This window comes from Thalassophryne amazonica, chromosome 18, assembly GCF_902500255.1.
Source record: "Thalassophryne amazonica chromosome 18, fThaAma1.1, whole genome shotgun sequence".
Lineage (NCBI taxonomy): Eukaryota > Metazoa > Chordata > Actinopteri > Batrachoidiformes > Batrachoididae > Thalassophryne > Thalassophryne amazonica.
Window position 1 is genome coordinate 45,879,612 of NC_047120.1, and position 121,896 is coordinate 46,001,507.

General features: G+C 43.0%; 2 protein-coding genes across 4 annotated transcripts; both read left to right on the forward strand.

Annotated features, from left to right (window-relative positions):
* The first annotated feature begins 18,832 nt into the window (after positions 1-18,832).
* Positions 18,833-41,208, forward strand: med1 (mediator complex subunit 1). 3 transcript variants are annotated; one of them, XM_034193294.1, is made up of 16 exons: positions 18,833-18,957; positions 24,457-24,563; positions 25,109-25,187; positions 26,038-26,092; positions 27,100-27,232; positions 27,376-27,404; positions 27,521-27,592; positions 31,205-31,279; positions 33,549-33,712; positions 33,851-33,962; positions 34,809-34,933; positions 35,748-35,875; positions 36,171-36,372; positions 36,476-36,571; positions 36,726-36,831; positions 36,921-41,208. In XM_034193294.1, exons 1-16 carry the CDS (start codon positions 18,840-18,842, stop codon positions 40,708-40,710), a joined length of 5,391 nt encoding a protein of 1,796 aa, XP_034049185.1. In that variant the 5' UTR covers positions 18,833-18,839; the 3' UTR covers positions 40,711-41,208. The 3 variants fall into 3 exon arrangements, with proteins under 3 accessions (XP_034049185.1, XP_034049186.1, XP_034049187.1); XM_034193295.1 differs by having other exon boundaries at positions 31,208-31,279; XM_034193296.1 differs by having other exon boundaries at positions 18,837-18,950.
* Positions 41,209-46,935: 5,727 nt separating this feature from the next.
* On the forward strand, positions 46,936-121,628 carry LOC117531335 (SH3 and cysteine-rich domain-containing protein 2-like). Its single transcript, XM_034194407.1, has 16 exons — positions 46,936-47,004; positions 47,362-47,484; positions 60,151-60,209; positions 60,405-61,824; positions 62,169-63,581; positions 63,644-63,737; positions 97,626-97,992; positions 100,111-100,205; positions 111,204-111,288; positions 111,418-111,530; positions 111,642-111,705; positions 112,714-112,757; positions 112,867-112,955; positions 113,873-113,924; positions 116,940-117,077; positions 121,194-121,628. The coding sequence occupies exons 6-16, from the start codon at positions 63,651-63,653 to the stop codon at positions 121,290-121,292; spliced, it is 1,233 nt and encodes a 410-aa protein (XP_034050298.1). The 5' UTR covers positions 46,936-47,004; positions 47,362-47,484; positions 60,151-60,209; positions 60,405-61,824; positions 62,169-63,581; positions 63,644-63,650; the 3' UTR covers positions 121,293-121,628.
* The last annotated feature ends 268 nt before the right edge of the window (positions 121,629-121,896 follow it).

Genomic DNA, 121,896 nt, shown 5'->3' on the forward strand with positions numbered 1-121,896 from the left:
GGGGCCCCACGAGGCCCTTGCAGTGCCGCTTGTTCCTCAGTCCAGCGAAAAATCGCGACAGAAATTTGTCAAGCTCTTCATCTGACAGCGTTTCTACTTCAGCTAGAGACATCCCAGCGAATACTGCAAATGCCTCCACATGGCCTATGGCGTAGTGGCTTTGTTTTTTGTGTTAGAAGAATCAACATCGTCAATAAGCTAGTTCAAATCGTCGTCTGTCACAAAACCAAACCCTGCTATGTTTGTTTTGTAGGTAAGTGCCATTGGCGCTAGTGTGGGTGCCAGTGGTGGCGCCAGGAAATTTTTGTTGGGGAGGCTGAGGGGAAGTTGGGGTAAAAGTTGGAGGGGCTCCACAAAATGTCGTCGAAATGAACAATATATAGTAAATTGCTTTATAAATACCAAGGTATATGTTTTAGTCACCCGTGCTCCTCTAAAATGTGGTATCAATGCACACACAGATCACTCAGAATGATTGCATTCATCACTTTGCTCAGTTACGCAATATTGAGACATTCTCAGCGCAAAACTGCAGTTGAGATCCACAAATATGTCAGTCGCTATTCATGTTATTGGCAGAATTATTGGGGGGGCTTAAGCTCCCCCAAGCCCCCCCTTGGCGCTGCCACTGGTGAGCGTGCGGTGGTCAGGCATGCAATGGTACAAAATGTATGGAACCAAATTTGCAAGGTCAGTGGAACACAATGGCAAATGGGATGAATGCTCAATATCAGGTGACATTCAAACCACCAATCAAATGACAAGCATCTATTTAGGCATTATATAATATAAACTAAATTAAACTGTTAAAAAATGGAATGCTGGAGTTGCCGTATGGATTTGAAAGCAAGCAAAGAATGTTGAGAGAATAAAAAAACAAGCCAACATGGGATTAAAACGTTTCACACAAATTTTTCTCCTGATGACTTCAAAGATCAGTTTTACGGCGCATTAGTTCATTGGGGTATTGTGTGTTGAATTTTGAGGGAAAAAAATTAATTTCATCCATTTTGGAATAAGACTGTATCATAACAAAATGTGGAAAGAGTGAAGCGCCGTGCACGTGCACTGTAGTGAAAGAGATGGAGCAAGAGATGGAGCAAGGTAAGCAGCGAGACAGCAGCTGTCGACCTAATTCCTTCCTAACTCAGTGCTTGTGCTCTGATTAAGAAAGCGATCTGGCCTTTAATTTCCTCCTGACACTGGCTAATGCTCTGTATCTCAATCGCCTTTCCTCACGCTCCTTCTGGCCACACAACAGCCAGCGCTCAGCTGCTAAGCACGGCCGGCACGGATCTACGAAGAAATGCAATCATGTCGAAAACACAACAATTAAGCAATTACAGTCAGGTCCATATGTATTTTGAGAGCGATACAATCATACTATAATTTGAGAAATAGTTGTTCGCGTGTGTTTGTCCCATTACTCACTTGAAGTGCTTGGGCCAGTTTAGACCAAACTCGCTGTGTGCACATGGGCGCAATTTGGTGGGGGATAGGGGGGACATGTCCCCCCCACCTTTTCAACCAGGGGGGACAGAATATGGTATGTCCCCCCCATCTTCTAACATATATGTGTGTACTTGAAACATGCTATGTCAGTCTTATGTGCAAAACCATGTCAGAATAGTATCTTTGTTTCTGCAAGTTTGTATTTTTAGCAGCATTGACTTGTTTACAAAACCTGTTTCTTGTTTGTCACATTCAGAATTTTCTGGGACTTCATTTTCCCAGATTTGAAACCAAAATAGTTGCCTCTAGGGACTATTGTCTACACATAAGTATCAATGGACCATATGCTAATTCACTAAATTCTGAAAGTTTTAATAAATTCTGAAAGTTAGAAAAGGAAATCAGAAAAGCTATCTGGGACCTCAGAAGGCCCATCTGCAATTATTGCTTGATCTCCAAAATCAGTCTATGCAAGCAAAATTATGTTCAGTATGAGTGTTGTCATTAGTGCCACTTTGAAAATTAAATTCATGATAAGTAATTTATCCTAAACTTATGATCTGTTGTTTTTTCAAACTTATGCAAAAACAAATCTTGACAAAAAAAAAATACAGTATGCGATAGTTAATAATTATTAAGCGCCTGTTCTTTCAGATTTATGAATACATTTTACCACATTGCAGTTGTTGTTTTTAATGGAAACTCAACCTATCATTCTTTTTGAGTTCTACACATGTGGTGATACCTTATTTACACCAGGATGTTAATAAAATCAATGCTGGCTATTCTTAGAATAAAGTACTTATATCCACAGTTGCAAATTGTATAAGTCAAATGGTGTCCACTTTATGTACTTCTCAAAACATTAAAATTACTGTTCTGGATGCACAGAATGCATCTGAGCTTATCTAGAAACCGTTGGCTTCTTGGGGCCTAAAGTGGCCCCCAGACCCCCGGCCTATGGGCTTCGGCCCTGCAGGCCTCGCACTTTGTCCCCCCCAATTTCTAGTTCTAAATTGCACCCTTGTGTGTGCATGTAGGTTAGCCCCAGAACTACCCTTTAAGGGGCTTGTTTTGGTAAAGGTAAAGGTCATTGGGGTCAAAGCTAAAAAATTCTGCTTTAACTATTTGTTTGTTCCCCTACTAGTCCCACGCCCTTTGACCAGTTTTCACCAATAGTGGCATGTGGAGGACTATCAGCCCCAGAACTGCCATTAAAGGGTTTGTTTTAGAAAAGGTTAAGGTTATTGGGTCAAAGATCAAATGTATGCTTTTTCACTCTGATGTGCACCAAACTTGATCTACTTATATAAGTGAGGCAAGAAATAAGTATTTGATCCACTGTCGATTTTGCAAGTTTTCCCACCTACAAAGAATGGAGAGGTCTGTAATTTTTATCTTAGGTACACTTCAACTGTGATAGACAGAATCTAAAAATAACATTTAAAAAAATCAGAAAATCACATTGTATGATTTTTAAATAATTAATTTGCAATTTATTGCATGAAATAAGTATTTGATCGCCTACCCACCATTAAGAATTCTGGCTCACACAGACCTGTTAGTTTTTCTTTAAGAAGCCCTCTTATTCTGCACTCTTTACATGTCTTAATTGCACCTGTTTGAACTCGCTACCTGTATAAAAGACACCTGTCCACACACTCAATCAATCACATTCCAACCTATCTACCATAGCCAAGACCAAAGAGCTGTCTAAGGACATCAGGGACAAAACTGTAGATCTGCACAAGGCTGGGATGGACTACAGGACAACAGGCAAGCAGCTTGGTGAGAAGACAACAACTGTTGGCATAATTATTAGAAAATGGAAGAAACAAAAGATGACTGTCCATCTTCCTTGGTCTGGGGCTCCATGTGAGATCTTGCCTCATTGGGTAAGGATGATTCTGAGAAAGCCCAGAACTACATGGGAGAACCTGGTCAATGACCTGAAGAGAGCTGGGACCACAGTCACAAAGATTGCATTAGTAACACACACTACGCTGTCATGGATTTTACAATAAAAGGCCACTCTAAAATGTTCAGTTTTGTCATACAGCGCAATGCCACAGATGTTGTAAGTTTTGAGGGAGTATGCCATTGGCATTCGACTTCAGGAAAGTCCACCAGAGCTGTTGCCCGTGAATTGAACGTTCATTTCTCTACCATAAGCCATCTCCAAAGACATTTCAGAGGGTTTGGCAGTACATCCAACTGGCCTCACAACCACAGACCACATGTAGCCCACGACTTTCACATCCAACATGTTCACCTCCAAGATCATCTGAGACCAGCCACTCGGACAGCTACTACAACAATTGTTTTGCAAAAACCAAAGAATTTCAGCACAAACTGTCAGAAACCGTGTCAGGGAAGCTCATCTGTATGCTCGTCATCCTCATCCGGGTCTCAACCTGACTACAGTTCATCATCGCAACCAACTTCAGTGGGCACATGCTCACATTTGTTGGCATCTGGCTGTTGATTAACTCTATGCGAAGAAGAGTGGCCTTTTATTGTGGCCAGCCTAAGGCACACCTGTGCAATAATCATGGTGTCTAATCAGCATCTTGATATGCCACACCTGTGAGGTGGGATGGATTATCTGGGCAATGGAGAAGTGTTCACAACCACAGATTTAGACAGATTTGTGAACCATATTCGAGAGAAATACGTCTTTTGTTTATATAGAAACTCTTTTAGATCTTTGAGTTCAGCTCATGAAAAATGGGAGCAAAAAAGTGACTGACCATTTATATTTTTGCTCAGTGTACCTAGTTTTTGGAAATTTGCCTCTGTGTATTACCACAGTACAGTGGAAATTAAGCAATTACAATGTGCTGACATAGTGTAAACTTAACATTTTAATTCAAGGGGTTTAGCAAAAATATCACAGTAACAATTAGGAGTTACAGCCATTTTTATACACAGTGTCTCCATATTAAGAGGCCATGAGGTATTGGACAAATTAAATGTAAGGATTACTTTGATATAAATCATCACTTTTCCAGGTTACTGTATGGTTGTGAAACATGGACGCTAACCAGATGCTAACTACAACATGATGGATATGATGACTGGATGTCTTTGATGCTCGGTCTACCTGAAGAAACCTTGGATACCACCAGAATGACCTTATATCAAATGAGGACCTGGATGAGGCATGTTACATGTGAGAAGGAGCATCAGAACATGGTGTAGCATGCAACCAGGTGCCTCATTGATGAGGATCCAGGTGACTGAACCAAGTCAAGGCAATACCCAGATGGCAGATAGATGGCTATATAGTACATTTTATAGTGTTAAATTACCAATGTAGTGGCTGTACATTGATCAGTTATAACATTGTGACAGGTCAAGTGAATAACATTTATCATCTTGTGACAGTGGCACCTGTCAGTGGGTGGGATCTATTAGGCAGAACGTTAACATCTTGTCCTTGAAGTTGACGCGTTGGAAGCAGGAAACACAGGCACACAGAAAGATTTGACTGACTTTGACAAGGGCTAAATTGTGATTGCTCAGTGACTGGGCCGTCACAATTTAGTCCCCCCACATTCAGTTAAATGGAAAAGTGTGTCCAAATTTCTGACTGGTACTGTAAAAGAAAAGAAAGCTATAAGAATTATTAGTAAGAAACCTTATCATGAGCCAACTAATCCATTGTTTGTCTGTTTGCAGATTTTGAAATTTTGGGACTTGATTGATTATATCATAATACAAATTATGTTCAAAGTAAAAAAATAGACTTCTGCCACAACATGTCTAGGGCCTGTTTAGAATGAGGGACTCCAGTTATAAATGACGAGGAACATTATTATTTCAGAAATCAAAGATTCAAACTACCATAAAAAGTCATTGTGTTTCTGCGAAAATTGTAATTATTTGGAATAATTGCCCGGATAACATGAAATCACTCGGTAGTTTAGTTGGCCTTAAAAGGTTGTCAAAAATGATTTGATTATTTTTTTATTTAACCTTTATTTAACCAGGAAAGTCCCATTGAGATTACCAATCTCTTTTTCAAGGGAGTCCTGGCCAAGACAGCGGCACAGATGACAACAATTCAGAACATTACAACCAATTTCATAGCAATTTCATAAGACTATTCAAAAACATTTACAAACTATCGCTTTCATTTCCAAACCATTGAGCAAAAGTTTAAACTGGCCTATTGGAACCAGTTCCTTTAATTTCCAGTATAGCGATTACTCACTATAGCATGTTAAATTAGGTTTATTGATTTTGTTTTGTTTTTTTGGTGCACTGCTGCTTGCATGTTTGTGTTGTTTGTAATTCTAGTTCATGGATCAATGGATCAATGTATACTTTGTATTAATTATTATGAGTATATGTATAATTTTACATACATATGTACAACCCCTGGCAAAAATTATGGAATCACCGGCCTCGGAGGATGTTCATTCAGTTGTTTAATTTTGTAGAAAAAAGCAGATCACAGACATGACACAAAACTAAAGTAATTTCAAATGGCAACTTTCTGGCTTTAAGAAACACTATAAGAAATCAGGAAAAAAAAATTGTGGCAGTCAGTAACGGTTACTTTTTTTAGACCAAGCAGAGGGAAAAAAATATGAAATCACTCAGTTCTGAGGAAAAAATTATGGAATCATGAAAAACAAAAGAACGCTCCAACACATCACTAGTATTTTGTTGCACCACCTCTGGCTTTTATAACAGCTTGCAGTCTCTGAGGCATGGACTTAATGAGTGACAAACAGTACTCTTCATCAATCTGGCTCCAACTTTCTCTGATTGCTGTTGCCAGATCAGCTTTGCAGGTTGGAGCCTTGTCATGGACCATTTTCAACTTCCACCAAAGATTTTCAATTAGATTAAGATCTGGACTATTTGCAGGCCATCACATTGACCCTATGTGTCTTTTTGCAAGGAATGTTTTCACAGTTTTCGCTCTATGGCAAGATGCATTATCATCTTGAAAAATGATTTCATCATCCCCAAACATCCTTTCAATTGATGGGATAAGAAAAGTGTCAAAATATCAACGTAAACTTGTGCATTTATTGATGATGTAATGACAGCCATCTCCCCAGTGCCTTTACCTGACATGCAGCCCCATATCATCAATGACTGTGGAAATTTACATGTTCTCTTCAGACAGTCATCTTTATAAATCTAATTGGAACGGCACCAAACAAAAGTTCCAGCATCATCACCTTGCCCAATGCAGATTCGAGATTCATCACTGAATATGACTTTCATCCAGTCATCCACAGTCCACGATTGCTTTTCCTTAGCCCATTGTAACCTTGTTTTTTTCTGTTTAGGTGTTAATGATGGCTTTCGTTTAGCTTTTCTGTATGTAAATCCCATTTCCTTTAGACGGTTTCTTATAGTTCGGTCACAGACGTTGACTCCAGTTTCCTTGGCAACTTTCTGGCTTTAAGAAACACTATAAGAAATCAAGAAAAAAAAATTGTGGCAGTCAGTAATGGTTACTTTTTTAGACCAAGCAGAGGAAAAAAAAAATATGGACTCACTCAATTCTGAGGAATAAATTATGGAATCACCCTGTAAATTTTCATCCCCAAAACTAACACCTGCATCAAATCAGATCTGCTTGTTAGTCTGCATCTAAAAAGGAGTGACCACACCTTGGAGAGCTGTTGCACCAAGTGGACTGACATGAATCATGGCTCCAACACGAGAGATGTCAATTGAAACAAAGGAGAGGATTATCAAACTCTTAAAAGAGGGTAAATCATCACGCAATGTTGCAAAAGATGTTGGTTGTTCACAGTCAGCTGTGTCTAAACTCTGGACCAAATACAAACAACATGGGAAGGCTGTTAAAGGCAAACATACTGGTAGACCAAGGAAGACATCAAAGCGTCAAGACAGAAAACTTAAAGCAATATGTCTCAAAAATCAAAAATGCACAACAAAACAAATGAGGAACGAATGGGAGGAAACTGGAGTCAACGTCTGTGACCGAACTGTAAGAAACCGCCTAAAGGAAATGGGATTTACATACAGAAAAGCTAAACGAAAGCCATCATTAACACCTAAACAGAAAAAAAAAACAAGGTTACAATGGGCTAAGGAAAAGCAATCGTGGACTGTGGATGACTGGATGAAAGTCATATTCAGTGATGAATGTCGAATCTGCATTGGGCAAGGTGATGATGCTGGAACTTTTGTTTGGTGCCATTCCAATGAGATTTATAAAGATGACTGCCTGAAGAGAACATGTAAATTTCCACAGTCATTGATGATATGGGGCTGCATGTCAGGTAAAGGCACTGGGGAGATGGCTGTCATTACATCATCAATAAATGCACAAGTTTACGTTGATATTTTGGACACTTTCCTTATCCCATCAATTGAAAGGATGTTTGGGAATGATGAAATCATTTTTCAAGATGATAATGCATCTTGCCATAGAGCAAAAACTGTGAAAACATTCCTTGCAAAAAGACACATAGGGTCAATGTCATGGCCTGCAAATTGTCCGGATCTTAATCCAATTGAAAATCTTTGGTGGAAGTTGAAGAAAATGGTCCATGACAAGGCTCCAACCTGCAAAGCTGATCTGGCAACAGCAATCAGAGAAAGTTGGAGCCAGACTGATGAAGAGTACTGTTTGTCACTCATTAAGTCCATGCCTCAGAGACTGCAAGCTGTTATAAAAGCCAGAGGTGGTGCGTTCTTTTGTTTTTCATGATTCCATAATTTTTTCCTCAGAATTGAGTGATTCCATATTTTTTTCCCTCTGCTTGGTCTAAAAAAGTAACCGTTACTGACTGCCACAATTTTTTTTCCTGATTTCTTATAGTGTTTCTTAAAGCCAGAAAGTTGCCATTTGAAATAACTTTAGTTTTGTGTCATGTCTGTGATCTGCTTTTTTTCTACAAAATTAAACAACTGAATGAACATCCTCCGAGGCCGGTGATTCCATAATTTTTGCCAGGGGTTGTATAATTTTTATCTTTGGTTAAAGGGGTAGACGTTTACAAGGTTTTGCTTCTGTCTACACCCTTTCCGGCGCATGGGTGTATTGGATTATTTTCTTTCTTTGTTTGTAAGTTTTTTGTTGTTCTGGATCTTTGTGTGCCAAATAAATTCATTCATTCATTCATTCATTTATTCATATGTTGTAGGCAGAGGTGGTGGCCAAGTGATTAGTGCACTTGTTTTCAGTGCGGAAGGTTCCCAGTTCAAACATCAGGACATCCGGCTTAAATTCTACATGCAGATCCACCTCGGATTTGCTGTGGCGACCCCAAGTGCAAAACAAGGGAGCAACCAAAGGGACTTACTTTACTGTATATGATCCCATTCAAAAGAGCATTGTTAACTATACCATAATATTAAATCAATTCTGTTAGTATAGCAGAGCAGGTAGATCAGTGGGATAGGAGTTGGGCAACCAACATCAAACATGGGTTTGATTCTAGACCTGTCTGTGTCCTTGGACATGACACTTTATCTGCATTGTCCCAGTGCACCCAGCTGTAACCTGCAATGGACGGTTGTCTCATCCAAGCGAAGTATCTCATCTGTTTCACACTATGGTACACTGTAAAACTTAATGAGTTAGTTGAACTCAAACCATTTGAGGAAACCGATTGCCTTAAATCATTTGAGTTTGCCAACTTAAATAAAATAATTTTCAAAAATTTAACTTAAAGTTTTAGTAACTTAACAATTTATAGTTAATTAAACTTGTTTTTCAATAAAAAAAAAAGTGACAAATACATTTCTGCCTAAAAAATTTGCATTACATTTTGGATTAGATTTTTTTGATACATTCTTTGGTTTACTTGTTGAATCTGCGTTGTGTTGTTATGACTTTGCCCATTCGCTCCCCTCGGGACGCGAACTCACGATGTCCGGCATGGGAGTCGGACTCTCTAACCAGAAGGCTAAAACCCAGGGCTCTGGCTTTGTGTCCAGAGAATTCTTTTGAGCTGTTGGGAGTGAGGTTTACTAACTACATATGCACAGCGACACCTGCTGGCCTCCGTTGCATAAACAGTTAAATGCTCCAAAACTTTAAATGCACTTAAAGGAACTGAGTTATGACAACATTTCATTTTTGAGTTAGTTTAATTAATGGAAATGAGTGACTATAACTTTTTTCAAAGTTTGATTTACATTAAGTATTGTATTAAAATGAAGTGTTCAGTTTAACAGTTTATCTAAGGATATACACCTGCACCAATGGCATTCGAGGCCTATGTATATAGGACTTCCTGCTTCTTCTATTGGACTGTCAAATCACATTGAGTGGAACAATCACTTTAACATTATTTTCAGGACCCTAATGCTGTGAAATTGACTGTGCACTTTAATAGTTAATGATGGACCACAGTGCTTCTTGGAGACCCAAAGCTGTTCTGTGAAGTGATGAGTAAGAGGACTGTGTACCACCAGCACGTTTTCTCAAATGTCCCCCAAGATAATCTTTGAATACAGCTGGAATAACTTTGTGTTAAATGAGTACATGAGTTGCGAGGCAGTGCCACGTTGTGTTATATGACCCAACATGCAGGTGCCTTCTTGGCTGAGGATGCCAGCAACTATCAACAGACCAAGGAAATGCCAACAGATGATAGATAGCTGCTTTGGGGAGTAATGGATAGATCACAGGACTGTCTGTCACCAGTCAGAACCCATAACAGACCAGTCAGGTGATGAGTCAGGCAATGTGTAGCTCCCATAACTCGGCTGACCTTCTACTATACAAGTGTTTAAACAAAATCAAAGAGGCAGAGATCAAGTATTCCCAACTGGATTCCAAGCTACTCCTTTACCTTTTAGCAATGAGATATATCAGTGGCATTAAAGCTAGACATATACAGCATGGTACCATGTGGCCGATACTGAATCTGAAAGAGGCGGCGTTGCTAGGAGTGGCAGTTTGTGTGCAGGCAGAGGTAACCAAGTAGAGACAGCAGCAGGCTGGCAGCGGAGAAGAAAAGAGTGGAGCAATGCCAAGAAGATTCCCCCTGAGAGCCCGAGAGACAGACCGACAGAGGGGTGCATGCTGATAAGATGGCATGATTTCCGAAGAACATTATAAAAACATTTCACCAACATAAGCATCTATTAGCTGATATCAACACATTGAGCACCGAAGAAGAAAGGGTAAGAGGGTCAATAAAAACAAAAAGTGAGGGAGGATGTCACGGCGCAAACACAAGGAAATGGTAATGGTGGAACAGCAGGAAGAGGCAGGAGATTGTCAGCAATCCGTAAGATAAACTCTTGTCAGGCCAACGTTACTTCCTCACCTCTGCTTCGTTAGCCCCGCTGCGTCCCTCTCATTCCCTATTTGTCGCCCCTTTTTCATTTTCCCCTTCTTCCTCTCCTTACTTTGTCTTTAAACGGGGAGTCGTGTGAACAGCCTATGCAAATGAGATGGTTATTACCCCACTGCTCATCAAGCCGCGCAGAGGAGACATTAATAGGCTGATGAATATTCATGCAAATTTGTTAATTAAGTTAATTATTCTGCTGAAAATGCATTCGTCTTCCAAGGACATCTTCCCCAGGATTTCAACCTGCTCCACTCATTAGTCATGCGATATTTCATACATAGAGCGAGACAGACAGAGACACAGATAGAGAGAGAGAGAGAGAGAGAGAGAGAGAGAGAGAGAGAGAGGGAGGGCTGACAGTAGGAGGGAAAATGGAGTGGAGTGGAATGAAGACAGTGCTGTTTTTGGAAAGTGGGTATCAGTTGGGGTTGGGGTAAAAATTATGTATTTTACTGTCATCAGTGTTCACAATGGGATGCACAGTAATAATCCATAATAACAAAACCACATTTGGCTTTCAGATACGGCACATTATTCCCATTCTTGGATTTTTCTAGGGATGCGTCTACCTCGCTGCTTATACTTCTCCCTAATTGCTTATTAAAACCCTCTTAAATGAACTTTTTGTGCCAACTTTCCTACACATTAATTAATTGTTGTAGCCAATTAAGTGCCGTTGTGCAAATGAGCCTCATCACAAATGGTCCTATAGGGCCGACCCCTCCTTTTCTCGCTCCCTCCGTCGCTTCCTCTTCCCTCCGTTTTGCCACACTCTCAGCTCATCTTCCCAGCTGCCCGTACACTTCAAGGCACTCGGTGCCAAAGAAGCAGAAAGTGTGTCTTGATAACGCTGCAACGTTTTCTGGACCGTTTCCCGCTGTCGGGCGTGCTGATCTTCAACTTGTATAATAGGTGAAAAGCGAAAAGCTTCATCGACCCCTCTATTCTGGCCCATTTGATTGAATATACTCTTAAAAAAGGCAGAGCAACCCAAGCATCGCCCATCACGACACATTTAAGTTGCAGGTTTGCGTTGGGTAACAACCATGAAATGCAAAGAAAGCTTGTATGCATCAAATAAGCTATCTTTATTCACAGCATGTGAAATGAGTTTACCCAGAGAGACGGTGATAAAAGGAAGTGTAGTCTACTTCAAAGCGCTCAGTAAGGTCGCCAAGCTGTTCACACATCTCCATCCCCTGCATTAACACTGGGAATATGGAGGAAATTTAATACATGTGCGTACAGAGCTGGTGCACAGGCATCTGCTTCACTATCATATTATTTTTCAAATACACAAAAATCTACTTTCAAGAGCTCATCGTAATGCCCATGCTCTGTCATTTTCTGGTACATGTCAAATATATGTTAGAAATTGGTCTTTTCTTGTGTTTTAAATAATTAATACTTGCAGTTATCAATTCTGACAGGAGGTTATGCAATACTGTCAAAAAGGTAACTGCACAAATGTCTCCAAATGTCATATACAGTACAAAATAACGTAGGTGGCTCTAGGGTGGCTCTTGATTGGGCTATACCCCCTATCCCCCTTCCTCTAGGAATTTTAGGAACCCAACCACAACACTGACATTTATCAATTAAAATCCATTTTTAGTGGAGCAGATATGTGGATGAATTGTGACTTTGACAGTAAAAGCATGAAATTTGTCACAGTGTCCAATACCCTAAAGATTATTTTTGGCTATAGGGGCATCGCAGATGCAGTCATTTTTCAAGATGGCCACCATGCATTGTTGTTTTATTAGCAGCTCAGGCTCTAGACCACCAAGGGTCTTGATCCCGGTGCCTAATCCTACATTTTTAAGGACGAGGAATACAGTGGTGCCATTTATATCCTGAAACGATGAGTCAGGGAGAGATATTATGGTCCTTAATGGTCTAGAGCCTGAGCATCTGATAAAATAACCCGTGGCAGCCATCTTGGAAAATGGCCACCTCTGTGATGCCCCTATAGCCAAAAATTATCTCGTTGGTATGCTCTAACTGTGTGCCAAATTTCATGCTTTTATCGTCAAAGTCATAATTCACCTCAATTATTGCGCATATCTGCTCCACTATTTTGTTTTTTTGTCACATTTTCTGACAGATCCAGTCCAATAGTGTGTTGGGTTTCTATAGCACCCATGAAACACTGCTTACGCACTGCACTCGGATCAACCTGGCAAGGTCCTGCCAGTCACCTGACACACCATGCATTTTTTTTCTTGATCTTGTTTGCAATGGTATGTTAGTGCAAATACAATTTCCATATGAAAAATAACAGCACACGGCTTGGACAGCAAAAATATACAATTTCCATATGAAAAATAACAGCACACGGCTTGGACAGCAAAAATATAGATTTGTGATTTTGTCTATCCTAGCCAGACTTTCATTCTTGCAGATATTCTTCTGTCATAAATCACTCCAATCCTCCACCAACTTATCTCGACCACACTCTCCATTGCTTTGAATAGTTGACCCCAAGTATTCAAACTCATCTACTTTCACCACCTCGACTTGAAAATTCACTATTCCATCATACTCCCCCCTCACTCACACACTCTGTCTTTCTTCTACTGACTTTCATTCCTTTTCTCTCCAGAGTATATCATTACTTCTCCAGGTTTATCTCAACCTGTTTCCTACTCTCACTACAGATCACAATGTCATCTGCAAACATCATAGTCCACAGAGACTCCTGTCTGATCTTGTACCTCAACCTGTCCATCACCTATGTAAATAAGAAAGGAACAAAATGGAATCCTGTGTCCTCCCTGAGCACATCTGTCATTTTTACTGTGTTCCACCCCACTGTCACCCTGACCTTCTATATCCTATACAACCCTTCACATACTTTCTTGCATAATACCAAATTTCTTCTCTAATCACCCTCCAGCAGAATCCTTCTGTCTGAACATTCAGTAATAGCCCTTTTCTCCATAAACTTTCCTGTACTTCTTCATTTTTACCACAGAATCTCCTTGTATTTTCTTTTGTCCAGATATCATACTCAGTACCTTCCTGGTTGTCTCCTTCACCACTTCTGCTGTACTTGTCCAGTCATCCAGTATTTCTTCACCTCCACCCAGTACCTATCTCACCTCCTCCCTGCATTTCACAGGACAGTCTTCTTCCTTTAGCTAAGTATTAGTTCAGCCCTCATTCTCTTTGTCTGCTTCACCTCTAAAGTCGACCTACAAAGGACATTCCAATGCAGTGTAGCTAATATAAGTGGTAAATGGACTGCATTTATATGGCACTTTTCCATCTGCATCAGACGCTCAAGGTGCTTTACAGTGATGCCTCACATTCACCCCAATGTCAGGGTGCTGCCATACAAGGTGCTCACTACACAGTGAGTCACAGTCCAAGGGCCCTTAGTGATTTTCCGGTCAGGCTGGGTTTTGAACCAAGGATCCTCTGGTCTCAAGCCCAATACTTAACCACTAGATCTGCATCTCCTGCATAGGACATGGTTCACTTGTGTACACCTTACTCCACTCTTATGCATCACCCTCTACCCCTCCTTCTTCTTAAAATATGTATTCAGTGCAGCCATTTCAATCCTTTCTGCAAGGTTTCCACCATCTTCACTTTGCTGTCACCAACACGAGTAACAGTGTAAAGGTTAAAGTGATGCGCTCAAGACTACAGACTCTTTGGTTTGATTCCCTGTCAGATAGGAAAATCATGAAGGTCTTCTTCTTCTTCTTTTGGCTGTTCCTGTTAGGGATTGGCACAGCAGGTCAATTGTTTCCATCTCACCATGCCCTTTGTATCTCCCTCTGTCACACCAACCACCTGCATGTCCTACATCCATAAACCTCCTCTTCTCCTACTGCCTGGTGGCTCCATCCTCAGCATTCTTCTCCCTATATACCCCGGGTCCCTCCTCTGCATATGTGCAAACCATCTCAATCTCACCTCTAACTTTGTCTCCAGACTGTCCCACCTGAGCTGTCCCGCTGATATGTTCATTGCTAATCTTGTCCATTCTCATCACTCCCAAAGAGAATCCCAACATCTTCAGCTCTGCCACCTCCAGCTCTGCCTCCTGTCTTTTTGTTAGTGCCACCGTCTCTAAGCTGTACAACATAGCTGGTCTCACTGCTGTCTTGTAGACTTTGCAGATATTCCTTCTGTCACAAATTACTCTTGCCACCTTTTTCCACCCACTCCACCCTGCCTGCACTCTCTTCTTCAACTCTCTACCACACTCTCCATTACTTTGGGCAGTTGACCCCAAGTATTTAAACTCATCTACTTTCACCACCTCTACTCCTTGTAACTGCACTATTCCACTGGGCTCCCTCTCATTCACACACATGTACTCAGTCTTGCTCCTACTGACTTTCATTCCCCTGCTCTCCAGAGCGTATTTTTACATTTCCAGGCTAGATTCAACCTGCCCTTTACTCTCACTACAGATCACAATGCCATCTGCAAACATCATAGTCCATGGAGACTCCTGTCTGATGTCATCTGTCAACCTGTCCATCACCACTGCAAACAAGAAAGGACTCAGAGCTGATCCTGGGTGTAATCTCACCTTCCCCTGGAATGAGTCTGTCATTCCTACTCCGCATCTCACCTCTGTCACACTATGCTTGTACATGTCTTGTACTACCCTCACATACTTCTCTGCTACTCCAGACTTCCTCATACAATAACACAACTCTTCTCTTGGCACCCTGTCATATGTTTTCTCTAAATCCATAAACACACAATGTAAGTCCCTCTCACCTTCTCTATACTTCTCCATCAGTATTCTCAGAGCAAACACTGCATCTGTAGTGCGCTTTCTCAGCATGAAACCATATTGCTTCTCACAGATCTTCACCTCTTTTCTAAGCCTAGCTTCTACTTGTCTTTCCCATAATTTCATGCTGTGGCTGATCAACTTCCTGCCTCTGTAATTACTGCAGCTCTGCACATCACCCTTGTTCTTAAAAATAGAAACCAGCACACTTCCTCTCCACTCCTCAAGCATCATCTCACTTTCCAAGATGTTTAACAACATCTTGGAAAGTTAGAAACTCCACTGCCATCTCTCCTCGACATTTCCATGCCTCCACTGGAATGTCATCTGGATCAACTGCCTTTCCACTCTTCATCCTCTTCATAGCAGCTCTCACTTCATCCTTACTAATCTCTTGCACTTCCTGATTTACTCTCTCCACATCATCCAGCCTTTTCTTTCTCTCATTTTCTGCATTCATCAGCTCCTCAAAATATTTGCTGCACCTTCTCAACACACTCTCTTCACTTGTTAGCACATTCCCATCTGCATCTTTTACCACCCTAACCTGCTGCACATCCTTTCCAGCTCTGTCCCTTTGTCTAGCCAATAGATGCCAGTCCCTTCTCCTTTACTATTCAACTTCTTGTACAGCTCCCTATATGCCTTTTCCTTAGCTTCTGCCACTTCTCTTTTTGCCTTATGCCGCATCTCCTTGTACTCCTGTCTATTTTCTTCATATCTTTGACTATCCCAATTCCCAAGGTCAAGGTCCTTAATCCCCCAGGTTGCTCCTGGTGTGCAAATGAGTGCCTTGCATCGCACCACACTGACAATGATATGTGTATGGATGAATGTGAGGCATCAAAGTGTTTTGAGCATCTGGATCAGATAGAAGAAATCTAGTCCATTTGCCATATAGTGGGCTAATTGTTAAGATGTTGGAAATGTTTTTGATGCATTGCCAAAGGACAAACATTGATACACTTACACTCAGTAGTCAGTATATAAATTTGCTCAAACTTTTTGAAATTGCATTTGGTTCCTGTAAGAAGGGCAGTTTTGATTTGTAAATTCCTAATGTGTATTCTATGTTTGAAGTCTCAATACATTTGTAATGGGTACTTGAAATTTACCGTACTTTAAAATAATACTTGCACATTTGCTGCAAAGTCAGTGGCCCTGCCGCTAATCATGCCCACTCCTAACCCAACAAAGAACAAACCTCTGGTGCCGCCTGTGCGTACAGTTAACTTATTTTCTATCCCGTCAATACTGACATTTGACATCATGATCGACGCGCCCTTTTATTTGTACTGAAGGCCTAAACTGTCTTTTCTTCGCTCACTCCTGTGCTGCCATTTGGACGTGGAATCGATACACCCACCAGCAGGATTAAGGAGGTTTAGTGACTTTGCCAGCCTTACTCCCTGTGCCACCTCTTCCCTCGACACAGAGGGGGGTCCCGCTTGGCATGGCAAGGTGAACTAGCCTCTGATTGATGGGCACTGTTTCAACCCACTACTGTGCTCCCCGAGGCCCGAGCTTCCTCTTTCCTTTCTCCGACTGCTGTCTTGGCAGCGGTGCCCATCTCCTCTTCCATGCCAAGCAGCCAGCTAAAGCTCCTGGTGGGCACATCAATTACATAGCAGCACCTCCCCTCTTTTTTCATGTCTGTCTGTAGGTCTGTCTACTGTCTCAGATGATGCCAATCTGGTCCCTCTCCATCTCCACTGCTGTGCACAGCTCGTGTGTGCGTGTGTTTATATACTTGTGTTCATAAATATATCTTCACATATGCACTGATGCACATGTGTTCATGAGCACGTCCCTGCTCCCTCTTTCGCGCAGGTCATAATGGTTGGTGGGAAAATCCTCCCCAGAGAGCACTCATTGCCACAGGCTCAGCTGTATGATTGGCTCAGGTGTGCCAGTGCAGGGGCATGGATGATTTGTCTGCTTAAAATTTCAACATTTTTTTTTTTTTTTTTTTGCTCACTGCATCACATGTTGTGTGAGTAACACTATAAAAGCATGCAGACAAAATAGCCAGAATCACGTTGTCATCCTGCATTGTTCAGTTTGTGAAATCTGTTCGGAGGTGATCATGATGATTTCAATCTTCCTTTGGATTTGGCGCTTGGTTGCTCTTGGCAAAACATGAATCATTTACTTGTGGCGAGCGTACGCCATCTGGAGTATTCATTAGTCCACTGACTTTATTCAGCTTAGACAAGAGGTTTGGCTTTGTTTTCAAGGGGTATGCATGAAGGCGTGTCTCCCATTTAATTTTTTATAATTAATTAGAAATAATAACATGCAATTTGGTTCATGGCAAAGTTGTACCCATGTGTCTTGTGCTTTTGTGTATTTTCAGTTTTACCAGAAATGCCATGAATTGATCCGCATTAAAAATAGGATTTTTTTTTAAAGAGGCATATCTATCTATCTATCTATATCCCAGGAGAGGAAGGAGTAGACCAATAATTTCATGGTTTACAATGGGCTGATCTGAAATACCCATAGGCAGTTAAAATGGTACATCATTGTGACGATGTGAGAACCATTGCACCCAGCCCTTGACTGGGTGCAAACCATTGTAATGAAAAGTGAAACAAAGGTCACCAAGTGGAAAGTCACAAGGTCTCCATTGCTCTTACCAATCAACCTGATATGCAGACTTTCACCCTACAGTTGCTACTGACTATTTTGTCAAAGGTCAAGGTTGCTCAGCCTTGAGCTCTTGAAACAATATTACCCCAATGCTCAGTACAATGTCCTTCTAACATCAATGCATTTCCACTCTGATATACCTCGTTCTGCATGGTACTTTCACTTTCTCAGGATTCGGCATTCTGCATTCAGTGTATTTTGCAATCCCCATATATTACAGTGTGGAATAGCCTGCCTGTCGTGATTCAAAAGGCAACTTCCACTGACATGCTTAATACTAAAAACCTATTTTCTATTGCCTACCATTAGTTTTATGGCTTTTAACTTATTTTGATTATTGTGCTTGTACAGAATTGTTTTTATGGTTTTAATAGCTTTTACTCTGTGATATGGGGATCTTTATCTAATGTTATTCTGGAGTTATGTTCAAAATTTTGTTGATTTTTCTTAATTTAAAGTGCTTTATAATATAATAAGAATAATATAATTACTATTATTATTATTTTATTATCTTATTATCATCATAATAATAATAATAATAATAATTATTATTATTATTATTATTATCAGGACGAAGGTTTGATGTCAAAGTAGCTTTCTAGTTGAGAAACATTGAACCATGTTCTACGGAAGCCCGTTTTGTGGTGGGGGGCGGGGAATATGTGGGAATGGCGACAATGGCGGCGGGGTCGAGTGTTTCTCTGCAGAGTGGCAGCCCTGCAACAGAACTAAGTCTGTCTGCACAACAAGCAGGTGGAGATCGGGCCAAAACTGAAGAGGTAACAGGTACGGGTACGCTTTGATTTTCGGAATTGTTGCGACTAAATGGGTTGTGGGTATCGTGAGCTATCTTAGCTAAGAAGCTAACGCGTATGGTAGCAGCTGGTGAATGCTCATTTTCACTGTCAGTTAACGAAAGATGTTGTTGTTGTCTTTTAATATTTCTGAGTTTCAGTCGGAGTTAGTCACATTACAATGTAATTGCGGAAAAACTAAAGTAAATAATACGTGACTTAGATTGACTACTCAGAATCCGGATGTTAAGCTCTGACGTAACGCATCACGTGATAAATCTGTTTCCGGGTCCAAAGACCTGCAAGTTTACAATTAAAGTTACGTCCGTATGATCCTTTTAAGATCAATCAGATCAAGTTTAGTTTATGTTTACAGTGTGCGCAAACCTCCGTCCCGCCCTTCTCCGGCTCCGTTAACCACATTCGTCTTAACGTAATAACATACACACAATTTCAACATCTTTGTGTTTCTTTTTATTCTTTTACACATCTTAAACACATTTTAAAAGTATTTATGCATTTTTAAGGAACTCTCTATGCATTTACACATTTTACAGCCTTTATGAACATTTGAAACATGTTTTTTTAAAGAACTTTCTATTCTTTTATTTTTACCTTTTGTCACATTTTAAACATCGCTTTTAAAAAACATTTAAACATTTCTGTGTGTTTTTAAATGTATTTGACATAACTAACACATTTTAACATAAATAATATTAATTCAGACAGGGCTGGGTATTGATGAGATTTTGTCTGTCTATGCCGTTATTGATTCCGCTTATCGATCCAATTCCTTATCGATTCTTTTATCAATACCTCCTGTGAATTTTCTGTGTACTAAAAGTAGGCTTTACATGTTTTTTTATGTCAGTAACATTTTATTGAGTCTTAAAGTAAATAAATACAAAATTGGTCACTTGATCCTTGATCTCTGGACATAAATAAAAATGAACAAAATCTGTAGTTTTTCTCAAAAGCATTTCCTTTCAGACATTAATAGCATGAATGTCACTCCATACCTCTGAGCTGAGCTCTTCCAAACGACTGCACTAGAGCATCAGTGTCATTCATAAAGAACACAGGACGTCTCATTTTGGGAGGAAAAAAAAAAAAGTTTTGGCCTGTTGTAGTTTGTTGTCTGTATTAAAATGTTTGGAAAGAGGTGTCATTTGATTTATAATGGTGATTCACTTGGAAGTTATTAATTCTGGCCGGACTCTAACGGCTCTGCAGAGAGAGGTGTAGCGTTTGGAACTGTGTGAACGGAACGGAGGACTATTCTCATTTCTTGCTTACAACAAGACAAGAGTCCCAGTTAGTGAATTTAATCTGCACAAAAGTGACCCACGATTGACATTTTTCAATGGCTTTGAAAGGGGTTAAGAAACAGACTTGCCACTTCTGAAAAGCAGCGAAGCAATGAACCAACGAAGCAGTGGGTCGGAGCACTGCTTCGTTGCTTCAAGTTTCAAGAACAGCCGCTGCAGAAGTGGTTCATTACACACCCGCTGCAGGGTCTGTAATCAACGTAAAGAAATGATCATTTTCCCGATAAAACACCCTCAAAAACAATGGCCGCTCTGAAGGACCGATAAGGGAATCGTTAAGCAAAAAGGCTATGTGGAACGTAGCCTGCGACACCCAGGGCTCCAAGCACCCCCAGATGGTGTAGATAAGGGGGCCCTGGGACTGTCATTACACCACAACAGCATCATGGGCTTGTCGTTCATTTGTACATCACAGATTACTTGGCTTTAATGTCAAGAAACCACTTTTCTTTCTAAAATAAAAGTTGAATTTGATGCATAGAAGCTGTTAATATCAACAGATTAAAGTAAGTTTTGTCATTTGCCACAGCAGATCACGCCACTGTTTTCTAAAATAGCTAAAACAAAAACCACCAATAAATAGAAATTCAAGAGTAGTAAACAAGTTATTCAGAGTAAGCCAGGGATTCATAGTTGTAATTTATTAATAGTTAAATTGTGGAAATCCCTGTTTGGTGAGGAAGATTGTCTCTTGGTTGATTCCGGGTGTCACAACACAGAAAAATCTACATCCAGAGTCGATCTGAGTTGAATGGTATGTTCCAGCTTTCACCAAATTAAATATTTGTTCCATTGAAAGAATGTAAAAAAAAAACATTATTTGATTTATATAACAGCTAAAATAGATCCTTGTCATTTGATATTTTATTAATTTATAAACAACACAAAAGGGACTTTTGGTGTTCCACTGCTGCTGAAGTCCAAATTGTAATGTGTAGTCCAGTGATGCTGTGCACTGACTTCAGACTTCCATTAAAAAAAAGACTTTGTGTAGTTCCTCAATCCAGCCAAAAATCACGTCAGCGATTCATGTGAACAGGTCTTCATGCATCCAGATGTCTTACGGCGGAGTGGTGTGTGTGTGTGTGTGTGTGTGTGTGTGCGCGCGCGTGTGTGTGTGTGTTACACAAGAATGAGCAGCGTCAGTTAGCTCAATCAAATCATCATGTTGTTGTCCCGCGCACACCCAACCAGGTCAGTCGACTGTGTACGTCCTCAGTGCAGCGGAAAAAAAATCACGTCAGAAATGAGTCCAGATTTTCACTCTTTCTTCCTGCTAACAGCCTCCAGACAGCACAGTGGATTTGTTGTGTGTGTGTGTGTGTGTGTGTGTGTGTGTGTGTGTGTGTGTGTGTCTTATAAGAATTAGCAGTGTCAGTTAGCTCACGCGCGTGTGCACACACGCAACCTGGTCAGCGCTTGTGCATGCATATACTACCAAAAAAAAAGACTGTGTACATCAGGGGTGCCCAAGTTCGGTCCTCGAGATCTACCTTCCTGACACTCTTAGCTGTCTCCCTGTTCCACCACACCTGAATCCAATGAAAGACTCATTAGCAGGCTTTTAATGAGCCTTTCATTGGATTCAGGTGTGTTGGAACAGGGAGACAGCTAAGAGTGTCAGGAAGGTAGATCTCGAGGACCGAACTTGGGCACCCCTTGTGTACATCCTCAGTGCAGCGAAAAAAAAAATCACATCAGAAATTAGTCCAGCTTTTCATTCCAACCTCCTGCCAACAGCCTCCAGACAGCACAGTGGATTTGTTGTGTGTGTGTGTGCGTGCGTGTGCGTGTGTTCATGCATGCACGTGTGCGGGCAGAGTGCAATGGTACCAAACGTATGGAACCAAATTTGCACTCTAAATGGAACCAAGCTGCACTGTAAATGCAATGCAACACAAATGGGATGAATTAATCCATGTCATGTGACATACAAAGCACCAATCAAATGACAAGGATCCACACAGCCATTGTATAATTCTTGATGAAAAGTAGTGACAAGCTGTAGTTAAAATTTCATAACTTCTTAAAAAAATCAGAAGAGAGACCCAGGGTATGTAGGGCGAAAGATGCTGAGGATGGAGCCACCAGGCAAGGGAGGCCAAAGAGGAGGTTTATGGATGTGTTGAGGGAGGACATGCAGGAGGTTCATGTGGCAAAGGATGATACAGAGGACCGGGTGAGATGTAAACAGATGAAAAAAACCCTCTCACACTCTGTTCCCCTCCTCCCCTCCACATTGAAGTTCCACCATGAAGACAACAGTTGCACTATGTGCAGTTTTTCATGTGTTATGTACCTGCTGTGAAGAGTAATCCCATACTGTTACCTTCATACTTCACAGGTTGCGGGTTGTTAGCAGGGTTATTGAAAAGTAATGAACCCCGTTTAACAAAACGTGGGATCACAGCTTACTCAATTTTTGGGTCAAATACCGTCAAATTATCATATCCTGGAAAATTTAAAAGCAACTTTTATGACCTTTTGAGATTAAAGAGTATGTTTATCAATATTTTGTTCAGAATAAAGGGGTGTTTTAGTGCCAATCTGCATTATGGCTTCAACGTAGTGTTTTGATAAAAGTCAGGGTAAAAGAAAAGTAGAGTTCATTGACCATGAATTCCAAGTAGCACTGCTGTTTCTGATAATGTGAATGGAATGCAAAATTATGTATGAAAATAATCACTGATTTTCATCTGAAGAGACAATGTTACACATACTTACAAAGTGTCTGAACAAGACGTTGCACTCTGAAGATGTTCAGCTCAGAATTCAAAATGCAGGCACGATCCATCTCATGTTGCATTTAGAAAAGTGAAAGTTTGAATCAATCAATCAATCAACTTTTTTTTTATATAGCGCCAAATCACAACAAACAGTTGCCCCAAGGCGCTTTATATTGTAAGGCAAGGCCATACAACAATCATGAAAAACCCCAACGGTCAAAACGACCCCCTGTGAGCAAGCACTTGGCAACAGTGGGAAGGAAAAACTCCCTCTTAACAGGAAGAAACCTCCAGCAGAACCAGGCTCAGGGAGGGGCAGTCTTCTGCTGAGACTGGTTGGGGCTGAGGGAAAGAACCAGGAAAAAGACATGCTGTGGAGGGGGGCAGAGATCGATCACTAATGATTAAATGCGGAGTGATGCATACAGAGCAAAAAGAGAAAGAAACAGTGCATCATGGGAACCCCCCCACAGTCTACGTCTAAAGCAGCATAACCAAGGGATAGTCCAGGGTCACCCGATCCAGCCCTAACTATAAGCCTTAGCGAAAAGGAAAGTTTTAAGCCTAATCTTAAAAGTAGAGAGGGTATCTGTCTCCCTGATCTGAATTGGGAGCTGGTTCCACAGGAGAGGAGCCTGAAAGCTGAAGGCTCTGCCTCCCATTCTACTCTTACAAACCCTAGGAACTACAAGTAAGCCTGCAGTCTGAGAGCGAAGCGCTCTATTAGGGTGATATGGTACTACGAGGTCCCTGAGATAAGATGGGACCTGATTATTCAAACCTTATAAGTAAGAAGAAGAATTTTAAATTCTATTCTAGAATTAACAGGAAGCCAATGAAGAGAGGCCAACACGGGTGAGATATGCTCTCTCCTGCTAGTCCCCGTCAGTACTCTAGCTGCAGCATTTTGAATTAACTGAAGGCTTTTTAGGGAACTTTTAGGACAACCTGATAATAAAGAATTACAATAGTCCAGCCTAGAGGAAATAAATGCATGAATTAGTTTTTCAGCATCACTCTGAGACAAGACCTTTCTGATTTTAGAGATATTGCGTAAATGCAAAAAGGCAGTCCTACATATTTGTTTAATATGCGCTTTGAATGACATATCCTGATCAAAAATGACTCCAAGATTTCTCACAGTATTACTAGAGGTCAGGGAAATGCCATCCAGAGTAAATGACTCTAAGCGCTCCTATTGGGTGTAGGTAAACCTCTACATTATGAGGAGACACAGAAAAGCGATGACAAACTTGTTGCTGAAGGCGTCCACCGGGGTGCGCCATGCAGATTCCAGTTATGTGAATCAGATTGACATGACAGGGCAAAAGATTTTGGTTGCATTCAAGTTATTCTGTGCATATGCGGTATAAGTGAAAAGTTGGGGCAGAACATCAACACTACTGAAAAAACATATTTATAATGTGTGTACTTCAGAAACGGAGAAACAGAGTCGCATGGCTGCTTTGCTGGAGAGGCTTCATGCCAAGCACAACGCTTCGCGGCCATGGCAGGAGACATCCAAGGTTGTGCGTCAGGCTATGGTAAGACATTTTTCTGACAGAAAAGGTTGACTTTACTTCACAGCATGAAGTCAAAAAGACAGGATGTATTAGTAATGGCGTGCAAATGAACATCTTCTGAAATGAAACTGATATTGGTTTAGGGACGCAACGAGGTTTTGAGTACAGAATACTGTGTATGGTTTGAGAAATCAAACCCTTACTTGATAAGTAAAAAACTTTGTATGGTTAAAAAAACATTGGTAATTGTAGATGATTTGGTACTGCGCACATCTTTTTTTTTTTTTTTTTTTAGGAAACTTGGAAAGACACCAAGAATGAGCATATAATTCAAAGCAAACCTTTATGAGTTTGCAGAATGCTCTGTTTATGTTCCAGCTGACTCGTACATTCATAGCACATAATAATTTAATCGCACACACGTCGTGATTTTTACATAGCATGTACAATGCTCCATTAATGGGTGGGGGAAAAAAATTTAGTCGTAAACCTTGTTGTTATTGCACTTTTTTGTATTCTCAGCTTTTTTTTTTTTTTTTTGTACTTTTTCCCCCACTGTGTCCCAGGAGAAACGTGGTATGATAAATGCTGCAGGTCAGCAGCTCTTGCTTACCTCCCTGGAAACCCTGCAGAGAGCTCTGAAAGGTGAGACAGTCAACTTGTAGGATGTAAACACAAGGGACCGGGACCACATTTAACATTTAGAGTGTGCTTATTTGTATCACAAGATAAATGAGACAAAACAATAAAACTGTATGAGGACTAAAATTAATTGTTGTTCTTGAGATCTTAAGGGGGAATTGATTTGTTTATACAATTAAGAAAGTGCTAAATTCTCCTATTTGAAGATCTTGAATGAGAAAATTGCTAAGTGGTTTTTATTCATAGATGTCTTAAATCATTAATCGTTTACTCGTCAGTTCATAGGACCTGCTGATTCTGATGCTAGTATCTAGTATTTGGTTTGGCTACTACCAGGAGTAGTTAAACATCACTCAGTTAAAATTAAACCTACAATATATAGTGTCATACTAGGTACAGCATCTGTAGACCAAAACAAGGCCTCCATCTTTGACCATACCTTCCCTTTCAGCATTGAGCAAAAGGGAGGCTATTTGGAGCCCTTTTACAGGCCTTCGTGGAAGTTGCTACTGTTCGCCATCTTGAATGCAAATAATACTGTGAGTATTGCGGTTTATTTAAAAACATGGAGAAGGGCAAAGATTTTATAGGGCGGCACTCGTGCCCTAAACATGCACATGCAGCTACCGTGGCTGTGTAAAGTAGCAACAGAAAAGGTCAAATGACAATATACACAGGGGGAGTGTTGCATAACTCTCTGTACAAAACAACATTAAACTACAAAATCAACACATAGAAGATAATTATTGAATGCTGTATTAATGTGTTAAAGTTGTATATTAACATTTTTAATGTGTGTGTGTGTGTGTGTGTGTGCGTGCGTGCGTGCGTGCGTGCGTGCGTGTTTTTTAAGTGTCTTCTCTGCCCTCAATGACAGATCGTCTAGAATCTATCGCTCATCAAAACATGTGAGTTCTCTGCGTTTTTAAAATTATTATTATTTTATGAGTTATCTTTTCACTGGCTCTCTCCAAAGTAATTCTGATGGTGGGAAAGATCCCACCCCACCCCCGAAAGTATTCTGGAGAGTAGAAGTTCTCCATGTTGATGATAGTTGTGAATTTATCTGAAGAAGGAGTAAAAAATGCACCCAAATTTAGATGTTGCGAGCATGCTGTGAAAATAAATTAGGCTTGATTTAAACAGTCATAAATCATGCTTTTTTTTGGGGGGGGGGGGGGGGGGGGGTCTTGTTTGGCAAGTCCTGCCACACTTTTGGTCTGGGAGTATGTGCTGGTGCCGCACTTTGCCACCATGGGTCCAACATGGCAATCACCCAGGTAGAGAAGCAGACCATCATCCCAGCTTCTCTAAAACAACCATTTATCTGCTGTGGCCAGTTGAAGGATGGATGTCCCCTTGGTCTTCTCCAGCCACTGGGTCCTCAACACACAGCCACAAATGTTCAGCTATCTATTTGGTTTAATGAAGTCAGAAGTCCAGTCTTGTCAAATAAGTTCATCCTTATACTGGTCGCTCCCAGCCACTTTTCCTCCACACTGAAATCCTTATCCCTGCTAAATCTTTATCAGTGTAATAAAAATGCATATCTAAATTTGAATAGTTTTTGAATTCATGTTTTCAATTTAGCATGTGTTCCAAAATATAATGACATTCAAATCAACGAATTACGTGTCACTACACTGATGTGTATAGTGTTCCATTATTGAGTGTTATAATCTGTTTATATTTTAAATGTCTGTGATACAAAATATAATGGGTAGTTAGTTTGTTGCTGATGTGCTTTAAATATTTATCCAATGGGGACTCTGTCATATTTGAAAGTAGTTTAACATTTTTGGAGTAGTAATGCTGTGAGTAGTTTGCTGACGAGACTATTTTAATCAAGTGTTGATCTGCAAGGTAAATGTAACAAAACACAAAGCTTTTATTTGTTAACTTGTTTGTCTTTTAGGTTGCGGTCCCATCTCAGCCCATCAGGAACAGAGTGTTACCTCACGTCAGACATGTTCTATGTGGAGGTGCAGTTGGACACTAGTGGCCAGCTCGTGGAAGTCAAGGTGGCACATCAGGGTGAAAACCCTACGGTCAGTATGGATTACTTGGGGCAGTAGTATGTGTGACATCTGGTATTGATGCAGAACATTTGAAATTATACTTTCCCATTTGCAGCAACATTGTTTAAAATTGTCCCTTTTTTTTTTTTTGGTTTCTTTTTTTTTTGTCACAGAGCTGTCCTGAGCTGATTCAGCATCTGAGGTGAGTAGAAATTGCACACAATATTATACTATAGATTACAGAATAAAATCACCCTGGTATCTGTAAGAAATATTCCTATTTGTTTGAAAGCTGTTCCATCTTCCGCTTCTCTTTAGAGAGAAGAATTTTGAAGAGTTTTCCAAACATTTGAAGGGACTAGTTGACCATTACAAGCTCCCTGGAGACAAGTAAGTTGGTTTCTAGTGTACTTGGAAGAACGCCTGTTTAAGCTTCACATTTTTATATTTCTGTTTCAAATTTCTTTTAATCAAACAGTCCTATTTGTCATGCTTTGTTGAATTTGGGGCTCATGAAGCAAAACTAACAAACTAAAAATTACAGTTTAGACTAAAGTTTAGGTATTACCCTGTCTTTGTCCATATTCTTTGTAACCGTGTCTCCTCAACTATTTGGAGGGTTTCAGTGAAATTTCACACAATGGTACCACATGAAAATAAGATTCTAGTCCACCATATTCAAGGGGAGATAACTAGACTTTTGTATTTAATTAATGCATTATATGTTGTTAGCTTTGTTAGTGCAACTCCTCCTAAACTGCTTTGTGGATTTAATAAAACTACACACAGTATAGTGGTGCAGTTTAGCTAAAATTTCCATGACAATTGTTCATTTTGTGACTAAATCACCAAATTTGGTACACATTCTAAATCAAGTAATGTGTATTTTCAGATGTGGAGCCATCCTGGAGCTAACCTCTGTCTACAGGGGTCAAATTTAAAAAATGTTCCAATCATATTGAGAGGTATACAATATTATTTAGCTGATCATAATGATTCCAAAATGGTATAGTTTAGACCGTCCTTGACTAAATGTTCTGGAGTTACAGGGTAATAATAGCAAACTGAAACTGATAAAGGTCAGTTTCAGTGTGTACAAACGTCAAAAGTTAAAGTTGCTCCAATTTTGGTAAAAAGTGGTACAAATTATTGGTTGAGTTAATGGGGTTTTAAAAAGGAATCCTTTGCACCATCTGTCATTTTTAGTTACCATATTACAGGGTAACATATGTCATAGAATCCAATGGCCATCAACCTTGTTTGACATGCTTTGGAGACGAAGCATTCAGCGCAGATAAAACCAGTCCATTTGTTATTCCTATTAGCTGAACCAATAATTTTCATCACTTTATTACCAAAATTGGCGCCACTTTAACTTTTGACCCCTGTACAAACTGAAATCAGCCTTTATCGGTGTTTTTGCTGTTATTATCGTCCAGAACAATTAGTCAAGATAGTCTAAACTATACCTTTTTGGAATCATTATGATCAGACAAATAATATGGTATACCTTTCAATATGATTGGAACACTTTTAAATTTTGACCCCTGTGTAATTCTTCTTTGATCTCTGTAGGTCATTAGAAGTCAGCTCCAGGATGCCTCCACATCTGAAAATAAGCATTAGTTAATTTAGAATATGTGTGCCAAATTTCATCCTTTAGTCACAAAAATGCACAATCATGTATCTGTTGCGCTAGTAGTAGCACACCATATAAAGTTGTGCAGCAAGCAAAATAATTCTGGTCTGATGTCTTCAAGTGGAGATTATAGACCGTTGTTACATTGTTTGCTGCATGCACACTGAGTACTCTGCAAGTCACTCATGTAGGATAACATGGGGTGCAGAGCCTTTTAAAGCGGGCGTGTATCCTCCATATAACTACATGGACATGACTGAATCTATGGATAACACTGCAACAAATGGCTGTAATTTGCCCAAAGAAAGGTGGGCAAAGTCTTTTAAAGGTGTCCCAGATATGACAGTCAGAGCAAAAAGACAATATTTAGTAGAAAACATTGGTGCTGTCAGCAGTAATCCTATACACACTGTGCACACTTTTTTGTCACGGCTTTATTCGTGAAACTCATTCAATATTACACCAATAAAAATCACGTGTGAAACTACATTTAATGTCTTGATCCAAACATGCTTCGCACAAATGATAAATGTATTTGGGGAGGAAAGTCGGAAAAACAGCAGAGTTTTCCAGAACATTTTATAGCAGAACGCTATAAAAATGCAATGTTCCATTCATTCCTCAAAAACATTAAAACATGCTGCTCCAGTAATCATGAAAACAAAAACACCAACTCAATATTTCTCAAGCATTTAGAAACAGTAAAATGCGTACTGCAAGCTGCGGAATTTCTGGCCAATGGCGCAGTACTTTACTTTCGTTTTCAGGCGAGTTGCCAGGCTTGCACTTTATAAACCAGCCTGTTAGGAGGCAAGCTGGATTTAGCCATTTCATCCCATTTTAGCACTTATGTGGCTTGTGGGCCATCATAGAAAAACAGCGCCCTGTGGAATAAGCTGCGAGAGCTGCTCTTTGTACGTATATTGGACAAATAGGCAATTAATACTCCCCATGCCGACAGCGGAGGTGGGAGCTCATGCTTAAGGTGCCCTGGCACTTGCATGACTTTGATCGGCGCACTTGCATGCACGTCGTCCTGACGATCCCACCCGCTGTGTTCCCAGCTGGACGCCGCGCTTTGTTCAACCAGCTGCCACGCGCTGTGCGCTGCGTATATAAAATAATTATTTTGTAGTGGATTAATCATTTTCTCCGCAATTTGGCTGCTGAAAACGGCTCTAATCGCTTCCTGAATCACAGAGGACCTCTCCAGCTGGAGACTTTGGGCGCACACGTGCCGAACGAGTTGGAGAAAGCATTTGGAGCTGTCTAAAAAGGTAATTATTTGTCATGTTTACATTGTCATGGCTTGGTAAAACAGTTGCATGTTCTTTACTTTTTGTGTGCAGCTGTAAAAGTATGTTTATGACAGATTTAACATCTTGTTATAATCGTTCAGACATGCTCCGATGCGGTGTGCTGATGCAACCACTCACTCCGTTCACTTCTTTACTCGACTTGACGAGCTGCACGTAGTTTTGGTGAGCAGATCACGCCACGTTACACGACATTTATACGTGAAAGTTTTTTGAACGTTTCAACACTCTCTTTGCACAATTGCACACGCCGGCGTTCCTCTCTCACGTTCACTTTACTCTCCTGCACAACACAGTGCGTGCATCAAAGTCTTGCAAGTGTCAGGGCACCTTTAATCATGTTAGATTTACACGCTACTGAGCATGTGCATTGAGAATGTAACAACGGCCTGTTGGTCTTTGTGTTTAATTGATGCGTCATATGATAATGACTGGAAGCACAAGAGTGTTTTTTTTAATACATCATATTTGTCAGTTTTATGTGTTAACAAAACTGTTGGTGTCTTCAATGCAAAGGTTAACCAGTTTGTAAATTCAGGTATTTCATCACTAAAGATTCACAGTATCGCTGTTATCGATCCCTTGCAGTCACATGACCCAGCCACTCCCTATCACCATGTTGCTGGTCATGGTTCAGGGTCCCGTCGCAGCTTTCATCCGGTTGTTAAATGTGACGTAATGCATCGTGATTTTCAACCTCCGGCTCCAAACAAAAAAGACGCGCTGTCATTAACATTGAGAACTGCACTGAGACACTCTGACCAGGCTGCACTTAAACCATTGCATACGGACAACAGCATTAACATCACAGCATAAAACTCTTTGTATATTGTGCCTAAAACTCTCCTGGATATATTAACTGGGTTTCTAGATGTTGTTACACCCCCTGCATGTGACCTGTGACGTCACGGGCAATGCCTCGATATAACACATGCAAGCAGTTAGTATGGCAAAGTAGGGGGTATCATTTTTCTAACCTTGCTCACAGATTTTTAGTTGTTTGTTTGTTTGTAAGTAATCTCATTCTGTCACTTTCGTTTCTTCCAGTAGGTTGAAAACCAAGATGTATATAGCGCTGCAGTCTTTGGAGCTTGATCTCACCAAGATGATGCACATGTTTCGGTGAGTTCACAAATCTTTTATTCCTGCTTTGTCTGTCGTATTTGTGGTTTATTGAGCAGCCAACTAGTGTTTGATAAGAACATGTCTATCAATATTTTTCAAGGTTTTTTTGGTCAGATAAAATGTTTATTTTTAAAATAAATAAGGGCAATCAGAGATTTCTGACATCTGCCAAAGGTTGATGAGCAATCAGAATCGAATTTATTGCCAAGTAATTTTGTACATACAAGGAATCTTGTCTGGTGTTATTGGTGCATAAACAATAAGAAAAGAGAAAAAGACACTTCTGTAAGAAGTAAAAAATTCCAATACGCAAAACTATATTCATTGTTAAATAAATATAACATAGTGGAATGTGATTGGAGTACAGATATACAGTACCTTACAGTGCAAGAATGACCAATCTGTACTTTATGGTAGTGAAGGAGGGAGGCAGAGTAAGTGGGGGGTCTCTGGTGTTATTTATGAGTCTGGCTGCGGATGGAACGAAGTTGTTTTTGTGTCTTGAGGTTTTGGTCCTGATGGACCTCAGCCTCCTCCAAGAGACCAGGGTGAAAAAAAGTTTGTGACCTGGGTGGGAGCGATCATCCACAATCTTCCTTGTTTGCCTCAGGGCCCTGGATGCATACAGGTCCTGTAGGGATGGCAGACTGCAGTCGATCACTTTCTCTGCTGTACGGATGATACGCTGCAGTCTGCTTCTGTCCTTAGCAGTGGCAGCAGTGTAGCAGACGGTGATGGAAGAGGAGAGGATGGACTCAGTGAGGGCAGTGTCGAAGTTCACCATCACTGTTTTTGACAGGTTGAACTTCCTCAGCTGTCGGAGAAAGCTGTCGTGCTCTCTTGATGAGTGAGCTGACATTCAGCTCCCACTTAAGGTCCTGGGTGATGGTGATCCCCAGGTAATGGAAGGAATCCACATTGGCAACTGGGGAGTCACACAGGGTGATGGGGGTGGCCAGGACTGGGTTCTTTCTAAAGTCAACAACTATTCTCCACTGGCTTGAAAGCGTTGAACTCCAGATTGTTCTGTGTGCACCAGGACACCAGGTGGTAGATCTCCCGTCTGTAGGCAGACTCGTCCCCATCAGAGATGAGTCCAATGAGGGTTGTATTGTCCACAAACTTCAGGAGCTTCACAGGCTGGTGACTGGAGGTGCAGCTGTTGGTGTACAGCAGGGGTAGGCATCTGATTAATATCACTTTGAGCAGATGGAATCAGTTAATCAGTGAAATCACCTGCTGGAGTCAGTGGCTGAAAAGAAAACCTGCACCCCCTTGACCCTTTCTGAAACAAGTTGCCTACCCCTGGTGTACAGGGAGAAGAGTAGAGGGGAAAGAATGCATCCTTGGGGGATCCGGCGCTGATGGACTGTGTGTCAGAGACGTGACCTCCCAGCTTCACATGCTGCCTCTTCTTGGACAGGAAGTCAGTGATCTTCCCTGCAGGTGGAGTTGGGCACGCCAAGGTGAGAGACCTTGTCCTGCAGCAGGGCCCAGGATGATCATATTGAAAGCAGATCTGAAGTCCACAAACAGAATCCTGGCGTAGGTTCCTGGGGAGTCTAGAGGCTGGAAGATGAAGTGGAGGGCCGTGTTGACAGCTTCGTCTACAGACCTGTAGATGAACTGCAGGGGATCCAGGAGTGGGTCAGCGATAGCCTTTTGTTTGAGGACAAGACACTCTAAGCTCTTAATCACCACAGAGGTCAGGGTGACAGATCTGTAGTCATTAAGTCCTGAAGTTCTTTGGTTTTTGTGGATGGGGTGATGGTGGAGGCCTTGAAGCATGCTGGCACCTGGCATGTCTCCAGTGAGGTGTTGAAGATAGAAGACTCAAGGAAGACTCAAAATAAACGATATGTGATTCACATCATGACCCGGACTTACCTGGATCCGGATCCAACAGAACACAGTAATTGCATACGGATCCAGAATTGTCCAGCTGATCAAGACTTTGCAATATGATATTTAATTCACAAGCTGAAGCAACATAGTGTCGTCTGATCTTGGTTTAACATTGTGATGTCATATCCGTGAAGTAGTTTTGACATAATCCTGCTAAAAGTCAGACAGACAAATAAATAAATGCTGATGATTTTATTACATTACATTACATTAATAAAAACTTCCATGTAACACAAAAGAGAATTGTGGCTTTTCATGGTCTTGTTTGTAGAATCGTTCTGTGAAACCTGTTAAATACTAAGAATCATTAGCCAGGATGTTGAAGCAGTCATGCTTTTTGTTTGTGTTGTGTGTTTTCTAGATTAGCCACAAGTGCTAATACAGTGGAGACCATTCTTCATGGTAGTGTGGGCCTGCTGACAGCCAGGAGTGGTGGCCACCTTGTTACTCTTCAGTGTTACGTGTCACCTTATGACATATTTGAGGAGGGAACGGGTACACAGCTCAACCTAATGGACAGTAATGGTGAGATCATGACGAAAGTGAATGAAGTGATGTCTGAATAACTGGAAATTACATCAACCATTGGCCAAATGATTTTTCAAGATACTTGGATTTATTGCTCTCTGGGTTCTTCTCTCTGTGTCTGTCAATGCTTTTCAGTGCCACGATCACTTGGTGTTAGTGTGTGTGTGACGATTGAGGGAACCTCATCAGTATACAAGCTTCCTATTGCTCCGTTAATCACTGGATCTCACCCGGTGGATAATAAGGGGTAAGAAAGTCTACATGACTCACACCTTGGAACTTATATTTTAAAAAGAATTTAGAAAGCCATAAAATTTAAAGCTACAGTATGTAGGATTTAGGGGTGTTTGTTCGCAGAAATGGAGCAACGTAGTGATGTGTTTTCAAAAGGTTAGGATGAGCTCTTCATATCTGTATGGGAGCAGGCTCCCTCATGGAGGCCACCATGTTGCATGTTTCTGAAAATGAAACTTTTGCATATTGCTTATCACAAGAGAAGGCAAGGGAGCATGAATCCCCACCACCAACGGAGTGAAAATGTGAATGGAAACATAGTCATGACCAGTGATGGCATAATGCAGTCTGCAACCTCACTATTCCATGACAGTAAATCCTACACACTGTGGCTTTAACTGCAGTTGGGTATTAATAATAATAATAATAATATCCTTAAAAGCAGCTCTTAAATCCTACACAGTGTAGCTTTAACTGAATTTGGTTATTAATAATAATATCCTTAAAAAGCAGCTCTTAAATCCTATACACTGCAGCTTTAACTGAAGTTGGTTATTAATAACAATATCCTTAGAAAGCAGCTCTTAAATCCTACACACTATAGCTTTAACTGCAGTTGGTTATTAATAATAATATCCTTGAAAACAGCTCTTAAATCTGAAGTTGGTAATATCAACCACTGAGAAATATTTGTCCTGCCTTGGTCCCTGTTCTTCATTTAAAGAGATTTACAAGTTAGACACAATAAGATTACTTAGATGAACTCTGTAGTTTATTACTAAAGAACAGAGGTTGTTAGGATCTTCAGTGCATATTCCATAAACAAAGCACTGATAATTTTATATGATTTATGTTTCAGCACGCCGTCGTTTTCCAATGTGACAAACTCCAACTGTGTGGACCTGCCAGCATGCTTTTTCCTCAAGCTTAATCGTCCCATGCCTTTCTCACTGTCTTTTATTCAGAGGATGGGCAATGCTACATGTGAGTTTCAATGACTTCAAAAGTATTTGTTTTTAAGTCTTAGAATGGCAGTAATTTGCATGTGTAATTAAATGGACTGCATTTATATAGCACCTTTGCATCTGCATCAGACGCTCAAAGCGCTTTACAATAATGCCTCACATTCACCCCGATGTCAGGGTGCTGCCACACAAGGCGCTCACTACACACCAGGAGCAACTACGCGATTAAGGACCTTGCCCAAGGGCCCTTAGTGATTTTTCTGGTCAGGCTGGGATTTGAACCGAGGATCCTCTGCTCTCAAGCCCAACAGCTTAACCACTAGACCATCACGCTGGCTAATATCAGGGCTGAATGATTTGAGAAAACTAATCAGTTTCTGTTGTGGACTCAGTGGATTTGTAAAATCAGAAATGTGATTATCAACCATTCAACCCAAGCTAAAATTGTACTGTTACTGCATTTGTGTTACATTGTAGCTGTGAAATGAACAGTTAGAAGGGGGGAGAAAGTATCTTAAATGTGTTATAGCAAAACCTTTATATTTGAGGTAGCACTTTCATAATGTAACTTGGACAAAAAGTAAAAACTGAACTGCTTCGAAGCTTGAAATAAATGTTTCTGCACATGAATGATCCTATCAAACTGGAATATGTAGAAACTAGTCCAGATCTATGGAGCTGTGTGCGGACTGTTAGCCCAGTGATATGTAATTATCTTAAGAACTGCAACTTTTGAGGATACACAAATGAGAGGACTCCACAAAAATGCTTCTTTTATGGTTTGTTCATGCTGAGTTAATTGGAATCTAATGTCTCCCCATTTCCTCCCTCAGCGATTCCAGTGTTTGAGAGCCCCCCCGGCCTTTCTCCTCTCTACCAGTTAATCGTCCAGAGTCAGCTCCAGGTCCTAGAGGAGGGCAGCTCCACACCACTGCCCTCACACAACATGCACTTCTTCTCTGTGAGCACGCACTACGTCCACAGATGTTTTTATTTTATGAATGAATTTTTAATCCCACATGTGGCTTCAAATTATTTGGGAGCATGCAGCCAGTTGTTCAATCATGTGTGTGGTCTTCCACACATTACACCATCTATAAAGTTACATTGAAACAATAGTTAGTGCTTGTGTAGATTAAGTTTGGACACACTTTCCCATTCAAGATAAAAACAAAACAAAACAAAAACAGTTAACCCAAATAAAATCTAACTTGCCAAGCTTGACACAAAATGAAATGTTTTTAATGCTTTTATAGATATTACCAGACCAGCAACACTGTTATTTCCTGAATGGCGACGCCCCAGTGCAAGATGGGCATGCTCTTCAAGGGGCACTAGTATCCAAAATCCCTTTCCGCCACCCAGCCCAGGTGCCGGCTCTGCTTGATATCATCCGACACCAGGCAGCCTATAACACCTTGATTGGCAGCTGTGTGAAATGGACCGCAATCAAAGAAGGTGAGTAACAAGTTTGTTTTGTCAAGTTAGCAAACAGACTTTGAGATTCTTGTGTCATAAGTTCTGTTTGGCAGTTGTAGCATCTTTTCCCTTGTTCTCACAGACAGTGCAGGTCTCTTGCAGTTTGAAGTATGTCCTCTCACTGACTCCAGCTTCAGTGTCTCCTTTCAGCATCCTGTCAATGAGTCATTAGTCTGTGGTAAGCACTCTCTGCAGCTAAATCCTAGTCAGACAGTTATTGTTATCGTTTGGACAAAAGTTTCACATGCGAGTGACCTCATTTTTAAATTGTTTAATCGGTTGTTAGTATGTGGTCATTTCTTTCTTGTCTCCCACATTTTGTTCTGTTTTAGTGGTAATGGAGGTGATTGACTCAAGACAGGTGTCCTGCAAGTTGTATAAAGGACTTTCAGATGCTTTGATCTGCACTGATGATTTCATTACGAAAGTAGTCCAGAGGTGAGACTGTTAGTTCTTCCTGAATGCATAAATGTGGACATTATATTTCCCATGTGTAATTTTAGTAAATTGTTTCCTGCTCCCATTAGATGCATGTCCATCCCTGTGACCATGAGGGCCATTCGCAGGAAAGCTGAGACCATTCAGGCGGACACACCGGCACTCTCGCTGATTGCAGAGACCGTTGAGATTATGGTGAAGAACAATCTGCCACCTTCTGGTAGTCCCAGTTACAACATGGTGACAGGTGACGGGACTAATCCTATGGGCCTGCCAGGACTAACAGGAGGCAACACACCAACTGGGGGAGGACCTCCTGGGGGACTAAATTTTACAGGGCCTATCACCTCTTTGTTTGGAATGACCCGTGGGCAAGCCCAGGGAGGAGAGTGCCTAGGTCAAAGCGGGGTGCCCGGACAGCAACAGTTGCAACAACAGCCTGGTCAGCCTCACTCAGATGATTACAGCAAAGTCACCCAGAATCCTATCCTGACAAGTCTGTTACAAATAACTGGGAATGTTGGTTCTAGTCCAAGCTCCCAGAATGCACCACCACCCCACCAAACCCCACCTCCAACATCCTCCCCTGCCAGCAACACCAAGAATCATCCCATGCTGATGAACTTGTTGAAAGATAACCCCACCCAAGATTTTGCAGCACTGTATGGTTCCAGTCCATTAGAAAGGCAGAATTCCGCATCTGGTTCACCACGCACAGAGGGTATGGGTGGTAATTGTTCTGGTGCTGGGACAAAAGGGAAGAAAAAACGCCCACGTGGGACAGAAAAAGGTGGCGTGCTACCTGGAGCTTGTAGTGGCAGCATAGGCGTGAAAACACAGCAAATGTCTTCCATGCAGCAGCACCACCACCAACATCAAGAGGACGATTTCCATCGTGAGCTCCTCTCTATGGATGTGGATCCATCTCAAAATACTATCTTTGATGTCAACTTGCCCGGTGATGGCTTAGACACACCGCATAGCATCACTCCAGCACCTAGCCAGTGTGGAACCCCACCCTCTGGGCCTAGCATGCCTTATTCACAATCTCACGTCCAGCCTCAGCAACAACAAGGTACGCTGCACTCTCGAATGGTTCGCCTTTCCAGCTCTGATAGCATTGGACCTGATATCACAGAAATCTTATTGGATTTGCCTGAGCAGACGGGTAAAGGCAGCAGCGGCAGCCATGGACAGCACCACATGGGCAGTGGTGGAGAGGATGTAGGTCCGTTGGGCACCCCTGTTCGTGATTCCTCCAGCTCAGGTCAAGGCAGCGCAGTGTTTGAATCGGCAGACCTTTTCAGCACCAACAGTAATGAAAATCCCTTCACAGACCCTGCTGATCTCATCGCTGAGGCAACTGCAGCTGCAGGCACTCCCACCAGTGACTCCTCTTCCACTAACTTTGTCCCTGATCCATCTGACTTCAACCCTGATCTCCTCACCTCAGGCCACGGATTCTCTCAGGCTTACTTTGATGATAGCTCTCCCAGTGCAGATGGAGATATAGACCTGGTAAAGGGTTTTGTCAGCGGTAGCCAGCAAAACACACCATCTGGAACACCACAAAATCAAACTCCACATGGACAGCACACACCAGAGACTTCACTGAAGGATACTTTTGATATGGGAATTGTTTTTGGAGGCAACAGTGGCGGGGGGAAGCCACTTTTGGGGCAACCTCCTGATTTAGGAGACTCACACTCATCCCATGGAGGAGGGGGACAGAGCCCCCTCATGATCGGCATAGGATCAACATGCAGTGATTATAAAAGTGCAGAAGCCAAATTGAAACAACAGCAGCAGGGTCTCATGCGGCCAAAGGATGAGAATGGGTGTGCCGGAGGGAACAGCTCTGGAATGGGGATGGGGAGCAGTTCAGCAGAAGGCAAACAGGTCAAACGTAGCAGGACTCCTTCCAGTGAGGGAAAGTCTAAAGAGAAACCCCCCAAACGCAAGAAGCAGGACACCGATGGAAAGTCTCCTTCTCACAGTTCAGGAGGTCGACCATATACCCCTCCCGCTGGTGGCTCAAGCTCTGGAGGAAGTATGAGTGGAGGAGGTTCTAAGTCTCCTGGAAGTTCAGGACGTTCACAAACTCCTCCTGGTGGTGCCACCCCTCCTATTCCTAAAATCACAATTCAGATCCCAAAAGGTACTATAACTGGTGGGAAAACCTCATCCCACAGTGGTTACACATCTAGCAGCTCAGCTACAAGCGGCACAGGAGGAGCAGGTGGGACTGGCAGCAGTAAAAGCCACCATTCTCACTCCTCCTCATCTTCTGGGAAAATTAAAACAAAAGAAGGTTCCATGTCACAAGGTAACAACTCCAAACCAGGTAGTGTGGGAGTAGGAGTTGTAGGTGGACAATCTCAGTCTAAAGGCTCTTCTCAGGGAATGGGTGTTGGAAAACCAGGATCATCTCCCATCACCAAACATGGCCTCTCTGGGCCAGGAGGCAGTGGAGGTGGAATCGGAAGTAGTAACAAAATTAAATCACAAGGGGGCAAGCCACCGGGGTCCCTTATGAATCCCAGCATAAAGCCTAATATCTCCCCATCTCACTCCCGTTCCAGTAGCTCTAGTGACAAATTGTCCTCCCCGATGAAAATGCAGCAGTCCCAGGTTCCAGGAACCCCTCCATCTTCCAAAGCTAAATCCCCTATGGGCTCAGGAAGTGGCAGTTCAGGGGGGCCCAAGTCATCTTCTGGTGGCGGGATCAACTCACAGAAGGCAATGGGTGGGGGATCATCTTCTGGTTCTTCATCGTCTTCTTCATCATCCTCCAGCTCTTCCTCAGGTTCCATGACCTTCTCTGGTGCCTCACAATCTCAATATGGGAGTGGAGGGGCCGGAGGAGGTGGTGGAGGTGGAGGGAGTGGTGGGGCAGCTGGTCAAAACAATACAAACAATCCCAATGCCAAAGGCAAGTCTCCCAGTCGAAACAAAAAACCTTCTCTAACAGCGGTCATAGATAAACTGAAGAGTGTTGGTGGAGGAGGAGCGGGAGAGGATGGTTGTGAGGTAGGACCACCAGGAGGGGGCAGTGGTTCTGCATCTGGTGGTGGATCTGGGAATGTTCCTAACAGTGGATCATCAAATATGGGTCCTTCCAAGCATCCTATGTCCTCCCAGCGGGAAAAGTCAGAAAAGGAATCAAAATCCAAAGTGTCAGTGTCAGGGGGTAACAGTGGAGATAAAAAGCTAATTGATACCAAAACAGGTGGGATGGGTGGGTCTGGTCTCACGAAGATTATCATCAGCAAACCCGATGGTGGCTCACCTAGCATCAAGGCTAAAGTTACCCTCCAGAAAACGGGGGAAGGATCTGGAGAGTCCATGCGTCCGCAGCTCTCGAGCCTCAAAGCTTCCCCCCTCTTCAGTGGATCGACCCCCAAGCATGACCGCTCCTCTCCGAGCCACAGCCGCTCACCGGGATATACCCCCCACAACCACGACAGCGGGAGCGAGTCAGGCAGCAGCTCCGTGGCTGAAAAGTCGCACCACAACAGTCCCAGTTCGGACGATGATCAGACCATGCGGCCCCTGCCCCCCCAGGACTACATGAGCTCCATCCCCATCAGCTCCGGGGAGAAACACAAGAAGCATAAGAAAGAGAAGAAAAAGCTGAAAGAACGGGAGCGGGACAGAGACCGAGAGCGGGATAGGGAAAAGGATAAAAAGAAGTCATCCATGTCCATGGGGCCGTCCTCACATCCCATAAAAGCGGACAGTTGGTCACGATCACCCATCTCAGCTTCTGACTCCTCTTTGGCCATGATGAGTTCAGAGCGTTCATCTCGGCCCAGTCCAGTATACGTGCGAAAGGAAGATGATGACCTAATGGACTCCGCCCTCACTGGCAAGCTTTGATTTCAATCAGAGGTGGTGAAGATTTTATTTTCCTTATATCATTTTAATACATGCTTTTTAACATAACAGATCAGGTAAATGTGTATCCGGGAATACACTACACTAGTATTGGACTTCCTTCTCCTTTTAACATACGCATTTTGTACTTATTTATTCATCTTCAGCCACAAAGTTAACTGTTGCATATTGTGGCTGTGAGAAATAATGAACCAGATTTGTTGGTTTTAATTTCGTTTTCTTTACGTTGTGTGAGTGTTGATGTGGATTGGAATGCTTGTTCGTTTTAAATCAAACATTTTGCTCGCTTCACTGTCATCCAGTGCCCGCTTGATCATAACCTTCCTCCTCCGGTTTTAATCTGTATTTTTGGACAGACATTTTGTCTTTTCCATGAAGGAATCAGTTAGTCATGTTTTTTTTTGTTTTTTTTCTTTAATGTATTTCCCACTGTTAATAAGTTGCTCTTAAAACCTAACAGAATGCCACTATATGTTGTCATAAGTGTGAAAAATGTTTTTAAAAGCAGTAAATGTGTGTTCATGTCTTTTTTTAAGACAACTGAGAATTTTCTATATTTTGATCAATTTTAAAATAATGTGTACATTAGACTGGAAGGCGCTTGTAAGATGATAATTATGAAAAGAGATGTAGATGTACGAGAAGATCAAAATGAATACGGTTGAAACAAATTCCTTGCAGTTTGGTTTGACTGGATTTTGGTTTTGTCAGATAAAAAAATGAGTGCTGCATTTTAACTACAATTTAGGAATCTGCTTGCGCCCCTGTACACCGCCTGCTGGTCAGTAGCACAGGCTAACAAGTTTGAGAACTCTTCAGAACCATGTCCATATTGCATTTTCTTTTTTTGTTTTTGCTGGCAGAAAAGTGCGGAGATGATGTCCAGCAACTCTTCAAATGAGGGTTTCATATCAGTCCTTTTTTTTTTTTTTTTTTTTTTTTTTAAAGGGACTTATTTCAGTGACGGCAATAACCAGCTCATGATGAGCTTATAATGCACTCGCCGTCAGCAGGAACATGGCCTCTGTCCAACCTGCTGTCACAGATGGGAATTTTTTTTGTTTGTTTGTTTGTTTTTTGTTTTATTGTAGATTTTGTGTGACAGCTGACTTGACACAGACCACAAACGCATCACCCTCATAGAGTGACAAGTTTTGCACCGTCTGATTGGTCACCTGAAAAGGCGCTACGGTGATGTCAGTGCTTTTCTGACAAGTTAATTTCCAACTTGTAAGTCCTCCCAGTTGGTTGCACAACCAAAGAAAAGCTGTTGAGCGCAACACTTTTCGAGCCGCATACGCTCCATTCTCATTTAGAGCAAATGGGGGGGGTGGCAATGCTCAGTAAAAAGCGCTGTATGGGCATGGGGCCTTATTTTTGTGAAATGGAGGATTTTGCATATTTTCACAAGAGAAGGCAAGAAAGCGTCCTGTCATAAAGAAAGAAAAACATGAAAGGGAAACAAAATCCTGACAGGTGACTGCATAATGCAATCTGCAACTTCACCACTAGATGACACTAAATCCTACACACTATAGCTTTATAATCAAAACTTTTTTTAAAGTCTAATATGGAATTGCAGTGTTTGCATTTTAGCCTTTAAATATTGTATTAACTAATGGTCATACCCTGAATATTAATAGTGAATTGATTCCCAATCCTGGTCCTCGGGACCGAAAGTACTGCAAGATTTCCTTTTGTCCTTTGTCTGCTCAGACCAGCTCAGCTCAGTCAGATGTGTTCAGGCAATCAACATCTGGCCAAAAAATGGAAGACAATTAGTTTGGCTCATTGTGTGCAGTTAGGGCACAGAGAAATGGAAAATGTGCAGCAAGGACCAGGACTGGGAAACACTGCATTAAGTGGGTAATTGCATTCTTGATCAATGTTCACAGATACACTAGGTGGCAGCAGTGCATCAGGGTGGCAGTCTGTACATTACTCCCAGTAATATTTCGAGGTTAAATAAGTTTTGATCCTTTTGTCACAGGGATTATGCAAAATTTGTGAATTTGTGGCTCACCAAGGATGTAGAAATGCAAACAGCTGAAAAAAAAAAACTATTAGATTTGAGGTTGATTGTCACCAGAAAATAAAAGAAATTGAAATCTTTTAAGCTGTTTTAAATTGAACAATACCAGGAATTCTGTCTTTAGTGAGCCCAAGATTTCTTTAAGGGGGGGGGGGCAAAATAATGGAAAATGGTGCAAACTTTAAGGTACGAGCTGAGGGAGTGGGGGACAAAACTGCCTTTCAAGCCGTCATATCCTTTCCATTAAGAATTCCCCCCCCCCCCCCCCCCATGCATCTTATAAATTAATCATAGACAAAGCATTTGTTTGTTGACAGGGTAGTTGTTCTGTTTCCTGTAAAAAAAAAAAAAAAAAGTCAAATGTGAGGTCACAGTGGATCGTAGGAAATCGACGCTTCAAAGCCATTCTGACCTCTTCCTCCCACTGCAGCGGGCGGTTGACCGCATTCGAAGACAAACGTGTCTCGCGGGCTCCGGTCAGCTGATCTGAGACATCATCACCACACTCACTGCTGCTCTGCTGACTTGACCGTTTTTCCCCACAGAAGCACAGCTAAGCAGCTCAGCTTAGATATGAATTGATTCCATTTTTGTGCAAAAAAAAAAAGTAATGGAGTCAGTTAATGCATAGAAATCAGACACTGCTCAAAAGGTTATGTTCCAGTTAAACTTCATAGTCAACTATCAGAGTCATTGGGGTGGAGGGAAGAGGAAGAAAGGAAAGAGTATATTTGAGCCTGAAAGTGCTAAATGTTTTTTTTTGTTTGTTTGTTTTTCACATTACGAGATTATAACAGGTATGAAGTTAAACCTAATCAGAACAGTTCATTTGGATCAAATTAATAATAGTGTAAATGTCTCCATTTGATAGGGTATAACTCAGGTTCCTCTGGTGAAATCAGTTGCAATAAAGCAAAGATGGTATGAAATTACAAAGTATTATAATTCCTTTCTTTGTGTAAATGGCTGATAAAGCTGATGCAAGAAGTCATTGAAATGTAAAATGAAACCAAGACATGGAAGGACGTCTCACACATCCACCACTCTACAAAACTGCCTTGGTATATATATAATTGCTTGGGCCTCTACAACCATAACAAAACCAATAAACAGTTTACCCAACTCTTTAATTTGTGGACTTGCGGGTCAGGGGGCTTACATCATCCACTGGCTTCTACTGTCAGTAGCTGTATTTCTGCACACTAATATGACTGTGAGACTTTGTCCAGCACTCATTAAATAGAAATGGGCGTCGATTTTCTCTGTTATCCTCTCAGGGCTAGAGTGTGAGTCAGCGAATGGCAGTGCCAACCACTTTTGGCATGTCAAGCACAAATCTCCCCCAAGTTATTCTGGCTACCTGCCTGTTGTCCTTGCTCCTCTCTTTCCATCTCATACTCACAAAATCACTGCAGCTGATAGTAAGTTCTTTTGTCTTCTCCTCTTCTCCTCTGGATCACCACAGCATATTGATTTGGAAGACGTTTTATGCAGGATGATCTTCCTGATGCAACTCCAAACAGGCAGTGATAGCCTTAAACTGGGAACCTTCCGGTCTGGAAATAAGTGCACTAACTGCTTGTTTTGAATGTACCAAAGATCACTTGCTAGCAACTAGTAATGTCAACAATACAGTAAGACAGGAAGCACCAGTATCGTAAAGATTTGGACCTTCATTCTCCTGCAAAGGTATGGACATTCGGAAACACCTCTTTCCAGGGACGACTCTATCAGCTCTTCCAATGTATTTAAAAATACATAAATAAACAAACATGTAAATAAAGAAATATTTATTGTTTTTCACACTATCAATCTGGAAGGTTTTTGACAACTGTATCTGGTACCAGATCACAATAAGCCGTGTCTTCCACCAGTGACACCAGGGGGCAGAAATGTATCCCATCTGCTTTAATATAAAAAAAAAAAAAAACATTTTGTTGTTGATATCTACTTGATTGATCAGAAGCTAAACAACATGTCTACTCATTATATTCTACCTATAGGAAACGTTTCAGGTAACTGATATTTGTCTTTCTTAAGTTATTGGGGAAAGACAAATGCGACTCTGATGTGCACTGAGCAGGTTTGAGGCCAAGTATAAAGTGAATGGTGTGAGAATCAGCACCTCCAAATTTAAGAGCGTGGTCCTCTGTTGGAAAAGGATGGATTGTCCCATCTGACTCAGGGGAGAGTTATTGCTACAAGGAGAGAAGTTTAAGTACTCGTATCTTGGGGTCTTGTTCACAAGTGGGAGTAAGTTGGAGTGTGAGGTTCATAGATGGACTGGGGCAGCATTGGAAGTTTTACAGACGCTATACTGGACCATCATGAATAAGAAGGAGCTGAGCCAGAAGACAAGGCTCCTATCCTCGCCTATGGACATGAAATCTGTATAATGACTGATAGAATGAAAGTGGCAGAAATGAGATTCCTCTGTCAGGTATCTGGGCTTACACTCCTGGACAGGAAGAGAAGCTCAACTATCCAGGAGGGACTCAGAGTAGATTTGCTACTTCTTTGCATTGAAAGGAGCCAGCTGAGGTGGTTCAGGTATCTCGTGAGGATACCCTTTGGTCATCTCCCTAGAGAGGTCTTCCAGCCACATCCAACTGGGAGGAGGCCCTATGGAAGACCCAGGACACGCTGGAGGGATTATACTTCCCAGGTGGCTTGGGAACACCTCAGGAAGAGTTATAGATTTGGCTGAGGATAGGGAATTGTGGGATGAGCTGCTTGGTCTGCTGCCACCGCGACGGAGACCCGGATAAGAGGCAGGATAGGAGAGAGCATATCTCACCCATATTGGCCTCTCTTCATTGGCTTCCTGTTAATTCTAGAATAGAATTTAAAATTCTTCTTCTTACTTATAAGGTTTTGAATAATCAGGTCCCATCTTATCTTAGGGACCTCATAGTACCATATCACCCCTATAGAGCACTTCGCTCTCAGACTGCAGGCTTACTTGTAGTTCCTAGGGTTTGTAAGAGTAGAATGGGAGGCAGAGCCTTCAGCTTTCAGGCTCCTCTCCTGTGGAACCAGCTCCCAATTCAGATCAGGGAGACAGACACCCTCTCTACTTTTAAGATTAGGCTTAAAACTTTCCTTTTTGCTAAAGCTTATAGTTAGGGCTGGATCAGGTGACCCTGAACCATCCCTTAGTTATGCTGCTATAGACTTAGACTGCTGGGGGGTTCCCATGATGCACTGTTTCTTTCTCTTTTTGCTCTGTATGCACCACTCTGCATTTAATCATTAGTGATCGATCTCTGCTCCCCTCCACAGCATGTCTTTTTCCTGGTTCTCTCCCTCAGCCCCAACCAGTCCCAGCAGAAGACTGCCCCTCCCTGAGCCTGGTTCTGCTGGAGGTTTCTTCCTGTTAAAAGGGAGTTTTTCCTTCCCACTGTCGCCAAGTGCTTGCTCACAGGGGGTCGTTTTGACCGTTGGGGGTTTTACGTAGTTATTGTATGGCCTTGCCTTACAATATAAAGCGCCTTGGGGCAACTGTTTGTTGTGATTTGGCGCTATATAAAAAAAAATTGATTGATTGATTGAGGATATGAATGAATGAAAAGTTATTGAAGATGAAAAATTCTTGACTCACATGCTCATTCACTTACATTAACACCGGAAACATAAATCAACTGAAGGCATATCAAATCTGTGTTGTACTGGTTCGGAACCTACTTCCCAACTGTTAATGTAGTATGTACAAGACATAAGCAAACAAATAGTACGGCACCTGTTTTCTGAACCATACGTAGCAAAAAAAATTACCTAAATGCGCATACCTTAGTATGTCTCACAGGTTTCTTTTTTGCTACGGGAGAATTTCTTAAGCAGTGGTGTATATATGTACAATACAACTCAATCTCATGCCAGTTCGTGGCGGCAAAGTGATTTAATATATTGGTTAATCTACACTCAACAAAAATATAAACGCAACACTTTTGGTTTTGCTCCCATTTTGTATGGGATGAACTCAAAGATCTAAAACCTTTTCCACATACACAATATTACCATTTCCCTCAAATATTGTTCACGAACCAGTCTAAATCCGTGATAGTGAGCACTTCTCCTTTGCTGAGATTGTATAAAACCCCCTGTGATTGGACTAGTTGGGCTGTTCCACCTACCCTCTAGGTTATGGTAAATGGTGTATTCCACTTTGCCTGCCTTGTTGAACCTGTAAATTGATTGATAGTTTTGTTGCTCTGAACGTGTGCCGCCTGTGCGTGAATATTAACGTGAGTATCCTGTATATTGTTGTCATTACATGTGCTATGTTTAATACAGCACTGCATAATGTAGTTGTTAAGTTTGCGCGGTGTTAGTTTGGTTATGGTGTTTATTTGGCCGTGGGGCGTTTGACCATAATGGCGGCGCCCATACAGTCTTCAACCAGAATAAGGAGCCCTCAGTAAAGATGTCTACATCCTTTGTTAGTAGGGTAGTACATTTCTTTGTCCAGAAGAGGGCGGCATTCTACCACTTATGAGTGGTTTGAATTTGAGTGTGTTTTCATGCCGGTTTGACATGTGGATTTGGATTGTGTTGTGACCGTCCATTCAATTGTAATTATTTTTCCCTTTGTTGTTTTGCAGAAACCACACACACAAACACTTGTTACTTGCATGTCCTAATAAAGTCCTGGAATCCAAAGGCTGTGGATAAGACTTCATTTCAAGTCTCCAGTACCTTCTGACAGAGGATAGGAATATCCAGCTGTAACTAGCCAGTCAATACACACGCACAACGTTCACAACAGAGATAATCCATCCCACCTCACAGGTGTGCCATATCAAGATGCTGATTAGACACCATGATTAGTGCACAGGTGTGCCTTAGACTGTCCACAATAAAAGGCCACTCTGAAAGGTGCAGTTTTGTTTTATTGGGGGGGGATACCAGTCAGTATCTGGTGTGACCACCTTTTGCCTCATGCAGTGCAACACATCTCCTTCGCATAGAGTTGATCAGGTTGTCAATTGTGGCCTGTGGAATGTTGGGCCACTCCTCTTCAATGGCTGTGCGAAGTTGCTGGATATTGGCAGGAACTGGTACACGCTGTCGTATACGCCGGTCCAGAGCATCCCAAACATGCTCAATGGGTGACATGTCCGGTGAGTATGCCGGCCATGCAAGAACTGGGACCTTTTCAGCTTCCAAGAATTGTGTACAGATCCTTGCAACATGGGGCGGTGCATTATCCTGCTGCAACATGAGGTGATGTTCTTGGATGTATGGCACAACAATGGGCCTCAGGATCTCGTCACGGTATCTCTGTGCATTCAAAATGCCATCAATAAAATGCACCTGTGTTCTTCGTCCATAACAGATGCCTGCCCATACCATAACCCCACCGCCACCATGGGCCACTCGATCCACAACATTGACATCAGAAAACCGCTCACCCACACGACACCACACACGCTGTCTGCCATCTGCCCTGGACAGTGCGAACCGGGATTCATCCGTGAAGAGAACACCTCTCCAACGTGCCAAACGCCAGCAAATGTGAGCATTTGCCCACTCAAGTCGGTTACAACGATGAACTGGAGTCAGGTCGAGACCCCGATGAGGACGACGAGCATGCAGATGAGCTTCCCTGAGACGGTTTCTGACAGTTTGTGCAGAAATTCTTTGGTTATGCAAACCGATTGTTTCAGCAGCTGTCCGAGTGGCTGGTCTCAGACGATCTTGGAGGTGAACATGCTGGATGTGGAGGTCCTGGGCTGGTGTGGTTACACGTGGTCTGCGGTTGTGAGGCTGGTTGGATGTACTGCCAAATTCTCTGAAACGCCTTTGGGGATGGCTTATGGTAGAGAAATGAACATTCAATACACGAGCAACAGCTCTGGTTGACATTCCTGCTATCAGCATGCCAATTGCACGCTCCCTCAAATCTTGCGACATCTGTGGCATTGTGCTGTGTGATAAAACTGCACCTTTCAGAGTGGCCTTTTATTGTGGACAGTCTAAGGCACACCTGTGCACTAATCATGGTGTCTAATCAGCATCTTGATATGGCACACCTGTGAGGTGGGATGGATTATCTCAGCAAAGGAGAAGTGCTCACTATCACAGATTTAGACTGGTTTATGAACAACATTTGAGGGAAATGGTGATATTGTGTATGTGGAAAACGTTTTAGATCTTTGAGTTCATCTCATACAAAATGGGAGCAAAACCAAAAGTGTTGCATTTATATTTTTGTTGAGTGTATTAGTGATTTGTGGTTATGATTAGGGTTAGGGTTACAAATAGTAAACCCAATTTGACCACGTCTAAAAAAAGTGACATATTTTGTCGCAAAAAAAAAAAATTAGCATGAGACTAGGATACTACGGTCCCTTGGGCATCCACTGAATTTTCCTTGTTTTTTTCCGTTAACATGCTCCAGTCACCGTGTGGAGTAGCATAGTGTAGTACGTTTGTACACTATAGAGGTAGTAAATCTTTTGGTAGCATTTGACTAGCTACTGAATATATAATGAGTTTCTGGACACCCTATAGTTTGTGACTTATTGCTTTTTGCCAGCTATATAGCACACTAGGAATATTCAGAGGTAGAATGATTGAATATGATGCTACTTACATATTAAGATAGCTGACTACAATGCTAATAAAGTGTGAGGCTACCTGAAAAACTGATTTTAAAAAATAACTGAATTTAAAAAAGAAAAAAAAGTAGCAGCATTCCTGTAAAAAAAAACAAAACTAAATTTTCAAGTAGAGAATATAAAACAGTATTTTTGTTTTTCTTTAAATGAACTCAGTTTTAGCCCATAGCCTTAGCAAAGCTGTAACAAATGAAGTCAAATGTTTGTGTGCACAGCACACACACACACACGCACACACACACTTATCAGACACAGCTGAAACAGGATCAGCCTCTGGAGCTAATTATAGCTGCCACATTTGTTAAGCAAATTATTGAGACTTTGATGCTGTTTCTTTGCTCATTTGTGTCAAACACGGAATTTTAATAATGCTGAATGTTCACAGTTTCGTTACCGCACAGACATGCAGCAGCCTTTCCACATACACATTGTTTCTACACTAAATTATTCTTCAGTACACTGTATAATATTTCACTCACCCCAGTGAGGTTGTATTGTTAACATTATTTACTGCGTGAGCGAGCACATAATGTATTTTCTGACTATTATCACTGTATAATTTTATTTTATTGGAATCAAGAAGGTCTGGCAATTTATTTTCTCAATGTAATAAAATTATAATCATTTTATTTAGTTTATAATCAGATTAGTGTAGGTCTGGGCTCCTCTTCTCATCATTGTATCTTGATGTTCGTATCTTCCTAATAACAGAAGGATAAGGTCACATTCTTTGTGCTGTGTCACTGAACAAATATTGCATATTGTTATTTCACAGTATAACAATGATTCACTTAGATTAAAAAAAAAAAAAAAACTCCCTCTCCCTTTCAAATGAGGTGTACAGACTGATAATGAGCAGTCAACTTCAAGAGGTTCAACCATAAATCTACTTTTAATATAATTATAAGTAACTGTATTTTAAAAATACTATGTGGTAGTAGCCATGGTTATGGGTACAACTATGGGAACAACTTAAATTTTGCTGTTTGACTCCCTAATTACCTTGACCTCAGTAATTTACCATTTAGTAAATTTGTACTCACCTAGGAAATTCCTGAACCCATTTCTCTATGTGTGCCAAGTCTAGGGCAAATTGGAGTGAAAAAAAGTTTAATTTTGACACAAAAAACCTTGGCCCCAGTGAATGACCTTTTGGCAAAGTTGATCTGATTTGGGTAATTCTAGAAATGCAGCACAGAGTAAGTTCTGCCAGAAGACTCACAATTAAGAGCTGCTCACAAGCAGCTATTTGACTCCAGCCATATGCAAAATCCTCAACAGGTATTACCGTTAATCATCAACACAAACCAATAGGATGCAGGCACATCCTTAAAAGTTTCTGTCTCACTCAGCACTTGCTGTTTTTCAGTTCACCATCTGACGCTTCCTCCACCGCCCCATTACTACCGGTTGGTACCGGTCTGCTGTGAGGGATGGGCTCAAAATCATATCAGTTCATTTTGCTGCTGTGATGGGGACTGAGGCCAAACCAAATGTATAACTCTGTACTCACTTATGTAATAAATATATTTTTTCTTGAACCTGCTTAGTCTTCTGGTAGAACTGGCATATGTGTGCAAGTTTGGTGAAAAATCAGAGTGAAGGATTTTGGCCTCAATGACCTTAACCTTTGTCAAAATAAAAACTTTAAGGGAAATTGTGGAGCTAGGCTTCATCTACATACCAAGTTTGGTGGATATCAGACAAAGGAGGTGGGAGAAATAGAAGAGCGAACAGACAGACAGAAATATTGCTCAAATTATCATAGCCCACAGCTAATGTAGCTGTTTGAACAGATTCATTTGACATTACGGACTAGGATTCCACATTATCATTTCATTATTTCATTCTGTAGAGACTTTCAAGTCCGGACTTAAGACACAGTTATTTTCCCTTTCATATGGTTAGCATACTGGCATACTATGCTTTCTACTCTTTTAATTCATTTTATTAGAAAACAGAGGGCTACGGCCTCAACTTTATCTAAATTCTGGGTCTGTTAGTGAAACGTAGGGCTAGGGGCCGGCGATCACCTTAGTATTTCTTTTGTTTTTCTTGTTACTTAATGCTGACAAATTATACTGTACACTCTAAAACATTACAGCTGCCTGTTTTAGAGTGTATTTGTTGTCTTTCTGATGCCTGATTCTGTTTTTTTTTCTCTCTCTCTCTGAGATGCGACTCCATCCAGATATAGGTGTGGTGTCTGCTTTGGAAACCCTCCTGTCCTGTGCACTGGCAATATTTTGCTCTATATTGGTTTGTGAATTGTTTTGTAATTTCTGTCGGTAGCATGGCCCAAGCAGAGGGTCACCCCTTTGAGTCTGGTCTGTTTGAGGTTTCTTCCTCAGAGGGAGTTTTTCCACTGTCACCTGTGTGCTTACTCTGGGGGTTGGTAAGGTTAGACCTTACTTGTGTGAAGCGTTTTGAGGCAACTTTGTTGTGATTTGGTGTTATATAAATGAAAATAAATAAATAAATAAAAATAAATTATTTGATGCTGTGTTGTCATGAAATTCCTGAAACACATATGTGAACTTCTAAAAGCACAACAGGCATTAACTGAATACAGACACATGGTCTATTGTGAAGTCATGCAGAAGAAATGGGCCACGTATTCCACATGGACCCGGCTTTTGTAAAAAAAAAAAAAAAAAAACCCAAAAAAACAAATTCAAAGTGCTAAATTAAAAACAACACTGATTTGCACATGAGCAACCTTTACATGTTACATCATAGAAGAGGTTTATCTCCTGTCACAGATTTGACCCAGATACAACAGGGATCTCTGGATGTTCAGCACACGTTTCGATTAAGCATTCCAGTTTAAATAGAATATTAGGTTTAAAGTAGCACACTTCACGAAGATTTATCTCATCATGAGAAAACAGTAATGTTAGTGTTCTTCTGCTTTCCCTGACCTTTATTTTAAGATTTCTTGGGAAGTCTTTTGAACCATTGGTGTTTCAAGCATTTCAAATGAGTGAATCTTTTTCTAAAGGAGTTGGGTCATTCATTGTTTCAAAACAGTGAATAACTGTTTTGAAACAATGAACCTGCATTGTCCATTACAAGTCACACTTGCAGTGTTTCCATTTGTGGTGCAGCTTAGCTAAAATTTCCATAAAATCATTTTGTGATAAAAGCATGGAATTTGGCATGCATATTCTAAATTAACTAATGTTTATTTTCAGATGTGGAGACATCCTGGAGGTGACCTCTAATGAGCTACAGGAGTCAATAAAGAATTAGACAGGAGTCAAAACTTAAAAATGGTCCAGTCATGTTGAAAACTATACCACATTATTTGTCTGATCATAATGATTCCAAAAAGGTATAGTTTGTACTATCTATGACTAAATTCTATGGCATTATGGGGTTAAAAACAGCAAAAATGGTGACAAAGGTCAGTTTCAAAAGTTAAAGTTGCTCCAATTTTGGTGAAAAAATTATGCAAATTATTGGTTGAGTTAATAGCATTTTAAAAAGGAATAGTTTGCTCCATCTGTCATGCTTAGATATCATTTTGTCATATGTCATAGAATCAGAGATGTTGACCTTGTTTGACCTTTACTTTGGAGACCAAGCATTCAACACAGTCAAAACTATTCCATTTATTAATCCTTTTATTTCAACCAAGGACTATTTATAAATTAAAACAAAAACCTCAAAACACAAAAACAGCTTCTTGTTGTCTGCAGCTAGACTTATAAGTAATGCCAGAGACCCCCATTTACCCTGCCCCCCGACTCCCACCAAGTACGACTGATTGCCCTTGCACAGCCCCATTCCATTTTGTTATATTTATTTGACAGTTAACATATTTGTCTATTTGACTCCCTTACTTCTTACAGAATAATTTTTTTCCATTTCTTTTTATTGTTTATGCACCAATTACTTCTTACAGAATTTTTTTTCATTTCCTTTTAATTGTTGTTTATGCACAATCAAATGCCTTGTATGTGAGAACTTTTTTGGCAATAAATTCGATTCTGATTCAAAAACTGAACTACACTTGAAAATGTCAGGGCCCCTTCACAAATAGTGCGAATAAAGTACAACTCAGGGTGACTCACGGCGAAACACCTCGAATCATCGAACCACGAAACATCACTCCAATGGGCAGGCATGCACGATGCCAGTGCGACAGTTCGTGCACGCAGGAGCACACTGCCAGCAGCTGCACGATGTGGTTACACACGTGCTGTGAAGAAAAAATAAATAAATTAAAAAACATGCGACAGTTTTGTGCACACAGGAACACATCAGCTTTTCACAGCAGTTTTTCACAGCAGCTGTGCAATGTGGTAATTAAATTACATGCCACCCACGAGACTCAAACCAGCACCTTCCAAAAACTCTAATTGCCAGGCAGAAACTTTACCACTGAGCTACAATCACTGTCCTGTGAAAGCTGCAGGAACCTACCTGATATGAGAAAGGAGATGGATGTATTTAAAATGAAATAAATTCACACACCATATAAAAACACTGCATTTATCAAGCAGGCAATATAAATATGATCTGTCTATTCCTCTGTAGATGACCCATGGTCACAGCCATACAGTCATGAAGGGGCAGTTAAATAACCCTGGTCAAATAAAAAGAAAAAGCACCATGGGCTTTGAACCCACACACTCTGATTACCAGACAGAAACTTTACCACTGCACTACAATCACTGTCTTGTAACAGGAGAGTGAAATGGGTAAAATCAACAAGCAGATAAACATATTTTCTAAAAAAAAAAAAGGACCCCCCCAATCCACCCCCCCCCCCAGCCTGGACTCCACCCCAAACACCAAAGGCCAAAATCAAGAGACCATCCAAGCGAGAGCAGGGCAACACCCCACCCCACGAAGACCATGGCCCCCATCCCCACAGCAGCCGGCCACCCCCTCCCCCAGTGTCAACACCCGCGCCCCACCACAACGACCCCCCCCCCAATGGGCCACAGGACCTTGGGCCCCACATGCACCAGAGTAGGGCCCTGAGACCACAGCAGAAATAGGCGAGGCACACCACCCCCACCCCAGAGTCCCAGACATCCCCAGCCACCCGGGGCCAACCCCACATGCCACACTCACTCTACCTACCAACCCCACCATAGTTGTTATAACTGATCTTCCAGATGTGTACGACCCCCTAAGTGAGCAAAGATAAAGTGTTGCATTAAAAGCAGGGCAGGTGTCAGCTGGAATTTGGCCGACACCTGCCACGAGAGGGATTGATGGGCTCGCACAGCACACACTCTGTCTTTCAGCTGCTGGTGTGCACAAATAGTTGTAGCAACAGGTGTACAAGGCGTTGGAGGCAGCTACGAAATTACAAGTTTTGCACACAATTCCTACTTCATGCGCACTTTCTGCGCAAATCGACCAAATTTGCACTATGTGTGAAGGGGCCCGTAGCCTTTCTCTCTGAGGACTATGATGATTCTCACCATTAAATTAGAAATTCCACAATGTGCCCACTTCAGCAGATTACACACAACACACCAGCTCAAACTACAGAACTGTAGATTAGTCCAGATTCCAACATAATGCCCAAATCGTTATGACTACAAATGCTCTGCTGCTCAAGGCAGAAGATTTGCATCCTAAACTGTGCTGTCGCTGCAAGATATCATGTGCTGACTGTCCTCATGTGATCTGCTTAACATCACACAGAGCTGTGATCAGGTGTCATGGCCAAATCGGGATTTAAATCAACACTTAAATCATGCTGCATCTTTTCAAGACATACATGGGGTGTGCTGAGGTTGCCTAACAGTATAATCTGTGCAACTGCTCAGTGTAATCTGACTGGTAGAAATAAAGAGATACACAGCAATATTATTTATAGGAGTCATTAAAGGGTTCATATTTTGCAACATTGTTTTGATTGCATTCTACAGATATTGTTGGGGCTTCATGTTAAACTTCCTCAAAGTGAAGATCTTGATATTTTCTGAAACAGATGTGAATCATTTTTTAACCACAGTCCACTCGATCCCAATATCACTGTTCTGAAACAGCTCTGTTGTCCTTTATAGGTGTCACTGTTATGGTGTTTTGAGCACTTTGAATCACAGTCTTTTTCTGAAGCATAGCTTCATTCAGTGTTTTGAGAGTTTCAAAATGATGAATCAATTTCTTAAGCAGCTACTTCATTTAGTTTGTCAGCTTTTTGAAACTGTAAACCATTTTCTCAACCAAAGAATCCCCACAAGCATTTTGAAACACTATGTGGGGAAACAGCGAGTTATTTTCTAAAGCACTTGTTTCATTTCCCTTTTTCTGAGTGTTTGAAACAATGACTAATTTTCTGAAATTAATGCTCATTTAATTCAATTTATTTCATTTATATAACACCAAATCGCAACAAAGTTGCCTCAAAGTGCTTCACACAAGTAAGGTTTAACCTTACCAACCCTTAGAGCAAGCACACAGGCGACAGTGGTAAGGAAAAACTCCCTCTGATGATTTGGGGAAGAAACCTCAAGCAGACCAGACTGCCCGGGCCATGCTACCGACACAATTGGCAATACAAATATACAGGAAATTTTGGGAGTCCATGCTGGTGCACAGGACAGGAGGCCTGCAGAAGCAAACACCCACTCCCACTTCTGGATGGAGCCGCACCTCAGAGAGAAAACAGAATCAGGTGGCAAAAAGACAACAAATACAGTATAATTTGTCAGCATTAAGCAACAAGAAAAACAAGAAATATTAAGTTGATTTAGTATTTTGAGTTACTGAAACAGCAGATCGTTTTCTCAAGCAGTTATAGAATTATTCTTATTACTGATGATGACAAAGAAGTAGAAGAAGAAGAACTTGTAGAACTGTAGAACTATGTAATAAGGGTACATTAATGAATGCCTTAATAATCATGAACTAACAGTGAATTAACATTTAACTGTGTAATAATTTTTAATAATTTATTAATGGTGTTAATGTTAACTAAGGCATTAGCGTGTATGATATTTAATAATTTATAAAGATACTGCACTCATTATATGATTATTAAATACATTAGTTAATTTTTAGTTAATTTTAATGAACCATTAGGTAATGCTTATTACAACAATAATGTTAATTAATGTACCCTTATTGTAAAGTGTTACCAATGATGATGATGATGATGATTTTGTTATTACATCCGCCAAGGACGTAATAAAATCAACAGCATTTATTTATTTGTCTGACTGTTAGCAGGATTACGTCAAAACTACTGCATGGATTTTGACAAAATTTTCACCACAGATAGATATTAGGACACGGAAGACTTAATTAAATTTTGGAGGTGATCTGGATCTGCATCCGGATTCTGGATAAAGATTTCACTTTATATAGGCTTTGAAGGATTAAGTCAAAACTACTTCACGGACTGTCACCAAATTTGCACCACAGTTAGATATTGGGGCATGCGAGACTCCACTGGATCTGGATCCGGTGTCGCAGACTGACCGGTCCGCCCATAAAAATTGGTCCGCCCTGCCTCCACTGTTGAGGTGGGTGATACCGGGAATTTTGGTATTGATCCAATACCAAGTAAATACAGGCCCAGTATCACCAATATCGATAGAGATACTTTTTCATATTTAAGCTTCATAGATCCAAAGGATCCAAAAGACCTAGGATAGAATTTTGCCAAATATTGTACGTGACAACAAAATACTTTATTATCACAATCAAGGTTTTTGTTTAAAAAATATCACTCAACACAACTTAAAATCTCCTGATGTAGAGGGCTGACAAACCACAATACAAGGGTGCACTGCTCCGTGTTGTGTGACACAGCGCAGCGCTGCTCTTACAGACAGAGAGAAGACTTTGATGAATCTGCGTGCGCAGCAGTCAGTGCGTGCGGGAGAGAAAAAACTTGAGTATTGATCTTTTTACACGAGGATCGTTCAATATCAATACCAGCGTTGGTATCGATATTATCGATATTAGGATCAATCCGCCCACCTCTACTCCACTGTGCATGCATCATTTCGGAGCTCAGCAGCTTGTCTGAGACAGTCTCTTCACGCAAAGTGATCTAATGGATTAATGAGATTATTAACCATCAGATGACAATGTAAAATCTCTTGAATCATTCTAAAGTCAGTTTTAAGCAGAAACAAGGCTGCTTTAAGCAGGAACAAGACGATGCTCTGTGACGTTTTGATATGAACAACGCACAGTGAATACATCAGCTAGCAGCTTGTGTAGCTGTGGCGCTCTGATCGCTTCCTCCGTCTTTTATTATGAAATAATGCTAAATTTATGTGGAAATGATTGTTGTACAAAAGCTTCAGCTATCTGTCACTGAAATAGATGATGGCTGGAGTGCAGTTTGAAGCAGAAACAAGGTGATAATCTATGAATTGCAGCTAATGACACATGCGCAGTGAAGGCAGGGCGGACCGATTTTTAGTGGGGGACCGTTCTGTCGGCGACACCGGATTGGCGGACGTCAGAAATCTCAGATTGCTCTTGTTGTTGTTGTTGTTGTTGTTGTTATTATTATTATTATTACTATTATCATCATCATAATCATAAAACACATGCATGTCAGACAATTCAAAGTGCTGTACATATTAAACAAAAGCACATATCATACAAAACTAAATAATTTAAATAAATTAAAAACATTTACATATTATAAAAAACAGATACATTTTTGTGGAATAGCTTAAAAGATTCCTCAGAAGTATTTTTTTTAAAGTTGCGCTTTAATTTTGTTTTTTAGTTGTTTCAAATCAGTGAATCGTCTTCTGCAATTGCTTCATTTGGCTGAAAGGCACTGACCTTGTAACTAGAGGGTCACTGAGTCGAACGTAATCCCCTTTCCAAATCATAACACACCTATTCAACCATATTAAAACAATCCACATTCGAAACTGCAAATCATAAAATAAAAGCACCAACAAAATTATGCTGGTGGAGTTCTCCAGACATTTATCTAATATTACTTTTCAGAAGAAATTGGAGCAAATTATGAACAAACAGCATCACGTTGTAATTCCAAATAAGATATGAGTAAATCAATGTAAAAGCAGGAACATAAACCTCTGGCCAGTCTGTGCTGCAGAACAACAGCTACAAATAGACCACCTGCTGTGAGATGACTTGTTTTCCGCTGCTGAGAAACAATGCTGGCATAGATGAGGAAAGATTATGAGACATAACAAGAGTGGGGTGGCATATTTATAATTAAAAAAGAGAAGAGGAGGAGAGATAATAAAAATATCTGACAAAAAGTGCAGTCTAATGTAACTGGAGCCGCATCAGGACACGTGTGTTCTATATCTGGCACCTTATGTTTCACTCGCTCTTTTGCAACCTGACACCCGCATAAATAAACATATTTTGGATATTATGGTGAATGGTGTGTCGAGAACATTATTAGCTATGGTTTTTGGTGATAGTTCTGGGAAAAGGGAGGAAAAATAAAAGAAATACAAAAAACAGGAACAAAAAAGGAACAAGAAAGATCAATTTTGTCAAAGGTTAATCACTGGGACCAAGGTCATGTCTGTGTGTCTATTTGTCAGTCTGCTCCTCCCAGGTCCTTTTGCTGATTCCTAAAAAAATGTGGTATGTCAATGAAGGTTGACCCTGACGTTGCCATTAAAGAATTAATTTTAGGAAAAGGATAATGAATTTTTCCAAATGTGACACAAACACGGGTATATACCAGAAGTGTCCAGGCCAGGTTATTCACAGGTCAATCAGTGAGTGAAAGATAAAGTCACTGGGGTCAAATCTCAGATTGGTGCAGACTATACTACCTTCATGCCCATGGGTACTATTATGAAATCTATTAAATGTACAGTGTGTCTGTGAAAGGCGGAGCACTGGGGGGTGACAGGAAAGTAATGTCACCTAAGTAGAGCGAGAAAGAAAAAAATGCTTCTCTAAGCAGTTAATAAAACATGACGCTGCAGAATAGGTACCAGCAAAAGCTCAGACATGACACAGAAAAAAGAGATTGTCTTTCTGTATTTATATTCTCTCTGTGTGCTGATCGATGAAGGTTTTTATGTTTAATCTTGGCCTAATGCTATGAAAAACATTAAATGCACAAACAGGCATATGGGGTTTGGTTCCAGTAGAAAACAGAATAACCACATTTATCAACTCTCTTCTGTCAAAAGCAGCTAAAATCAGCAGCAAAGGCTGAAGGTGTTAGATGTAGAGATTTTTTTTAAAGTCATGAACTATTTTAATTAACAGCAGAGATCACAAAACTGCCACCCTGCACTTTAAATACACCCCCTGTAACTACTGTTTGGAACATATGTCGTGGCCAAGCATGCAAGGTTGTTCCATGTTGATAAAGCACTGTTTAGATGTTTTATATGAGGGCATGAAAATGAAGCATAGGTATTTGTAAGATGTTCTCTACACTATTGTCATGATTTTAGCATGAAAGGACTTGTTATAGACTGCCGAAATGGAGCAATCTCTCCACTTGTTGGACCTTTACCCTTAATGCAGGTAAAGCAAAATAAAATTTTTGCAAAGTGTGCTACACTGCATTTCTATCGCATGACAATGGTTCCTCACATTCATCTATTCACATGCACACTCAGGGTCAGGGTGCTCCCATGCAAGGTGCTCAACTGCACATCAGGAGTAACTTGCCCAAGGTACCTTGGTGATTTTTGTTATAAACTGCCACCATGGTCTCTGTAACCCCTTTAAATATGACACTTGTTAATTTTTTAAACAGTAACCATGACATACGTATACTGTGTCTACTAGTATAAGCAACAGGCTTGTTTTTGTGTCCCACAGCGCCCACTCAAGGTTCTTGAAATGAAGCAAGATCTCCACCTGTTGGACATTTACTACAGGTACAACCAAAATTCACTAAGGGCTCTACACTGCATTTCTATAGCATATGACAATGATTCCTCACATTCACCCATTCACATGCACACTCATGTCAGGGTGCTGCCATGAAAGGTGTTCAACTGCACACCAGGCACAATTTGAGATTAAGGATCTTCCTTGCCCATCGTACCTTACTGAATTTATTTGTCTGACAGGGAATCAAACCTATGTGACCAAGGATCTTCTGGTCACAAGCCTGCCTCTCAACCTAATGACCACTGTTAGTTTGGAAATCCACTTTGGCTGACCTGGTAGAACCTCGGTCTCAAGTACGAGCGATCTGGTGTTCAAACCCCACTGTGACCATGGCCACAAAGATAAGTCATGCGCTTATGGTCATAATACCCAATGCCAGCCACTGCTATTGCCCGGACCTTGGAGAAAATATAGTTTTATTCCTCTAATTGTTCATTTGTCTTGCTTATGATTTGCTAATTATCAGCCAGTTGTACTGTTATCGCTTGGGCAGGAAGCGGAAATCATTAGTCGACAGTGTCATTTCTTTTCTTCGAGGTCTATACTTAGCTCAGTGTGATACTTGGATGCCGTACTGTAGCTCAGCTTTCAGTAACTGACTGTTACTGAAAGAAAAAAATAAACAGGCTACATTTGGAAATCAAACAGGGAGGGAAAAATACCTGGAGCATGCATGAAATCTTATTGTTTTATGTGGAGATATGGCTCATCTGGTACAAACACAATCAGCAAGAGGAGCTGTCCATGGTGCTGATTCAGCTTCTTCTGCATGAGTGTAGTGTGTGTAGAGTCTGTTCAGTCACGTGACTCTCAGAGGAGGCGCTATTTTGCAGGTAGTCTTAATTTAGATAATTTTGCAGTAATGTGTGTTATAATTTTACCCACTTCTAAATAAATTTCAGCAGAAGTATTAAAGTTATAATGGATGTTGATCCCATAGATTGAATCGTCAGTGTTTACTTATGATGCTTCAAAGAGTGGGTTCTTAATGTTTTAAATCAGGCAGCAGATCAAAAATGTGTTAAAATTGAGAAGCTAAACACCATAACATGCCAAAGCTCTAATTTAAGACAAAATAAGGGCATTACTCTGAACTAGATGGAAAAACTCAGAGATCTTAAACTTGATTACATCTTCCAGTCCCACAGAGGTGGGTTTTGAAACTTGACCTGAAATTATGTCTTCGTGACATCATAATCTAGGCCAAGTTAAATAAAAATTTTGAGTGTCACTACATGCATAGAAATGTTTGATGTCATAAAGCCGGTTGATGAAGTGTAGCGCAAATTCTCCCAGAAGACTTACAATCAGCTAATCATCTTCAGCCACATGCACAATCCTAAATACATGCCACCATTAACAATCGCCGCAAACCATTCGGACGTAGGCATGTCCTTTAAAAGCATCCACGTCTCATGAAGACTCTCGCTGTTTTTTATTTTCAGTTTCCCGCCTGGTGCTCCCTCCGCCACCCCACCGCCACCAGTTGGTGCTTGTCTGCCAATGGGTATGGACTTCACCCCCTGTCTCCTCCATCAGCAGGACTCAATATCATCTCGGCTCATTCCACCACAGCGACGGGGCCTGAGCCCAAACCAGGTTTATAACGCTGTACTCACTTATATAATCAATCGTTTTCTTAAACCGATTGAGTCAAGAGATGTGGATATGCCTCAAAGTTTGAACAATTCTTCCAAGTGTTGAGATACACCTCTTCCCTACATATGGTCAAATCCGTAATCTACTTTTTGAGTTATCTTGCATATAAAACATGCAGACGACGGGCTACCACATTACACCCACCCTCAGCTAATCATCTTCAGCCACATACACAAGCCTAAATACATGCCACCGTTAAAAATCACCACAAACCATTTGGACGTAGGCATGTCCTTTAAAAGCATCCACGTCTCACAAAGACTTTCACTGTTTTTTATTTTCAGTTCCCCGCCTGACGCTCCCTCCGCCGCCCCACCGCCACCAGTTGGTGCTTGTCTGTCGTTGGGGAGGGACTTCACCCCCTGTCTCCTCCATCAGCAGGACTCAATATCATCTCGGCTCATTCCACGACAGCGACGGGGCCTGAGGCCAAACCAAGTTTATAATGCTGTACTCGCTTATATAATCAATCATTTTTGAGTCAAGAGATGTGGATCTGCCTCAGAGTTTGAACAGTTCTTCCAAGTGTTGAGATACACCTCTTCCTTACATATGGTGAAATCTGTAATCTACTTTTTGAGTTATCTTGCATATATAACACACAGATGACAGGGGCTACCACATTACACCCACCCTCTTCAGTGGGGTGGCAGAATTAACTGAAGTTGGTCAACCTATATATGACAGAGGACTTACTCTGATGCTATACCACCCACTCCTCAGATAATGATGTTCAAGGGCAGATTAACGGGGCCATGGGCCCCTTGCTTATGCATGCCTGTGAGCCCCTAAAAATCACATTGCAATCTCAGAATAGTACTGGCTGCAAACAGTCATATCATTTTAAGTAGTTTTTAGAAATACAATTGCGTAAAAATAATCATTTTTTTACAGAAGGACCCCAAAACCTTTTTTTTTTTTTTTTTGCCCCTTGGTATGGTCCTCTGAGGTTCCTCTGGTCCCATCATGTTTGGTTAGCAAACATTTTTTCTGAACTTTTGCTGAGGACCCCGTGAAGTGGGTCTTGAAAATGAATGGATATATTCTGAACATTTTTAACCTACCATCCCTGGTTCTCAAGACCAGGCACCAAGTGGCTCTACTCTACTCTTTTCTACTCTCCTATTTTACTCTTCCTTTTCAGATATTTAGATATACCCTTGTATACTGGCATAGTTCCACCTTAGAATTGGAATATAATATATAAGATATACCTTACTGAATTTTCTTGAAGTTATTACGAGTGGTGCCTATTATGTAACACAAGTTGTATGTCAAAAAGGACCATCACTGGAGCAAAACACCGGAGGAGCTCCATCAGCCAATCACGACGGACTTCATCGGCGCACGTTTAGTCCTCTGGACCAATCAGGACGAGCCGAGCGCTTTGTCACGGCGAAATCAAAGTTGTGGAGGAGCGCGTGAGTGCGCGCGAGGGGATGAGTGGCCGCCGGTGGATCAAAGGAGCGTGACGGCGACGGCGGCAGTGCAGAAAAGCGGATAAAAGAAGCGCCTGTATTCTGCCGCGGGACATTTTCATGTCCACGCAGGTTTAATTAATTACCCCCAGGAGGCTTATTTTGACGCAAAGGTTCGTACCCGAAAATTTAAAGCGCTTGTATCAAACAGACCCCTGCGGACGAAACATGACTCGAGAGTGAAGAAAAGCTTCAGTGGATAAGAGCGGCTGTCGCAATGTGCGCACTCTTTACGTAAGCCAGCGTTTGCGTTATTTATCGTTTTATTTCAGCATTATCAGAACCGACATGACGGAAATTAAGGAGGAGAACGAACCACAGACCCGGGACCTTCGTCGCCAGCACACCACCATCCCCACCCCGCACGAATCCAAGGTAAAACAGCTTCCTGAGCATGTTTTAATGTTTATCAAAAAGAAAGTTTCAATTTGCCTGGTGTCTAAATGTCCCTGTAAGAGTTTTAAATGAGTTGTTTTGTCGCTGGCTGTTGCATAACAAACTGTAAGCCGCTTAAATTCTTTGTAACTCCCCTGATGAAGTTGGAGGAAAGCGATTGCACAGTGTGGTTTTAGGGAAATACGAGGTCACTTATTAACTCAGAATAATATTTATGAAAGATCCTTTGAGGAGAAAGCTAACCAAAACTTAATCTGTTGTCAATATACACAATCTGTTGTCAATATACACAACAAAAACGTATAAATGTAACCGTATTTCATGTGTTGAAGTGGGGAAAAATATAAAATTTCATTCAGAAATTTGTTAAAATATGTCACTTTTTTTGCAGAGACAACCTGGCTTGTATTGTGTGCCATGTAAAGATGCTGATTAAATGGCATGATGAATGAATGAATGCACGTGTGCCTTGAACATGGAATTTTTTTTCCACACAACAAAATGCCACAGATGTCATGAGGTTTGAGGGAGAGGGAGCGTGTAGTCGGCGTGCTGACTGCAGGAATGTTCACCAGAGCTGTTGCCCGTCCCAGGTAACACAACGTAAATGCAACGTTGCTGACAACGTTGTACAACCCTTGGTAAAAATTATGGAATCACCGGCCTCGGAGAATGTTCATTCAGTTGTTTAATTTTGTAGAAAAAAAAAGCAGATTACAGACATGACACAAAACTAAAGTCATTTTAAATGGGAACTTTCTGGCTTTAAGAAACACTATAAGAAATCAGGAAAAAAATTGTGGCAGTCAGTAACGGTTACTTTTTTAGACCAAGCAGAGGGAAAAAAAATATGGAATCACTCAATTCTGAGGAAAAAATTATGGAATCACCCTGTAAATTTTCATCCCCAAAACTAACACCTGCATCAAATCAGATGTGCTCATTAGTCTGCATCTAAAAAGGAGTGATCACACCTTGGAGAGCTGTTGCACCAAGTGGACTGACATGAATCATGGCCCCAACACGAGAGATGTCAATTTAAACAAAGGACAGGATTATCAAACTCTTAAAAGAGGGTAAATGATCACGCAATGTTGCACAAGATGTTGGTTGTTCACAGTCAGCTCTGTCTAAACTCTGGACCAAATACAAACAACATGGGAATGTTGTTAAAGGCAAACATACTGGTAGACCAAGGAAGACATCAAAGCGTCAAGACAGAAAACTTAAAGCAATATGTCTCAAAAATCGAAAATGCACAACAAAACAAATGAGAAACGAATGGGAGGAAACTGGAGTCAACGTCTGTGACCGAACTTTAAGAAACCGCCTAAAGGAAATGGGATTTACATACAGAAAAGCTAAACGAAAGCCATCATTAACACCTAAACAGAAAAAAACAAGGTTACAATGGGCTAAGGAAAAGCAATCGTGGACTGTGGATGACTGGATGAAAGTCATATTCAGTGATGAATCTCGAATCTGCACTGGGCAAGGTGATGATGCTGGAACTTTTGTTTGGTGCCGTTCCAATGAGATTTATAAAGATGACTGTCTGAAGAGAACATGTAAATTTCCACAGTCATTGATGATATGGGGCTGCATGTCATGTAAGGGCACTGGGGAGATGGCTGTCATTACATCATCAATAAATGTACAAGTTTACGTTGATATTTTGGACACTTTTCTTATCCCATCAATTGAAAGGATGTTTGGGGATGAAATCATTTTTCAAGATGATAATGCATCTTGCCATAGAGTAAAAACTGTGTAAACATTCCTTGCAAAAAGACACATAGGGTCAATGTCATGGCCTGCAAATTGTCCGGATCTTAATCCAATTGAAAATCTTTGGTGGAAGTTGAAGAAAATGGTCCATGACAAGGCTCCAACCTGCAAAGCTGATCTGGCAACAGCAATCAGAGAAAGTTGGAGCCAGATTGATGAACAGTACTGTTTGTCACTCATTAAGTCCATGCCTCAGAGACTGCAAGCTGTTATAAAAGCCAGAGGTGGTGCAACAAAATACTAGTGATGTGTTGGAGCGTTCTTTTGTTTTTCATGATTCCATAATTTTTTCCTCAGAATTGAGTGAGTCCATATTTTTTTCCCTCTGCTTGGTCTAAAAAAGTAACCGTTACTGACTGCCACAATGTTTTTTCCTGATTTCTTATAGTGTTTCTTAAAGCCAGAAAGTTGCCATTTGAAATGACTTTAGTTTTGTGTCATGTCTGTGATCTGCTTTTTTTCTACAAAATTAAACAACTGAATGAACATCCTCCGAGGCCGGTGATTCCATAATTTTTGCCAGGGGTTGTAGCAATGTGAATTTGTAGACTCCCCACAACGTTGTAGGAATGTTGTGGAGAGTCTACAAATTCATGTTGCTACAACATTGCAACACAACTTTGCTGACAACGTTGCAGCAATGTTGTGGGGGGTCTACAAATTCAACTTCTGTGCAACATTCCGGCAATGTCAAATTGTTAGCTGGGGTAGTAGATGGGCAAAATAATTGTGCATTTTTGTGATAAAAGTATGAAATTTGGCACACACATTCTAGATTAAAGTTTATTTTCCAGATGTGGAGGCATTCTGGAGCTGACCTCTAATGACCAGGGGTCAATGACCTCTGGAACCACTATTATTTTTGCTGTATGCTTGCTGCTTTCAGTTTGGTAGTTGTCCCTGACAACTGCATATTGCTAATGAATAATAAAGTTGTTTTAACTCACAGAAAGGAAGAAAAAGATTTTTACATCCTAATGTAGTCTGCATTGGCCCAAATAATTCATATTTGTCCTCAGGTGCTTGGAATGTGTATCACCTATATTTGCTGGGAGTCTAAATTTAACAGTGTGCTGTTTTCTGTACTGCTGTTAAAGTCTACACAGACCCTAGCTTTTGGTGTATTCCAGTTAACCTGCTACTCAAAGCTTAACCGATGGGTCAAAGCAGGGCTTTGAACCAGAATTTTTTCCCAACTGGTTTCAGCCCAAAACTGACATTCCTGAACCAGCTAGAAAAAAAAATAATAATATCGTTCCTGAACTGGTTAATAATGTTCCATGTAAGCTGTGGGACACTGGAAACACTGTATATGCCAGATCTGTATGTGGCGCTGTAACACTCCCACGAAAAATGGAGAAGACGACAATACAGTATTCTGTAGCAGGCAGCAGAAGTGGGACACAGTAAAATAAAGTCTTTTTAAGAGAAAGAGGGCTCACGCTGAGGGTTCTGAAATAGATTTATTGCGTATTTAAAGTGAAGCCGTGTGTTTGTGTATTTTTAAAAGACTCAGTGCTGTGTTGCTCTTAGCCTCGCAGACCAAAATAATTGCCTGAATGCTAACCAGCAGCTAAAGCTTCAGTCTTCGCATGATCATTCATACAGTTCCGATTGTTTCAAATATTACACTCATTCACACACTGAGTAAATATAAACTCTTAATCTGACCCGTTGCGTCATTTCAGTCGGTTTCATCATCGCAGCTGGACGATAAGACGTTCTTGTTTTGGAAGACAATGTCTGGGAATTACTTTAATTCCTTATTGTGGAAGTTACTGAAGAAACAACCTTTTTAAAGAAGTCCCTTATCACAGCGTTCCATTCAGGCATTAGTTGCTCGAAAATACCCCCCCCAAAGGACAATAATAGCAATAAAGTCAGTGTGTTTAAAGAAGTCCCTCGATGTTTGTCTGCTCCAGATGCATTCCTCAACGTTAAACACAGGACGCGCTACGTCCTGTCAACAACAACCAAAATAAATGGTAAAGACAGGAAGTGAACCTCACTGGGCCATTGTAAATGGAAACCTTTTCAAGAATGAAAAAATAACGGTATTAAGCAGTTACTTTTATTTTAAAATAACGATTCTGTTCTAGGACATAAAAAAACGGGTTTTGTTTTTGTTCCGAGCAAAATACCAAAAATTTCTGTTTTTTGTTTTTGTTCCACAAACTGGTTCCACTGGTTCCACAAACTGCAAAGTGTACAGTCCTATCATGATAAAGCAACATGTTTTGATTGATCCAGTGAATAAGTATGTACAGTGGGGTAAAAAAAGTATTTAGTCAGTCCCTGATTGTGCAAGTTCTGCTCCTTAGAAAGATGAGAGAGGTCTGTAATTTTCATCATAGGTAAACTCTATGAAACTACTATGAAAGACAAAATGAGAAAAAAAAATTCCAGGAAATCACATTGTAGGATTTTTATTAAATAATGTATTTATAAATTACGGTGGAAAATAAGTATTTGGTCAATAACAAAAGTTCTACTCAATACTTTGTAACATAATCTTTGTTGGTAATGACAGAGGTCAAACGTCTTCACCAGGTTTGCACACACTGTAGCTGGTATTTTGACCCATTCCTTCATGCCGAGTTTCTGCTTAAAACTGTCTAATTTCTGCTTAAAACTGACAAATAAAATAATTAAAATAATTTAAGAGGTTTTACCTTTATCATCTGTTGGTTAATAATCCAATTAATCCATTTCATTGCTTTGGGTGAAGAGACTCCGTCTCAGACGTGGTGCTGTGGTCCGAAATGACGCATACGCAGATGCAAAAGGCGGATCGATTTTTAGGGGCGGACTATTCGGTCTGCGACACGGGCAATCATAACTTAGGTAGAGATGATAGTCCAACATTCAGGAAGAGTGAAGAAGAATTGACCCCCCCCCCCCCCCCCCCACACACACACACACACACACACTACCTCTATCCTTGGTGTGATGCTCGAGCTTAGGTTTGCAGTTTTTAAATTATAATGTCTGTAGGCTTGAAAAATGTTCACATTTCATTTACAAATTTGCACCATGCACAGTTTCTCCAGTCACAGCCACAGAAGCCTATCAATACTTCAGATTTGACAGGGGTGGCTTTCCTCACTAGTTTCCTTCTTACACAGCCACTCAGTTTTTGAGACCTGCTTACTCAGACAGATTTACTGTACAGTACCATGCTGTTTGTATGTTTTCACAATTTTTGTAAATAAAGTCAGTCATATTTTGTGATATGGAAATATTCATGTATTCATCCCCTAAATTCTGTTTAAAAAGCTGGCTGTCAAAGTAACAGTTTGTATTGACAGTACCACTTATATTTAATTAGCACAATTAGTTTTGGCCACTGAAAATGGAAACGTATAATTCGAAAATGGTTAATGTGATATTCTTTGTTACACAGTCACCACAGTGGATCAGCTGTGGATCCACATGATGATTTAGTATGATTTATGGTTGCACTTAATGATGTAACTCCAGATGTACATGGGAAACGGCACAGGTGGCCTTGGACTGCTACAAATTACACGCATATGTAGCTGTCCAGATATGTATGGACCCAACTAGAAACTTAACTACTTTAGATTGAGTTTTACTCAGTCTAATAACACTGAATGTCAGTCTGAAATGCATGTGAACAAACACGGTATTCATGAATATTAGTTAATTTGGCCCAATGCATCATATTATAAACCCATCAAACCTTAGTCAAAAATCATGACAGGTACCTGTAGTTTGTCATAATCGATGTAAAATTGAAATTATCTTCTCAGCCTTCTTGCATTAATAAATTTTAAAATACACTCAAAAATCAGTGCATAACATGAGTAAATGAACTCCATTTATGTAGCACTTTCATGTTAAAAGTGCTTTACAGTGATGCCTCACACACTAGTGTTGGGGTGCTGCCATGCAAGGTGCTCAGCTGCACTGTGAGAGCAACTTGGGGATTAAGGACCATGCCCAGGAGTTCTTAGTGAAGGGTTTTTCTTTTTTGTTTTTTTTTTGTTTGTTTGTTTGTGGTCTGACAGAGATTTCAACCAATGTAGGATCTAAATGAGGTAAAACGTCCTCACTGAATGTTGGACAGGTTCATTTGGAATTGGACAGCGAAATCTCCAGTGTTACCTGTCCCATGGACAGATGGATTTCAAAGTTGGTGTCAAGGCATTGTTTTGAAGTGACATGATCCAGTGATTATTTATGATTTACTGATTAAATAGGTGGTTTATAAAATATGATAAAATAATATACATTTCTACAGCCAGCAGTCCAAAAGGTGAAACCAAAATACATTTACAGCAAGGCATTCAGGCGATTGCAGCGCTGCCATCAGCTAGTTTTTTTTTTTTTTTAGTTGATGTTATCGACATCAGAATTCTGATATCTCTGTTAGTGCCAGGAGAGCAGATTATGCTCCTTTTCTGCTGATCAATCCTGATTTTTTTTTTTAAATTAATATGTTGTTATGAAATGGTGTATTTGTACTTCTTACATTTATGCTCTGTCATCAAAAGCGAAGTCTCATTGAACCTCACACAGCAGCATGCCTGATGACGTTGTAACTCTGTGACTTTTATTTCACAAGATATTTGTTAAATGAGCAGCAGTAGCTGCAGATGATGATGATGACAAATCAAAGTGAGGCTGCTTTTGTTGGTCATCTCCATGGGGATGTGGTACAAGCCTGGCAGGACGTTCTTGTTGTGTCTGTTTGACTAAAGACGACACAGTAGATGGTGGGCATTGAAGATGCTCTGTGAATTTATGAGCCAATCAGCTAGCAGCTGTTTGCTGGGGGCTGGGCCATATTTTACACAAATGGCCATCTAGACAAAACAGAACCTGGGAGGAAACAATCCTCTAAGCTGCATCAGTCGTGTAGCTCGGTGTTTGCCAAGCTCCTGGCAGACGTGACCATCCCGCAGACAAAGGCGTAGAAAAGAGGGTGGGTGCGATTAAATATGTATTGCAACTGTGGTTTGATGAAATGAAATGTCACCCTTTGCCACCACTACTATTTTAAAGAGACTTTTCGTCTCTAACCCAGAGCTTCACTTGTTCCTTAACATTGTACTTCTACACTCAACAAACATATAACAACCGCAGACCACGTGTAACCACACCAGCCCAGGACCTCCACATCCAGCATGTTCACCTCCAAGATCATCTGAGACCAGCCACTCGGACAGCTGCTGAAACAATCGGTTTGCATAACCAAAGAATTTCTGCACAAACTGTCAGAAACCGTCTCAGGGAAGCTCATCTGCATGCTCGTCGTCCTTATCGGGGTCTCAACCTGACTCCAGTTCGTTGTCGTAACCGACTTGAGTGGGCAAATGCTCACATTCACTGGCGTTTGGCACGTTGGAGAGGTGTTCTCTTCACGGATGAATCCCGGTTCACACTGTCCAGGGCAGATGGCAGACAGCATGTGTGGCGTCGTGTGGGTGAGCGGTTTTCTGATGTCAATGTTGTGGATCGAGTGGCCCATGGTGGCGGTGGGGTTATGGTATGGGCAGGCGTCTGTTATGGACGAAGAACACAGGTGCATTTTATTGATGGCATTTTGAATGCACAGAGATACCGTGACGAGATCCTGAGGCCCATTGTTGTACCATACATCCAAGAACATCACCTCATGTTGCAGCAGGATAATGCACGGCCCCATGTTGCAAGGATCTGTACACAATTCTTGGAAGCTGAAAATGTCCCAGTTCTTGCATGGCCGGCATACTCACCAGACATGTCACCCATTGAGCATGTTTGGGATGCTCTGGACCGGCGTATACGACGGCGTGTACCAGTTCCTGCCAATATCCAGCAACTTCGCACTGCCATTGAAGAGGAGTGGACCAACATTCCACAGGCCACAATTGACAACCTGATCAACTCTATGCGAAGGAGATGTGTTGCACTGCATGAGGCAAATGGTGGTCACACCAGATACTGACTGGTATCCCCCCCAATAAAACAAAACTGCACCTTTCAGAGTGGCCTTTTATTGTGGACAGTCTAAGGCACACCTGTGCACTAATCAGCATCTTGGTATGGCACACCTGTGAGGTGGGATGGATTATCTCAGCAAAGGAGAAGTGCTCACTATCACAGATTTAGACTGGTTTGTGAACAATATTTGAGGGAAATGGTGATATTGTGTATGTGGAAAAAGTTTTAGATCTTTAAGTTCATCTCATACAAAATGGGAGCAAAACCAAAAGTGTTGCGTTTATATTTTTGTTGAGTGTATATAATGTTCGATTTACCACTTTGCAGCTTTCTCCCATGTCTGTTTGTTTCTTCTTCTCTCCTTCTTGTCCCTACTGTTGTTTGTGTCTGAGCATTTATAGCACTGCTGAGTAGGTCTATAATCTTTCTGGAGTAGCTTTCACTGAATCAGAGGCAGCAGAAATGGTTCTGCCTCATCCACCTATGAGAAATTACACCAAAATGTTGCATTGCAGTTGATAATGGAGTTGGCAATTATTCTATGTGTTATCTGCCTAATTCTCTCCTGTATTAGATTGGCTTTGGTGCTTTTACTTGGGGGTCTCTTCAGTGTTTGCTTTGCTTCCTGTTTCTGGCCTTTCTGGTTCACATGGTCTCGCACTTTCACACATTTGATTATTTGGTTGCCTTTATAACTGCTGTTAGCATGTTCCCTTATTGCCAGATTATCTGGGTTTGTTCCTGCTTTCTTGCATTCTGTTTTCCAGTTCTTCCGTTGTTTTGGATCTCTTTTATCGACCTTTGCTGTGCTGTGGATTCCATGAGCTTTTGCCTGCTATCTTTGGATTTGTTTTCTTGGTATGATAAATCTCTGTGCACTGGTCCACTGCTTGTGTTTTGGATACCCTGCTTGCTGCTCCCTCCGAAAGACTGTTGTCTGTTTGACTGATCACCTGTGTGTCTGACCTTCTGCCTGTATCACAGCCAGGTCGTTTGCCGGCAATACAATAATGTCCTTTGTCTAGCTGTTAGTTAAGCAGTGGGAATGCATGACCTACAAAGATTTTTTGGACAGAAGCTAAAAGTAGAGCAAGCAAAATTACGCAATCTCTCTCTCTCTCACACACACAGGGGCAATGTCCATTGTCTTATAATTTTAGTTACTTACACATGAGACGATGTGTGTCTTAGTATATCGGTAATGTATTCAACTGCAGTAGATGGCTAAAGATCACATCATGATAACATTTTTTTTTTTTTTTTTTTTTTACATTCCCAAGACGTTCAGAAGCACCTGCAGAAACTAGTGCACTCATGTAGAATCTGGAGAAGTCTGAGCAGAAGTGGTTTTTATGGAAGACTTGCAGCCAAAAAGCCCATAACATCAACATGGAAGCAAGTCATCTGTGCTCTGAAATACAAGAACTGGGTGGAGAGAAATAGCAGAAAGTGCAATGGAGTTACAAATCAAAAGTTAAACATTTGGAACAGAAAGCCATTCATTCACTGAAGGGCTGGAAAGCGACACAAGAACAAGCATCTGTAAAGGTTCATTTGGAACATTCAGAGCTGCATTTCTGCAAATGGAATTGGGGAGTAAGTCAGAATTAAATGTCTCCTTGATGCTGAAACCTAAATCACCATCACGGAGGCATATGATTGGTCCCAAATTCATCCCCAAGCATAATAGAAAAGTCAAAAAATTATATCTTCAGGGAAAGCAACAACAAGGAACTCCTGATTGAAATCTCAATCTTCTTATAGCTTTCTTCCATATAACGTCTAGCAGGTCTCATGACTTGCCTTTTAGACATGTCTTGTTATCTCGGGGTCCACTGTGTTTCTACTGCCAGAATGACAGATTTGTACTCTTAACTGCTGTAACAAATGAAGGGCCACACAGAGATATGAGGAAAACAGGAACCGATTGATCTTTAAAGCAGCTTGAGAGCAAATTTTAAAAAAAGCCTTATGTCCTGTCACAAAGACAGTCAAGCTCCTGAAACAACTTTTCAGTTGCAGCGTTTCTGTTATGTGTTCATGTGACTTGTGTTGAGCCACTGTTGTTTTGGCTCAAGATGAATTTGTCATCCTCAATTAAGCTAAAAAAAAAAAAAATCCTGCAAAGTAACAAGTGCAGTGGCAGGGGACGAGTGTGAGCTGCTGAGAAAAGTTAGATGATGTTCAGTCCTTTTGTTTAGCAGTGACCTTATAGATTTAATGACTTGCTATTTTTCCTCTGCAATGTGAAGCTGTTAAAGTGACAAATGTATATAGACTGAAAATGGATTAACTTGTAAAAAAAAAAAAAAGCACACATTTGTTCTCGACCGAATAACTATCGAACACAAATCTCCACTTGTGCCGAGCTTGTGGCATTTATTGTGCTGCTCGTTACTGTTAAATTGAACTATCAATGTGAGAATTGCAGAGACTGAAGTAAGATTTAGTCACTATAAGCTCAGCTCACTAAGCAAGAAATGTTTTGGGGATTTACACTCTCCACACTTCACATTTTATGACAGGTGAAAAAGTTGTGTATATTGTGGTTGTAGATCTACTCAAATTTAATGGGTTATTTCTTGGCTCATTGCTCCCGCCTGTCCCACCTTCTCACCCCATTCCAACTGCTCCATCAAGTTTCATGAAAGTCAACCAATATATGTTGAATAATTCATGGTAACAATTGCATAAAAATTAGATTGCATTGCATGTTGGACTTGATGTTCATAAGTGATTTGCTTTGACCATTTGCAAAAGTGGACTGGGCTGGACCTGCATAGCATGGTGTTTCTGAGCCGAGTAGCAACTTATTTTCAACTCATAACCACCAAAACCTCCCTCACCTCTGTTATTGGACCACCATTGTGGAAATGAATGCATTCTGCTACTTGCTTTAAATGCATCAACAGCACATTTGACAAATGAAAATAAAAATATCACCTGGGATCCAGACTCAAGCCCCAGATCACCATCATAGCTACACCAGCATACTATGAAGGACAAGATAATTGTTAAATGACATATGATAGCTGTTATATATATATATACGAGGTCTGTCCATAAAGTGTCGTACCTTTTTATTTTTTTCAAAAACTATATGGATTTCATTCATATGTTTTTACGTCAGACATGCTTGAACCCTCGTGCGCATGCGTGAGTTTTTCCACGCCTGTTGGTGACGTCATTCGCCTGTGAGCACACCTTGTGGAAGGAGTGGTCCCGCCCCCTTGTCGGATTTTCATTGTCTGGAAATGGCGGAATGAAAAGGACTTTTTTTCCATCAGAATTTTTTCAGAAGCTGTTAGAGACTGGCACCTGGAAACCATTCGAAAAATTTATCTGGCTTTCAGTGAAAATTTTACGGGCTTCACAGAGAATAAGGACTTTAACTACAGGTTTAAGGACCCCTTTAAAGGATGGTCGGTGCGCCGCGCTGCGAGCTGCGACGATGCGGCACAAACCACTGGATCATTTCTAAGCTGATGGCTCTGTGGATACGAGACCGTCGTGTGCTCTTTCTCTGGTTATCACAAGACCTGGACATCAGCCATTTTCCGGCAGATTTCACTTTTAACAAGAGATTTTGTCATGGAAAGCCGCGCGGAGGCTTCGCGCGTCACGACCGATTCGCTGATGAAGCGAGACAAAGGAACACCTCCGTTTCGGAGTGTTAGAGGACAAGTTGGGACATGTCTATCTCGGCTTTCAGTGCTTACCAGTCGAGTGAGAATAAAAGAACTTGTGGAGAGCTGGACATGTCCCAACTTGTCCTCTAACACTCCGAAACGGAGGTGTTCCTTTGTCTCGCTTCATCAGCGAATCGGTCGTGACGCGCGAAGCCTCCGCGCGGCTTTCCATGACAAAATCTCTTGTTAAAAGTGAAATCTGCCGGAAAATGGCTGATGTCCAGGTCTTGTGATAACCAGAGAAAGAGCACACGAAGGTCTCGTATCCACAGAGCCATCAGCTTAGAAATGATCCAGTGGTTTGTGCCGCATCGTCGCAGCTCGCAGTGCGGCGCACCGACCGTCCTTTAAAGGGGTCCTTAAACCTGTAGTTAAAGTCCTTATTCTCTGTGAAGCCCGTAAAAATTTTCACTGAAAGCCAGATATTTTTTTCGAATGGTTTCCAGGTGCCAGTCTCTAACAGCTTCTGAAAAAATTCTGATGGAAAAAAAGTCCTTTTCATTCCGCCATTTCCAGACAATGAAAATCCGACGAGGGGGCGGGACCACTCCTTCCACAAGGCGTGCTCACAGGCGAATGACGTCACCGACAGGCGTGGAAAAACTCACGCATGCGCACGAGGGTTCAAGCATGTCTGACGTAAAAACATATGAATGAAATCCATATAGTTTTTGAAAAAAATAAAAAGGTACGATACTTTATGGACAGACCTCGTATATAATACAAATAATGGATGGCAAGTCGTCCAATATTTCTCTGTGTTGTACGACTTGCCATCCATCAATTGTTATGTTCTCCATCCCCCTCCCAAATTAAGCAAACAACAAAGAGTCAAGTAAATTAGATCAATTTATTTTGTTATGAACAGCATATGATTGATTCAGAGTACCTTCTTAGTGTTTTTGCCATCCTTGGAGTTAAGTATTTCCACCAGTTCCTCCTCTGTGAACTCAGCAAACCTCGCTGGCAGACGATTTTCTGTTGTTGTTGACATGTTTGTTGCCATTTTTTCAACCAGCATCTGTCAGCTAGTTCCTGACCTTTGTATGCCACGCTCTAATTGGCTAGCTGTTGGCAGTAAGCTCTAACGCTATTGGTCAGTGGGAACTAATCCAATATAACTTTTGGTTCTAGCCTTTTTGGATTCTTTTGGATCCAACATAACTTTCTGGCGCCAAGCATGCCAAAATTCAGGTAAATGATGGACAGAAAGGCTAATCTGTGATTGGCTATTGCAATCTGAGTGGAGAATATATATATATATATATATATATATATATATATATATATAATGGCAGTGGTAGGTCCATGACCTATACGGAATCTAGGCGCTCCCGCCATCACGAGCCTCCCAGCTGACTGGGTTATAGCAGTGGGTAGATGGGACTCATTAGCCCTGTTTAGGCGGTCCACCTAGGGGAAGGAAAACCCTGATGTTAAACCCCCAACCTGGGTTACTGCCCCTGTGCCTCCGAGGAAGGTTCTTTAGCCAGAGGCTAGGAGAAGGTCACTCTGATGTAAAACCTACAGCCTGGTGGTCGCCACAGCCGTCTCAGCTTGTCTGTGCCACTGTGGAGTGCCACCTTGCTTAAAGAGTGGAATTGGTGTGCGCGAGCTGATCCCCACTTTAAGCAACGAGCGCAGGCGGGAAGGAAAGCCCTGCAGCGATGGGAAGAGGCGAAAACAGCAGGTGCATGATGGCACTGGGAGCTGCAGTCTCGATCCTGCATGCAGGCGGCTCAGGAGCTATAGTCGTTTGACTGCTGACCCGAGACAACAGCATCATCCGGCAGGGCCCTGGGTGACCAAGCAGCCCTGTTTAGGGATAGCCCTGCTTGCTCCACATGGAGACAGACCTAGAAAAGGTGGTCTAAACATGGCTTGTCTCACTAGACCCGGTTAGCTCACCGCTGCCAACGGGCATCACTACACGCGGTGCGAAAAGAAAAACAAAGAACCTGAAAATTGCATGCTGGAATGTACGCACAATGATGGACTCAGACAATAGCGATCGTCCTCGAAGATGCTCAGCCTTAGTCGCCAAAGAGCTAGCAAGGCTTGACATAGACATTGCTGCACTCAGCGAGGTGCGCTTTGCAGACCAAGGGTCACTCACCGAGGAAGGCACAGGCTACACACTGTTCTGGTCAGGGAAGGCTAAAGAAGATCGTCGACTCTCAGGGGTCGGGTTCATGATTAAGAGCGCCATAGCACATAGGTTACACAGTTTGCCAGTTGGACATTCTGACCGACTCATGTCACTCCGGCTCCCCATCAACAACAAGGATTTTGCCACTATTGTTAGTGTGTATGGCCCAACCATGCAGGCCGATATCGGAGTTAAGGAGGCTTTCTATAGCGATCTGCACAACCTTCTACAGTGCGTCGACACCCAGGACAAGCTCCTCATCATGGGAGATTTCAACGCCAGAGTGGGCCGCGACTCTGATGTATGGAAGGACGTGCTAGGGAAACATGGCATAGGCAACTGTAACGACAATGGCCGCCTGCTGCTGGAGTTCTGCTCTGCACATGACTTGACGATCACCAACGATTTCCAACAGAAAGAGAGATTCAAAGCAACCTGGAGACACCCACGCTCCAAACACTGGCACCTTCTGGACTACGTTCTGACGCGACAGCGTGATAGAAGAGACGTACTACATACCGGGGTGATGCCTAGCACGGATTGCTATACGGATCATCGCTTGGTCCGTTCCAAGATTGCTTTCACTTTCAAGCCCCCTCCTAAGAAGAAAGGCCCACAGTTTAAGAAGCTGCAAGACATAGATACAAAAATGGAGTTCCAGGCCAAACTAGAGGAGAGACTGGGTGGAGAAGAAGGCCTGCCTGACGACCCTGAACAACAGTGGATAAGATTAAAGACCATCCTTCAGGAGACGGCAGCAGAAGTAGTGGGCTTCTCAGCCAGGAAAAATAAAGACTGGTTTGAGTCTGATGCACAGATCCAGGAACTACTAGAAAAGACACGTGCATGCTACAAGACTCTTTTAGCTAAACCTGATGACCACTCTGCCAAGACAGCTTACAGAAATGCCTGCTCCACACTGCAAAGCAAGCTCCGCATACTGCAGAACGACTGGTGGCTAGCTTTTGCGGAGAAGACACAACAACATGCCGATGCCGGAGACATGCGCTCCTTTTATGAAGCCCTTAAGACCATCCATGGGCCAGCACATCAAGTGCAAGCACCCCTGCGCTCCTCAGACAGCTCCACACTTTGGACGGACAAGGAAACCATTATGCAGCATTGGTCAGAACACTTTGAAAACCTCTTCAGTGACAAGCGCACTGTGCAAGAGTCATCAATCGAGAAGATTTCCTAGGTGGAGGTGAAATGGGAACTTGATGACCCCCCAAAACTTGAAGAAATCCGAAAGGCCACCACGCAGCTGAATCCAGGGAAGTCTCCTGGCATAGATGGCATCCCAGCAGAGGTGTACCAAAATGGAGGTGAGGCAGTCCTCGACAAGCTTCAGATTCTCTTCTCCAGTTGCTGGGAAAAGGAAATGGTTCCACATGACCTTCAGGATGCAGTCATTGTCTCCCTGTACAAGAACAAGGGCGACTAGTCTGACTGTTCTAATTACCGGGGCATCACTCTCCTCTCAATAGCAGGTAAGATTTTGGCTCGAGTGCTGCTCAACAGGTTTACCCCTACCATAGTGCATGAAAATACTCCCGAGAGTCAGTGTGGATTTCGGGCCAACAGGGGAACCACCGACATGATCTTCGTCCTGAGACAGATCCAGGAGAAGTGCAGAGAACAGAACATGGCCCTTTATGCAGCCTTCATAGACCTAACCAAGGCTTTTGACACGGTCAGTCGTGAGGGTTTGTGGAAGATTCTTGCACGCCTTGGCTGCCCTCCAAAGCTCCTCACCATCATCCTCCAGCTGCATGAAAGCCAGATGGGACAAGTGAAGTACAACGGGACTCTGTCCGGCAGCTTCCCCATTTCAAATGGCGTCAAACAAGGTTGCATCCTCGCGCCCACTCTGTTCTCCATCTTCTTCAGCATGATGCTTCGTGAGGCCAAAGAAGACTTGACAGACGGCATCTATATCCTCTTCAGAACCGACGGAAGTCTGTTTAACTTGCGGTGCCTTCTGTCCCACACTAAGATCACAGAACAGCTAATCATGGAGCTGCTCTTCACAGATGACTGCGCCCTCGTCGCCCATACGGAGCAAGCCTTGCAGCACATTGTCAACTGTTTTGCTGAAGCAGCAAGAGCCTTCGGCCTCACCATCAGCCTGAGAAAGACAGAAGTGCTATATCAACGGGTCCCCCATACAGCATATACCCCACCCCAAATCAACATCGAGGGTACCAGCCTGAATGCAGTAGAGCACTTCACGTATCTCGGTAGTGTTATCTCAAACGACGCATCTGTTGCCAAGGACCTAGACAGTTGCCTTGCCAAGGCCAGCAGTTCTTTTGGTCGACTCTCAAAGAAAGTCTGGCAGAATCATGCACTGCACCTTTCCACAAAAGTGCAGGTCTACAGAGCCATTGTGGTCCCTACCCTCCTGTATGGAGCTGAAACCTGGGTTCTGTATCGCCAGCAGATCAGATTACTGGAACGCTTTCATCAGCGTTGTCTCCGAAACATCTTCGGGATCAAGTGGCAGGACTACGTCTCAAATGAGGACATCCTTACCAGAGCCAAATTGCCCAGCATGAAGTCTATTATACTCAAACAACAGCTTCGTTGGGCAGGTCACGTAGCCAGGATGGATGATACACGCATGCCGAAATTAATTCTCTTTGATGAGCTCAAGGAAGGGAGACGAAACCAAGGGGCCCCCAAAAAGCGCTATAAGGACCCGCTGAAGAAACAGCTCTCCCTTGCAGGCATTCAGCATCAGTCATGGCAGCATCTAGCTACAGATAGATTCAGCTGGCGTTCCAGCATCAAATCCGCCAGCCTGAAGTTTGAGGCAGAAAGAAGTGAGGCCTCACGCCAGAAGCGTCAAAGACAGAAAGAGCGGGCAGCAGCACAAGCCCAGCTTACTCAAGTGTTCATTTGCCCCAAGTGTAACAGGTCTTGTGCATCCCGCATCGGACTTTTCAGCCACCAGAGGGCTTGTAGAAAATAAACTTAAAAAAAAAAAAAAAAAAGGCCTTCCCACTGTCCTCGCAAGCGAGGAAACTGACGACAACAACAACAACTCTCTCTCTCTCTCTCTCTATAATATATACAGTGAGGAAAAGTATTTGAACACCCCGTGATTTTTCAAGTTCTCTCACTTAGAAATCATGGAGGGGTCTGAAATTTTCATTTTAGGTGCATGTCCACTGTGAGAGACATAATCTAAAAAAAAAATTCCAGAAATCACAATGTATGATTTTTTTTTTATAATTTATTTGTATGTTACTGCTACAAATAAGTATTTGAACACCTGTGAAAATCAATGTTAATGTTTGGTACAATAGCCTTTGTTTGCAATTACAGAGGTCAAAAGTTTCCTGTAGTTCTTGACCAAGTTTTCACACACTGCAGCAGGGATTTTGGACCACTCCTCCATACAGATCTTCTCCAGATCGTTCAGGTTTGGAGTTTCAGCTCCCTCCAAAGCTTTTTTTTTAGTGAGTTCAGGTCTGGAGACTGGCCAGGCCACTCCAGGACCTTGAAATGCTTCTTATTGAGCCCCTCCTTAGTTGCCTTGGCTGTATGTTTGGGGTTATTGTCATGCTGCAAGACCCAGCCATGACCCATCTTCAGTGATCTTACTGAGGGAAGGAGGTTGTTTGCCAAAATCTCGCAATACATGACCCCATCCATCCTCCCTTCATTACGATGCAGTCGTCCTGTCCCCTTTGCAGAAGAGCACCCCCAGAGTATGATGTTTCCACCCCCATGCTTCACAGTTGGGGTGGTTTTCTTGGGGTTGTTCTCCTCCTCTAAACATGGTAAGTGGAGTTGATTCCAAAAAGCTCTATTCTGGTCTCATCTGACCACACGGCCTTCTCCCATGCCTCCTCTGGATCATCCAGATGGTCACTGGTGAACTTAAAACAGGCCTGGACATGTGCTGGTTTGAGCAGGGGGACCTTGCTGCCCTGCAGGATTTTACACCATGACAGCATCATGTGTTACTTGTTATATGGCTGGGGGGGCCTGGCTGCCGGTTTGTTTGTCTTTTTGTTTTCCTCCCAGGTGGCGTGCATTTGGGACTGAGTGGCTGTGTTGCTGAGGCTGTCAGGACCTCACCCTGATCACCTGCGACTCGTCAGGACTCACAGCTGAGGTGCATCTGGATGGATTGGAGCATGTTGGCATTTAAGACTGGAGTGCACAGTGTGTATTTGCCAGAGACTCGACCTTGTGACCAGACGGGTGAGATCGTCGTCTCGGGAGCCATCTCATCAGCAGCGGATGCTGAGAAACGTCCAGGTTTGATGCACAGTCTGTGAAAGAGGAGGGGGTGAGGTCTCACGCTCGTCAGCACACTTCCTGAGACTCGGTTGTTGCGGCCACCTGGGGGGTGTCGGCGGGGTCCTTGGGTCCGAAACAGCTTCTGGCTCCGGACCGTTAGCGCTGCTGGGAGCGCACCACGCCAGACCGCACCTTTTTGTATTATCACTGTTATGTATTAAATTCAGTTAGCCTTTGTACCGTGCTCTGCTTATTTCATACTGGGTCCTTCAAACGCTGGTCGGTTCTCCGAGCTGCGTCCGACACATAACAGTAGTCTCTGGCCAAACATCACGGACCCAGCGTTAGCAGAGACGGTAACGCGCCGGGAAGGCGGCAGCAGACGTTCAGTGGTTATCCGGATCAGTTGCGGGGCTCTCCGCCCGGAAGGTGCGTGTTTGAGACCCATTACTGGATACTAATTTGTGCTCTCTTGCAGCCGTGTTCCTGTGTTGTGCCTCATCCGTGGATCGTGGTGGAGTGTGACTGGCGACGGCTTCGCGTCACACTCCGACCGGATGGGAGGTGTAAACGGGAGCTGCAAGAGTGCGTTTGTAATGGGTTCACGCGCACGGCGGAGCTCTGTTAGCACGGGTCGCTGGGCTTCCGGTGTTACAGTCGTAGCCCCGTTTCCCCGGATAAAGGTAACTACTGCGTCTGTTGTATCAGCTCCGGCGTTATTTAGTTGAGCACATTTTGGTTGTGTGTTGCACTCAGCTGCGCACACAAAAGCAGCTCGTTTGTTTTTTTCTGTCGCCCAAGGGGTTTTTTCATTTTTAGCACTCTGGTTCCCCCTTGTGGTGACTGAATCACGGTACCGTCAAGCTCTGGAGTAGGAACAGGTGTGTTCCATTTGGTTGAGCTTGACGGTATAACTCACTGATTTGTTTTGTGTTAGTTCATTTTGTGTGGGTGTTTTTTGAGTTGGTTTTTGTGTGGGCTTTTCTTTTTTGTTGTCCACTATTTGTCTGGGGGTGTGACCCTGTAGCCTTTGCTAAAGAAGAACAAAAAAAAAAAAAAAAAAGAAAAAAAAAAAGAAAAACGGGGACCCAAACAACTGTGTGTTGGTCTGTTTTTTTTTTTTTTCTTTTGTTTCTTTTTGTTTCACATCCCCAGGGTTGGATGGAACGGTCCCCTGGGGGGTGATGGGGTGGTATTTGGGTTGTTTTTTCTTTTTGTTTTTTGTTGTGCCCTCTCTTCTCCTCTGACTCCAGCCGGGTGTGCCGTAGTGTCGGCATTGCTGGAGGGGTGCAGTTAGGTTGTGCTGGGCGTTTCCCAGGTGGCCTCTGCACCCGGGAGGGGAGGGGGGGGGGGTTTGGGTTTTTTTTTTGTTTTCCCTCCCCCAGTTTCCGCCCTCAGGGTTTGACTGTGGTGTCCTCTGGGGGGGAAAAGGCGTTGGGTCCATCTAGCCGTGGACGGCCGGGGCTGGGTCCATTGGTCGTGAGGGGAGGCGTCTCCTGGGGTTGACGAGTGGTCCTCTGGGGGGCGCTGGTAGTCCCCGTGGGTGACGGTGGATCCCAGAGGGACCTCGGCCGTGGTTATTACTCCTGGAGCTGGCGGGTGGCCCTCTGGGGGGTGTTGGTCCCTGCGTGTCGTTTGGGGGGGAGGAGGGGGGGTATTTTGGCATTTTTGTTTGTGAGTTTACATGTGGGTTGTTTTTCTTTTCTCCCCTTCCCTGGGGTTTGATGGGACGGTCCCCTGGGGCGGGGGGGGTGTTTTGGATGTTTTGTGTTATGACTGATCACACATGTTTGGTTAAAGGCTGACCGCACAGGTGTAGGAACTCCTGGCCACACCTGTGCTGAGACTGTCAAACAAGGGCAAAGATGCAGCCAGTTCAACCAGTCTGTTGGAGGACGAACGCAGACGCGGTTTCCAGCCATGGTCCCTGGAGGGGGGTGTTTCTCCTGGGCCAGGTGTGTGTGGTCGCCGGGAGGCTTCCCGTGAGGGTGGGGTACTGTTATATGGCTGGGGGGGCCTGGCTGCCGGTTTGTTTGTCTTTTTGTTTTCCTCCCAGGTGGCGTGCATTTGGGACTGAGTGGCTGTGTTGCTGAGGCTGTCAGGACCTCACCCTGATCACCTGCGACTCGTCAGGACTCACAGCTGAGGTGCATCTGGATGGATTGGAGCATGTTGGCATTTAAGACTGGAGTGCACAGTGTGTATTTGCCAGAGACTCGACCTTGTGACCAGACGGGTGAGATCGTCGTCTCGGGAGCCATCTCATCAGCAGCGGATGCTGAGAAACGTCCAGGTTTGATGCACGGTCTGTGAAAGAGGAGGGGGTGAGGTCTCACGCTCGTCAGCACACTTCCTGAGGTACGTTAGATTTTGTGACTAACAGTTATACAGTCAGTAAATGTGGTGTCCCTCACACCTTATTGTATTGAGCTGTTTGTTAGTCATGTATCAGCTTCCACTGCGGTGGAGTTTTGTGAACTGGATGTTCCATGCCCGCAGGTTGGAAGCTGATCAGCAATCAAGCCAGGAAGTGTTTGCTGTTTGTACACCTTTAAGTGTTCTGTGTGTAGAGTGTGGACTCACATAATGGTTCCTTCTTTCACAGACTCGGTTGTTGCGGCCACCTGGGGGGTGTCGGCGGGGTCCTTGGGTCCGAAACAGCTTCTGGCTCCGGACCGTTAGCGCTGCTGGGAGCGCACCACGCCAGACCGCACCTTTCTGTTATTACATTTTCACTGTTATGTATTAAATTCAGTTAGCCGTTGTACCGTGCTCTGCTTATTTCATTCTGGGTCCTTCAAACGCTGGTCGGTTCTCCGAGCTGCGTCCGACACATAACATTACTAATGTAATCTTTGTCACTGTGGTCCCAGCTCTCTTAAGGTCATTGACCAGGGCCTCCTGTGTAGTTCTAAGCTTTCTCAAAATCATCCTTACCCCACAAAGTGAGATCTTGCATGGAATCCCAGACCAAGGGAGATTGACAGTCATCTTGTGTTTCTTCCACTTTCTAATAAATAACCATCACAGGTGTTGTCTTCTACCAAGCTGCTTGCCTGTTGTCCTGTAATCCATCCCAGCCTTGCGCAGGTCTACAATTTTGTCCCTGGTGTCCTTAGACTGCTCTTTGGTCTTGGCTATGGTGGACAGGTTGGAGTGTGATTGATTGAGTGTGTGAACAGGTGTCTTTTATACAGGTAACAAGTTCAAATAGGTGCAATTAATACAGGTAAAGAGTGCAGAATAAGAGGGCTTCTTAAAGAAAAATTAACAGGTCTGTGTGAGCCAGAATTCTTTCTGGTTGGTAGGTGTTCAAATACTTATTTGCAGCAGTAACATACAAATAAATTATTAAAAAAATCATACATTGTGATTTCTGGATTTTTTTTTTTTTCAGATTATGTCTCTCACAGTGGACATGCACCTAAGATGAAAATTTCAGACCCCTCCATGATTTCTAAGTGGGAGAACTTGCAAAACCGCAGGGTGTTCAAATACTTATTTTCTTCAGTGTGTGTGTGTGTGTGTGTGTGTGTGTGTGTGTGTGTGTATATATACACAACCCCAATTCCAATGAAGTTGGGACATTGTGTAAAATGTAAATTAAAAACAATACAATGATTTGCAAATCCTCTTCCACCTATATTCAACTGAATACACCACAAAGACAAGATATTTAATGTTCAAACTGATAAACTTTGTTTTTGTGCAAATATTTGCTCATTTTGAAATGGATGCCTGCAACAGGTTTCAAAAAAGCTGGGACAGTGGTATGTTTACCACTGTGTTACATCACCTTTCCTTCTAACAACACTCAATAAGTGTTTGGGAACTGAGGACACTAATTGTTGAAGCTTTGTAGGTGGAATTCTTTTCCATTCTTGTGCTTAATGTATGACTTCAGTTGTTCAACAGTCCGAGGTCTCCATTGTCGTATTTTGTGCTTCATAGTGAGCCACACATTTTCAATGGGTGACAGGTCTGGAATGCAGGCAGGCCATTCTAGTACCCACACTCTTTTACTACGAAGCCACGCTGTTGTAACACGTGCAGAATGTGGCTTGGCATTGTCTTGCTGAAATAAGCAGGGACATACTGAAAAAGACATTGCTTGGATGGCAGCATGTGTTGCTCCAAAATCTCGATGTACCTTTCAGCATTGATGGTGCCATCACAGATGTGTGAGTTGCTCATGCCATGGACACTAACACACCCCCATACCATCCCAGATTCTGGTTTTTGAACTTTGCTCTGGTAACAATCTGGATGGTCTTTTTCCTCTTTTGTCCGGAGAACACAGTGTCCATGATTTCCAAAAACAATTTGAAATGTGAACTCATCATACCACAGCACACTTTTCCACTTTGTGTCTGTCCATTTCAAATGAGCTCGGGCCCAGAGAAGGTGGCGGCATTTCTGGATGTTGTTGATGTATAGCTTTCACTTAGCATGGTATAGTTTTAACTTGCACTTGTAGATGTAATGACGAACTGTGTTAACTGACAGTGGTTTTCTGAAGTGTTCCTGAGCCCACACGGTAAGATCCTTTACACAATGATGTCGGTTTTTAATGTAGTGCCGCCTGATGATTTTCGGCCTTGCCGCTTACATGTAGAAAGTTCTCCAGATTCTCTGAATCTTCTTATTATATTATGGACTGTAGATGATGGAATCCCTAAATTCCTTGCAATTGAACATTGAGAAACATTGTTCTTAAACGTGGGCTATTTTTTCACACAGTTGTTCACAAAGTGGTGATCCTCACCCCATCTTTGCTTGTGAATGGCTGAGCCTTTTGGGGATGCTCCTTTTATTCCCAATCATGACACTCACCTGCTAGGTGTCCTTTGAGCATTTATCAACTTTCCCAGTCTTTTGTTGCCCCGTCCGCTATAGCCCTATATATATATATATATATATATATTGCTAAAGCTACATTTTTAAATTTAACCACATTAGTCCCATTGAGATCAAGATCTCATTTACAAGAGAGACCTGGACAATTATATAAAGTTTCCAATCCACCTATAACCTGCATGTCTTCGGATGTGGGAGGAAGCCAAAGCACCCGGAGGGAACCCACACAAACACAGGGAGAACATGCAAACTCCACACAGAAAGGCCACAGGTGGGAATCAATCCCATGACTTTCTTGCTGTGAGGCAACAGTGCTAACCATTAAGCCACCATGCTGCCAAATTTGGATGATGGACATTTGTTATTGATGATATTAATTTCCTAAAATCTGTAAAAGATTAGAGATCTGGGAATGGACTAGTTGTCTGCCTGGGTGGTTGCCATCCAGGGCCCAAGGTGGTTCCATGGTGTTGTGGATAGGTCAACATCAGTGCCTGCTCCCCAGACTTGACTTGTATTCATTGATGTATCAGAATCAGTGGTACAAAAAAAGCTGGACACAAATGCTAAGCTCAGACACTGGAGGGATTCAGTCAAAAAGGTTTTACTAGGTTGATGAGCAGGGTTTGATACACGACAAGGCATTCCAAAATCAGCAACAATAACAGAATCATAAGGCTAAGGCGTGGTCCAACAAATGAGCAGGTAGTCATTAAAACATGGCAAGGCAAAAACAGGTTGAGAAATACACAAAAGAACAGGGCTGGAAGCGAAAGCATAAAATGCAACAATCTGGCAGGGAAGTGAGAGACACGAGAGGCTTAAATACAGGATGTGATGAACAGGTAATAGGAAATGAGGATACAGGAAAGCTCCAGAACAAGGCGTGGAAAACAGAAGGAGAACCACCCACTACCACGCACAAAAGTGACAGACAACAGAAAACAGTTAGACCAATCCCAAGCGAGAAAGTGACAGAAAAAAAATCCCACAAAACAACTGATAAAACCCGCAATCCTGACATGATCCCATCGCAGTGGAAAAGCTGCTGTTGTTTTCACCACTTTGCATCATTCAGGTCAAATTTATGGCCAAATGTTTTATCACAATCAAATGAGTGTACCTTTTAGTTTTATTGGACCCAATAAAACAGCTTGTACTTGGTATTAAACTCACGATTCTTGCTGTTGAGAGCTATATTATGTTATTGATTTGAGTCATGTGTTGCGTTGATGGTGGTCAAGTTGAACCTTGATCACAGTGAAGATTTGTAAACTGACACAACTTTAATAGATAGTAACATCAATTACTAAATGGGGCACCAGTGAAGCCAAGCGAAGGCCATTAAGAAAAGCATGGACTCAGCTCCTTGATGAAAACTAACGGGTCAACAGAGATGACTCTTTTCATCACTCATACTAATTGGCATCTTTGAATCTGTAGCTCCAAGAAGAAAAATGCTCCTGCTCAGATATTGATTTTACATTCTGAAAAGCAGTGTGAATGAGCAATGAAGTGACTCTCAGAAGATCAGGGGATTAATAAGCACAAAGCGCAGGCTAGATTATCACAAATAATTGCATACAAGCAACGTAGGTGCTCATGCACATACAGACCCTACGCTGACTGATGCTGTTTGCTCATTTGTTTTATTATTAATCACTCAAGGACAAATCAAGTGGAACACTTGTTTTGGAGTACTTGAAAAGGTACCTTTTACAGCATGTGATGGTCCTTTTGATTAGAGTCTGACCGATGTGGATTTTTTTTCAGGGGCCTATACAATAGTGATATTAGGGAGTAAAATTTTACAATACTGATACATCTGCCAATATGGATGTAAAAATGGCAGTTATTCCTGACATTTTATTGTCAAAACCTTATGCCTTATGACAAAGAAATGTCATTTAGGCTTGATGTTTTACAGATTAAACATGAACTTTACATTTTATAGTTATTTATAATAACCAACCTGTTGTGTGGGCCGCTGAAGAGGAGGTACTGCTGGCCCACCACCACCAGAGGGCGCCCTGCCTGGAGTGCGGGCTCCAGGCACCAGAGGGCGTCGCCACCTGAGATGAGCAGCCAGGGTGACAGCTGTCACCCATTATTGGACACAGCTGTTTCTACTCGGCACCAAGGTATATCAGGAGGACGGCGTCTCCACCTCAGTGCCGAGATATCGCCTAAGACTGAGGTAGTATCTCTGCATTCTTATTCTGATTAACCAGCTAATCATTTGTTAAACCTTTTCAGGATTGTTGACTGCTAAAAGCTATATTGCTTGGATAAGTACTCACCTTCCTGTTGTGCATTGACAAGAGGTGGAGGCGGCTTCTCCCCTCTTCGTTACTGGGTGCTGTCGCATCACACCTGTGTGTTGTTGCTCTCTCCTGCCAGCAGTACCGGATCCGACGAGCGGAGGCAGTGGCCACCTGGGAATTCGGGACTTGGCGGTTCCAGTATTTCCAGGGTTCGGTGGCAGAGGAGATCGGGGTGGTTCCGGTTCGACTGAGACGGGCGTCTCCTACCTTCGAGCCTGCCCACACGACACCAGCAAATTCGACCCCAAATTGTGATTGTTGTACTTATTGTGCTTGTTTCACAATAGTAAACCTTGTTATTTATCTTCCTCCATTGTCCGTTCATTGCGCCCCCTGTTGTGGGTCCGTGTTCCTACACTTTCACAACAGGATATCTCGGCCAGCGTCATGGACCCCGAGGGGCGTCAACCGGCTGTTGAACGGCCACTGGAAGACCAAGGCGCGGCGGAGGCTTCGGGAGGGGTAATCGGTGAGTTGCAGCGGATCCTCACCGCTTTCACCTCTCGGATCGACTTAATGACCGAGCAGCACGTGCTCCTAAACCGCAGGGTGGAGGCTCTCGCCGCACAAGTGGAGGCGCGCCCTTCGGGCGCCACTGCGGCTCTCCCTCCTGAGGACCCTGCGCGCGAAAGCAACGTTCCTCTGGTCGTTCAACGGTCCCTTCCTCCGTCCCCAGAAGCCTACATAAGCCCTCCAGAACCGTACGGAGGCTGTGTGGAGACGTGCGCGGACTTTCTTATGCAATGTTCGCTCGTCTTCGCTCAGCGTCCCGTGATGTACGCAACTGATGCTAGCAGGGTAGCTTATGTGATAAATCTGCTTCGCGGGGAGGCACGCGCTTGGGCTACAGCGCTCTGGGAGCAGAACTCACGGCTCCTTCAGTCATACGACGGGTTTGTACGGGAGCTCAGAACGGTGTTCGATCATCCCAACAGAGGAGAGTCCGCTTCAACCGCATTACTGTCCATATGACAGGGACGTCGGAGCGCAGCTGCCTATGCAGTCGCCTTCCGCATCGCGGCTGCGAGATCCGGCTGGAATAGCACTGCCCTCCGCGCTGCCTTTGTAAACGGACTGTCTCTGGTCCTCAAAGAGCACCTGGTGGCTAAGGACGAACCGCGGGATCTAGATGGGCTCATTGATCTAGTCATACGGCTTGACAACCGGTTAGAAGAACGCCGTCGGGAACGAGGCGAAGGGCGTGGCCAGGCACGGGTCGTCCCTCTCCCTTCCGGGTCCGATCGAGTTCCGCCGTCCCCACGCTCCTCTGTTCCGGCGCTCCGTGCGCTTACGGCTCCCCCTGCTGACGAAGCTATGGACACGAGCAGGGCAACATTTAGGGCACCTGGAGCACAAAGGAGGCGGGCCCACGGAGCTTGTTACGTTTGTGGCTCGAGTGAGCATATGGCAAACGAATGCCCCGAGCGGTTAAACTCCAACGCCCGCCCCTAGAGACTGGGCCAGGGGTGGGCCAAAACATTCACGTGGGACACACCCACATTGCTACACGACTCCCAGTCACGATCCTGTTTGAGAATTCGACCCTGAAGGCCCCAGCACTGGTGGACACGGGCTCTGAGGGGAATCTGCTTGACAGCAGATGGGCCAGGGAGATAGGGCTCCCTCTGGTGGCTCTTACCTCGCCTGTGCAGGTTCGAGCACTAGATGGCTCCCTACTCCCACCAATCACACACAAGACACCTCCAGTAACTCTGGTAGTGTCAGGCAACCACCGGGAGGTGATCGAGTTCTTCGTGACTCAGGCCACCTCCCGTGTGGTTTTAGGGTTTCCATGGATGCTTAAGCACAATCCCCGGATTGATTGGCCGTCCGGGGTGGTGGTTCAGTGGAGCGAAACCTGCCATCGGGAGTGTCTCGGTTCCTCGGTTCCTCCCGGCTCCCAAGCTAAGGAGGAGGTCCGAGTCCCGCCCAATCTGAAGGCGGTGCCAGCGGAGTACCATGACCTTGCGGACGTGTTCAGCAAGGATCTGGCTCTCACGCTTCCTCCCCACCGCCCGTACGATTGTGCCATTGATTTGGTTCCAGGCAGTGAGTTCCCGTCCAGTAGGCTGTACAACCTCTCACGGCCGGAACGCGAATCAATGGAGACCTACATCCGGGACTCATTAGCCGCCGGGTTGATCCGGAATTCCACCTCACCGATGGGCGCTGGTTTCTTTTTTGTGGGTAAAAAAGATGGCGGACTTCGTCCATGCATTGATTACAGGGGGTTGAACGAGATCACGGTTCGCAACCGATACCCGTTGCCCTTGTTGGATTCAGTGTTCACCCCCTTGCATGGAGCCAGAATCTTCACCAAGCTGGATCTTAGGAACGCGTACCATTTGGTTCGGATTCGGAAGGGAGACGAATGGAAGACGGCATTTAACACCCCCTTGGGTCATTTTGAGTACCTGGTCATGCCGTTCGGTCTCACTAATGCTCCCGCGACCTTCCAAGCGTTGGTAAACGATGTCTTGCGGGACTTCCTGCACCGGTTCGTCTTCGTATATCTAGACGATATACTCATCTTTTCTCCGGATCCTGAGACTCATGTCCAGCATGTCCATCAGGTCCTGCAGCGGTTGTTGGAGAACCGTCTGTTTGTGAAGGGCGAGAAGTGTGAGTTCCACCGCACTTCTTTGTCCTTCCTGGGGTTTATCATCTCCTCTAACTCCGTCGCCCCGGACCCGGCCAAGGTTGCGGCGGTGAGAGACTGGCCCCAACCCACAAGCCGTAGGAAGCTGCAACAGTTCCTCGGCTTTGCTAATTTCTATAGGAGGTTCATCAAGGGCTACAGTCAGGTAGTTAGCCCCCTGACAGCCCTGACCTCTCCAAAAGTTCCCTTCACCTGGTCGGACCGGTGCGAGGCCGCGTTCAAGGAGTTGAAACGGCGCTTCTCGTCTGCACCAGTTCTGGTGCAGCCCGATCCTAGCCGCCAGTTAGTGGTTGAAGTGGATGCCTCGGACTCAGGGATAGGAGCGGTGCTCTCCCAGAGCGGGAAGACCGATAAGGTCCTTCACCCGTGTGCCTATTTTTCCCGCAGGTTGACCCCCGCTGAACGGAACTATGACGTCGGCAATCGGGAACTCCTTGCTGTGAAAGAGGCCCTCGAAGAGTGGAGACATCTGTTGGAGGGAACAGCCGTGCCATTCACGGTTTTCACTGACCATCGGAACCTGGAGTACATCAGGACCGCTAAGCGTCTGAACCCCAGGCAAGCCCGCTGGTCACTGTTCTTTGGCCGTTTTGACTTCCGGATTACCTACCGCCCCGGGACCAAGAACCAGAGATCGGATGCATTGTCCCGGGTGCACGAAGATGAGGTCAAAGCGGAACCGTCGGATCCCCCGGATCCCATCATCCCGGAGTCCGCTATCGTGGCCGCCCTCACCTGGGACGTGGAGAAGACCGTCCGGGAGGCCCTGACCCGTGTCCCGGACCCCGGAAACGGACCAAAGAACAAACTATACGTCCCACCAGAGGCCAGGGCCGCAGTCCTAGACTTCTGTCACGGTTCTAAGCTCTCCTGTCACCCGGGGGTGCGAAGGACCGTGACAGTCGTCCGGCAACGCTTCTGGTGGGCATCCCTGGAGGCCGATGTCCGGGATTACGTCCAGGCCTGTACCACCTGTGCCAGGGGCAAGGCCAACCACCAGAAGACCTCAGGGCAGCTACAGCCACTGCCCGTGCCTCATCGCCCCTGGTCCCACATCGGCCTGGACTTCGTCACGGGTCTCCCGCCGTCCCAGGGAAACACCGTCGTCCTCACGATAGTGGACCGTTTCTCCAAGGCGGCCCACTTCGTGGCCCTCCCGAAGCTTCCAACGGCCCAGGAGACAGCGGACCTCCTGGTCCACCACGTCGTCCGTCTGCATGGTATACCATCAGACATCGTCTCCGATCGCGGTCCCCAGTTCACCTCACACGTCTGGAGGAGCTTCTGCCGGGAACTGGGGGCCACGGTCAGCCTCTCGTCTGGGTATCATCCCCAGACCAACGGGCAAGCAGAGCGGGCGAACCAGGACTTGGAGCAGACACTACGCTGTGTGACAGCCGCGCACCCGACGGCCTGGAGTACCCACCTGGCCTGGATCGAGTACGCTCACAACAGCCAAGTGTCATCAGCCACCGGCCTCTCCCCGTTTGAGGTGTGCTTGGGGTATCAGCCCCCCTTGTTTCCGTTGGTCGAGGGAGAGGTCGGTGTGCCCTCGGTCCAGGCCCACCTACGGAGGTGCCGTCGGGTGTGGCGTGCCGCCCGCTCTGCCTTGTTGAAGGCCCGGACGAGAGCGAAGACACATGCAGACCGGCGGCGGGCCCCGGCTCCCACGTATCGTCCTGGGCAGGAGGTATGGTTGTCCACCAAGGACATTCCCCTTCAAGTGGACTCCCCCAAGCTCCAAGACCGATACATCGGCCCCTTCAAGGTCCTCAAAATCATCAATCCCGCCGCAGTGAGGCTTCAGTTGCCGGCCTCGCTGCGGATTCACCCAGTATTCCACGTCTCCCGGATAAAGCCCCATCACACCTCACCCCTCTGCACCCCGGGTCCGGCACCACCTCCTGCCCGGATCATCGACGGGGAACCGGCTTGGACCGTGCGTCGGCTCCTCGATGTCCGTCGAATGGGTCGGGGTCTTCAGTACCTGGTGGACTGGGAGGGGTACGGCCCCGAAGAACGCTCCTGGGTGAAGAGGAGCTTCATCCTGGACCCGGCCCTCCTGGCCGACTTCTACCGTCGCCATCCGGACAAGCCCGGTCGTGCGCCAGGAGGCGCCCGTTGAGGGGGGGGTCCTGTTGTGTGGGCCGCTGAAGAGGAGGTACTGCTGACCCACCACCACCAGAGGGCGCCCTGCCTGGAGTGCGGGCTCCAGGCACCAGAGGGCGTCGCCACCTGAGATGAGCAGCCAGGGTGACAGCTGTCACCCATTATTGGACACAGCTGTTTCTACTCGGCACCAAGGTATATCAGGAGGACGGCGTCTCCACCTCAGTGCCGAGATATCGCCTAAGACTGAGGTAGTATCTCTGCATTCTTATTCTGATTAACCAGCTAATCATTTGTTAAACCTTTTCAGGATTGTTGACTGCTAAAAGCTATATTGCTTGGATAAGTACTCACCTTCCTGTTGTGCATTGACAAGAGGTGGAGGCGGCTTCTCCCCTCTTCGTTACTGGGTGCTGTCGCATCACACCTGTGTGTTGTTGCTCTCTCCTGCCAGCAGTACCGGATCCGACGAGCGGAGGCAGTGGCCACCTGGGAATTCGGGACTTGGCGGTTCCAGTATTTCCAGGGTTCGGTGGCAGAGGAGATCGGGGTGGTTCCGGTTCGACTGAGACGGGCGTCTCCTACCTTCGAGCCTGCCCACACGACACCAGCAAATTCGACCCCAAATTGTGATTGTTGTACTTATTGTGCTTGTTTCACAATAGTAAACCTTGTTATTTATCTTCCTCCATTGTCCGTTCATTGCGCCCCCTGTTGTGGGTCCGTGTTCCTACACTTTCACAACACAACCAACCAGTGTATGACATGCTGCCTTCATTCAGACTGGCAGTCTCATTGCTCAGCATTTACATGAAATAGACTTCTATCATAGGCCTGCCTAGCTGGTGCAGTAGCGACCACTTGTCTCTTGTCATTGTAAAATGCCAAGTCTGACTGAAAATGAGTTGCAGTTGGTCTCTTTGCCTCCATCTCTTCTAGCCTGACCAAGGGGTGATGGGGTCACAGCCATGCTTGACACCATTGTAATCCCACCCCTTCACTCTGTTAACATGGTGTTAATGGCACCATGTTCAATAGTCAAACAGTTTTTCTGCATTGTTTAATCTGTAAAATAAAAGTTTTCATATCAGCAAAAGTAACAGTGATACTGATATGTTGGTAAAAAGCTCATTTTGGCTGATATTACCAGCCAAATGACATATTGGTCATGGTCAGGCTCTACTTTTGATTCATACTCTGGAACAATGTTTCAAAATACGTCTGTTTTTAAGAGTGTTTCTTGTTTGCCATCATTATTTGCAGTGCAGACAAAAAGATTCATATCATCCCCACATTCTCTCCTTTCTTTAATTCAGTTATTACATGCTTTTTTTAATTTATTGAGCTGCAATACAGCATTTATTGTTTGAGTTATTGCACGCTGGCTAGTTTGGACTAACTCACACATTCATCTAAATTTTTGCAGTATAAGCTCCACACTGTTACCAGTCCAGGGAATAAAAGCAGTGGCGATGCTTCTACAGTCTTGTGCGTCAACAGCAGAAATACATCGGCAAAAACACTATTTTTTTTGTTAAGAGCATTGTGTACATTAAACACAACCACAGACAACATGATTCCAGACTAAAAAATAAAAGAAGCAAACAGTGACGTGTGAAACAGCATTATTGTTATTAAAACTGTTGTTTAAAAGAAGCCTTGCCCTCATTTTGCAGACCTTTTGATGTACAAGCGTGTTATCTGTTAATTCGTTATTAAAGCTGATGTCAAGGTGGATTAGTCATCCTGACTGGTTCTGATTGACTCTCTGTCCAAGATCCTGCCTGCATGAGCTATGTACAATCCAGTGGGCTGCTAGAAAAGGAAGCAGCAAGGTCACCGCATGGTAGTACTGCCACAAACCAATGATGATGACAGCATTAGGTCAAGATTGACTTGTCGCCACATTGAGGAGGACTGGCGAGTGGGATGATATCATGGTATATCAGGTCTCACTGTGGCTGTTCTGTATAGAGATGTGTAGAGTCTACATTGGAGCTTTTGTACCCCAGAACACGCTTGTGGCATATAGGAGCATGTTGTAGGGGTGGTATATGTATCAGTTTTGGGGTGAGAACTTTCAAATGCCCTCATTCAGTGACTGATCTGACCGATTTTGTTAGGACTCTGGTCTTCATCTCTTACTTGTCCTTTTGTCCATTTGTCATTGTAAACAGTGTACTATATATGGTTGTTTAGCTGCTACATTTCTGTCACTGCATATTCTGACAATTCTGTGTTGTGCTCTTTCTTTGATAATGTGGCCAAAGCAGATGGTCACCCCACTGAGTATGGTCTGCTTGAGATTTCTTCCTGTAATAATAAGTTAAAAAAAAAACACACACCTGAGGAAGTTTTTCCTTGCCACTGCTGCTGATTTGCTTGCTCATAGGATGGGTAAGGGTTAAACTTTGTTGTGCTGCCTTGTGGTGACTTGTGCTCTGATTTGTCACCATATTATTAAAGTGAATGGAATTGAAGAGCATACTGTATGAGTTGTCAGCAGCTGTTATTTCCATATACTGATTGTATTGCTCATAACCCTGTTTGTTGCTGTCAGGTCTGTTTAATTGTGGCTAAGAACACTGGATAGCACACAGGTGTGAAATGGATTCAAAGACATAGTGACAAGAAGCAAGCCGCTCAATGGAACTAATCAAGGGGAAATTTGAAGGCATATTGACCAATCTGTATTCACAAAAGATGGTAAGGAGCCAAATGTGCAGATGGGCATTCCATGCTGAATGGGGAAAATTAGGCAACATGCTTTTTTTACAGCGTTTCCCTTGCGTTTTCAGTTTTATAGCTAGAAAATAATTTTTTTTCAGGAAATGCAGGAGTTTTGGTGTAATGCGAGTCACGCTGTATTTAAAAGACTAATTAATGATGTATCTCACTTTTTGTTTGTCATTTCACATCTTGGTGTTAACTGGCACATCCATGGAAAAATTGGTGTCTAAAGATGTATATGTTTGGGAGATACACAAAAAAAATAACTTGACAAGTGACCAAAACCTATATCGCAAGTCACATGGAAATGCCCAGATGGAAGGTCAGAAGCCAGTCTGCCATGGCAAGGACATTTGACAGACACAGCTGTCCACAAGAATTTTTAAAACACTTCATTATCCTTTGGACCGGAACATGCTTTTGTCATTCCAAAGCCTTCTCCTGGCTTTATTTTACTCGCACAAGCAGCTTAGTCTCAATTAACTGAATGAGATGGTTCCTGAGATGCTCAAGTGGTGATGAACAGACTTCAGGATTTGATTCATGCATAAAGGGGCCATATGATACACTGTCAGCATGCTAGGTCACAAATTAAAAGATATAAAATGTTTGTAGCCAAAAATACCCCGTAGACATTGAGGTGATGCATTCATGAAATCATAATAGCAATAAATAAAAATCAGTTCTCTACAAAATGATTTGTTTTTCTCCCCTTCTCTTTAAATGGAAAGGAGCTGCTACTTGTCCGCTTTAAACCTGTGTCAGCCAAGGCAGAGTGGGTCGCCATAATTGCTCGACTCCATGTGTGTCTGTCTAATCGTCCATGTGGTCAATGTGTATGTGAAATCTTCACAAAGATATCGTGCATCAAAGTAAAACTTTGTGCATATGTTTATCTCATTAAGACCCAGGACAAGTTCACTTCAAGTTATTTAAATAGTGCCAAATCACAACATGCCACCCCAAGGCAATTCACAAGGGAAAAGTTCACCTTAATGCACGTTTGTATTCTAATTGTGGCCACCAGGGGGCAGAGTCTCAAAAAAAACCCCAAGATACACAACAAAGCAAGGATTTTGTGTATCGTGATGAAACTTGATACTGTAAATGATACCTTGCACAAGTACTTGGCTGGGAGACTGCTTGGGAAGACCAGGGACTGTGTGTGTTTCTCTACGTACAATTGGACTTGCATCAGGAAGGGCATCCGGCATAAAACTTGTTAAATCCAAATGCAGATGTGTGATGTTGTTGTCTGAGTCTATATAGTCATGTCATAGGCCCCAGGTTAGTCACAGAACAAGTTCAGATATCGTGTTGTGCGACATACCAAATTATCGCATCCACTTTTTCTTGCAGCTGCAGCGGCTGAAGCGCTCCCTGTCATTGAAATCAGTCATGCGCAGCAAGAGTGTGGACAACTTTTTCCAACGCAACAACAGTGAAGCGTACCCTGCCTCAGCACTCATTACCGCCCCGCCATCACCTCCCCCCTTGTCTGACTCACCCCTGGCTTATGAGCGCTCCCCCTCCCTTTCCCCATCTATCAGCCCCAACCTTTCTTTGTCATCACACTCACCGTCAATCAGCCCGTCTCCATCTGTGACCTCCAAAACCCAACCAAAGTCTCAGGCCCAACCAGTGCAGCCAGTTAAAACCCACTGTTTCCAGGAGCATGTCTTCCGCAGGCCTACCACCTGCCACCGATGCAAACACCCAATTCAAGGTAGGTTGAATAACACTGGTCAACCAAAAAAAAAAAAAATAAATCTTGCATGGACTTTGAGAACTGATTTAGGGTCATACTGGGGTGCTGAATCCAAATCTGAGCTCAGATTTCCTCTATCAATGTAAAAAATGTAGGATATGCAGATACTCCTGCAATTAATGTTACACATTTATGCAATGTGTGAATCCTGCTTGACCTTTGACCTTGAACATGACAACACTCTTGCTTGTAGATTGCAGGTGATGGTTGGCAACTCTTATGTTTGACAAATCATGCTGTCAGTACCCTTACCACACGTAACATTGGCTACGTTTACATGCCGTTAATATTCGGGATAAGGTCAATATTCCGGTTTCTGAATCATTAGGAATAACCCGTTTACATGCTTAAGCAGACAGAGTTACTCCTGCATACATGGTCATTGGTATCATTTGGAATATCCCCATCTAAACACCGATGCACGTCTTCCACCGGTGCTTGATTTAGTTTGGCGTTCGTGCAAATCCTGCTTCGCGTAACTTTTCGGCCATCTTCTTGTAAATGTCGCTATCTCTGTACTTTCTACCATCAATAAAAGACATTATATTCATGTCTTTCATGATACTAATGAAATACAGTGGTCCCTTGTTTATCGCAGGAGTTACGTTCTAAAAATAACTCGCAATAGGTGAAATTCGCAAAGTAGTCAGCATTAGTTTTTACAATTATTATAGATGTTTTAAGGCTGTAAAACCCCTCACTACACACTTTATACACTTTTCTCAAACAGGCATTAACATGTTCCCACTTTTCTCTCCTGTGTAAACACTCTCTTTTTTCTTCTGGGCGAGAAGATTATAAACAGACACATGCAGAACACAATGCGCATACGTTCCCTTCGCTCACTGCCTCCAGGGGTACAGATGCGGGACCTGAAAAGAATCCAAGTCATGGCCACAGAGCTCTGCGGCTGCGATATACGAGACCCTGTGGCGCTGTGGATTTTTCCGCAAGAAATCTATCCTTGCACGCTGCCGGAGCGTTCCGCATCAAAACAGCGAGCGTAGTCTTTGGACCTGTTGGCGCAGCTCCGCACAGCAGAGAGTGGGGCGGTGTGAGTGGCCCGCTGCGGCGCTTAAGCCCCGGTCACAACCCACCGTGCGTTTTTTTTTCGCCATACGTTTTCTGCGGATGCCACGGCCACTACGTTTTTGTGAAAACGTACAGAGGCAGTAGCAAGAGGAGAGAGGGAGTACGTTCAACGCACGTCTCTAGGAGTGTAACGATAAAGAGAGTTGACAATAAAGCAGTGTGTGTGTGTGGGGTCGCTTTTCTTTTTTATCAGCGGGACCGGAGCGGCAGGTGTTTTTCGGCGTCGGCGATGCATGAGCATGAACCAGCCTGCAGCGGTCAGTTGTACGAGTGTTTACTTGCCTCGAAAAGTTAAAGCTAGTTATCAGACTGAAGCTGTGGAGTGTGTGTTGCTGATGTTTGGAAATAAAGTCCAAGTTCAAGTGAGAAGCTGCGTTGTGCATGCAAGTCTGTCGGCCTCCAAATCCGTACTGTCCACGTACGGATTTGGTGAATTCAATAGTAATTGAATGAAAATGTGCTGCTTTGAATCCGTACTGAGGCAGTACTCACAACGTGCATCATCTGTACTGCTGGTGAATCCGTAGCCTGAAAGCAGCGAAAGTTCTGCATGCACTAAAACCTCTACGGCGTGTCTGCGTGCTCCTAAATTCGTACTGAGGCAGTACTTACGACGTACGGATCTCCAAATTTAGCCCACGTTTTTGCAAGTAGACTGTACGCACGTGCAAGTATGGCGGGATGTGACCACGGCTTTACCGAGCCCGCAGACTCAGTAAGCGCATCGAGGCAGAAAAGGAGTAGCCCAGGGGTCATATTTGGGTTTTTAAAAACCGGAATATGAGCATATTCTGGTTTTTGCGGGTTTTTACATGGCCGTGTGCAACCGGGTTATTGCTATTATTCCGGTTATGAAAGGGTTATTGGCTGCATGTAAACATAGTCATTGTTATTTGCATTGACAACTTGTGTTCATCTTTAAATCTGGAGGACCAGTTGACTTTGTTGTTGTGTGAATAATGTTTTATGTTTGTATCTGTGCAGGAAACTCTAAGCAGGGTCTGCGTTGTAAAGCCTGTAAATTGGCGGCTCACCTCTGGTGCTCTTCGGAACTTTCCCAGCAGCCCTGTATGGGTAAGGTAAGTATACTAAGTCTACATGGTAACTATGGTGGTAATTTGCTTAAATAATTCAGAACTATTCAGAATGTAAATACACGACTGCACACGAGGAGCAATTTGGGGATTAAACCTTAATTAAACCTTAGTGATTTCCTTTCTGATGGGGAATTGAACCGGTGGTCCTTTGTTCATGAGCCCACATGCTTTTCTTAAGAGAAAGACCCCTTTTCAACCCAGTACAAATGAAACACCAAGTGCTTATAAATGATAGGTGGATTGGTTACGGCTATTAGTTTTTTTTTTTAACTACTTTTACTGTATTATGAATGCCATAGGAGGCCTGAGATGTTCTTATTCTCTGACTGACCTGCCCCCCCCCCCCCCCCCCCCCCCCCAAGTTTCCACTCAAGCGGTTGGTTTATTAGTGTAATTCCTTGCCTAAAAACTCCACCAAGCTCCGAACCTGCTGAAAATTAACACTTGAAGGACAACAGTCAAGCAATCAGAAAGAGATGAATTGTGTAGTTTTTCTGTTGAGTTTCCTGTAAGTTGTAAAATTTGCATTTGTGTCCTGTCAGAAGGGTAACTGTTTTGATTTTTAAACAATAGCTAATTTAGAAAATCATTACATAAACATTCCCTGCAGAAGTGATGTACATGCAGTGATTGTAACTTTATCAATGCAAGTCGTTTACACCAAATTTTTGAAAGGAAAACAAAAAGCAGAATGTAGGAGGCAAAATGAACACAAGGTAGACAGCGTGTGTATAAAATTTTCCGTGGTCTTCAGCATCACTGCATACCAAAAAATAAAACAAAACATTGTTTCATCTATGGCCACCTTTTCATGTTTTCATGTGCAGCATGACATCACGAGGTTGAGCGCGTTAAAAGGTGGATGTCATTCCATCAAAAAGCCGCCACGCTGGTTGATAACACATTTCGTCGCACTGGCCTGCATTATTTGTTGTGTACAGCGGCCTGAAACAGTTCTGACAAACGTTGGGTTATTGATGGCTGAATTTCCTCTGGCTCCCCCACTGCCCATTTGCTGAGTGCACCCATATATGACCAATTACTTTAAAATGTCCAAGCAGCTTGAAATTACTCTGGAGGCATTGCAGCCTTTGGCTAATCAATGTTAATTGACCCTTAAGATTTATGTATCACAGTTTGATAAAAGAACCAGACCTGCTGAGCGCTGCACAAAATAAGTGCCTCTGTGGGAAGTTTATCCTAACCTGAATCTGTGGGAGTTATTTCAGCAGTCAGAAATACAACTGGGGGTATTGAATCACAATACATTCAGAAAAAGAAAGAAGAAAAAGAAAAGTGAACACTCATTCTTGCTTTTTTTGTTTGCTATAATTATTAATGAAAATAACTTTGCTAATTCATTATTGCTTTATTAAAGAAATTCTTGCATGACTGCAGAAGGGGCTGAACAAGGTTTTGTATTTTGGAAATGCAGCTTCGTGTTTTGGCTGCTCCTGTTAGGGTGTCGCAGACCGAACGGTCCCCCCTTAAAAATTGGTCTGCCCTGCCTCCACTGCGCATGGGTCATTTCTGAGCATCAGCAGCCTGTCTGAGAAAGAGTCTTTTCACCCAAAGCGATCAAATGGATTAATGGAATTATTAACCATCAGATCACAAGGTAAAACCTTTTAAATCATTCTAAAGTCAGTTTTGAGCAGAAATGAGGCGATATTCAGTGACGCTTTGAAATGACAGACGTGCACTGAATGCAACAGCTAGCAGCCTGTGTAGCTGCGGCGCTCTGATTGCTTCCGCCGTCATTTATTATGAAATAATGCTAATTTTATGTAGAAATGATTGTTGTACAAAAGCTTTAGATATCTGTCGCTGAGATAGATGATGACTGGAGTGTAGTTTTAAGCAGAAACAAAGCGATAATACGTGAACCGCCGCTGATGATGCATGCGCAGTGAAGGCAGGGTGGACCGATTTTTAGGGGGGACCATTCGGTCTGCGAGAAGGGGTTGCCACAGCAGATCAGTCATTTCCATCTCACCCTGTCCTCTGTATTTTCCTCTGTTACACCAACCACCAGCATGTCTTCTCTCAGCACATCCATAAACCTCCTCTTTGGCATCCCTCTTTTCCTCCTGCCTGGTGGCTCGATCCTCAGCATCCTTCTCCATATATACTCTGAGTCCCTCCTCTGCACATGTCCAAACCATCTCAATCTCACTTCTCTAACTTTGTTTCCAAACCATCCCACCTGAGCTGTCTATCAATGTAAAAAGAACCAACCAAGAACCATCAAGCGTTACAGTTGGTCAAACCTGAATGAATTAAGTTGTTTGTAAGTTAGATCAAATCTAACTTACAAACTTAGTTCAAACAACTTAATTCATTCAGGTTTTACCAATTGTAATGCTTTGTTTAGGTTGGTTCAACTATTCTGTATTTTCAGTGTAATTAAGTTGAAATAACTATAGTTAATATGAAATAACAAAAAAAAAATCTGACTCTTCTTCCCGTTGAGACAGTGGTTCATTTTTACCTGAGGCTAACATATGGCCATCGGGTATTGCAAAGACCTGGCGCCAGTCTGTCTGTCTGTCCGTCCGTCCGTTTGTTTGTCTGTGTTCAGCATAAGTCCAGTTCTATTGCTGCCACAGTCTTCAAATTCACAGGGAAAATTCTTGGGACACAGACCTTGGACAAGTTCAAAGATGGCTAACCTTAACATATTTTAAGAGGTTAAAAGGTCACATTCTGTATGAATCTGTTCTGCTTTGTTTTTGAGTGGTGGGGGATGACAGCCCATCAGAGTAGAGCTGCACCGTGATGTCAGTGGCTGGTCTCTTCAAAACCGCTTTGCATTGTGTTTATATACATGTCTCTCATATATTATGTAAAAGCCAGCGAGAAATAAACACTTCTAAAACCGAAAACACCGTTATTTTTCTAATCTAATAACACCGCTGAACTTATTTTTCACAGACGTTAGCATGGTGACGTCACAGGCTGGTAGCTAGCTGCAAAACTCTGTTTTGTTTGTGCGTAAATATATCCTCTTTGTCATATATTATGTAAAAGATATTGAGAAATAAATGCTTCTAAAACTGAAAACACTCTTTTTGTATCCTGATAACACATTTTGCGGCATTAGTGGGCACGCTAACCTCTGCTAACTTCCTATGGAGTTAAATTTGTCTCATTAATACCAGCAAATGCACAGAGGATGATCTACAAATGTTCCTTCCACTTTTGTCAAAGCGCATCTGCACACACACGCAAAGCCGCCCGCAGACGCTGTTAAAATGTAAATTTTTTTTGATTGAGTGATTAATAGAGGGGCTTCATTGAACATGTACAAATTGTATGTAAGACAACAGGATCTTAATAATTAAAGAACACAAGTGGTGGTGTCTGGGAATCACAGGGAGGAGATTGTGTTCTATGTAACACCTTCTACCTCCCGAGTGATTTTGGGATTTCCATGGATGATTAAGCACAATCCCCAGATTGATTGGCCGTCTGGGGTAGTGACGCAGTGGAGCGACACCTGCCACCGGGAATGTTTAGGATCCTCGGTTCCACCCGGTGTGACAGCTAACGAGGAGGTTAAAGTCTCCCCCAATTTATCGGCGGTGCCTGAGGAGTACCACGATCTTGCTGACGTGTTCAGCAAAGATCTGGCACTCACTCTTCCCCCGCACCGTCCGTATGATTGTGCCATTGATTTGATCCTGGGCGCTGAGTACCCGTCCAGCAGGTTGTACAATCTCTCTCGTCCTGAGCGCGAATCAATGGAGACCTACATCTGGGACTCCTTAGCTGCCGGGTTGATCCGGAACTCCACCTCCCCGATGGGTGCAGGTTTCTTTTTCGTGGGCAAAAAGGACGGCGGACTCCGTCCATGCATTGACTACAGAGGGCTGAACGAAGTCACGGTTCGCAATCAATACCCGCTGCCTCTGCTAGATTCTATGTTCACGCCCTTGCATGAAGCCCAAATCTTCACCAAACTAGATCTTAGGAATGCGTATCACCTGGTTCGGATCCGGAAGGGAGACGAGTGGAAGACGGCATTTAATACCCCGTTAGGTCACTTTGAGTACCTGGTCTTGCCGTTTGGCCTCACCAATGCGCCCGCGACGTTCCAAGCGTTGGTTAATGACGTCTTGCGGGACTTCCTGCACCAGTTCGTCTTCGTATACCTGGACGATATACTCATCTTTTCCCTGGATCCTGAGACTCATGTGCAGCATGTACGTCAGGTCCTACAGCGGTTGTTGTAGAACCGGCTGTTTGTGAAGGGCGAGAAGTGCGAGTTCCACTGCACTTCTTTGTCCTTCCTGGGGTTCATAATCTCCTCCAACTCCGTCACACCTGATCCGGCCAAGGTTGCGGTGGTGAGGGATTGGCCCCAACCGACAAGCCGTAGGAAATTGCAGCAGTTCCTCGGTTTTGCAAATTTCTACCGGAGGTTCATAAAGGGATATAGCCAGGTAGTTAGCCCCCTGACGGCCCTAACCTCCACTAAAGTCCCCTTCACCTGGTCGGATCGGTGCGAAGCCGCGTTTAAGGAGTTGAAACGTCGGTTCTCGACTGCACCCGTTCTGGTGCAGCCCGATCCCAATTGCCAGTTTGTAGTCGAAGTGGATGCCTCTGACTCAGGGATAGGAGCCATGCTGTCCCAGAGCAGGGAGTCCGATAAGGTTCTCCATCCTTGTGCCTATTTTTCCCGTAGGTTGACCCCGGCAGAGCGGAACTACGATGTCGGCAATCGGGAACTCCTAGCAGTGAAAGAGGCTCTTGAGGAGTGGAGACACCTGTTGGAGGGAGCGACAGTGCCCTTCACGGTTTTCACGGACCATCGGAACCTGGAGTACATCCCGACCGCCAAGCATCTGAACCCCAGGCAAGCCTGCTGGTCACTGTTCTTCGGGCGTTTTGACTTCCAGATCACCTACTGCCCCGGGACCAAAAACCAGCGATCTGACGCCCTGTCCCGGGTCCACGAAGAGGAAGTCAAGGTCGAGCTGTCAGATCCACCGGAATCCATCATCCCCGAGTCCACCTGGGACGTGGAGAAGACCATCCGGGAGGCCCTGGCATGGAACCCGGACCCGGGGACCGGCCCAAAGAACAGACTTTACGTCCCACCAGAAGCCAGAGCTGCAGTCCTGGACTTATGTCACGGGTCCAAGCTCTCCTGTCATCCAGGGGTGCGAAGAACCGTGGCAGTGGTCTGGCAGCGCTTCTGGTGGGCGTCTATGGAAGCCGACGTCCGGGAGTACGTCCAGGCCTGCACCACCTGCACCATGGGAAAAGCTGACCACCAATGAGCACAGGGACTCCTCCGGCCGTTACCTGTACCTCACCGCCCCTGGTTCCACATCGGCCTGGACTTTGTCACAGGCCTCCCACCGTCCCAGGGCATGACCACCATCTTCACGATAGTGGACCGGTTCTCCAAGGCGGCCCACTTCGTGGCCCTCCCAAAGCTCCCGACAGCCCAGGAGACTGCAGACCTCCTGGTCCGCCATGTCGTACGTCTGCATGGGATTCCATCCGACGTCGTCTCTGACCGTGGTCCCCAGTTCTCCTCGCAAGTCTGGAGGAGTTTCTGTAGGGAACTGGGGGCCACCGTGAGCCTCTCGTCCGGGTACCATCCCCAGACGAACGGACAGGCAGAGCGGGCCAACCAGGTATTGGAGCAGGCCCTTCGCTGCGTGACCTCAGCGCACCCGATGGCCTGGAGCAACCATCTGGCCTGTATCGAGTACGCACACAACATCCAAGTTTCATCTGCCACCGGCCTCTCCCCGTTTGAAGTATGTTTGGGGTACCAGCCCCCATTGTTTCCGCTTGTGGAGGGAGAGGTCGGGGTGCCCTCGGTCCAGGCCCATCTGAGGAGGTGCCGTCGGGTGTGGCGCTCTGCCCGCTCTGCCCTGCTCAAAGCCTGGACGAGGGCCAAGGCCCATGCAGACCGCCGGCGATCCCCGGCCCCTGCATACCAGCCCGGGCAGGAGGTTTGGTTGTCAACGAAGGACATTCCATTACAGGTGGAATCTCAGAAACTAAAAGACAGATACATCGGCCCCTTCTCCATCCTCAAGGTCCTCAGCCCGGCCGCAGTGAAGCTGAAGCTGCCAGCTTCACTGCAGATTCACCGTTTTCCATGTCTCCCGGATCAAGCCGTGCCACACCTCTTCCCTCTGCACTCCCGGACCGGCACCGCCTCCTGTCCGGATCATCGATGGGGAGCTGGCCTGGACTGTGCGCAGGCTCCTGGACGTCCGTCGACGGGGCCGGGGTTTCCAGTATCTGGTGGACTAGGAGGGTTATGGACCCGAAGAGCGCTCCTGGTGAAGAGGAGCTTCATCCTGGACCCAGCCCTCCTGGCCACTTTCTACCGCCGGCATCCAGACAAACCTGGTCGGGCGCCAGGAGGCGCCTGTTGAGGGGGGGGTCCTGTTGTGTGGGCAGCTGAAGAGGAGGTACTGCTGGCCCACCACCAGAGGGCGCCCTGCCTGAAGTGCGGGCTTCAGGCACGAGAGGGCGCCGGAGCAACTGGGAGTGGCAGCTGGCATCCAGCACCAGCTGTCACTCATCACCAGCACCAGCTGTCACTCATCATCACCACAACCACATCTCCATAAAAGCCGGGCAGCATCTTCACCTCACTGCCGAGAAATCGTCTACCAATCAGGTAAACACTCAGCCGTAGTATTGTGCCGTACAATCGTTCTGAACATTTGCAGGCGTTCCTATTGACTGGTCAGCAGCTGGAAGCTGGGAGGAGACGACGCTCTTCGCTCCTCGGATAAGTAGTCATTCAGGCGCTGCACGTTATTGTTCCTGCGTGACTGTGCTTAAGAGGTGGAGGTGTTCCCACCCTTTCTGACTGTTTGCTGGGTGTTCACGCACCCACCATCACCTGTCTGTTCTTCCTGCCAGCAGTACCCAATCTGACAGCCGGAGGCAGTGGCCACCTGGGGACCCAGCGCTTGGTGGCTCCGGGGTGCTTCAGATCCGGTGGCAGTGGAAAACGTGTGGGATCCGGCTCTTCTCTGTACGGGCGTCTTCTATCCTTGAGCCTGCCCACACGTCACCGTGAATTATTGACTGTTAATCTAAATTGTGTTGTCTGTTGTTCTGTTGTGCACATTCACAACATTAAATTGTTATATTTTGGCTTATTCCATTGTCCGTTCATTTACGCCCCCTGTTGTGGGTCCGTGTACCTACACTTTCACAACAACAAGGCTCATACGGCCGAGGGTATTTTAGCATTACGTTATATTTAGAGTGTAGTGTGCTAAGAGGCCGCATTTCTTTGACTGGTATTGTGGGGATGGGAGCAGCTTAGACAAACCCGAACAACCAGCTGCACTTTTTATAACTTGGATCAGTTAGTGGGGGTCCAAATGAAGATCACCTGCCCTGCATGTTTTTCCAACCCTACCTGCTCTGCCCATTGCTAATTTCTGAGTCAGGTGTGCTCAGCCAATCAAGAGAAAGGAACCACAGGACTTGATTAATCAGCTGTGGAGATCTCCAGGAGCAGGGTTGGTGACCCTTGAACTGTGGAATGTAAATAGGAGTGGGATGAACTCATACCATATCTTGTGTAATTGGGATGATGCTGCACTGAGAGGTGTGCAGTTTACAGTAGTGTTCAGAATCATAATGCTATGTGACTAAAAAGATTAATCCAGGTTTTGAGTATATTTCTTATTGTTACATGGGAAACAAGGTACCAGTAGACTCAGTAGATTCTCACAAATCCAACAAGACCAAGCACTCATGATATGCACACTCTTAAGGCTATGAAATTGGGCTAATAGTTAAAAAGAAGTAGTAAATGGGGTGTTCTCAATATTAGTAGCATCTGCTGTTGACGCTACAAACTCAAAACTGTTATGTTCAAACTGCCTTTTTAGCAATCCTGTGAATCACTAAACTAGTATTTAGTTGTATAACTACAGGTTTTCATGATTTCTTCACATCTGCGAGGCATTAATTTTGTTGGTTTGGAACCAAGATTTTGCTTGTTTACTAGTGTGCTTGGGGTCATTGTCTTGTTGAAACACCCAATTCAAGGGCATGTCCTCTTCAGCATAAGGCAACATGACCTCTTCAAGTATTTCGACATATCCAAACTGATCCATGATACCTGGTATACAATATATAGGCCCAACACCATAGTAGGAGAAACATGCCCATATCATGATGCTTGCACCACCATGCTTCATTGTCTTCACTGTGAACTGTGGCTTGAATTCAGAGTTTAGGGGTTGTCTCACAAACTGTCAGCGGCCATTGGACCCAAAAAGAACAGTTTTACTCTCATCAGTCCACAAAATATTCCTCCATTTCTCTTTAGGCCAGTTGATGTGTTCTTTGGCAAATTGTAACCTCTTCTGCACATCTTTTATTTAACAGAGGGACTTCGCAGGGGATTCTTGCAAATAAATTAGCTTCACACAGGCGTCTTCTAACTGTCACAGCACTTACAGGTAACTCCAGACTGTCGTTGATCATCCTGGAGCTGATCAATGGGTGAGCCTTTGCCATTCTGGTTGTTATTCTATCCATTATGATGGTTGTTTTCCGTTTTCTTAGACGCGTCTCTGGTTTTTTGTCCATTTTAAAGCATTGGAGATCATTGTAGATGAACAGCCTATAATTTTTTGCACCTGCGTGTAAGTTTTTCCCTCTCCAATCAACTTTTTAATCAAACTACGCTGTTCTTCTGAACAATGTCTTGAACGTCCCATTTTCCTCAGGCTTTCAAAGAGAAAAGCATGTTCAACAGGTGCTGGCTTCATCCTTAAATAGGGGACACCTGATTCACACCTGTTTGTTCCACAAAATTGACGAACTCACTGACTGAATGCCACACTACTATTATTGTGAACACCCCCTTTTCTACTTTTTTTTTACTAATAGCCCAATTCCATAGCCTTAAGAGTGTGCATATCATGAATGCTTGGTCTTGTTGGATTTGTGAGAATCTACTGGTACTTTGTTTCCCATGTAACAATAAGAAATATACTCAAAACCTGGATTAATCTTTTTAGTCACATAACACTACTGTTATTCTGAACACTACTGTATATGGCAATTTTTGAACCCCAAAGCCTGCGTGCAGAATATGGGAGCATCTTACAGGAGTGATTGTAAAGCAGCCGTGTAAGGGGTATGTGAGTATTGCCTCCTTTAAACAGCAGAAAAGCTGAGCTGGACTTTAGATCATGTTTGTGCTGGTTTCTGGTGCAGGGTTTTGTCTTGCTGGACTTTAGCTGAACCACACCTCACTTTTAGACCAACAACATCTAAATACTGCAATTCCACTCAGTATTTAGATGTTGTGTGGGAAACACAAATAACACTGTAGCTGCATTGTGTCAGGTGGTAGATTTCAGCTGATGTGGTTTTTAGGGGTGAAAAATGGACACACATTATTATTATTATTATTATTGTTAATAATTTATAAAAAATTATTTAGCCGTGTTACATTCTTCTGCACAGTGGTGTGTTTCTGTGAGCACTGTTTGGCTCTATGAAGGCAAAAATATAAGTCTGAAGGTTTTTGATGAATTCAATTAATTTAGCTAACTCCAGTTCTGAGCTTGTCTTCTCATGTGAAATCGGAACGCTGGCAGAAAAAAGGAGGTCAGCAGTCGCTCATTAATTAGAATCATATAAAATACTACACTTGCCAATTTTCTTTACACAGATTTATTTTGTCATTACATAAAAACAAAGCGATAGTGAAAGCATGGCACAGGACCAAACACTTATCCCACGTGTGTGTGTAAATGCGCATGTGCATGAGTGTACGCCCAGTATGGATAGTGTTCTGACTTCTAAATGGGTAGAATTACCTCCAAACCTTTAACTTCACAACTGATGCCCTGAAATTACATTTTTAAAAATAGAAATCCCTGCCTGTATTTTAAACTTTTGTTTGAACATGTCTATTAATAGCCTTTTATTTATCTGTCACTGTTATGATATTGTGTGTACTTTTATGTACCGTGACAAAAGTATTATCTGGCTTCTGGACAGATAAAACATGAGCAGAGCTAAAATTGGCTTTTCTTTTTTTATTCTGTCCACAATTGAGCTTTTTTATCTTCATAAACTGAAGGTTCTTCAACCACCAAACACCTGCCAACTGCAACACATGACAGTATTTTCCTGCACATGGTGACTGAAAGGAAAATATTAAAAAGTGCAAACAGTTTTTTTTTTTTTCTGGGGATGATGTCATTTTTAGCAGTTAATATTTTTTTTTAAATAGAATGTGATTAAATAAAGCCATGTATCTATTTTTATGAACTGCTTCTATTTAGAGAATACTTTAATTCCGTCAAAAACTGGACTTTACAATGATATGTGTTAGAATGAGGAGTTATGTGCTGCAGATAATTTTTTTTCATGCCAAATAAAGAAATATAGTTTGATATCAAATTTATGGAGCCCCTGATCTGCATTGATTGAATTTCTGTTTGAGAATTACAAACCCTTTGCGATGCCTCACCAAGAGAAAAACTGTGAACTAACATAGGTCCATGTAATGTTTGGACAATGATGATGCTTGTATAATAAATGCATATTAACATTATTGAAAATGCACGACAAGGCACACGGGGATATTAGTCCAAGTTTTCATGCAGTCTTTTTTGGATGTATTTTTGTATTTCTTTCAGCTAAATGTTGTATTAAAATGTGTTCTTTCGATTGCTGTTTACAGTTTAAATGTAAACAGCTACATTTTATGGTGCTAAAATTAAAATATTGTGGGGAAGAAAAGAAAATATCTCACAGATTCATTCAGCTTGCTTTAAAAAAACATTAGGGAGTGCTTACTAAAGAAAAATGAAGCAACTTTGTCTACATTTTGAACTTCACAGTTATCCTTCGAATTGATTTTTATGATACATCCACTCTGTCTTACTCAGAACCCCCCCCCCCCCCCCCCCCCGTCTCCGGTAACATTTCTCCTTAATCTCTCCTCTGGTCTTTCAGTCCGGAGCCTTTAAGCGTAACTTCAGCTCTCCTCTGATACCGATCGATGCACTGAGTGTCGTCAGACAAGCTTCTGCTGCACAGGGTGAGTGACAGAACCAAACATGCATCCTCGGCGTGAATAATAAGCATGCTTCAGGGTTTGATCCCTGTCTGCATGTGCATGTTTGTCATACCTGTGTTGCTAAGTTGTGTCCTGTTTGGGTGCTTGTAGAGGTCGACCATGGCAATGTTGACCCCGTGTATGAAGCACTGCGTTACGGGACATCGTTGGCTCAGATGAGTCGTTCCAGCTTTAGCAGCATCTCAGAGTCCCCCTGTCACGAGGTACAACATAAGCTAACATTTATACTGAACAAACTTTGCACTCAATATAAAACTACAGTGATAACAATAATATAAAAATGTTGACAAATTTCCTTTTTTGTTTTAATACAGGAAGAAAAACAACCAGAGAAACTGGAGACACAGCCTATAGCTGAAGAGGAACACATCCCAGGAAGTAAGTCCAAACATTTTCCTTTAAACATCTACAACTTGTAATGATCAATATTCAGCAGGTTTCCTGAGAACTGTTTCATCAGTAATAAACATTTTCCAGGAATTAACGGATTTCTGCATGTGGAACATGGTGCAGGAAAAAAAAAGATCCCAGCTTTACAGAGGAAAGCCACCTAACATGCAAAGTGTGTTTTTTGAAGAGTACCTGAAAGAGGCGGAAATTCATGACAACACCCACAGTTCAGTGCTGAATTGACGGTGATATTATTTTGAATTTAACTTTATTAAGAACTCAATACGGACCAGCTATTTTAGTGAAATTAAAAACTCTAACCTCGCTCGTGAGGTGGATACCACAGCTAATTTGCAAGCTGACATCTGAAATTAACTCCCAGCAAGCTATCCAAGAAAAGGGATTACACTTTTGAATCAATGATGAAAGACAAGCCGAAAGAAATGAAAGAAAGTTGCTGGTTGAAAATTATTTCTGTCCGATTTAGAGCAAATGAACTTTGTCTTTCTCACGAGTGCAGCACAAATAAGCACATGGCTGCAAAGTGAAGCTTTGCATTGAATTTCAACCACGTTTAGTGGTTAGTGCTGCACGTCTGTCATCACCGCTGCAAAAGAATGAATAAAGACTATGATTTCATAAGAGTCACAAACTGAATATTTTGTGGTGGTAATCTGGGGGAGGGGTGCAAATTGTCAGTGCAGTGGGAGAGAGAGAGAGAGAGAGAAATTGTGCATATCAGCATTGAAATAATATGTCCATATTTGGTAACATTATCACGGTTAATGCTGTTTATTGTAAACTGGCTGCATATGGTAACTATATTATAGCAAATGTAACAGTGGTTAACTGCCATCCTTTAATATTAAATCTTTGGCTTCAGCTTTCCTGTTCACTGTAAACGGTCTCATGTTTCGTCTTTCTGTTGCATAACTCATTCTCTTCATTACACGTGGGATTAACATGTCCTTTTCCTCCACCTCTTGTTACCTGCAGTGCTCACCCCTCCTGAAAGTGAGAAGGCTGATTCAGAAGACAGGGTCAGTTTGAAAGTGTGTGTTTTTACGTGATGCAACGCAGAACATGTAAGGAGGAACATATAAAGTTCAGTGTTGACTTCTGGTGTCTCCTTCTCTTTGTTTCGGTCAGACTCCTAAGCGGGTGGAGGTTCACTCCATCCACACATATGTGGCTCTCTACAAGTTCTTGCCTCAAGAAAAGAACGACTTGGAACTACAGTCAGTCTCCTCTTTTTGTGTCGCACCACTATAGACAGTCATATGCGAGATGTTATGTTGTGCCTGTGGGGTTTTTTTTTTCTTGTGAATGCAATAATTTATGATTGGTAGCTTGATATGGTCAGCAGAGGAAGCAGATGAGCTGCCAGGTCTTGAGAGATTTCTATTGATTTGCATACAGATGAGGAAGACTTATTTTATGTGTAAGTTATGATTTACAACATGGATAAGTATAATAGGGTTTTTTTTTTATATATTATTTATTTATTAGGATTTGGCCATATTTCAACCATGCTTAGCAGGAGGCCATTCATAATCACATCATGGCAGCTAAGGTGGAGTGTACGTTCCCATATAAGTGTTGTTATGATACTTGCACCAATTTACATACTAATGAGGACGCCTTCATTTTTCTGTTGTGTTACTGGTACGTGGTACCTCATGGAATAATAATCTATTAGATTAGATAGAACTTTATTAATCCCTTGGGAAAACTCCCTCAGGGAAATTGAGGTTGCAGCAGCATTGTATAGCAGCACACAGGGTAAGAAGCACACAGAGCATCAAAAGTGAAGGTAAAAAAAAACAATTTGCAAATATAAATACCAGATATACTGATCACTGCTGGTTTACTGGTTACTACTGTGACTGTCCCTCTCCTTCCTGTCTTCTGTTTTCCGTCTTCCTCATGTGACTGTTTGCTTTGTGTGCTTTGTTCGCTCATGTCTTGTAAGCTGACTGATGGTTTTCTTTTTAGTTTGAAATGTCTGTAATGATTTCTGATTGACTAATCTGCCAGAGCAAATTAAATAAGAGCCTTCACATCCGTCTGGTTCCCAGACGATACTTCTCATGTAAATGGTTATAAATATTCATTTAGTCATTCATTTTGAACATGACAAGCTGTTTGTCTTCAGGCCTGGTGACAGAATTCAAGTTACAGACGACTCAAATGAGGACTGGTGGAAGGTGAGCCAATAAAACCTCTTTAATTTCTTCTTTCCTGTTTTTTTCTTCACACTTCATTGATATGTTCTACCTTCTATCTTACTTTCCTTTTTCCTCCCTTTTCCCTTCCTGCCTTCTGTTCTCTTCTAACGTCATGTATTCCTGCATTTTATTATTGTATCCGTCCATTGTTCTTTTCCTTCCTTTTCATGTTTTCTTTTTTGTTTTTCTTCCTTTTGTCTGTTTTATCTTTTTCTTTCTTCCACTTTTTTTCTATTTCTAAAATATATTGTTTTTCCTTCCTTCTTCCCATCATTTTTTTCCTCCCCTTTTTTCTTTCCCTCCCTGCCTTCCTTTCTTCCTCACTCCTTTGGTTTATCCCTTCTTTCTCCCTTTGTCTGTTTTTTCTTTTATTTCATACTTCCTCCTTCTTTTTTTTCTTTCTTTCCTTCCCTCCCTCAATTTTCTTGGTTTCTTCTTACTTTTTGTCAGTTTTTTTCTTTGTCTGATTTTTTTCTTTCTGTTCCTTTCTTTCTTCCTCCATTTTTGTTTTCTTTGTTCCTTCTTACTTCTTCTTTGTCTGTTTTAAATTTCTTGCATGCTCTTTTTCTTTTTCCTCCCATTTTCTCATTTTTTTCATTCCTTCCTTTGTCCTTTTGTCACTTTTTTCTTTTATTTCTCACTTTTTTGGCTTTTCCTCCTTTCATTTCTTGTTTTCTTCTTACCTTATCTGTGTTTCTTCTGTTCCTCCCTTTTTGTTTTTTTTTGTTCCTTCTTACTTCCTCTTTTTGCCCTTTTTTAATTTCTTGCACCCCCTTTTGTCTTTTTCCTCCCCTCTTCTCATTTTCTTCATTTCTTCCTTTGTCCTTTCGTAAGTTTTTTTTTTTTCTTACTTCCTCCCTCTTTTTTGTCTTTCTCCTGTCATTTCTTGTTTTCTTCTTACCTTGTCTATTTTGTCTGTCTTTTTTCTTTCTATTCATCCCTTTTTTCTTTCTTTGTTCCTTCTTACTTGCTCTTTTTATCTGTTTTTAACTTCTTACATGCTCTTTTTCTGCCTTTTTCTACCCCTTTTCTCATTTTCTTCATTCCTTCCTTTGTCCTTTTGTCAGTTTTTCTTTTATTTCTTACTTCCTCTGTTTTGCCTTGTCCTCCCTTCATCCCCCCCCCCCCCCCCCCCCATTTTTTTTTTTTTTTTTTTTGCCCCTTCATTCTTCCTCTTTTGGCAGTTTTTAAATTTTATTTCTTCCTGTCTTTTTTCCTCCCTCCCACGTTTTCTTTATTTTCATGCTTGCTTGCTTCTTTTGACGGTGTTAATTCAAATGATTGTAAAATGCTCAGCTCAGTGTTTTCTGATATGAGCACGCGTGGCCTTCAGTTAGTCACAGAACCGTCCAGAGATAAAACATTAGCTGGAGATGGACGATGAGCTTGAAGGACAGCAGGTGTGGGTGTTAACAGAGCTAGTTAGCATGAGGAGTGAAAGAGAAGAAGACAGACTTACTGTCATGTGTGTTTTAAAGAGGCAGCTGAAGAAAATCTTACTGAAATGTCCTCTTTAATTCAAATGCAAATCTAGTAAACACATAATATGCTATGTGTTAATAGCTTTTAAATGTTAGAAGTGATCAAATTTTCATAGAAAATTGTTTATGCTTAGACACAGAATATAATAAAAAAACACAAACACCCGGATCATATAAAATGCATCCTTGAGTAGATCTATATATAGTAGATCCATTTGTGAAAATGACTCATTTTAAAGTACAGGTTCTCAATGCAAAAATACTTTATTATTGGATTATTAGGAGTTGTTTTTCCTCATTCTACTGTTGCCTATAAAATTTAAATGTGTGCAACCACCAAGTCAAGTGTAATGAGTCGGAACATCCATTACATCACAGAATCGCCTGGGGTCCTGACAGCAACCATCCAGGCAGACAGCCGGCCCATTCCCAAAAAAGTGTCTGTGTATCTGCTGCAGCTGGGTGAAACACGGACATCCTCTTGGTATTTTCCAGTTGCTGGAGTGCTCAACGCTGAGGCACCTATGCCCTGGACCATACACAAAGAAATGCTCCACATGGTCAAAATGTCATAGCTGATGCTCCCTTGCCATAGAAGTGACACTCCTTATCTTAGTCTCGCTAAATAAAGTCATTCCACTGGTACCCAAGGATCCTCCAAAGAGACCTGGTAACAATGACATCCAAGCCTTGCTTTAGGTCACTGGTTAGCATCCAAGTCTCACAACTGCACAGTAAGACAAGAAGCACATGAACCAGGAATGACTTGGACCTTTGTTTTCCAGAAAAGATATGAGCATCTGTCCAGTGACCTGCCAAGTTCATAAGCTTTTCACAGGTATCTCTCAAAGGCCAAGGACCCAGAAACATGAATGTCTCAACACTTTCATCGCACGCAGATACACTTCTGATGGCTGAGTCCAGAACGTCATTAAAATCCTGGATCTTTATCTTCATCTAGGACAGTCGCAAACTCAGATACTCAACTGTCCCTGATGGGAAAATATCTATTAATATGTATACATAAACAAATGGACTAACATTAGATTACATGACTCCAGTCATGAATACGTGCATGTCAGCTGAAACATTATAGCACGTTTCCATTTGTCTTCTAATTCTGTTTACTCAAATGCAGTTTTGCTGTTATGCTGCAAATGTGATGCTAATTTAGGAAGCTGGTCATGCAAACAAAAACATCCAAAGCAAACACATGAAAACTGATTATGCGAGACCAGCCAAGGACTGCAGCTGGCTGCATCTGCTTTGCTGTTTTCATTGAAGTGCAGATTCAGAAGCAGCAGTTTGTCAACAACTACACATATTGTGGCTCATCAGTGGAGGAGAAATTTTACTCAACCTGGCAGAAATACGATCATGTACTTTTGTGTTGTGATATTTTTAAGCCATTAGGGACTACTGCTGTGTTTTTTTCCTAATTCCTCTCCGCTAAAAACAAAACAGAATGTCTCTATTTATACCATTCAAAGGCTCATATTGTTGTGCTTTTTAGGGGAAATGCAGGGACAAGGTGGGATTTTTCCCAGCCAACTTTGTGCAGCGTGTCCGCCCTGGTGAGCAAATATGGAAGGTCACTTCTGGCTTCTGTGGTAACCGAGACAAAGGCCAAATGACTGTGAAACAAGCCCAGGTGAACAGACCTAAAACACATATTCATCTTTCTTACACACACTGAAGCCCCATTCTCACTTTCATCAATGTACATCCCAAAAGGTCACCATCTGAAACCACAACAAATAGGTTTATATAGATTGTGGTTGCCAGACATCATCAGGTTTGTCCAGTATGTAGACTGGAAATACCCTATACGTTTTCTGAAGAGCGGGCCTGAAGTTTAAATGGGGCGGCCCTGCATTTCACCATTTTGGCAGTGCTTAATACCGCCTAATTCCAGGCCAACCCATAAATTAGTAAAGAGGTGGAGTGTGGACGTGAGTTCCCAAACAAGCTAAGGCTAATGGGCTAACTTTGGTTAGGGTGTTTGATTAACACATATTTTTGCAGACTGGGTGGTGGTTTGAGATGGATGTAACAAAATATGAGTGGCATAGAGTCTCAGTAAAGCCGTGGTCACAACCCGCTGTACTTGCACGTGCGTGCAGTCTACTTGCAAAAACATGGGCTAAAATTGGAGATCCGTACATTGTAAGTACTGCCTCAGTACGAATTTAGGAGCACGCAGACACGCCATAGAGGTTTTAGTGCATGCAGAACTTTCGCTGCGGATTCACCAGCAGTACAGATGACGCACGTTGTGAGTACTGTCTCAGTACGGATTCAAAGCAGCACATTTTCATTCAATTACTATTGAATTAACCAAATCCGTACGGAGGCAGTAGGCTACTCACCACATACTATGGAATTAAATTGTAGGTATCAGATCTTGAAGATTGTGATACAATATATATAAATTAGAATTAAGTTGAAATTTAAAAAGCTGGTAATCAAATGTGTAGTGAATATATTCCTCTATCAGTGTTTCACACCTTGTGTGACTTTTCACTAACAGGCTGGACATGCTCATGCATCGCCGACGCCAAAAAACACCTGCCGCTCGCCCGCTCATAACACACACATCAAAAGAAAAGCCGACCCCACACACACACTGCTTTATTGTCAACTCTCTTTATCGTTACACTCCTAGAGACGTGCGTTGAACGTACTCCCTCCCTCCTCTTGCTACTGCCTCCGTACATTTTCACAAAAACGTAGTGGCCGTGGCATCCGCAGAAAACGTACGGCGAAAAAAAACGCACGGTGGGTTGTGACCGACGCTTAACAGTTGCACTGTTAGTGCACTTAATGACACTAAGCAACCAATACAGACTTAAGAATAAGAAAGAACTTTATTAATTTGGAAGAAAATTATTTTGCCAGAATGTCGAAACAGGAAACAGTAAGCATTGCTTGTTTTTTACAATGAGTTCAGCATGTTTATGCAAAATGACTGAAAGGCAATTGCACAAGATGTTTGAAGGTACTGCACATAAGCTTTGAGTAACTGAAAACTCTGATCATTATGTATTCACCCTGCAGAAGGGGGAGGAGTTATACAGTCTGCTTGCCACAGGTAGGAAAGACCTCCTGTGGCGTTCTGTGGTGCACCTCGGTGGCCTCAGTCTTTGGCTGAAGGTGCTCTGACAGGGGGTAGGAGGTGTTGTCCCGGATGGTGAGCAGTTTTCTCAACGTCCTCCAGCTCCACCCCCAGGACACAGCCAGCTCTCCTGATGAGCTTGTTGAGTTTATACATGTCAGCTGCCTAACTGTGCTAATGTACAATTTAAATAATGCTGCCCATGAGTACAATTAACCACACAGCAAGCCATATTATTTCAGATGTCTATCATAAAATACTTAGAAACCAAAAATGGTTGGTCCACAGCTGCTAGCAGAGGATGTCACTCTGAGCGACCAGGCCCCTAATTTTTCATAACTTTATGGCTTCAAATAAGTTAAACTGATAAATTATAATACTAAAACATTCACCCTTCTGTACCGCTGTCATTATAGGGGAAACAAGCTATAGAGACCAAAGCCATTTTTGTATCAGGTTGTAAAAGTTGAGGATTTTAATTACACTCAACAAAAATATAAACGCAACACTTTTGGTTTTGCTCCCATTTTGTATGAGATGAACTCAAAGATCTAAAACTTTTTCCACATACACAATATCACCATTTCACTCAAATATTGTTCACAAACCAGTCTAAATCTGTGATAGTGAGCACTTCTCCTTTGCTGAGATAATCCATCCCACCTCACAGGTGTGCCATATCAAGATGCTGATTAGACACCATGATTAGACTGATGATTAGATTAGACTGTCCACAATAAAAGGCCACTCTGAAGGGTGCAGTTTTATCACACAGCACAATGCCACAGATGTCGCAAGATTTGAGGGAGCGTGCAGTTGGCATGCTGACAGCAGGAATGTCAACCAGAGCTGTTGCTCGTGTATGGAATGTTCATTTCTCTACCATAAGCCATCTCCAAAGGTGTTTCAGAGAATTTGGCAGTACATCCAACCAGCCTCAAAAACCGCAGACCACGTGTAACCACACCAGCCCAGGACCTCCACATCCAGCATGTTCACCTCCAAGATCGTCTGAGACCAGCCACTCGGACAGCTGCTGAAACAATCGGTTTGCATAACCACAGAATTTCTGCAAAAACTGTCAGAAACCCTCTCAGGGAAGCTCATCTGCATGCTCGTCGTCCTCATCGGGGTCTTGACCTGACTCCAGTTCGTCGTCATAACCGACTTGAGTGGGCAAATGCTCACATTCGCTGGCGTTTGGCACGTTGGAGAGGTGTTCTCTTCACGGATGAATCCCGGTTCACACTGTCCAGGGCAGATGGCAGACAGCGTGTGTGGCGTCATGTGGGTGAGCGGTTTTCTGATGTCAATGTTGTGGATCGAGTGGCCCGTGGTGGCGGTGGGGTTATGGTATGGGCAGGCGTCTGTTATGGATGAAGAACACAGGTGCATTTTATTGATGGCATTTTGAATGCACAGAGATACCGTGACGAGATCCTGAGGCCCGTTGTTGTGCCATACATCCAAGAACATCACCTCATGTTGCAGCAGGATAATGCACGGCCCCATGTTGCAAGGATCTGTATACAATTCTTGGAAGCTGAAAATGTCCCAGTTCTTGCATGGCCGGCATACTCACCGGACATGTCACCCATTGAGCATGTTTGGGATGCTCTGGACCGGCGTATACGACAGCGTGTACCAGTTCCTGCCAATATCCAGCAACTTCGCACAGCCATTGAAGAGGAGTGGACCAACATTCCACAGGCCACAATTGACAACCTGATCAACTCTATGCGAAGGAGATGTGTTGCACTGCATGAGGAAAATGGTGGTCACACCAGATACTGACTGGTATCCCCCCCCAATAAAACAAAACTGCACCTTTCAGAGTGGCCTTTTATTGTGGACAGTCTAAGGCACACCTGTGCACTAATCAGCATTTTGGTATGGCACACCTGTGAGGTGGGATGGATTATCTCAGCAAAGGAGAAGTGCTCACTATCACAGATTTAGACTGGTTTGTGAACAATATTTGAGGGAATGGTGATATTGTGTATGTGGAAAAAGTTTTAGATCTTTGAGTTCATCTCATACAAAATGGGAGCAAAACCAAAAGTGTTGCGTTTATATTTTTGTTGAGTATAGTTTTAGTGATTTTTACGTCTGTGTGGAGTGACTCGCTTTTGTAGCCAACCTCAAGTGGCCATTCAAGGAACTGCAAGTGTGTTGGCTTAATTTATAAGCACCAGAGGTTTGGACCTTGTTGCCAACAAATATTATCTAGCACGTAGTTTGATGACATGGCAGTCTGGGTTTGTACCGTGTGACATGTGAAGAAGCACCTATAGTATAACTTTAGCACAACCTTGGTACTTTCAGGAAAACCTCCGTGATGTCGTGGCATGTGCTAAAATGCTACAAGTATGTCAGTAAGTGATGGAAAAAAGGAATTTCCAAACATTTTTAAATTTGAGCCATGGTTCAAACAAGACCACGGAACACCAGCTGATCATTACGGTTCATCCTGGACCCTGTAAGGTTATTCAGGATTTAAACAAGGTTTCAATCTATGACCTTCCAGAATGCACATCTATAAAAGTGAGAAGGAGGCTTGAATCCATTTCAGAATGGCAAAACCGCTGCGATAATAGGCTGCACAGATTTAGCCTCCAAAGGCTGATATGCTACTGAATGCCTCCTCTGCAGATCTGCGTGGGGAAAAATGAGGAGATTGACGGCTTCCTTCGGCTGAGCAGCGGGAAGAAAAGGGGCTTGGTCCCTGTAAAGTGTCTGCTTGAAATATGAAGGGACTGGAGCACACAGCTTCATGTGAACAACGGCAGAGGCATACTTAGGACCGTGTACCCAACGCGCTACCCACCTCCACCCCTACAATCAATGGTTGTCAATCTAATTGCTGGAGTGGGCGATGTTGGCATGGCTGGGCGCACCACTTGGCTTTTAACACAGAAAGTTTTAACATTTTAATAGTTAAAGGACTTTGAGCTACTTTTCTTGTAGCACAATTTCACACTCAGATGTAGCATAATACTGATGGTGTGCAGCACGTCTGGCTACCTCACACATCATCTCCACCGGTCGTCTGTCCGCTTTAATCGTGAGGAAAGAAGGAAGAAGCTGGCCTTACACACACACACACACACACACACATATATATATATATATAAAAACAAGACTTTGTTGTTTGTGCAAACACATTCTTTTGTTAAAAGACTGAATGAATCCAGTTTTGTATGTGGAGACATTTTTCACAACATGTGCATGTGTCTGCTGTTGTACATAATCCATATACTCATACTCGTGCTCTAAGGATTCCGGTATTACATCATGTAATGCCTGAAGTACAACTTCCTGTTATCTGATCTCTTACACTTTTTTAAGTTTCCTT

Coding starts and splice junctions, on each gene's coding strand:
- med1 (XM_034193294.1), top strand. CDS start 18,840: ATGGCGACAATGGCGGCGGGGTCGAGTGTTTCTCTGCAGAGTGGCAGC. Junction 18,958..24,456: donor CAAAACTGAAGAGGTAACAG/GTACGGGTACGC, acceptor TGTGTACTTCAG/AAACGGAGAAACAGAGTCGC. Junction 36,572..36,725: donor CAATGAGTCATTAGTCTGTG/GTAAGCACTCTC, acceptor GTTCTGTTTTAG/TGGTAATGGAGGTGATTGAC.
- LOC117531335 (XM_034194407.1), top strand. CDS start 63,651: ATGACGGAAATTAAGGAGGAGAACGAACCACAGACCCGGGACCTTCGT. Junction 111,289..111,417: donor ACAAGCTTCTGCTGCACAGG/GTGAGTGACAGA, acceptor GGGTGCTTGTAG/AGGTCGACCATGGCAATGTT. Junction 113,925..116,939: donor CAAATGAGGACTGGTGGAAG/GTGAGCCAATAA, acceptor TGTGCTTTTTAG/GGGAAATGCAGGGACAAGGT.